The 140,522-nt window shown below is 44.8% G+C and overlaps 3 protein-coding genes across 5 annotated transcripts; 2 read left to right on the top strand and 1 right to left on the bottom strand.

Moving 5' to 3' along the window:
- Positions 1 to 28,052: 28,052 nt before the first annotated feature.
- CBY3 (chibby family member 3) lies at positions 28,053 to 41,779 on the bottom strand. The gene is made up of 4 exons (XM_043573292.1): positions 41,730 to 41,779; positions 39,662 to 40,539; positions 38,823 to 38,915; positions 28,053 to 30,322 (listed from the first exon to the last, which is right to left on the bottom strand). Exons 1-2 carry the CDS (start codon positions 41,777 to 41,779, stop codon positions 39,852 to 39,854), a joined length of 738 nt encoding a protein of 245 aa, XP_043429227.1. The 3' UTR covers positions 28,053 to 30,322; positions 38,823 to 38,915; positions 39,662 to 39,851.
- Positions 41,780 to 59,742: 17,963 nt separating this feature from the next.
- CANX (calnexin) lies at positions 59,743 to 94,386 on the top strand. 3 transcript variants are annotated; one of them, XM_043585502.1, is made up of 17 exons: positions 59,782 to 59,956; positions 65,838 to 65,970; positions 68,405 to 68,568; positions 76,499 to 76,675; positions 76,931 to 77,004; positions 77,854 to 77,912; positions 78,367 to 78,508; positions 79,301 to 79,382; positions 80,952 to 81,144; positions 82,523 to 82,712; positions 84,952 to 85,065; positions 86,050 to 86,206; positions 87,363 to 87,578; positions 88,467 to 88,586; positions 89,558 to 89,684; positions 89,853 to 89,932; positions 92,024 to 94,386. In XM_043585502.1, exons 4-17 carry the CDS (start codon positions 76,502 to 76,504, stop codon positions 92,075 to 92,077), a joined length of 1,782 nt encoding a protein of 593 aa, XP_043441437.1. In that variant the 5' UTR covers positions 59,782 to 59,956; positions 65,838 to 65,970; positions 68,405 to 68,568; positions 76,499 to 76,501; the 3' UTR covers positions 92,078 to 94,386. The 3 variants fall into 3 exon arrangements, with proteins under 3 accessions (XP_043441430.1, XP_043441431.1, XP_043441437.1); XM_043585496.1 differs by lacking the exon at positions 68,405 to 68,568 and having other exon boundaries at positions 59,774 to 59,956; XM_043585495.1 differs by lacking the exons at positions 65,838 to 65,970; positions 68,405 to 68,568 and having other exon boundaries at positions 59,743 to 59,956.
- Positions 94,387 to 96,005: 1,619 nt separating this feature from the next.
- Positions 96,006 to 139,470, top strand: MAML1 (mastermind like transcriptional coactivator 1). The gene is made up of 5 exons (XM_043585491.1): positions 96,006 to 96,642; positions 126,393 to 127,805; positions 130,701 to 130,940; positions 132,868 to 132,964; positions 135,985 to 139,470. The coding sequence occupies exons 1-5, from the start codon at positions 96,289 to 96,291 to the stop codon at positions 136,962 to 136,964; spliced, it is 3,084 nt and encodes a 1,027-aa protein (XP_043441426.1). The 5' UTR covers positions 96,006 to 96,288; the 3' UTR covers positions 136,965 to 139,470.
- The last annotated feature ends 1,052 nt before the right edge of the window (positions 139,471 to 140,522 follow it).

Below are 140,522 nucleotides of genomic sequence, written 5' to 3'. Positions count from 1 at the left end.
GGTGCGGTGGCTACGTTCCTACCCCTACTCTAGCCTATTATCCGCGCTCCGGGCTTACCTGAAGGGACAGCCGCTCCCCGCCCTGGCGCCGCCTATACCCGTTTTCTCCCTAGAACCAGCCTATGACCACCTGGGCCTCTCCTGGGGGCTGCGACACCGGAAGCATGTCCAAGGCTTATGTGCCTCCACTCCCCTTACCTGCCACCGTCGGGCCTGAGGCCCGGACCCGCGCGGGGTCTCCTGCGCGTGCCTCAGTCCCGTACCTGGCTTTTGCCCTAACGAACTCGCACCCCCGCGACCCTACCCCCCCCCCCCCCTGCGGCGCCCAGTAGGCAGGCCCTGAACTCCGCGGGGCGCTGCCACGAGAAAGGGTGGCCGGAAGCCGTGTCCCACTGCACTTCATCAGCGCCGGACTCGGCTCTCCTGAGCAGGTTCCTGCTTAATTCTATCAAGGATAAGTGGGTACTATTAAGTCCCTTTCCCCGGTGGAGACGCCGGGTCACCCCATGTGAGCATATGGCACAAGATGAGTGGTGTTCCTGGTCCCCACCAGCACTGCAGGGAACTTACCTGCCTGTCCTCTCCACCTCAGACCTACGGACACAGGCCATAAACAAGTTAGCAATAAGGTAGTGTTGGACAGTTAGTGAAGGCCTCTCTGAATGCCACCATGAAAGGATTTGGGCGAAATCCTTTGGCGAAAGTTTGTTCCTGCCCAAGTGTAATAATCTGGAAGCCTCATCCAGTTTTGACAGGTTTGAGAAAACTAGAGAAAGATTCATCAATGGAGTAAAGGGGGACAATGATCCAAGATAGGATCCCAGAGGTAGGGTGACCCTGACGGGCCATTTAGGTCTTGGCAAGGGTGTTAACTCCAAGTGCAAGGGGAAGGCTCTAGCAGATCTTCAACAGGGAGGAATACAAGCTGTTGGTAAAGGAAAATTCCATGGCTAGGAGTGAAAGGGACACAGAAAGAACAGGCAGGGTGAATAATGCTGCCTGCCCTCAAATGAAAACAGAGCTAGAGGAAATGGCATTTTGGCTGAAGTCACCAAGACGTGGGACTCCCAAATCTTCCAGACAGAAGTTCTATTTCTGGGTGGTTCACAAGTAAGGAAAACATTTTTTTTGCTTTTGAGATTTTTTTTAATGTTTTACTTATTTTTGAGATAGAGACAGAGCATGAGCAGGGGAGGGGCAGAGAGAAGGGGACACACAGAATCTGAAGCAGGCTCCAGGCTCTGAGCTGTCAGCACAGAGCCTGACGCAGGGCTCGAACTCACGGAGTGTGAGATCATGACCTGAGCTGAAGTCCGACGCTTAACCGACTGAGCCACCCAAGCGCCCCCATTTTTTTTGCTTTTGGATGCTCTCTCCAGGATATCACAAAGACACTTCCCAGAGGTTTCTTATAATTTTTTGTTTTAATTAAGGTATAATTAACATCCGGAGGTGTCGTCTTAATAGGTTACAGCGTTTGAGAGTTCAGGTCTTACTAAATGACCAAAGAACACTGGTTTATGATCAGATGAGGGAAAACCCCTGATCTCCTTGGTAGTGCATTTTAAAAAATCATGTTTCTACCTTTTAACAATATTGCCACACTTTTTTTTTTAATTTTTTTTTCCCAACGTTTATTTATTTTTGGGACAGAGAGAGACATAGCATGAACGGGGGAGGGGCAGAGAGAGAGGGAGACACAGAATCGGAAACAGGCTCCAGGCTCTGAGCCATCAGCTCAGAGCCCGACGCGGGGCTTGAACTCACGGACCGCGAGATCGTGACCTGGCTGAAGTCCGACGCTTAACCGACTGCGCCACCCAGGCGCCCCAATATGGCCACACTTCTAAGATGTTTATTTTTCCTAGTTTTTTTCCTACAGTTTCCTGTGGTCTTCTCCCATAATAAGAATGTGGGTGCCTGGATGGCTTAGTCAGTGGAGCATGCAACTTTTGATCTTGGCATTGTGGGTTTGAGCCCCACATAAGGTGTAGAGGTACTTAAAAATCCTTTAAAAAAATCAATGTAATGTATCATTATCACAGAAAGACTTGATCATTTCTGTAGGGTAAATTTCTAGAAGTAAAATTATTTAATGAAAGGATCTGAGTCTTTTGAAGGCCCCTAATAAAGGCTATAGCACTTGACACATCCTCTCTGTGGTATGTGAGGGTTTCATATCCCTTGTTTTGCTGGCACTGAAAATTTCCTTTCCACTAATCTTTGGTGATGTAACACTGAGAAAAACCATATCTCTAATTTGCACCTGTTTGATTACTAGTGAGGTAGAATAAATTTTATACATTTATAGCCAACTCCCTCTTATGTAAATTGGCAGTTTGATTGCTTTCTCCAGTGATCTTGTGGTCTTTTTAAGGCTATTAACCCTTGGTCACAGCTGCCCCAAATATCTTTCTGTTCACTTACCTTTTGCTTGTTATAGTTTTAATAAGAAATAAGGAAGTTTTGGGGCACCTGGGTGGCTCAGTCAGTTAAGCATCTGACTCTTGATTTCAGTTCAGGTCTTGATCTTATACTTCATCAGATCAGATGGAGCCCTAGGTGGGCTGTGCATTTACAGTGCAGAGACTGCTTGGGATTCTCTCAAAAATAAATAAACTTTAAAAAAAAAAGAAATTAAGGAAGTTTTTAATTTTGATGAAGTCAAAGCCATGGATACTTTCTTTTATCTTTAAGCTTAGAAAGCCCTTTCCCACACAGAGATAAAGCATGCATTTATTCATCATCTATATCTTTCATCAATTCTAAAATAATATCTTTTCACAGTTTAACCTCTCTAATATAGGGATGTGTTTTAAAAACCAGTGGCATGTTATAGTTTACTTGGCAGCATTTTTTTAGTAGTACATAGTGTGTCTTAAAATTAATGACATCATAGTTTTAATAGAAACTGGTATATTCCACTTAATTTTTGTGATGACACATTGCAGCCATTAAAATTATGTTTTTATGGATTTGTTGATATTGTGAAGAAATGTGTGTGATATAATTGTATGTGGGAAAAGAGCAGATTACAAAATTAATAAGTGGTATATGGACCATGTAAAACTATATTAACGTTACATTAAAACACTGTGGCCAAAGAAATACAAATTAAGGTAAAAAACAATGCAGCACCTTTCACCACTAATTTTCAAAGTAATGACTGTTAAAAAGAGTAATAATATGGGGCACCTGGGTGGCTCAATCAGTTAAGCATCCAACACCTGATCTCCGCTCAGGTGGTGATCTCAGAGTTTGTGAGTTCCAGCCCCTCATCCGGCTCCTCGCGGACAGTGTGGAGCCTGCTTGAGATTCCTCTCTCTCTGCCCCTCCTACATGCTCTCTCTCTCTTTTTCTAAACAAACAAACAAATACTATTTTAAAAAAGAGTAATAATAGAGCTGGAAAGGGAAAGAATGCAGGGAGACGCCATGCACGTGCATTGCACTGCTGTTGGAATGTAAATTGGTACAGTCTGCCTGAAGGACTATTGGCAATATATATTCAAAGTCTTGAAAATATATGTCCCTTAGTGTGTCTGAGTGGCTCAGTAGGTTGAGCATCCAACTCTTGGTTTCAGCTCAGGTCATGATCTCATTGTTCTGGGATCGAGCCCATATTAGGCTCTGTGCTGACAGTGTGGAGCCTGCTTGGGATTCTGTCTCCCTCTCTCTGCCCTCCCCGCCATCTCTCTCTCTCAAAATAAATAAATAAACTTAAAATATATTTTTTTTTGGCTGTCTCAGTCGGTAGAGCATGGGACTCTTGATGTTGGGGTGGTGAGTTTGAGCCCACTGTTGGGCGTAGAGCTTACTTTTATAAAAAATTATAAGAATGTTTATTGCAGCCTGAAATGGGGAAATCATAGAAAATAACTTTAAATGTCTATTGTTGTGTTGAATAAATTGTGGTATAGCTTTACCATACATTCTTACTTGGAGTGATATCACCTCCTAAGGGTGGCAAAAATTAGTTCTTGAGTGTGGGGGAAAGGCAAACAATCTTTGCTACTACCATGCTTTATGGCCACCTAAAAAGATATACCATATGTCTATGCTATTAACATTTCATGTGGGGAGGCATTAGGGGGAAAACTGTCCAAAAAGTTTCCTTTGGGTGACAATCATGAAAAAAGAAATTGAGAAAAACTGATCTCTATAATAGAATACTCCACAATGATTAAAAATGGTGATTTAGGAGTATATTTTTGAAAAGACGTTTACAATATTTGTTACGTGAAAAGCAATTCATGAAGCAATAATAGTACAGCTCAGTTTTCTGAAATATGTATAACTACACACATGTATAGAATGTGTGTGTGTATATGTATGTATATACACACATACAAGGTATAATCTAAAATGTTTATAGGGACTTTGGATGGTGCCAGCGTGGGTGAATTGTCTTGTTTTGCTTTGTTTCTCGGTATTTTTCATCGTTTTAATGCTCAACACTTAACTATTTGCAGATGCAAAACTTTACAATTCTCTTAGTGGTTAGATTGAGAACGTCAGGACACTCGTTTCTCCCCATCGTCTTGGAATCTCAGCACCAGCAGCCTCCCGAACGTGCTTGCGGGCAGGGACCACACTTTGGAGCTGGACACTCAGACAGCCACGCGGGCGCAGTGGGTAGAGCCGGGGACTAGGGTCCCAAGCGCATCCCCACCTCCACGCTGCCTGGCTTTGCCCCTCCAGCTGCGCGATCCCGATTGTATTACAGGAGATCGCCTCTCCCACACCTCGTGAAGACTCCGAAACTATTCCAACCACCGTGAATTCGTTTATTTGGAGCAGTATAAACAAAGGCGGAGGCGGAGCGTCCCAGGGGAGGAGCCTGGCTCTCCCAAAGGAGGGGGGTCCGCCGCAGAGCGAGGCTGGGAAAAGGGGATCCTAACACGCCCCCTTCGGTTGGCTCAGCGCACCTCCTTCAAGGCGAAATGCGACAACCGTTGGTTTTGAACTTTTTAGGTATTGACCCTGGTCTCCCAAGGCTTTAGCCTGGTCACTCACTGTGGTTGAATCCTGCAGCCAGGTGTTCAAAGTGTACTGATGGCTAACGTTATTCCTTATGTTTAAAATTTTTTTGTTGTGGTAAAATATACCTAACAAAAAAGTTACCCTTTTAGCCATTTTTAAGTGTACAATTGAATGGGATTAAATACATTCACAATGTTGTGCAAATATCACGACTATCTTTCTCCAGAACATTTTCATCTTCTCCAACTGAAATACTACCATTTAAGCACTGACTCCCCCAGTCCCCAGTGACCTCTAATCTGTCTCTAGAAATTTGCCTATTCTAGGTACCTGACATAAGTGGAATCGTAGAATATTTTTTGTGTATGGTTATTTAACTCAACACAATAGTTTCAAGGTCTATCCATTAGGATAGACCTTATCAGAATTTCCTTTCTTTCTAAAACAAATGTTGTTATATGTATATACTACATCTTGTTTATCTGTTAATCCATTAATGGACATTTGAGTTGGTCCCACCTTTTAACTCTTGTGAATAGTGCTGCTTTGAACGTTGGGGGTAAAAGTATCTGTTTCATACAGATCTGGGTATCTGTATATACCCAGGAGTGGAATTGCTGGATCCTGTGTCATTCTATGTTTATCTTTTTTAAGGACCACCAAACTGTTTTCCACAGAGACTGAGATATTTTACATCACCGCCGGCAATGCACAAGGCTTCCAATTTCTCCACATCTTCAGCAACACTAGTTATTTCCTAGTTGGTTTTGGTTTTAGTTTTTTTACAGTAGCTGTCAAGGAGTGTGAAGTGGTGTCTCCCCGTGGTGTTCATTTGCATTTCTCTAATGAACATCTCTGAAGATGTTGAGCATCTTTCTATATGCTTCGGGGCCATTTGTAGATCTCCTTTGGAGAAATGTGTGTTTAAGTTCCTTTTCTATTTTTCATTTGGTGGTAGTTGTTATTGTTGTTGTTTTGTCTGAGTTTTAAGGATTTTTTATACATTCTGGGTATTAATCCCTTATCGAGTATATGATTTGCAAATACTCTCTCTCATTCTGTGGGTTGTCCCTTACATTTTTGAGTCTTTGTAATGTGATTTTCCTTTCTGAAGGTTCCTTGACCTGTTGCTTACTAGCTTCTCACATATACATCCATTTCATGCATTCAATCCACCCAGACAACGCTCCAGTACATTTCATATACCGTGCTCTTGCCTGAGCACTGGAGGCATAATCACAGGAGAAAAGATCCCTGTCCTGGAAGAGCTTGCAGTTTAGTGGGGGAGGTGAACAAAAAATGAATGATTATGCAACTCAGCCAATGACTACAGATCCTGACAAGTGCTGTGCAGGACAGCAAGAGCCCCTGACATAATGTGAGGTTGGAGGAAGTTGCTGAGAAAGTGGCACTCACACTGGGATTTGACAGATGTGAGGGCCTGGTTAGGGCAGGGTGATTTGGCCAAAGCAACCCAGCTTTGAGGCTGGGGGCCTGAAGCCAGACATGGTTCTACTGGCAGTGGGAAACCACTGAAGGCTCAAGCTGCACAGTGGAATGACCCATTTTATTTTCTCAAGGATTATTCTTGCTGCTGTGTTGCCAATAGTTTGAGAAAAGAACCCTCCTTCCTCCCCGTCCCCCACCTGACATTCGCCACATCCTGCCTGGCACCCACAGGCAGGCACCACTCTGGCCCAGGCTCTGTCATCCCTCCATCATCTGATGAACACGGTTGATCTCCTGGGCTATCCTCTTGTCCTCTGCCTGGTCACCCTCAACCCCAGAGTGATTTCCTTTTGTCCTGCTAACAGCTTTACTGAGATATAATTCACATACCAGACAGGTTTTTTGTTGTTGTTGTTTTGTTTTTTATTTCAGTGTAATCACTGAGTTCTGCCACCATCACCACATTCTTTTTATTTTTTTTATTTTTTAAGTTTATTTATTTATTTTTGAGAGAGAGGAGGGCAGGGCAGGGGGAGAGAGAGAGAGAGAGAGGGAGAGAGAGAATCCCAAGCAAGCTCCACACTGTTAGTACAGAACCCAAGGTGGGGCTCAAACTCACAAAACTGTGAGATCGTGACCTGAGCCGAAACCAGGAGTCAGATGCTTAACCGACTGAGCCACCCAGGCGCCCCACTATCACCACGTTATAAGTTTAGAACATTTTCATCACCCACAAAAAGAAACCCCTTACCAATTATCAGTCTGGAGCAGTCTTTGAAAACTACAAGTGAGATCATATAACTCACCCGCTTTGAATCTTTCATGGCTCTCAACGAGGTCCTGCATGATGTGACTCCTGTGTGCCTCCCATCTTCTTCTCATGGCCTCTTCACCCCTTTCCTTATGCTCCAGCCATGCTGACCTCCTTTCTGCTCTTTTCTATCGCAGGCCTTTGCAAATGGGGATTCCTCCACCCAGAGCACTGTCCCTCAAATGCTCTCATCACCAGCTCCTTCTCTGGGTCTCTGTCCATCAAATTCCTCTATTCAAATCTTTCATACCTTTTCTACACCCTGTGATCATCTTGTTTATTTACATGATTACTGTTTCTTGGCTGTTCCCCCACACTACAATGTTGCTTATATTGCTAGCACTGGGACAGAGTGCCTGGCATGTAATAGGCATCAACAAGTAAGTGTTGGATGAGAAAAGGATTAAAGAGAAGAGGGGAAAGGACACAGGAAGGTCAGTGTCCCGGAGGGACAAAGGCACGATTCACTGAAATGGGGAGAGGGGAGAGCTGGAGGCAGGCAGAAAGGAGGGGACGTGTCAGCAGATCCATTTTGAATATATTAAATTTGAGATGCTTCCAAGATATCCAAGTGGAGGTGTCATACAAGCAGCTGGAGTCCTATGAGTCTAAAGCCAACAAGAGTAGTCTAAGCTGGATATAAAAATATGAATGTCACTGGATATGGATGATATTTAAAGCCTCAGGGATGAATAAGGGGCTTACCCTTGAGAAGAGACACTTAGGGATTCCAACATCAGGCATCACACAAATTATAGACTGGGAGGTTGTGTCAAAGAAAGAAAAAACAAGAAAGAGGGGCACCTGGGTGGCTCTATTGGTTGAGCATTGACTTTGGCTCAGGTCATGATCTCACAGTTTGTGAGTTCGAGCCCTGCATTGGGCTCTCTGCTGTCAGGGCAGAGCCAGCTTCAAATCCTCTGTCCCCCTCTCTCTCTCTCTGCACCTCCCCCACTTGTGCTCTCTCTTTCAAAATAAATATTTAATTTTTTAAGTTTCTTTTTTAATGTTTATTTATTTTTGAAAGAGAGAGACAGACAAGACAGAGAGACAGAGAGAGACACAACACAAGCAGGGGAGGGGCAGAGGGAGAGGGAGACACAGAATCCGAAGCAGAGGCTCCAGGCTCTGAGCTGTCAGCACAGAGCCCAACACGGGGCTCAAACTCATAAACCATGAGATCATGACCTGAGCTGAAGTTGGACGCTTAACCAACTGAGCCACCAAGGCGCCCCTGAAATAAACATAGAAAGAAAGAAAGAAAGAAAGAAAGAAAGAAAGAAAGAAAGAAAGAAAAGAAAGAAAAGGGGAGGGAGGAAGGAGGGACAGGGAGTACAGTCCACAGCATCAAATTCTAGTGAGAGGACTCAGAAGATAGGGGAACTGAGGCCCTGGAATTTGGCAACATGGAAGTCACTAGTGCCTTTAGCAAGAGCAGGTTAGGTCAAATTAAAGGGGTGGAAACCAGAGCAGAGTGCAGAGAAAAGTCAGGGAGGGCACATACAATACCAGCACACTCTTCCTAGAACACAATATAATGAATTTGTGTTGGTTTGAGCTACTAAGTTTGTGGTTGTTTGCTATAGCAGAAACAGGAAAGTCATTCAGGGCGTATTCTAGGAAACAAAAAGGATAATTCCTTGTCTTGTAAATCAAGGAGAAAAATCTTGTGATTATATCCATGGATACTCAGAAAGGCACTTGATGAGAAGAAAGAGAGAAAAAGAGAGAAAGGAAGAAAGAAAGAAAGACATTTGAAAGAATTCTCTATCTTTTCCTCATAAGGGCATAAATTTAAAAAGAATAGAAGAAATATACTTAAATGTAATAAAGACTATTTACCAGAACCCAAAATTGTAAAGGAAACTTAAATCAATCAATCAATCAAACTAAATGGATATATCAAAGTTGTTTCTACTAAAATCTGGATCAAGACAGGGGTTATCACTCCTCTTTAAGATTGTTTTGGAAGTTCTAGGTAGACAATGCCGTTCTAACTGGTTTAAACGATTTTATTTTTTTTTTAAGTAATCTCTGCATCCAACGTGGGGCTCAAACTCACAACCCTGAGATCAAGAGTTGCATGCTCCACCAACTGTGCCAGCCAAGTGCTCCTAGAACTGGTTTAAATTAAAGTTCAACTGGGGGGCCCTGGGTGGCTCAGTCAGTTGAATGTCTGACTCCTGATATTGGCTCAGGTCATGATCTCACAGTTCATGGGATTGAGCCCTGAGTCAGGCTCTGTGCTAACAGTGTGGAGCCTGCTTGACATTCTCTCTCTCTCTCTCTCTCTCTCTCTCTCTCTCTCTCTCTCTCTCCTCTCTCAAAAAAAGAAAAAATTCCAGGGGTGCCTGGGTGGTGCAGTTGGTTAAGCAGCTGACTTTAGCTAAGGTCATGATCTCGCAGTCCGTGAGTTCAAGCCCCACGTTGGGCTCTGTGCTGACTGCTCAGAGCCTGGATCCTGCTTCATATTCTGTGTCTCCCTCTCTCCCTCTGCTCCTCCCCTGCTTGTGTTCTATCTCTCTCTGTCTCTCAAAAATAAATAAATGTTAAAAAAATTCCATAATAAATATTTAAATATAAAACAATGTATTAGAAAACAGAATAAAAAAATTAAAAAGAGAAAACAATAACATTTACATTACTGGAGTAGAAATTGCTGAGTATTAAGCCTGGAAACTGGAAAGCCAAAAGGAAAAGATATATTTGACTGCGCACAAATTTTAAATTTTTCTAGAAAAAGATATAAGAAAATATAGAAAGCAAATGATAAGCTGAGAAAATATTTATAAAATATGTGAAAGACAAAGAGTCAAAAGCCCTAATATGCAATTGAGACTGGAAACCATAAAATTCTTAGAAGAAAACAGGCCATAATTTCTTTGACACGGGCCATAGAAATATTTTTCTGGATATGTCTCCTCAGGTAAGAGAAACAAAATCAAAATGTAACTATTGCAACTACACCAAAATAAAAAGGTTTTGCAGGGGCACCTGGCTGGGTCAGTCAGTGGATCATGCAACTCTTCATCTCACGGTTGTGAGTTTGAGCCCCATGTTGGGTGTAGAGACTTCTTAAAAAATAAAATAAAGGGGCGCTTGGGTGACTCAGTCGCTTAAGCGTCCAACTTCGGCTCAGGTCGAGATCTCACGGTTTGTGAGTATGAGCCCCACATCAGGCTCTGTGCTGACAGCTCAGAGCCTGGAGCCTGCTTCGGATTTTGTGTCTCCCTCTCTCTCTCTGCCCCTCTCCCACTCACGCTCTCTCTCTCTCCGTCTCTCAAAAATAAATAAATGTTAAAATTTTTTTAATTAAAAAATAAATAAAAATAAAATAAAATCTTAAATAAAATAAAGTAAAATTAAACAAAACAAAACTTTTGCACAGTGAGGGACACCATCAACAAAGTGACAAGGCAACCTACCAAATGGGAGAATATACTTGCAAACGATATATTCAATGAGGAGTTAACATCCAAAATTTATAAAGAACTTATAAACCCATCACCAAAATCATCATCATCATCATCATCATCCAATTAAAAAATGGCCAGAGGCCCTCAATAGACATTTTTTAAAGAAGACATACAAACAGGCAACAAACACATGCAAAGACACTCAACCATACTCATCATCAGGGAAATGCAAATTCAGAACCGCAATGAGCTATCACCTCACACCTGTCAGAATAAAAAAGACAAGAAATACGTGCTGGCAAGGATGTGGAGAAAAAGGAACCCATGCACTGTTGGTAGAAATGGATATTGGCACAGCCACCATGGAAAACAGTTTGGAGTTTCTTCGAAATTAAAAATAGAATTGCCACATGTTGCAGTAATCCCACTACTTGGTATTATCCCAAAGAAAACAAAACACTAGTTCAATATGACATATGCATCTCTATGTTTATTGTAGCTTTATTTAAAATAGCCAAGATATAAAAGCAACCCAAGTGTCCATTGATAGATAAATGGTTAAAGAAGAGTGAGATAAATACATAAATAGATAGGTAATAGAGTACTATATTACGCAGCCATACAAAATAATGAAATCTTGCCACTTGTGACAACATGGTTGGACCTGAAGGGCATAATGCTAAGTGAAATAAACCAGAGGTAGACAAATACCATATGATTTCACTCATATGTAGGATTTAAGGAATAAAGGAACAAGCAAAGGAAAAAAAAGACACAAAAAAGAAAGACTCTTAAATACAGAGAACAAAATAGTGGTTATCAGAGGGCAGAAATGTGGAGGATGGGAGAAATAGATAAAAGGGACTATACTTTTTAAAAATTTTTATTTATTTTGAGAGAGTGAGAGAGCAAGCATGTGCATGAGCAGGTGAGGGGCCGAGAGAAAGAGGGTAAGAGAGAATCCCAAGCAGGCTCCACTCTCAAAACATTGATATCATGACTTGAGCTGAAGTCAAGAGTGGGACGCTTAACTGAGTGAGCCACCCAGGCACCCCAAATTAGAATATACTTATCATTTGGCTCAGGTCATGATCCCGGGGTCATGGGATCAAGCCCCATGTCAGGCTCCACACTAAGCATGGAGCCTGCTTGGGATTCTCTTTCTCTTTCTCTCTCTCTCTTCCTCTGCCCCCTCCCCTGCTCGATTTCTTGCTCTCTAAAAATAAAAAAAAATTTTTAGAAAGAATATACTTATCACTATTAGCTCTGAGTAATGTATAAAATTGTTGAATCATAAAAAAATAAATATGAAAGGCAAAGAGTTAAAATCCTTAGTATGCAATTGTACCTACAATTTTTAACAGACCAGTAAGAAAACAAGACACATAAATGACTCAAATCTTATGAATAAGGCTCAACCTCACAAGTAGTCAGAGAAATGCAAATTAAAGCAGCAGTAAGATTGGCTACAATTAAAGAGGGGTTCATATCCAAACTCTAACACAGTCTTTTTTTTTTTTTTTTAAGTTCATCCGTTTTGAGAGATAGAGTGCATGCATGCGCAAGCAGGGGAGGGGCAGAGAGAGAGGGAGGGAAAGAGAGAATCCCAAGCAGGCTCCAGGCTGTCAGCGTGGAGCCTGACACAGGGCTGGAACCCACAAACCATGAGATCATGACCCGAGCCGAAATCAAGAGTTGGATGCTCAACCAACTGAGCCATCCAGGTGCCCCTTCAAAAAGTCTTGAAAACCAGAAAGATGTTTTCACTTTGTTAAATTTGAGGCCATTCGGCAGCAAGACTTTAACCTGATCTAATATGAGGCTATTTGCAGTCTTAAGTCACTTTGCTTGGTGAGAATATTTTTTATATTCTGCAGAACCATTAACTAATGCATTTGATTAGGAAGTGCTGCCTCAGAGCCTGCTGGGGGTGTCATATAATTTCCTAAAATCCAAAAAGTACCACATTCTGAAACACATGTAAGGAGTTTAAGTGCTCATAGCTCTATAATCTGCAGGCCTGGCAGGGAGGCTGAGTGAGAGAAGCATGCATTGACTGATTTTCAAACGTTAAAACAACCTTGCATTCCTGGAATAAATCCTACTCTGTCATGATGTGTTATCTTTTTACATTAACGTTGGGTTTGATTTGCTAATATTTGATAAGGATGTTTAAGTCTACGTTAACCTGGCCTATTGGTCTGTAACTTTCTTTTGTAATCTCTTTGCCAGCTTTCTGTCCTGGGTGGTGCTGGCCTCAGAAAAGGAACTGAGTGGCCAGTGTTCACCCCTCCTCTATTCTCTGTGTTTGTATGAGACACCATCTGGGCTTGGATCTTTCTTTTGGGGAAGATTTGGGTAACAAATTCAATTTCTTGGGGCGCCTGGGTGGCTCAGTCGGTTAAGTGTCCAACTTTGGCTCAGGTCATGATCTCAAGGCTCACGAGTTCAAGCCCCGTGTCAGGCTCTGTGCTGACAGCTCAGAGCCTGGAGCCTGCTTTGGGTTCTGTGTCTCCCTCTCTCTCTACCCCTCCCCCACTCACATTCTGTCTCTGTCTCTCAAAAATAAATAAACGTACAAAAATAAATAAAAAAAACAAGTTCCATTACTTTTCCTTTGTTTCTTTTTTACAGCAAGCCACAAGGCAAGACAGATATCTACCCCTGTGATGCAGGTCAGAACTTGTGTCAGGTGCTCAGCCCCAGACACCAAGCACAGGGTGATGGCTCTGCTGAGGTTGGCTTAGCCAGTTCAGGACTGATCCCCACACCTGGGTGAGGGGCTCCCTCTGCAAGGGTGAAACCCAAACAGTCAGTGTTCTCTGTGGCCCTGGGCTAGTATGAAAGATAAAGCGAAGCCTGTGGCCATGAAGCCGGAAACAGCGGTTACGCAGGCTTGCGCAGGGGGAAAGGAAGAAAATTTGAAAGTTGGAAGACCTGGAAGACTAAAATAAATCCGGAGAGATCATCACCATTACAGAGCAAATTTGCTGTTTCCCATTAGCAGGGATAGGGCTCAGAGCAGGGGGCGCTGGCAAGTCGAAAACAAAATTAGTTTTTTCCCATTAGAGTCCTATGAAGAAGTTTGTGCACATTACCCCACTGTGCCCGCCGTCTCCCCTTACACACGTGTTGGTACAGATGGCGATGTTGAGTGAAGCCTGCAACCACTCCTGACCAGCCATTCGTGAATATGAAACAGAAAAACAAACAAGATAGGGAGGAGGCTTGACTAACAGGGCAGGGAGAACTCCAACAGGGAGGGACAGGTTCTCACCAGAGTGGTGTGGGATGGCCGGAAGCCTCCAGAGAGTCCATTTCCAGCCTACAGCTCCAGGGCTGCAGTGCAGACGAGCACGATGAACAGGCTTCTCTACCAGAAGAGCCGTGACCTTGGCGTCCAGGTCAGAGCAGACAAGCTCACACCATGGTCAGCTCAGTGTGAATGTCCTCGACTTGAGGACACCTTGACCTGCCATTCATTGTTCAAGAATAAATCCTAGGGGCGCCTGGGTGGCTCAGTCAGTTGAGTGTCCGACTGCTCAGGTCATGATCTTGAGATTCATGAGTACAAGCCCTGCATCAGGCTCTGTGCTGACAGCTCCAAGCCTGGAGCCTGCTTTGGAATCTCCCTCCCTCTCTGCCCCTACCCTGCTCACACTTTGTCTATCTCTCAAAAGTAAAGAAACATTAAAAAAATTAAAAATAAAGAATAAATTCTAGATTCACAGGGCTTACAGTCTCAAAGGGAATAATCCACCTTCCTGCCTGTTTGCTAGGTGGCATGTACTATTTCAGAAAGGAGTTAGGATGCATTAGTCAGGATGGGCTGGGTTATGCTGCAGTAGCAACTCCAAGTCTCAGGGGCTTAATGAGACAAAGTTGGTTTCTCACTGCTCAGACGGACACGTGTATCTTAGGTCAGGGAGGCTCTACTCCACCTTGCTTCCCTCAAGGACTCAGGCTGGTGGTGTCTCTACCATCTGGAACCAACACTGTGGCACCCAGAGGCTTCCACCCAGAAGAGACACAAATAGTTCTGTCAACAGCTCCTTAACCAAATAAGTCACATGGCCAAACCGTTCTTCAAGAGGCTGGAGAAATGAAACTTTCCTATCGTCCTGGAAAAGGAACTAGAAATCTCAATGAACAAGAGGAGAGACTGCCCACTCTAGGTGGGGTGTCCCTGTTTATATACAGACATCAAAGAGGAAATGCCTCTTGCAGTAAACATGGAGCACCTGCTTGGTGGCACCGATAAGTTTCAGTTCACCTTTGAAGGATTCACCTCAGTCAGGTGACAGTCCTCAGTCAGGACTGGCCACATCCCCAGAGAGATTGGCCTCCTCCATAATGCCCACACTGCACCAAAGCCCTTCCTTCCCTTCTCACCTTCCATGTCCTTTCTCTGGGTTTTGCCCAGTCATGGCTGACTCTGTCAAGTGATAAGACCTAGTCATTGGGTCCTAGAATTTGACAAATAATTATTTTATTATTTTTTAAAGTGTATTTATCTTTTTTTTAATATTTTATTTATTTTTAAGACAGAGAGAGACAGAACATGAGTGGGCAGAGAGAGAAGGAGACACAGAATCTGAAACAGGCTCCAGGCTCCGAGCTGTCAGCACAGAGCCTGATGCGGGGCTTGAACTCACAAACTGTGAGATCATGACCTGAGCCGAAGTCGGACGCTCAACCGACTGAGCCACCCAGGCGCCCCAAAGTGTATGTATCTTGAGAGAGAGTGTGTGTGCACACAAGTGGGGGAAGGGCAGACCGAAGGGAGAGAGAGAATCCCAACCAGGCTCCCCACTGTCAGCACAGAGCCCGATATGGGGCTCCAACCCACAAACTGTGAGATTATAACCTGAGCCGAAAAATTAAGAGTCAGACGTTTAACTGAATGAGTCACCCAGGCACCCCCGACAAATAATTATTTTAGAGTTGTGTTATTAGTGAGTCAAGGGGGAGTCTGGGTAACGTTAAGACTTCTCTGTGGCCCTGGGCTAGTATGAAAGATAAAGTGAAGCCTGTGGTCAAGCCCAAGGGCTGGACAGAGTCACTCTCAGTGGGAGGGAGGGAGCTGGAGGAACTTCCCAACAGAGCAGAAAGAACCACTGTTGGGAGGGGCAGTCAGGAGCTGGGGGGCTGGGTTTGGGTAGGTGAAGAGGGAGGGAAAGCATGCAGTTTCAGGCAGCTGGGTTCAAGGACTATTTCAGAGTCAGACCCCCACCTGGTTGCTCCACCATCTCTGTTGTTGGGGCCTCTCAGCAGTCCCAATTCTCCAAGGAACAAGCTCAGAGATGTGCACAGAGACCCAGCAATTGGGCAGAGCAGAAGTGGGACTCCAGATCACGTCCAAAGCCAGTGCCCTTTCCACCACTCCAGCCTATCAGAGAGCCAAGGACACCTGGCCAAAAGGAATACTGGAGTGACAAACTCCCAGGAAGACAGTGGGACGGGTACGTCAGGGGCAGGAGGCAGTTGGGGAAGAGGATTTGAGCTCCTAGCTGGTGAGGCACCCCGGAGGGGGGGGGTCACCCAGAGTCTCAAGGCAGCGGGGGAGTGGGAACATGCAACCCAAGCCTGAGCGCCAACAGCGCCATGGAAGGTGCCGCTCTTTCAGGAGGCACCACCAGCTCCGTCTCCGCATGACCAGCAGGGGCCGCCAGATCCCCTCTCGAACGCGTGAGACCGCGGGGCGCGTGGGCTGGACCTGGGGAGGTGATTCCTCCTGAGGTCCTCTTCCTGCTTGTGCATTGAGAAACTGGGTAAAATCATCACTGGTTCCTGCAGTGGAATTGCATGGGGGAGGGGTAAGGAGTTTTGCTTTTCGTTTTAAACCCTGCTCTTTAAATACTAAACGTACTGTTTGACACACTTACAAGCTTGTATTATTCTGAGTGTATGTTCTGTATCGGATTTTGGCTTGGCTTTCCCCCAAAGCAGAGCCTGCCAGGAGTGGCTTTAGGAGGTGACAGGGGAAGGAGTGTGACCAGGAGAGGTGACAGAGCCAAGACAACTCTTGGCTACCAAGGTGGTCTCTTCTGCTCAGTCTCCCAGGACATTCTAGGCCTCTTTATGAAATTCATCTCAGAACCATCCTCCTGAGGAGGAAAGAAGGATTTATCCATTGCCTCCTGAGCCCCTCCAGAATCTCCAGAGGGAGCTTTCTGTCCAATTGCACTTGTGCAAAGCCTGCCCAGGATGCTCTCCCAGCCAGGGGTTGGATTCAAGATGAGAGGGCTCAAGAGGTGGCCATGACCTCAGAACCCCACCTGAGAATGAGACCTGGAAGAAACAAGGGGATCCTAAGGATGTTACCCACAGAAATTACCAAGCTCTTCATCTCAGGGCCATTTATATACTACGGTGTGTGTCTGACATAGATTCTGGGAAGTGGGGTTGCTAGGCTAAAGGGTAAAGGCACAGGCAATTTTGCTACGTTGTCACATCTTGATTTGAAGCAGTTGTACCATTTTGCATTTCCCCACAGCAACTGAGTGAGTGCCTGCTTCCCCACAGCCTTGCCAACAGAGTATGTTGCAAAGCTTTGGGTTTTTGGCTGACCTGACAGGTGAGAAATGACATCTTAGTGCATTTTTATTTTGTATTTCTGTTATTATAAGCAAGATTGAGCATCCCACCTTAGACACAAGATTTTTGCTTTTTTTTTTTTTTTAAGTTTATTTATTTATTTTGAGAGAGAGCACAAGCAGCTGAGGGGCAGAGAGAAGAAGAGACAGAATCCCAAGCAGGCTCCGCACCATCAGCTCAGAGCCCAACATGGGGCTCAAACTCACCAACTGTGAGATCATGATCTGAGCTGAGATCAAGAGTTGGATGCTTAACCAACTGAGCCTCCCAGGTGTCCCACAAGACTTTCCATTGCAGTACTAATTGTATTATTGGAAGACAGGAAACAGAAAACCACAATGAGATACTACCACCTCACACCCATCAGAATGGCTATTAAAAAACAACAAAGCAAAACAAACCTAGAAAATAACAAGCATTGATGAGGATGCCGAGAAATTGGGACCCTTGTGCATTGTTGGTGAGAATGTAAAATGATGCTGCCACTGTGGAAAACAGTTTGGTGATTCCTAAACTAATCTGACATGGAGGGGCACCTGGGTGGCTCAGTCAGTTAATCGTCTGACTTCGACCCAGCAATAGCACTGCTAGGAATTTACCCAAGGGATACAGGAGTACTGATGCATAGGGGCACTTGTACCCCAATGTTTATAGCAGCACTCTCAACAATAGCCAAATTATGGAAAGAGCCTAAATGTCCATCAACTGATGAATGGATAAAGAAATTGTGGTTTATATACACAATGGAGTACTACATGGCAATGAGAAAGAATGAAATATGGGCCTTTGTAGCAACGTGGATGGAACTGGAGAGTGTGATGCTAAGTGAAATAAGCCATACAGAGAAAGACAGATACCATATGTTTTCACTTTTATGTGGATCCTGAGAAACTTAACAGAAACCCATGGGGGAGGGGAAGGAAAAAAAAAAAAAGAGGTTAGAGTGGGAGAGAGCCAAAGCATAAGAGACTCTTAAAAACTGAGAACAAACTGAGGGTTGATGGGGGGTGGGAGGGAGGGGAGGGTGGGTGATGGGTATTGAGGAGGGCACCTTTTGGTATGAGCACTGGGTGTTGTATGGAAACCAATTTGACAATAAATTTCATATATTGAAAAAAAAATAATCGTTTGACTTCAGCTCAGGTAATGATCTCACTGTCTGTGAGTTTGAGCCCCGCGTTGGGCTCTATGCTGACAGCTCGGAGCTGGAGCCTGCTTTGGATTCTGTGTGTGTGTGTCTCTCTCCCCCCGCCCCAATGCTCTGTCTCTCAAAAATAAATAAACATTGGGGCGCCTGGGTGGCGCAGTCGGTTAAGCGTCCGGCTTCAGCCAGGTCACGATCTCGTGGTCCGTGAGTTCGAGCCCCGGGTCGGGCTCTGGGCTGATGGCTCAGAGCCTGGAGCCTGTTTCCGATTCTGTGTCTCCCTCTCTCTCTCTGCCCCTCCCCTGTTCATGCTCTGTCTCTCTCTGTCCCAAAAATAAATAAATGTTGAAAAAAAAATTTTTTTTTTAAATTAAATAAATAAATAAATAAACATTTAAAAAAAATTTTTTTTAATTTTTAAATAATAATCCGACATGGAATTCCTATCTGATTCGGCAATCCCATTGGGTATATATGCTAAAGAATTAGAAGCAGGCCTCAAAGAGATAATTGTACCCCCACGTTCATACCAACACTATTCACAACAGCCAAAAGGTGGAAGCAACTCACATGTCCATTGACAGTGGATAAACAAAATGTGTCTGACATTCTGACACGTGCTACAATGTGCATGAACCTTGAGGATATTATGCTAAGTGAAATCAGCCAGTCACAAAAATACAAGTGCTGTATGACTCCTTTTATATGAGGTAGCTAAAGTAGGCAAAATCATAGACAGAAAGTAGAATGGTGGTTGCCGGGAGGCTGGAGAGGGAGTGAAATGGGAAGTGGATGTTTAATGGGTACAGAATTTTAGTTCTGCGAGATGAAAAGTGTTATGGGGATGGATGGTGGTGATGGTTGCACAAGAATGTGAATGTGCTTCATGCCACTGGACTGTACACTTAAAGCTGGTTAAGATGGCAAATTTCATGTTATGTGAATTTCACAGTCTTAGAAAGAAATAACAGCAGAAGTGCCTGGGTGGCTCAGTCGGTTAAGTGTCTGATTCTGGATTTTGGCTCAGGTCCTGATCTCACAGTGTGTGAGATTGAGCCCCCGCGTCTGGCTTGTGCTATCAGTGCAGAGTCCGCTTGGGATTATCTCTGTCTCTCTGCTTTTCCCCCACTCACGAGCATGTGGGTGTGTGCTGTCTTTCTTTCTCTCTTTCTCAAAATAAATAAACATTTAAAAAAAAAGAACAAAAAACAGTTAAGAAACTTTGAATTCATAGTGGAATAGATTATGCTATGTTCACCCAGTAGAATATAATACAGCTATAAAAAAAGAATGAGTACCTTATGTCCTGCTGAAGTGTGACCTCAAGGAAATGTCACTAAGTGAAGACAGCAGGGGGTCTTACAGATTTTACAGTATGCTACAACATCCAAGAAAGGGAGGACGTACAAATATATATGCTTATATTTTCAAATGGAAGGAGAAATAAATCAATATAAACATTTACCTAGTGGGGAGGAAACATGAGGGTTGAAGGGACAGGGGTGCAGATAGACCTCTTGGTACCTATCTTGCTTCATACTTTTGTATTTAGAAATGTGTAAATGTGTACACAATTTCTAAAAAACTTAATCAGGGGGTGCCTGGGTGGTTCAGTCAGTTAAGCTTCTGAGTCAATTTCAGTTCCGATCATGATCTTGTGATTCATGGGTTCAAGCCCCAAGTCAGGCTCGGTGATGACAGTGCAGAGCCTACTTGGGATTCTCTTTCTCTTCCTCTCTGCCTCTTCCCTGCTCACACTGTCTCTCCCTCTCAAAATAAATAAATAAACTTTAAAATTTAAAAAAACGTAATCAGCATAGAGTTAGATTGATTTCTCGTCAATCTCATTATAACAGCCTGATTTTTTTAAAAGATTTTTAAGTAATCTCTACACCTGATGTGGGGGTCAAACTCACAACCCCAAGATCAATAGTCGCATGCTCTAGTGACTGAATCAGGCAGGTGCCTCATGGGGGTGGTGATTTTTGAGATCTTTCCCACTAGGATGGGTATATTAAAAAACAAACAAACAGGGGTGCCTGGGTGGCTCAGTCGGTTAAGTGTCCAACTCTTAAGCTCAGCTCGGGTCTTGATCTCAGGATCGTGAGTTCAAACCCCATGGGCCCCACGTTGGGCATGAAGCCTATTTAAAACAAACAAACAGAAAGTTACAAGTACTGGTGAGGATACAAAGGAACTGGAACCCTCACACATCACTAGTGGGAATGTAAAATGGGGTCCCTGCTTTAGAAAATAGTCTGGCTTCCTCAAAAATTGAAACAGAGTTAGCGTACCCAAGAGAAATGAAAACACATGTCCACACAAAGGCTTTTATGCAAATGTTCACAGCAGCTTTATTTACAATAGCCCCAAACTGGGAACAACCCAAATTTCCACCAACGGAGGAATGGATAAATTGTGGTATTTCCACATGAGAGACTACTACTAATAAAAAGGAATGTCGATGTGCCTAACATCATTGATGAATCTTGAAACAATTTTGTAGAGTAAAAGAAATTAGGCTTTCAAACAGTACATACAGTATTGTTCCATTTGCAGAAAATTCTGATAAATGAAAAGTAATCCATAATGATAAAAAGCAGATCAGTGGTGCCCTGGGGAAGGGGAAGGACAGAAGGATTAATGGGCATGAGGAAACTTTGAGGGTGATGAGTGTGTTCATTAACTCGATTGTGGTGATGGTTTTGTGGGTATACAGATACGTAAAAACTCATCAAAGCATATACTTTGAATATCTGCAGTCAACTGTTCACAATATAGGATGAGATAATAAACAATCCTTAAAATTTTTATTTTGTATTTATTTAAAATTTTTGGGGGGGCACCTGGGTGGCTCAGTCGGTTAAGCGTCCGACTTCAGCTCAGGTCACGATCTCGCGGTCCGCGAGTTCGAGCCCCTCGTGGGGCTCTGGGCTGATGGCTCAGAGCGTGGAGCCTGCTTCCGATTCTGTGTCTCCCTCTCTCTCTGCCCCTCCCCCATTCATGCTGTGTCTCTCTCTGTCTCAAAAATAAATAAATGTTAAAAAAAATTTTTTTTGAAAAAAAAAATAAAATTTTTTTTAATGTTTATTTTTGAGAGAGACACAGAGTGTGAGTGGAGGAGGGGCAGAGAGCGAGAAAGACACAGAATCTGAAGCAGGCTCCAGGCTCTGAGCTGTCAGCACAGAGCCCACCAATGAACTGTGAGGTCATAATCTGAGCCAAAGTCAAAGGCTGAGCCAGCTGAGCCACCCAGGCACCCCAATGTATTATTGATTTTATTTTTAACTAATCTCTGCACCCAATATAGGGCTCGAACTCACAACCCTGAGATCAAGAATCATGGTCCGTGATTTTAAAAGACGTCCGATTTTAGCTCAGGTCATGATCTCACGGTCCGTGGGTTTGAGCCCCGTGTCGGGCTCTGTTCTGACAGCTCAGAGCCTGGAGCCTGCTTCAGATCCTGTGTCTCCCTCTCTCTGCCCCTCCCCTGCTCACACTCTGTCTCTCAAGATGAATAAATGTTAAAAAAAATTTTTTTTTAAAGAGTTACATGCTCTTCTGACTGAGCCAGCCAGGTGCCCCTGCACTTATCTTTTTATTTAGGAGCGAATTTAACTGCTTCTATTTTCCTGGTGAGAATGGCCTGTGTCTCTCTTTTGCATACAGTCCTTGTCTCGCTTTGCTCTCAGTTATAATGGCCTTGAGCTGAGGGACGTTCTCTCTTTCTGTTCTCTGGAAGAGTTTGTTCTTTTATGATCGAAATGATCTGTTCCTTGACAGTTTGGTGGAGCCTATGAAGCCAGCTGGGCTTGGTATTTTCTTTGAAGGGAGATTTGTAATTACTAATGAAATCTCTTTAAAATGGTTACAGGGGGCGGGGGAATTCAGGCTTCTCTTTTTTTTCTTTTTGAAAACAATTTATTGCGGAAAATATCCACCACACAAAATTAGAAAGAATAGTATGACAAACCCTCAGGTACCCATCACCCAGCTTCTACAATCAATAGTTTATAACCAAATCTTTTCATTTGTACTCTCACCCACTTACCCAACCCACATCCTAGACTACTGGGAAATGAATTCCAGACATCTCATCATTTCATCTGTAAGTATTTCAGTAAGTCTCTCTGAAAGATAAGGATTTCAAAAACACAAAACATAACCCCTATATATCATGCCTACACAAATTTAACAATTCTGTAATATCATCAAATATGCAGCCTATTTTCATCTTTCCCCAACTGTCTTCTGTGTTAGGGTTTTAAATTTATTTATTTTGAGAGAGAGAGAACGGGAGGGGCAGAGAGAGAGAGAAAGAGAGAGAATCCCGAGCAGGCTCCGCACTGTCAGTGCAAAGCCCAACTCGGGGCTCGAACCCACAAATTGTGAGATTATGACCCGAGCCGAAATCAAGAGTCAGACGATTAACTGACTGAGCCACCTAGGCGCCCCTCTATCGGTTTTGGTGTGTGTGTGTGTGGGGGGGTGTTTTTTGTTTGTTTTAGTTTGTTTGAAAATCAGGACCCAAAAATGTCCATACATTGTGACCGGTGGATGTGTCTCTTCAGAGGCCTGCGCACGGTGTGAAGGGCCATGCTCCACAGTCCCATCGCTATTGGTTTTCAGGCCACACACAGGCCTCAGTCCATGGTCATCCACACACCAAGCCACTGACTGGTCTTGCACTTTCCCTGGAGAGTTGTAACTCTGCTGGCATAACCCCAGGACATGGGTCTCTAAGGTCTACACCCAGTCCACCCACTGGTGAGTGCACAGAGTCCCCATGACCCTCTGTCCCCTTACTTCTATTCAGCTCTGCCTGATCAGAGATAGGGCACGGACCAGTTGAAAACAAATTGAGTATATGATATTACAGTATTGCTAAAATTTTTGTAGGTGCGATATACTAGGAGGGGACAGAAAGCAGCAGACAGGCTGATGGGTGGTGGCTCCCGAGGGTACAGGGGCCAAGGCTCCTGCTCTGTGGCTCCAGGGATAGTGGTGCTGGTCACAGCCCTAGAGCCACTCCTGCTTCCCAGGGTCCCACGTGAGGCCTCCTCACTCCCTGTTGGCACTGTTCCCGGTGACCGAGCAAGTTCTTCGGGCCTCTGCTCTGTGCCCAGTCCCCTCTGGCTGCCACAGGCTTCTGTGGTATTCCTGTCCCACGTGTGTGCAGACACACATCTTGGGCACAGGCTTCTGAGTGATCTCGCTCTTATTCTGAACGCGTCCAAGATTCAACAGCAGGCAAGGCAGAGCACGGATGGCCTCCCAGACTGAACTGGAGAGGGGGTCAATCCTGGTAGGAGTGGCCCCAAGAATCTGAAAGAAGAGACACACCCGTGTCGGAACTGAGGGGTGAGGCAGGATCAAGGGTAAAGTGCTCATGGGGAAACTGTGTGGCACTGAGCCAGATGGAAACAGGAAAAGTAGAAAACTGGGGTGAGGCTGTGACCCCTTAGCTCCCAGACAGACACAGGGCAAGCAGGTGGTTTTGTGGGAAACACCCAGGCCACCTGGGTCCCCTACAGAAGGCAGGAGGCACCATCCTAGCCAATGCCAAGGCCAATGCCCTGGCCATCCTGGACACATGACTCCCCATCTATGCTCACTCAGCCCTCACATCTGTCCCTCTCCCCTTTCATCTTAAACACGTTCTCGAAAGCGCTTGGCTCTGGGAATTGCAGGTTGTTTTCTGGAAAGATGCAACTTTTCAGACACGGTTTGTTTTTTCTCTTCAAAGCTGTGCTGCTTCTTACGTTCCTCTGGCCAATGTTCTGTTCTGGACCCCATTCTCAGCACAGTCACCCCTAACCATTTTTCCCTCCTTTTTACTAAGTGACAAATACACAGGACAGAAACATTGACCATCCTAACCATTTTTTGGTGTACAGTGAAGTGGTATTAACCACATTTGCATTGTTATACAACCACCACCCCTAACCGTCCCCTTCTCTTGTTTCTTCTTGTCCAGCTGAAACCACTGACCATTCTTATTGACCGATGTTACCACCCCAGTTTCTATCCATCACCTGGGCTGGTGGGGTGGGTTCAGGTGCAGAGGGCCATGGCTACAGGTAGGGGTCCTGGGTTCAGCATTGCTCCCTGCTGAGCCTGCTTAGGATTCCAGCATTTGCATCCTGTTATGGACTGTGTGTCCCCCACTCCCAAAATGATTCATGTGGCAAAACCCCACCCCCAATGTGATGGCATCGGGAGGTGGGGCCTTAAGGAGGTGAGCAGGTTTGGTAAGATCATGACATGGAGCCCTCATGACGGAATTAGTGCCCTCATGAGAGTCACGAGAGAGCTTGCTTCCCTGCTCTGCTCTCTGCCATGTACGGATACAAGGAGAAGCTGGCCTCTGCAAGACAGCCCTCGCCTGGGCCATGCTGGCATCCTGACCTTGAACTCCAGCAAATTTCTGTTGCGGAAATTAAAGCCACCCAAAATACCGTATTTTGACAGCAGCCTGAACTAAGACACGCCCACGGGGTCTGAATTTGGTCTGTCACTGTCACATTTCTCAGCGTCTCATATTGCCTGGTTTCCTTGTTGGTATTTGTAGCCAGTCCATGTCTCACTCCACATTTCCAGCGGTGCAGGAAATGCGGTTTGTAAATGTTTTCCCATAACTTAATTTGTATGTCGAACCCGCCACTCGACAGCAGTGGTGGAAACTTAACTTCACTTTGGAGCTGTCCCATCTCCCTTTCCTTCCTCTCGGATGTGTCTACATAACGCCTGAAGACGAAGGCATTTTAAACTGCAAGACTGTCAGATCTCTGCGTGCATGTCTCTCCTTGCTCCCTCATGTTTTCTACACTGCTCACTCTCTGCCTCCTTTTTCTTTTTTAATGTTTATTTATTTATTTTGAGAGAGAGCACAAGCAGGAGAGGGGCAGAGAGGGAGGGAGAGAGAGAATCCCAAGCAGGCTCCGCACTGTCAGCACAGGGCCCAACAGGGAGCTCGAACCCAGGAACTGTGAGATCATGACCTGAGTGTCAAGAGTCTGACGCTTAACCGACTGAGCCACCCAGGCACCCCACTCTCTGCCTCCTTTGGCTGCCCATTTATTTTGCCCCCATGGACACCCATGGCATTGCCAGAGAGCTCTGAGAAGCAAGACGTCCCCTAGCGGCCACTCCAGTCTTGCTGCAAAGTGCGGTGAGAAGGCCCTTCTGTCCTCTGGCTGTTAAGTATCATATCACCATCGGAATAGCTAAATGCCACTCGAGAATCCCATCATCTCCAATGGCACTAGGAAGCCATCATCTCCAATGGCACTAGGAAGCCCCGTTCTGTGGCAGCCTCTCCTGCTGTCAATTCTGGCCCAGAGGGGACAGCCACCAACAGCTTCTAGATGACTCAATGCTGCCTTTACTGTCTCATCCCCTACTGCCTTAGTGGAGGGAGCATCCTCTGGGCAGCTGCTAAAGAACAGTCAAATGGTGGATCTTCTGGTTTTATGTAATAAAGCCATTTTAACATTCCCACTCCCCTGAGCCTTTGGTTCCCTTCTTTAAAACTCAGCCAAGGCAATGCTGGCATCTCCAACTCATCTGACTGAGGCCACCACGGTGTCCAAACTTCCGGAGTCATCCAGAAGCACCTTAGGACAAGCTCTGGGTGTTCTTGGCAGCACTTTAAGTCTTCAGTTATGGGAAATGCTCCCGTATCAACCAACTTGCTCGACAATATTCTGTATCCCACCCCCATCTCGTACCTTAAAGATCCACTCCCTGGGTGTGCTTCCCCAGTCCCTGCAGTCAGACCTGTCCTGCAAGTTTTTGGGTGACTGAGCTATTTCCTCCTAGAGTAGGGACTGTGCTTCACTGCAGAGGCCATGCTGAGACCCAATTCTAGTTGTTGGTCTGGAGGCAATGAGCGGAGGGGATCGTAAGACATTCACCTCAAGTGAGATCTTTGCATAGCCTCCAGGCAAACTAGACTGTTCTTCTATATCAAGGCAAGGAAGCAGCTACTGCTCAGGGCTCTCAGGCTCAAGATTCTTATATATATCCACCCAAACAACCCCATGCCAGGCCCAGGCCTCAGGATCCCACCTTCCTCCGCCCCCTCCTCCCCCCCCCCATTTCCCCCCCCCACCCCGTCCCCTTCAAGCCCTGACTCTAGCACAGGAAATTTGTTGAGGATCCACTGGTCTGCTCCACAGCTCTGCTGCCCTTATGGTTAAGTGTGGGCCCAGTTTTCAGCACGCTTTGCTGAAAAAGTAAGTATGTCTTAATTTTCTTTATTTATTTTTGAGAGAAAGAGAGAGAGAGAGCAAAGGCAGGGAGGGGCAGAGAGAGAGAGGGAGACAGAATCCGAAGCAGGCTCCAGAGTCCGAGCTGTCAGCACAGAGCCCGACATGGGGTTCGAACTCACGAACCACAAGATCATGACCTGAGCCGAAATCGGATGCTTAACCGACTGAGTCACACAGGCGCCCCAAGTTAGCATTTACGTTGCCTCGGGAGACTTTCTGGCTTTCATATTGTGCCCTCAGTCGAGTGGGCTAACTTGAGTCTTACATGCCTTCTGCAAAGTTTCTAAGCAGGTTTAGAAAAACTAGCCACCCCTATAATCCTTGTAATTACAGTTGCCTTCCCATCTTTCAAGGGCCAAAGCTACTTCATAAGCCAAGCTTTCCCTTCAACTTCTATCTTATTCCAATCTACCAAAGGGAAAAGTCTTATGCTTCAGATTAGGGGTTATCACCACCCCAGTGGTGGGAGGTCGCTGTTGCCTTCTGAATGGTAGATGAGCCAGTTCTAGATTCCTATCCCTATAGTCTCCCTTCCATTGCTACTTCCTACTGTTTTAGCTTGAATCCCCATGAAAGCAGAGACTGAGCCTAGAACTTGGGGGCAGTTGATATGGTAGGTGAATCCAGGAAATGAGAGGGAGGGAGGAGAATGACACAGGGTAGAAGGAAAATTCAACAAAGTGTATTTTGGCTTCTGTCCCTTATGAGTTGAAGGTTGCCTCAGAAGGCGTTAACTCACCTGCACTCCCAGGCTATGCCTATGGTTGAGAGAGGTCCTGAGGCTTAGGAGAAAGCCCTAAAGCAGAAAAGCAGAGAAACCTACAGTAGACACTTGAAACGAGGCACTGACAGTGTACATGGAGCCATCTACCATAGCTGTGGCTAAAGTCAGAGGTGGGCTGATAAGATGTAACCAAAAGTTCCAACACATCTAGCACATCTTTCCTGCCTCCTAGGGGATCAGACATCTGGGCCAATGACAAAGGCCAGACACCATCTGCTCCCTGGGATTCAGGTGCCTGGTCCTGTAGACCTTTGTTATGCCCAGAATTCGTGATCCCCAAAGATCACCAGGGAGCCGAGTCTGATGCAAAAGCAAAGAGCCTTTATTCGAGCTAGCTCGAGCTCAATCCCCTATCTGCACCGATGCAGCGGTGAGATGCCAGAGAGAGCGAGGTTCAAAAGCACAAAGGTGTTATAGGGATCTAGGGGCAGTTGGTGGGGTAATGGTTGTGGCCTTAGCCAATTGGCTGGGGAAGGGTCAGTGTCCCCTTGCGCAGGGTGCCAGGTGTGGTTTGAACGGGAAGTTTGAATGGGTGAGCGGGAAGTTACTCAAAGGGAGGAGATGTGGTCTGAGGTTTGAATGGGAATTTCTTTCTGTGGTTTTCTGGGAAAGGGGGCCATGTCAGGGACGTAGTCACTCAAGATGGAGGACACAGAACAAAATGGAGTTGGCCGGCCTAGGTCCGCTCTTTCATTCCCCCTTGTCATGTAGCTTATGGACCCAATCATGGGACCAGCTGCATTTCTATTTTGTCCTCTTCTGTTATTAGGGGCTTGCACTGAGCACGGAGGACCATTAGTTGGACGGCCCCTATGCAGTCCCTGACAAACTAGTCTGTTGATGATATAGGGTCCGAGGGTTAATAGTAGGAGCAGGATGGTGAGGGGTCCGGCAAGGGCCGAGATGAGGGTAGCTAACCAGGGAGACCAGTTGAACAAAGACTCGTACCAGGACTGAGATTGTTCTCTCTCTAAACTTTTGTTTTTGCAGCCCTTCCCTTATGAGGGCCATAGATTCTTTTACGACCCCCAAGTGACCAACATAGAAGCAACATTCTTCCCCTAGGGCTGCACATAGTCCTCCTTGCTGCATGAATAATAAGTCTAATCCCCTTCTGTTTTGGAGTACTACTTCTGATAAGGAATTAAGGGATTCCTGTAAATGAGAAATTGATTTCTCAATTCTTTCTATGTCTAAGTCAATGGCTGCCCTTAGGGTTCCGTAGTTTTTGTCCTGGATGACAAGTGAGGATATTCTGGTCCCTGCCCCCGCTAATCCCAGTTCCAAGAGCGCAGCCAGAGTTAGGGTTGTAATAGGCTCTCTCTCACTTCGGGGGTTAGTAGAGCCTAACCTGTTAAGTATTTCTTCCCCCGAATGGTACACTAGCTTGGGGATCAACTACACGAGTATGCAGAAGCCTTCTTTCGAGGAGTTAAGGACTTGGGAGTGGATGCAGGGAGTGAGGCCGCTGGAACAGGCCCACCATGCATTTTCGGGGGGAAGTAGATACACTGTCTCCCTGGGGACTGTTAGGGTTTCATTAGAGATGTGACTGCCCAGGGGGCACGTGGCTTATGCAAGTGCCCTGCCCTGTTACCGCCTGGAGGATTAGTCTTGCAGTAGCCTGCTGCCATCTGCAGGAGCTAGAGTTGGAGGCTGTTGTATAATTGCCTTTAATGGCAATACCTTCGTAATATGGGGGCCGGACATCTAGACAGAGCAAACAGGACGTGGTCAGGTCGGGTCTAGAAGCGTTTAGTACCTGGTATGCTCCGACAACTGTGCTCCACAGGGGTCTGTATCAGATAGTAAGTTGTGACCTGGGGCAGAAATGCGGCTGACGCTCCGGTAGGGACAGGGGATGTGGAGGGCTGTGTGGCCAAGGCCTAGGTGTTTCTGGGAGTGGCTGTCCAGGTGGGGGCAGGTCGGGGAACTAGTACTTGGTTGGGTCCTACCCCTGTGGGGGACTGCTGGGCAAGGGGAGTCGCTTGCATTCGGAGGGTAAATAACGTTCCCTTGTCCTTGGCTCCCAGCCTAACCCGGTCATATATCCTGAGTCCCCAGGTTTTTCCACTCTCCCATCCTGTTGTTTTTTTACCTTGGCTTGTAAAGGATATAACTATGGGATTACCGCGCCCCCAGGCATATGGCGGTCGGGGGCCACTGGGCCGCTTTACCACAATGAGATCTCCGGTGCGTGGTGGGGTCCACCAGATGTGCCCCGTCGAGACACATGACCAGGAGGCACAAAAGTAGTCAGCCGCGTCCCCACATGTGCTCGAGCGAGAGTGGCCGGGGCAGACATAGAAATAAAGGTTCTGCGCATGGAATCCGGGAGCATATGGTGACAAGGGGAGCAGAGTTTGGAGGTCTACGCAAAGTTCTGGGAACCAAGTATTCGTGGGGTGGCTCTGGGAAGTCTGATTAAGTATTGTCCCCGAGCTGGTGTCTATGATCTGCCAGGTGATGTTTTGGGGGGCGTGGGGACTCTCGGCAGCATGAGCAGTGACAAGCAGAGCTAACAGAATTACCAATATCAGGTGGGTCGAATGTGCTGTAACCTGAGCTTGAGCGGGTTGTGTTGGTCCCGATTGACAGCCCATCACGTGACGAAGTCCTTCCGGATCGTGGAGGGGTCCGCTGGCCGAACGTGGGTGTGATGGACCCAGGTCGCGATGCCGTCTACTTTGAGAGCGGTGGGGGTTGTCAGCACCACGATGTAGGGTCCCTTCCAGTGCAGCTCGAGGGTCTCTCGGTGGTGCCTCTTGACGTAGACCCAGTCTCCCGGCCTGTACTGATGAGGTGTCGGGGTCGGGCCAGCCTCGTAGATGGCACGGAGGTGCGGCCAAATGTCCTCGTGCACCCTCTGGAGCCCTCTCAAGGAAAGAAAAAGTTCTTGATCTTTAAACTCAGCAAGAAGTTCAGCTCGAAGGTTGGGAATAATAGGGGGTGGCCTGGCAAACATGATTTCATAGGGAGTAAAACCCAGGGTGTAAGGAGTGTTCCTAACCCAGTAAAGGGCATACGGTAGGAGAGTCACCCAGTCCCCGCCAGTCTCCATGGTTAATTTGGTAAGGGTCTCTTTTAGGGTTCTATTCATTCTTTCTACCTGTCCTGAGCTCTGGGGCCTATAAGCACAATGTAATTTCCAGTTTGCCCCCACAGCCTTGGCTACTGCCTGCATTACCTGCGAGATAAAAGCTGGTCCGTTGTCTGATCCTACCATGGCAGGAAAACCATACGTGGGTAAGATGTCTTCTAGTAGCTTCTTAGCTACCGTCTGAGCCATTTCATGCTTGGTTGAGTATGCCTCCACCCAGCCAGAGAAGGTGTCTATAAATAATAAGATATTTATAACCATACTTTCCTGGTTTAACTTCAGTGAAGTTGACCTCCCATTGGGCTCCTGGTCTGGTGCCTCTGAGCCTGGTTCCTTTTTTATTTGATGTGGCTCTTGCATTGGTGAGTTGGCAGGTCTTGCAAGCAGATATAACTTGCTCTATTTTGGTGTCCTATTGGTGAATCTGTGTCCGTCCCACACAAAGCTGCTGCCATCAGTGAACCAAGTAGCCTCGGCATCGGGGAGGGGCCAGTCGGTCAGATCCGTCCGGAATCCATGTACTTGCTCCAGGATCCCCACACAGTCATGTAGTGGAGCATCTAGGTCAGGGTCGGGCAGCAGGGTTGCAGGATTGAGGGCCGCACTGGGGTGGAACTGCACTCATGGAGGGTTGAGTAGGAGGCTCTAGTAATAAGTGTGTTACTCATCCATCTATCAGGAGGCTGTTTCAGGACCCCTTCAATGGCGTGTGGGGTCGTGATCCAGATCTCCTGTTCTAGGGTCAGTTTGTCTGCGTCCTTGACTAGGAGTGCTGTCGCCGCAATAATTCTTAGGCATGGCGGCCAGCCGGCAGCCACTGGGTCTAGCTTCTTGGACAGGTAAGCCACCGGGTGGTTCCAAGGGCCTAAGGCTTGAGTTAGAACCCCTTTTGCTATTCCCTTGTGTTCGTCTACAAAGAGATGGAAGGGCTTCGTAATGTCTGGCAGGCCCAGGGCTGGGGCACTTAGGAGGGCCTTTTTCAACTGATTAAAGGCAGTTTCTTCTTTTTCAGTCCATTTAAATGTTTTCCCCTCTTTGGGAGCTTCATATAGGGGCCTGGCAATCTCAGCAAAACCCAGAACCCGGAAGCAGCAGTAGCTGGCAGATCCTAGGAATTCCCTTACTTCCTTTCGGGAGTTGGGAGTAGGGATCTTTAGGACAGTTTCTTTTCTGGCATCTGATAACCACTGCTGTCTGCCCTCCAGGATGTATCCCAGGTAACTTACCCTCTCCCTGCATATCTGAGCCTTCTTCGCGGATGCGCGGTATCCTAAGGCCCCCAGGGTAGCCAGCAGTTCCTGGGTCCCTCGCTCACGGTCCTTGGCTATGTCAGCAGCAATCAGGATGTCATCTACATACTGTAGAAGGGTGAGGCCACGGTGCTCCTTTCTGTACTCACCCAGGCCCTCGTGTAGTGCCTCGTCAAAGATGGTGGGCGAATTTTTAAACCCCTGAGGCAGCCGTGTCCAGGTGAGTTGCCCACTGTAGCCCTCCTCTGGATCATGCCACTCGAAGGCGAACAAGGGTTGGCTCTGGGGTGCCAGCGGCAGACTGAAGAAGGCGTCCTTTAAATCTAGTACAGTATACAGACCCTGGAGAGTGCCAAGGAGCTCAAGAGAGTATATGGGTTGGGAACAGTTGGGTATATGTCCGTGACCCTCTTATTTACTTCCCGGAGGTCTTGTACCAGTCGATAGTCATTTGTGTGAGGCTTTTTGACCGGCAGTAGGGGGGTGTTCCAGGCAGACTGGCAAGGAACTAGTACCCCTAGGCTTCGTAGTCTCCAGATGTGTGGCTGGATCCCCTTCCGGGCCTCCTGAGTTATGGGGTATTGTTTGATTCTTACCGGACCTTCTCCTGGCTTGAGCTCTACCAGGACCGGGGTCCTGTGAGCGGCTAGTCCTATCCCCCCCGTCTCTGCCCAAACCGAGAGGAATTCTTGTAGCCATCTGTCTATATTATCCTCTCTCGAGAGTGCCTCCTTGTGGAGGTGGTATTCATCCTCTAGTTTCATGGTCAGGACCTGGATGGGGTGGCCCTTGCCATCGGTGACCTGAGGCCCCCCTTGTCTGAAAGTTATCTGAGCTCCAATCTTGGTCAGTAAGTCCCGTCCTAACAGCGGGTAGGGGCATTCCGGTATTACCATAAAGGAGTGGGATACCCATCCTGTCCCCACATCTACCGTTCTTCGGGTAGTCCATGAATACTGGCTCATACCAGTTGCCCCTTGTACCCAGGACTTCTTGCTGGCTACCTTTCCTTGTGGGGTGTGGAGGACCGAATGTTGTGCTCTAGTGTCGATAAGGAAGTCAACCAGGGTCCCCTCCACTTTAAGAGTTACCCTGGGCTCAGGGAGAGGGTCTGAACCCCGACTCCCCTAATCACTCAGTTCATCTAGCTCTAAGACTTTTACCCAATCAGTCTTGCTTCCCTTCCCGCTGGCCTTTTTCGGACAATCTCGGACCCAATGCCTTATCTCCTTGCAGTATGCGCACTGATCTTTCTGCAGCCTCTGCCTCTCCCCCTTGGTGGTTCCTTTACCTCCTCTTGAGTTGTCCGCCAGCTGCCGGAGACGGCGGTCTCGTTCCTCGGGGAAGTCAGCAGTGGTAGCTAGTAGTATTCTGGCCAGGTCTCGAGTCTGCTTACTGCTGGCAGCCACCATGGCGCGAGCCTGCTTATCCTCAGGAGGCTCCCGGTTATTATATACCTTTTTGGCTACCACCAGTAAGTTCTGCAGACTTTTTTTCTCCTAGTCTATCTGTTTTTTGTAATTTTTTCCTAATGTCTATGGCCGATTGGTTTACAAAGGCCATGATAACAGCTGCCTTGCTTTCCAGAGCCTCTGGATCCATGGGGGTATAGGTACGGAATGCCTCCATGATCCGTTCTAAAAAGGCAGCCAGAGATTCATCTTTTTCCTGTTGCACATTTCCTACCTTGGCCAAATTGGTTGGCTTCCTAGCAGCCATTTGGAGACCCCCCATTAGAGTCTGGCGGTAGACCCCGAGCCTCTCCTTACCTTCTGCCGTGTTGAAATTCCACTGGGGCCGAGTTAAGGGGAAGGAGGCATCTATCTGAGCCTGGTTGGTGGTGGGATTCCCATCTGCGCCCGGAACTAGTTTTCGGGCCTCATTGAGGATTCTTTCTCTTTCCTCAGTCATGAACAGGACCTGCAAAAGCTGCTGGCAATCGCCCCATGTGGGCTGATGGGTAAAAAGAACAGAGTCTAACAGATCAATAAGCCCTGTTGGTTTCTTGGAAAACTTAGGATTCTGAGCTTTCCAATTGTAGAGGTCACTAGTGGCGAAAGGCCAATAGTGATAGGGCTGATTCCCCTCCGCATCTGGGGGCCCGGTGGCTCGCAGGAGCAGAATAGTGGAGTCGGCGGCGGAGACGGATTGCTCCCTCTGAGCCCTTTGTCTGGTAAAGGGCGGGCTTCCCACTGGAGCGTTTCCGCCTCCTGCTCTCGGAACAGCATCTGTCTCCCCCAGAGGAGGAGGATGGTGTTCTTCCGGCATCCTAGGGGGGTTATACGGGGAAGGAAAAATTAATTCTTCTTCAGTCCCCCCTTGTAGGACAGGGTAGAGGGGTGCTGAAAACTGGGTAAGACTTTTCTTGTTCTCCTTCTTTTCTGTCCCCTGCAAAGCGAGAATGCGTTTTGGCTCCAGAGGGCGTGGGGCTAGGAAGGGCTTAAGCCAAGAGGGTGGGTCTTCTACAAGGTCCTGCCAAGTGATAGTGTAAGGGAGCTGATCAGGATGGCCCATCTTAGGCCGAGAGATGATACCCGACTTGGTGGATGGTAGGGAGCTTGAAGGTTCCCTCTGGCAGCCATCTGACATTGAAAGCTGACCACTCGCTAGAACAAAAAACCTGCCACCAACCCTTTCGGACTTCCACACTGAGGTTGTTAGCTCTTCCCCTGACATCCTTAAAGTAATCAATCATAATACTTAGAGGAGTAGTCTGAGTCTGTCCCATAACGTCCGTCCAGTAAGTCCACAGAACAAAACAGAGAAACACAGAAACAGACAAACAGAGGGCCCCTAGAAACTCTTCCAACTCCGTGGAAGCAAAACTGAAAGCTAGACGACGGCCTCACACCGACCGGCGGGAGCGACCCACCTCGTCTTAGACCTTTGAGGGGAATCCACGTCCCTCCAGAAGGGAGGATCGGAATGTCTTCCGAAACTCCTGGCCCGAGGTCCTCCAGTGCATCCACTCAGACTGCACCGGGCACTACCAGAATTTCATAAATGAGCTCACAGAGAAGAGACAGGGAACGAACACACACTAACCATGGCCAGTCAGGCTCTCTGGGTCAGGGGTCCCTCGGGGGTCTTGGGGATCCCGGACGAGCCCCCAAATGTTATGCCCAGAATTCGTGATCTCCAAAGACCACCAGGGAGCCGAGTCCGATGCAAAAGCAAAGAGCCTTTACTCGAGCTAGCTCGAGCTCAATCCCCTACCTGCACCGATGCAGCGGTGAGATGCCAGGGAGAGAGAGAGAGCGAGTTTCAAAAGCACAAAGGTTTTATAGGGATCTAGGGGCAGTTGGCGGGGTAATGGTCGTGGCCTTAGCCGATTGGCTGGGGAAGGGTCAGAGTCCTGTTGCGCAGGTTGCCAGGCGTGGTTTGAATGGGAGGTTTGAACAGGTGAGCCGGAAGTTACTCAAGGGGAAGAGGCTTGGTCTGAGGTTTGAAGGGGAATTTCTTTCTGTGGTTTTCCGGGAAAGGGGGCCATGTCAGGGACATAGTCACTCAAGATGGAGGACACAGAACAAAATGGAGTTGGCCGGCCTAGGACCGCTCTTTCATGTTCATTCTAGGAATATTTTCAGAGGTCCTAATAAGTGTCATTAAATACTTTTCTATACTGAAATACAGGAGAGAATATAACAGCTCTATGGAGCTTGTGTCCTAGTAGTGGTGGTGGGGTAAGAGGTAGGGGGGGGGGGGAGAAGGACAATAAAATATACAGCCTATCAAATGGTAACAGGTGTTAGAAAACAAAACAGGAAAGAAGGGTAAGTTGTGCTGGTCTGGTTTCAGCTGGGGAGAACACATGCTCATTTAAATAGAGACATGGTGGGGGGTGGGGAGGGGTGGTCCCTGGGTGGTTCAGTAGGTTAAGCGTCTGTCTCTTGACTTCGCTCAAGTCATGATCTGACGGTTCCTAAGATTGAGCCCCACGTTGGGCTCTACGCTGATGGTGCAGAGCCTGATTGGGATTCTCTCTCTTTCCCCCTTTCTCTGGCCCTCCCCTGGTCGCTTTCCCTCTCTCTCAAAATAAATATATAAAACTTCTTAAAAAAAACAATTAAAAAATAGAGTCATCAGGGAAAACTTCACTGAAAAGATGACATTTAAGCAGATACCTAGGGGCTGAGTGGCTCAGCTGGTTAGGCATCTGACTTCAGCTCAGGTCATGATGTCACTGTGAGTTCAAGCCCCATGTTGGGATCTATGCTGACAGCTCGGAGCCTGGAGCCTCCTTCAGATTCTGTCTCCATTTCTCTGCCCCTCCCCTGCTTGCTCTCTCTTTCAAATATAAAATAAAAACATAAAAAAAATTTTAAGCAGATACCTGAAGGAAGTGAGAGTAAAATCAGCCAGACACTGAGAAGGAGGGAACGGTGTGAGGGAAGAAGCAAATCGGGAGAGTGCAGTGCCTCCCTCCCCCATGCCAGGTGAAGACAGTGTTTCAAGGAGGAGGAGGCCTCAACTGCCTGAAATGCTGATCGGCCAAGGTGAGGATGGACAATGGGCAAAGGACAAAGTAACATAGCAGGGTGATGGCATCTTTGACAGAGAGCAGAGCAAAGAGGGAGGGGAGGAACTGAGGACAGTGAATACAGGAAACTTCTTGGAGTTTCATTATAAAGGGAAGCAGAGAAATGGGGCAGTAGCTGGAAAGTAATGTAGGGTCAAGATAAGGAATTTTTTCTTTCCAAGATGGGAGACCTACCAGCTTCTCTGCTCCCATTTCCCTTCATCTTTCCTCTTGCTGTAGACAAATCTGCGGCCTCTTTGACCTCCCTCTTCAAGCCCCAAAATATTTTTCTGCAAAGCTCTGATCCCCAGAGTTGTGAGCTGTAGGAGGTGAAAGCCACAAAGAGTCCTTTGTGCAAGCTTTCTGCTCTTGTCACATCCTTCCCTGGGGCAATACACTTGGCTGCCTCAGTCAGGGGCTGAAATTCCATAGCAGGAAGAACAAAGTCAGATATCTCAAAATATCATCCTGCTGCATTTATTTCCGGCCCTTTCTCCACTTGGATGGCCTCTCCCTAAACATGGGGCTCCCTGCCTGCCTGCTGCTCTGGTCTGTCAGCGCGACTACTTTATTGTTAAGTATTTTGATCAAAGCAATATTCCCTAAACTTTAGGCATTCCTGGATCATTGTTATGATTTTAGCTGTTTCCCTACAACTCATGTCGTTTTACTGCATGTTTCTTTTTTTTAATTTTTAAAAAATGTTTATTTTTGAAGGAGAGAGAGACAGAGTGTGAGTGGGTGAGGGGCAGAGAGAGAGAGGGAGACACAGAATCCGAAGTAGGCTCCAGGCTCCGAGCTGTCAGCACACAGCCGGACAGGGGGCTCAAACCCACAAACCGTGAGGTCATGACCTGAGCCTAAGTTGGACGCTTAATGGACTGAGCCACCCAGGCACCCCTACTTCATGTTTTTATGTAAAGCACTTTCTTAAAAAAAAATTTTTTTTTTACTGTGATAAAATTCGCGTAACACAAAATTCACTGAAGTGTACAATTCAGTGGCTTTTAGAGCATTCAGTGCTGTACAACCATTACCAAACAGTTCCAAAATATTTTTTGTCACTTTAAAAGGGATCCCTTTGCCTGCTAAGCAGTCACTGCCTCCTCCCAAATCCCCCCCCCCCCCCAGCCCTTGGTAACCACCAATCTGCTTCCTGTCTCTCTGGATTTGCCTATTATGGGTATACTATATAAAGAGAATCATATATCTAACCCTTTGAGTCTGGCATCTTTCACTTAGTATGGTTTCTCCATTAGCACCTTATTTTGGGCTTGATTTTTTTCTGGTGTTATCATTTTGACTCCCTTTCCATTTCCTTGTCTGTATATATTTTTTCTTCATTTTGTTTATTTAAGTATTTTATTTCAGTAATCTCTATACCCAACATGGGGCTCAAACTCAAAATCTCTGGATCAAGAGCACACACTCTTCCGACTAGGTCAGCCAGGTGCCCCTTTCTTAGTTATTTAAAAAAATTTTTTTAACATTTATTCATTTTTGAGAGACAGAGACAGGGCATGAGCAGGGGAGGGGCAGAGAGAGAGGGAGACACAGAATCAGAAGCAGGCTCCAGGCTCTGAGCTGTCAGCATAGAGCTTGATGCAGGGCTCAAACCCACAAACCATGAGATCCTGACCTGAGCTGAATGAAGTTGGACACCTCACTGACTGAGCAACCAGGCACCCCTTTCTTAATTATTTTAAAAGGAAAATTGATTTCATCATAACTATTTTAAATATTTTTTATTTAATTTACATTAATGTATACACAGAATTACTAAAATACAAAAAAAAGCACTGCTCAAAATGTTTTAAACTTAGTGTCTAATGACATGTTTTGTGTTGTTTTCCTGATTGAATAAATAAGTCCACATCTTTGTACAAAGTAGCTGTTAAGTCAGGCGCCTGGGTAGCTCAGTCTGGCATCTGACTTCAGCTCAGGCCATGACCTGGCAGGGTTCATGAGATAGAGCCCCGCTTCCAGCTCTGTGCTCACAGTGGGGAGCCTGCATCGAATTCTGTCTCCTTCTCTCTCTCTGCTCCTCCCCTGCTCATGCACATGTGTTCTCTCTCAAAAATAAACATTTAAAATAAACAAAACAAAAACAAACCCACAGAAAAACATCTATCAAAGTAGCTGTTTAGTAATCCCTAGTCTACTCCTGAAGGAAAGTTAGGTGGAGGCAGGACACTCACTTCTCTCACAGGTATTACCTGACCCTAGGGAAAAGGGCCCACGCTCTCGGGTTTCAGCGGTTGCTGAAATGCCCTGTCTACATTCCAGGGAAAAGGTTACAGATTGCAAGGACTGGTGTCACCACCTTTTGTTGTGCAGTTACATCAACCACAAGTACAACACACTCCCTGAAGCACCTTCTACTATACTTTGTGTGTATAGGGGTTGGGGGAAGCAGACCCCCCGTGTCCCTGATCCAAAATGGATCTAGGAGGAGAGCAAAATCAGACACCTACCAGAAGAAAGGAGTGAAACTCACCAGGAGGTAACAGCCACGATTCAGCTCAAGGCCACTGCTGTAGGACAAAATGAAGGTCCAGGATGGCCAAATCTCTTTGAGAGCACAGGAAATCTGGATTTTTAATATGAAATTTCCAAATTCTTAAATGTTGGCAACTAGGGGCACCTGGGGGGCTCAGTCAGTTAAGCGACTGACTGGCTCACGTCATGATCTCATTGGTGGGTTGGAGCCCTGCCTCGGCCTCTGTGCTGAAAGCAAGCCAGGAGCCTGCTTCGGATTCTGTGTCTCCCTCTCTCTCTGTCCCTCCCCCCTCTCAAAAATAAATAAATATTTTTAAAAAATTTAATGTTGACAACTAATGCAAAACTTTTAAACAACGCGGGTGGAGCAAATCCTATCTGTGTTACAGGCTTAGCTCTGGAGAGTGCTTGTTTGCACCCCGGGTGAGACAAACCCTTTATTCTACAGAGGAGGAAAGGAGACCTGTAACGGAGAAGCTACCCGCCAAAAGCCACACAGCAGCTGGGAGAGGCTGAGGCCCAGTTTCGAGAAAGCTTCGTAAAATACACATACTCCGGACTCAGGCTGAAACCCTCTGGCCCGCGCCGCTCCTCTAAACCAGGGGAGCCAAGAGCGAGGTCCCCGACCCTCTCCGCCTGACCGCCTCACCGCACCCTGCATCGCTGAGCTCCCAAGGTTTCACTGTCTCCCCGACTTCGTCCTCCGTTCCTTGGGCCAAGAACGCCACTGCTCACCCCTGCTTGCCATCCTCGCGCCCACTCCACTCCTCCCTCCCCTAGCACTGCCCTTTGCAAGCCTGGCTCCCACTCCGCGTTCCCAGCGGGCCGCACACACACCTTCCTCCACGGCCCTATCGCGCCCTCCCGAGACGGGCTGCCGGCTGAGTCACCCGTCCACTAACGCGCACTAAGTGACGGTCCCTACCCGCAGGTCGCGAGCCCGAGCCGACCCCACTTGGCTGCCCACGAAGGCGCCGGGCCGGCAGCGAGGAGCGAAATGCGCGTGCGCCGCACGGGCTTTATTGCGTCACCGCGACTCCAGAGCGCGCGGCTGGAGCAAGAGCACCGCGTTCGCGCCTTCGCGTTTGCGCATCTTCCTCTGCCAGGAGCGCGCCCCAGACGCCGGGCTGGCCTGGGAATCGAGCTTCTTCTCCAGCAGGTGCATGCGCGCTGTGGTCTCAGTCAGCATGTCCATGAGCAGCTCCTGCTGTAGCTTCAGGTAGTTGTTCTCCTCCAGCAACAATTGGCTGTTGACCCCCTGCACCTGCGTCTTCCAGCCCGAGTTGCTGGGTGAGGGCAGCAGCGGTCGCGACCGCCGCGGCTGCCCCTCGGTGGTCCACTGGCCGCCGCGGAACACAAAGGCCTCATCGCTCAGGCGAGTGCGCGGCGCGCCGTAGCTGAGGCCCAGCTCGGCCTGGCGCGTCCGGTGGTCTAGCAAGTAGAAGGTGGACATGGAGGAGATGCGGCGCAGCGGCGGGCGCCGCGGGGAGAAGCGCTGCGAGAAGTGGTCGGCCCAGAACTGCTGCAGCTGCTCCCAAAGGCGGCTGATGTGGCCTGAGCTAAGACACCTGAAGGCCTCCAGGGCGAGGACCGAGTGGACCTTGTGGGGCGCGTGGGTGCCCAGTGCCGAGCCTCGAGGACGTGGGCGACCAGGGCTGCGCCCTTGCCTCTGGAGGCCCTGTGTCCAGAATGATGAAGGCGAGCCAGGGGCACTGCTGGGGAGCAAGAGTCCGGGTGAGCAGCCTGCTTGGACAGGCTGTCCGGTCAAACCGCGAGGATCGGTGGGCAGGGCTTAGCTCTGAGGCTGGCACTAGGGTGCTGGTCGCTGAGGAGCCCATCCCTGCACACTGGCACTGACAGCAATCTCCTGAAACTACCTTCTCCAAAGACCACTGTGTGTCAGGCCCAGGAGACAAAATGCGGATGAAGGACCATATCCCTTGCTTTCTGAGCATAGGACAGGCTGCTGGAAGGGATTGCTGTCCCAGGAGAAGGGAACAATAGAGACAGGTACTTAAAAGTTGAGCAGGACTTTGCCATGTAGGTTGAGGGTGGACAATGGAGAACCTCTAGGCAGAGTGAAGACCAGGCACAGCTTGCATGTTCCCCATGTAAGGAAGAGTTTGGAGTAGGGTTTGTGTAGGGGACTCGGCTGGGAATAGAAGAGGACGCTAGAAAGGGGACCAGGGCATAAACTTCATTCCGTGGATAAGAGGGCACTGCTGGATGACAAAGCCAGGGCTAGGTCTGGATTCAGGAAAGTATTTGGTAGGATGTCTAAAATAAAGAAAGGCATTATTGCCACGTTCAGTTATTTTATAAACTGCTCTGGGCCAGGCTTGGTCTGGGCAGGGGTTCTTAGCCTGTGCCTGCCCTCAAGATGCTACTGGTCCAACTAGGAACCCAGATGTGTATGTAGGTGACAGTGGTGCATTATGCTCAGTGACATCTTGGGGGCCTGTGCCATGGGCTAGGACCTATGCTTAGAATTCAAAGTCATAGAGGTTATGCAGACTACACATGACTTTTCTCCCAAGTGGACTACATCCTCAAGGAAGCTAAAGTCCAGATAACAGACAAGTTTCATTCTCTGTCTCCGCCAGCGCCTGTAAGTGCTGACTCTATTAAATGGGAAGAGGGCTATGTGTTCTCTTTTAAATTCCTCTTCTCTCCAGGAGGGTGAAAAGGGATAGAACTCTATCATGCCTTCATCAATCCAACACACACTTATTCCTCTCGCACACAGCTGGGCTGAAGGGGTGGTACTAACCCCTAGATCTGACTCAGGGCATCATCTCTCTGAAAGCCCAAAGAGAGCCTGAGATGTGCAGCCAGGCCCATGTTTAAGTCTGCGTCTTCCTAGAGGGCCCTTTCCCAGTAATGCTCACTGCATGTTGTGCCTCACCTGGAGGATGTGTCGGAGGTGCCAAGCTGCTCTCCCAGGCCTGGCCCCATCCCTGAACCACTAAGCTGCTGTCCACCAGCTATGACTCACAATGCCTCCAGGTTGGGCCAGCCTGGGACAGAAGGGGTGCACATGGTCTAGCTATAAAACAGACCCTGGGCTCTTCCCATATTCAGCAGTTATTGTCTGCTGTGTTCCAGGCGTGGTTGTACAGAAGTGAAGGAGATGTTCTCTTATCAAACTATAGTGGGGGTGTGTGTGGTGGGGGTGTGTGGGGGGAGGTTTAGAAGCAGAGCCAGAGATAGGAATTTGATGTAAGGGACTGATTGAACAAGATAAGTCCCTAAAACAAACAATAAAACAAAAACAAGATAGTTTCTAGTGTCTGGGTGTCATGGGTCAGGTTCCCGGAAGCAGAGACTGAGATGAGAATTCTTGCTTAGTGATTTATTGGGGAAGTGCTTCCAGGAGAAGGGATGGGGGAAACAGGGCAGGGCGGGGCAACAAACTAAAGTAAGCAGGAGAGTGGCCTCAGTTGGAAACTAGTGTCAGCCCCATCCCATAGGTAACTGCATAAATTGCACAGTTAGGCCTCCTTACCACAAGAAAGCAAGTTTTTAACACCCTCTCCCTTCTCTCCTACCCTTCATTTCCCATGATGTATTGGCCAGGGCAGCTGTGAGTTGTCAGCCAGCACTTAACGCATGTATGAGGTGGGTGCATCACCGGTAAAAGGGATCTTTGGGGCCCCAGCAGCATAGAGGAGAGAGGAAGAGGATAAATAGTAAAAATGAAAAGAGAGGCACCTGGCTGGCTCAGCTGATAGAGCATGCAACTCTTGGTCTTGGGCTCATGAGTTTGAGCCCCATGTTGAGGGTAGAGATAACTTAAATGTTAAAAAAAATAACTAAATGAGGGGTGCCTGGGTGGCTCAATCGGTTGAGTGTCCGACTTCGGCTCAGGTCATGATCTCACTGTGAGTTCGAGCCCCGCGTTGGGCTCTGTGCTGACAGCTCAGAGCCTGGAGCCTACTTCAGATTCTGTGTCTCCCCTCTCCCTGCCCCTCCGCTACTCATGCTCTGTCTCTCTCTGTCTCAGAAATAAATGAACATTAAAAACAATTTTTTTTAAATAACTAAATGAATTTGATTGTGAGAGGCACCTGGGTAGCTCAGTCGGTTAAGTGTCTGACTTCAGCTCAGGTCATGATCTCACAGTTTGTGAGTTCGAGCCCCACTTCAGGCTTACTGCTGTCAGCCTGTCAGTGCAGAGCCCACTTCGGATCCTCTGTCCCCCTCTCTCTGCCCCTCCCCTACTTGTGCTCCCCCCAGAAGGAAGGAAAGAAAGAAAGAAAGAAAGAAAGAAAGAAAGAAAGAAAGAATTTAATTGTGGTGCATACAATGGGGGGAAAAAAGGAAAAGAAAATAGAGAAATACAGAAAATGACCTGAGGACATGGTGTTCAGTAAAGGTACTTGACATCCATGCTAAGACCTAAATGATGAGGACATCTCAGCTACATGAAGATTGGGGGCTGGAGGCAGGGATGAGCTGGGCCTGTTTGAAGGACAAGCACCATGTGTTGGGAAAATGGAAGGTATTACCTGCCAAACACGCCCAAGTTGACTGCCATCACCTAGCTTGGCGTTCCTGACCTCAAGGGCCTCTTCCACAGGCCTCCCCATTAATTCAGCCTCCTGCATGGCCCTCCAGGGAGTTGGACCCAGCTCCAGAGAAGCTCACATCCTGGAGGAGAGCAAGCAGGTAGTGTCACCTCTTGGGAAAGTTTCTTCTTGAACAGTTTTATTAAGGTATAATTGACAATAAATGACATTTATTTATTTTAATTAAAAAAAATTTTTTTTAATGTTTATTTATTCTCGAGACAAAGACAGCATGAACAGGGGAGGGGCAGAGAGAGAGGGAGACAGAATCAGAAACAGGCTCCAGGCTCTGAGCATCAGCACAGAGCCCGACACGGGGCTCGAACCCATGAACCGTGAGATCATGACCTGAGCCGAAGTTGGATGCTCAACCGACTGAGCCACCCAGGCGCCCCTTATTTTAAATTTTTTAATGTTTATTTTTGAAAGAGAGAGAGACAGAGCACAAGCAGTGGGGGAGGCACAGAGAGAGAGGGAGACAGAATCTGAAGCAGGCTCCAGGCTCTGAGCTGTCAGCACAGAACCCAACATGGGGCTTGAACTTACAAACCATGAGATCATGACCTGAGCTGAAGTCGGATGCTTAACGGACTAAGCCACCTAGGCGCCCCTCAAAGTAAAAGTTTTTAATTTTATAAAGTCCAGCTTATCAAGTTTCTTCTCTTGTTTCATTCTTTTTGTGTCCTATTTAAGAATTCTTTGCCAAAAAAAAAAGAATTCTTTGCCAAACCTAAGGTCACTACGATTTTCTCCTCTGTTTTCTTCTGGAGGTTTTGTGGTTTTGGCTTTACATTTAGGTCTGTGCTACATTTTGAGTTAATTTTTGTGTACAGTGTGAGGTGAGAATTGATTTTTTTTCCATATAGATGTCAATTTGACCTAGCACCAGTGATAGAAAGACTAGCCTTTCCTCCCTAGTTGCAGTCCCATCTCTTGGTGATCATGTGACTATGTCCAAATGTCTGTTTCTGGGCTCTCTGTTCTCTTCCATTGATCTTTATTCTTGTACCAATACCATATTTTCTTAATTATTATAGCTTAATTATTGTAAGTCTTCATATCTGGTAGTATATATCTTCCAACAATGTTCTTTAAAGATCACTTAGGTTTTCTAGGTCCTTTGGAATTCTATATAATTGAATTTCCATCCTAATTTTAGAATTAGAATGTCAGTTTCCACAAATAAACCCTCATGCTCACTGTTCAAAGCTCTCTCTTCCTATCACGAGGACACTTGAGAGCTCAAATCAGCCCTCTGAAGGTTGTCTGATGGACATGGAATCAGAGCCCAGGAATATTTTAATCAAGCCAGTGATTCATTCTCTCTGTATCTCTCTCCAAATTGTATCGATATTATTAAGGCTAATTTTCATTAACAATCTCAGCATTTCATTCAGGTCATGGGTGGCCATGGTATACAGAAACTTTCAATTTCCCTTATTTCCTTACAAAAAAGGGAAAGCTATAAAACCCAAGGAAGTCTTCTCTTTAAGTTTATTTATTTATTTTGAGAGAGAGACTGATAGAGAGCAGGGGAGAGGCAGAGAGAGAGGGAGAGAGAATCCCCAGAGAGGATCCCAAGAATCCCTATCAGACTGTTATCTCAGACCCCGACTCAGGGCTTGATCTCACAGTTCAAGAGTCTGATGCTTAACCAACTGAGTCACCCAGGGGCCCCAAATATGAACATGTTTGATGGCTGTTGATACACATTAAGATCAGGAGGTTTTTTCCCCCTGTGGCTCAATAACATATTCATTGTCTCACTTCTGAAACAAATATTACACTAAGGTAGAACTTAAAATTGAGCCCATGTTCAGAAACATGTAGATTTTTCTGAAAATTGAAAAGGTTTAAGTAATGTTTTTCCTAAAACAAATGGGCTTTAATACTTTTTTTTTTAACATTTATTCATTTTTCAGAGAGAGAGACAGAGCATGAGTAGGGGAGGAGCAGAGAGAGAGGGAGACACAGAATCTGAAGCAGGCTACAGGCTCCCAGCTGTCAGCACAGAGCCCGACGGAGGGCTCAAAACCACGGGCTGCGAGATCATGACCTGAGCCAAAGTGGGCCGCTTAACTGACTGAGTCACCCAGGCGCCCCATGATACCTTTTATTTTTATTATTGTTTTTAATGTTTATTTTGAGAGTGTGCCCACACGCGTGCACAGGGGAAGGGCAGAGAGAGGAGGGGGAGGGGTAGAGAGAGAGGGAGAGAGAATCTAGGTAGGCTCCATGCTGTCAGCGCATAGCCCAGCTCAGAGGTTCATCTCAGGAACCATGAGATCATGACCTGAGCCAAAATCAAGAGTCAGATGTTCAACCAATTGAGCCACCAAGGCACCCTAAAGCCCAAGGAAATTTTTACTTGATTATTTAAATGGGAGAAGTTTAAGTAAATGAGGAACAATTAACATGTTAACTCCTTTCACAAGCAGACCTTGATTTTGAGGAAATGTCATGAAAACTGCAGAATTTAAGGTCCACAATAAAAAAAAAACAAACAAAACATTGCTTCCTGGCTTTTTTAGGGAACTCAGTGCCCATGTCATCCCTGAAAAGACCAGACCTGGAGCCCCCAAGGAAAGGAGTGCTAGGTACCAACACGTCTGAGTTTAAGGACATAAAGTTCATTCTAAGGGCACAAAGGAATGGAGAAGAGGACCTAAAAAATGAATTTTTGTTTCCTCACACTACAGGCAAATGCCACAGTGGCTGTGAATGTCAGTGAATCCCTTCTCTTGGCAACTGAGAAGAATACTCCCAAAACCAAGGACACAAACTCTTGTTTTCAGCCCTGTGGCTATTTCACTTGGTTCCTGAGATAACTCTGTTAGTGTGACATTTGCCCTTCCCCAAAACAATGAGGCGTTCTCTGTGCCAACATACCGTACAAAAAAAGAATTCTGCATCTGTATAAAACTTGATAAAAGTCATTCAGATGGTACAGAACACAAGAACACCGTTATAAAGAATGCACAAGCTTCATTTGGCACCTCCATTTTTGTATATTTGGTTATTTGCTCCCTTTTCTGCAAGGTGCCTTTTTATGGAAGAGCAAATTAAGCAGGAAAGAATGCCCATCTGCTCTGTGACTTATCCTTCCCTTGGGCTTTTTCATCTTTTTTTTTTTAATGTTTATTTATTTTTGAGAGGGAGTGAGTGAGCAGGGGAGGGGCAGATGGAGGGGAGGACAGAGGATCCGAAACACGCTCTGTGCTGACAGCAGAGAGCCCAACGCAGGGCTCAACCCCACAAACCGTGAGATCATGACCTGAAGTTGGACGCTTAACTGACTGAGCCACCCAGGCACCCCGGGCTTTTTCTTCTTTAGTTTCTTCACTCGTCCTCTTGGGCTTGGTGGTGACAGCTGTGGGGTGGGGTGTAGCACGCAGGGCAGGCCAGGGTAGTGGTTTAAAGGTGGCTATACTCCTGCCCTCTTTCCCATGCTGCTCTGAAGCCATTGTGCCTTAAAATTAGTCTCATCCATGGTCTTTGTTTTTGTTTTCAAGATTTATTTTCGAAAGAGAGAGAGAGAGAGAGAGAGAGAGAGAGAGAGAGCGAGCGAGCGCAGGGGAGGGGCAGAGAGAGAAGGAGACACAGAATCTGAAGCAGACTCCAGGCTCTGAGCTGTCAGCACGGAGCCCCATGCGGGGCTTGAAACCACAAACTGTGAGATCAAGACCTGAGCCAAAACCAAGAGTTGGACACAACCGACTGAGCCACCCAGGCACCCCATCACACATGTTCTTTGGAATCTGCAAGTCCTCTATATGAAAAAATGTTTGAATTTTCTGTTTTAATAAAAAAAAAACTGGAAAAATGCTAATGCATGTTCTATCTGCTCTAGATAACTGCATTGTAACCAGGAAGCACCACCAAACCTGAGTCTGCATCTAGGCCTGAGTGGAGGAGGCTAAGGAGTGGGCAAGGCAAGCAGGCAGACATGGGAACGCTGAGCTCCGCTGGGGAGTGGAAGATATCAAAGTCTTTCTGAAGAGTCAAAAGTAGGCTGAGAATGTGCATCATATCATTGCACAGAACATGTGCCAGCTGAGCTTTATTTAAAACATCTGTCTTGAGGGCACTTGGGACCAGATCACAGGCCACATAGTGCTTATTTTCAGCAGGAAAAAAAAATTTTTTTGTTGTCCTATTTAAATGTTAATTTGAGGGGGCGCCTGGGTAGCTCAGTTGGTTGAGTGTCCAACTCTTGATCTCAGCTCAGGTCATGATCTCATGTTCCTAAGTTTGCGCCCTGCTTCGGGCTCTGTGCTGACAGCATGGAGCCTAGGGCTCACTTCATATTTGTCAGGAGGCCCTAAGCATTCTATTATAAGCAAGAGGTGTTCCTTCTCTTCTGTTGGTATCATGAAATAATAGAAAATGTATATACTGTCTGTACCCCACCCCCAAATTCCTGACACAGGACTTCTAAAAACCTTCTAGGGGCACTTGGGTGGCTCAGTGGGTTAAGCGTCTGACTCGACATTGACTCAGGTCATGATCTCACAGTTCATGAGTTCAAGCCCCACATCGGGCTCCTTGCTGACAGCTGCAGAGCCTATTTGGGATTCTCTCTCTCTCCTCTCTCTCTGCCCCTCCCCTACTCATGTTCTCTCTCTCTCTCTTTCTCTCTCTCTCAAATAAATAAACATTAAAAAAATAATAAAACCCTTTTAATTTCCTAAGTGATAAGAGTACCACTAAGTATGCTTTGCTCTAATATTTGGTCTTTGACCCTTATTTTTTAAATTTATTTAATTAAGAACATTTTTTTATTTGAGAGAGAGTGTGTGTGCATGCATGCATGCATGTGAGTGGGGCAGAGGGGGGCAGAGGGAGAGAGAGAGAATCTTAAGCAGTCTGCCTGCTCAGTGTGGAGCCTGACCTGGGGCTCGATCCCAGGATTATGGGATCATGACCTAAGCTGAAATCAAGAGTTGGACACTTAAACCTCTGAGCCACGAGGTACTCTGACCCTTATTCTTGATACAGAGTTTCCAAATCCCTTGAAATTTCCTGGTAATAGCAATGTCTTTTGTTCTACTGAGATGACTCTTGGTGGGCCCCTGTATGGAGGCTGGTCACCAGAAAGACCAAGCCATGATTAGAAGCTTGGAATTTTCAGCTGCATCGCCATTCTCCAGAAAGGGAAGAAGGGCTGGAAATGGAGTTAATGATGGATCATGCCTACGTGATGAAACCTCTATAAAAATCCCCAAAATGTGGGATTCAGGTTGGTGAACTCATTCGTGTACCAGAAGGATGACTCCCCCACAATGGCATAGGATGGAAATGCCTTTGCTCTGAGCCCTCCTAGACCTCAGCCAATGTATCCTTTCATCTGGTTGTTCATCTATATCCTTCATCATATCCTTTAATAAGCTGGTAAACATAAATAAGGGTTTCCCTGAGTTCTGGGAGCTGTTCTAGCAAATAACCAAATCCAAGGGGAGGGGATCATGGGAACCCCTGATTTGGAGCCAAGTTGGACAGGCATTGTGGGTAACCTGGGGACCTACTCCTTGTGATTGGCATCTGAAGTGTGGTCAGTCTCATGGACTGAGCCCTTGACTGGTGGGATCTGACAGTAGCAATCTCCAGGTAGATGATGTCAGAATTGAATTAAATTGTAGGACAGCCAGCTAATGTCGCAGAATTGTGTGGTATGGGGAAAACTCCCACACATCTAGTGTCAGAAGTATGAGCATGGTAGTGGTGTGAATAAAGAGGAAACATAGGAGAGAGTAGGGGTTGTTTTTATTTTAAAAGTTTATTTATTGGGACACCTGGGTGGCTGAGTTGGTTGAGTGTCAGGTCATGATCTCGCAGTTCATGGGTTTGAGCCCCATATCAGACTCACTGCTGTCAGCCTGTCAGTGTGGAGGAGGCTTCAGATCTTTTGTCCTCCCTCTCTGTCCCCATCCCCCGCTTGTGCTCTCCAAAAAAAAAAAGTTTATTTATTAATTTTATTATTTTATTTTAAAAAGCTTAATTTTTTTTAAGTTTAATTATTTACTCTGAGAGAAAGAGAGCATGAGCAGGGGTGGGGCAGAGAGAGGGAGAGAGGGAGAATCCCAACCAGTCTCAGCACTGCCAGCATAGAGCCTAACACAGGGCTCAAACTCACCAACCATGCAATCATGACCTGAGCCGAAATCAAGAGTCAGATGCTTAACCTACTGAGCCACCCAGGCGCATTATTTTTTAATGTTTATTTTTGAAAGAGAGACAGCACACGTGCAGGAGTGGGGGGAGGGGCAGGGAGAGAAGGAGACAGAGGATCTGAAGTGGGCTCCATGCTGACAGCAGAGAGCCTGAGGTAGGGCTCAAACTCAGGAACTTTGAGATCATGACCTGAGCCGAAGTCAAGAGCTTAATCGACTGAGCCATCCATGTGCCCCAAAGGTCTATCTATTTTTAAGTAACCTCTACACCCATGGCTTGCACTCATGACCCTGAGATCAAGAGTCACATACTCTTTCAACTGAGCCGGCTGGGCACCTCTAGGTTTTTTTCTTTATACTTTATTAATTTCTATTTTTTCTTTTTAAAACTTTGTTGATGTTTTTATTTTTCAATGGCTTATAACTATTTTGAATCTCAGATGTCTAGCCATCTGATTCTGATGTAATTTTCTGGGGCTGCAGTTGGGCACTGGGATTTGAAAAGATGCCCAAGTGATTCCAATGTGCAGACAAGGCAAATGTCCCTTGCAATGCAGAACATAGAGACCAACACAAGCAAACAGAAATAAACAAATGTCTGGAGAAGACATACAGAGGAAAAAATAATTCAACTAAAAGTCTATGAGGGTGGCATTCCGGTGAAGTGAGGAGATCAGCAAATTCTCTCCCCCACCAAACAGTGATAAAACTGGAGGGGAAAAAAAACAGAATAAGAACCCAGAAATGGACCCACAAACGTATGGCCAACTAATCTTTGACAAAGCAGGAAAGAATATTCAATGGAATAAAGACAGTCTCTTCAGCAAGTGGTGGTAAAACTGGACAGTGACAGGCAGAAGAATGAACCTGGACCACTTTCTTACACCATACACAAAAACATTCAAAATGAATGAAAGACCTAAATGTAAGACAGGAAGCTATCAAAATCCTCAAGGAGACAGCAGGCAAAAACCTCTTTGACCTAAGCCGCAGCAACAACTTACTCAACACATCTCCAGAGGCAAGGGAAACAAAAGCAAAGATGAACTATTGGGACCTCTTAAAAATAAAAGCTTCTGCACAGCGAAGGAAACAATCAGCAAAACTAAAAGGCAAGTGACGGAATGGGAGAAGAAACTTGCAAACGACATATCAGATAAAGGGTTAGTATCCAAGATCTATAAAGAACTTATCAAACTCAACACCCAAAAAACAAATAATCCAGTGAAGAAATGGGCAAAAGACATGAATAGACACTTCTCCAAAGAAGACATCCAGATGGCCAATCGACACATGAAAAAATACGCAGCATCGCTCATCATCCAGGAAATACAAATCAAAACCACAATGAGATACCACCTTACGCCTGTCAGAATGACTCACATTAACAACTCAGGCAACAATAGATGTTGGCTAGGATACGGAGAGAGAGGACCTCTTTTGTATTGCTGATGGGAATGCAAACTGGTGCAGCCACTCTGGAAAACAGTATGGAGGTTTCTCAAAAAGTTAAAAATGGAACTACCGTATAACCCAGCAATTGTACTACTAGGTATTTATCCAAGGGATACAGGTATGCTGTTTCAAAGGGGCACATGCACCCCAATGTTTATAACAGCACTGTCAACAATAGCCAAAGTATGGAAAGAGCTCAAATGTCCATTGATGGATGAATGGATAAAGAAGATGTGGTATATATATGCAATGGAGTATTACTCAGCAATCAAAAAGAATGAAATCTTGCCATTTTCAACTATGTGGAGGGTATTATGCTAAGTGAAATTAGTCAGAGAAAGACAAATATCATATGACTACACTCATATGAGGACTTTAAGGCACAGAACAGATGAACACAAGGGAAGGAAAAATAATATAAAAACAGGGAAGGGGACAAAATATAGGAGACTTATATGGAGAACAAACAGAGGGTCACTGGAGGGTTGTGGGAGGGGGGATGGGCTAAATGGGGAAGGAGCATTAAGGAATCTACTCCGGAAATCATTGTTGCACTATATGCTAACTTGGATGTAAATTTAAAAAATAAATTAAATAAAAAATTTAAATAAATTTCAAAAATAACTGGAGAAAAAAAAAGAAATCTAAAAAACCAGTTAGGGTTCTGGAAATTGACCAAAAGCAAATGAGAAATTGAAAAGAATTTATCCATGAAAAGCCACTGAACTCTGGGTGAGAACAGTAAGAGTCTGTGGCACTCTGGCCTGGGGCTGCTCACATTCCCCCACACTTGTCAGCTCGGCAGCAGCCCATGACTGGTCAGGCTATGCCATCCAACAGCTTCACTGCCAGAGGGGGCTCACTGGATTTGGAACAAACCACAGCGAGACACTACCACACACCCACGAGAACGGCTATAATAAAAAAGACAGACAATAGCACATGTTGGCAATGATGTGAAGAACTGAAGCCCTCCTACATGGGACTGTGAAAAAGAACAGCTACTTTGGAAAGCAATTTGGCAATTTCTTCAAAAGTTCAGTATACATTTACCACTTAAGCTAGCAGTTCTATGTAGTACCCAAGAGAAAAAGAAATGTGTGTATAAAAACTTATATACAAACATGGCAGCATTACTCATTATAGCTCAAACCTGGAAGAAATCTAAATGCACATGAACTGTTCGACAGAGAGACAAAAGGTGGTATATCCATGCAATGGAATATTATTCAGCAATGAAAAGGAATGAATTCCTGATACACGCTACTAGGCAAATGAACTGCAAAAACATTATGCTATGAGAAAGAAGTCAGATACAAAAAAACTACATGTTGTGTGATTCCACTTGTATGAAATATCTTGAAAAGGGAAATCAATAGAGGGAGAAACCAGTTCAGTGGCTACCTGGGGTTGGCTGGGCAAACAGGCACAAGGGCAGTTTTTGGTGGCTGAGATATCCTAAAATTGGATTATGATAATGGTTTTATAATTCTACAAATTTACTAAAAATCATTTATTTACATTGGATAATCTTTATGGTGTGTGAATTATACTTCAATCAAGTTTAAAAAATAATGTAAAGGTAGAATAAAGACATTTTTACTTTTTTCATTTATTATTTTTTATATGACTTAAAAATTTTTAACGTTTATTTATTTTTGAGAGACAGAGACAGAGCACGAGTTGGGGAGAGGCAGAGAAAGAGGGAGACACAGAATCCCAAGCAGGCTCCTGGCTCTGAGCTGTCAGGACAGAGCTTGACATGGGCCTCAAACTCATGAGCTGTGAGATCATGACCTGAGCCAAAGTCAGACACTCAACTGACTAAGCCCCCCAGGTGCCCCTATAAGACATTTTTGATGTGCAAGATTTCAACAAAACTTTACCTCACAGTCTTTCTCAGGAGGCAACAGGAAGATGAAAGTACGAATTGTGGTAGTAACCCAAGAAAAAATGAAGATGTTAGGTTAGTAAGAGAACATTAAAACATACATCTGTACAAAGAGCCCATAGCCATTTAGACACTCTAGCCCCAAATTGGAAACATCCCACGTGTCTGTTACTTGGTGAGTGGATAAATGAACTGTGGCATGCTCATACAATGGAATACTACTCAGCAATTAAAAGGAACAAAGTAGTGATAAATGTTAACTGTATACATGAAGATCTCAAGACAATCTGTTGAGTGAAAGAAGCCGGACACAAAACACTATATACCGTATGATTCTATTTATATGAAGCTCTAGAAAACACAAGTCTATAGTAACTGAAATCAAATCAGCTTTTGCCTGAAGCTGGTGTAGGGATGGACTGGGAATAGGTACGCGGGAAAGGTAGTATAGTAAAAATTAGTGCTTGTTCTGGATTCCTGGTGCAGAGCTCCTAAAACCCTTGGAGCTTCCTGAGTGATAGGAGTGTCTTTTGTTATTCGTAATAACCCCTTAATAATCCTCATAACCACACCTGAGGTTATGCTAATATGGTGATTATTGGTGGACCCCTAGACAGCTTCAGGTTAGAGGCTGGTTGCTAGAAGAACCAAACCAAGAGATTAGAGGGTAGGAATTTTCTTTTTAATTTTTTTTTAAGTTTATTTGAGTGCATGCGCATGCGAGAAAGTGCGTGCACGTGTGCATAAGTGGACGAGGGGCAGAGAGAGAGGGAGACAGATTATCCCAAGCAGGCTCTGCACCGTCAGCACAGAGCCTGATGTGGGGCTTGGTCCCATTAAACGTGAGATCATGATCTGAGCCGAAATCAAGAGTCAGACGCTTAACCAACTGAGCCACCCAGGGGCCCCAAGGGTTGGAATTTTCAACTCCACTCTGGACCTCTAGGAAGGGAAGAAGGACTGGAGATCGAGTGCAGTCACCGATGGTCAATGATTTCAATAATCATGCCTGTGTTATGGGACCTCCATAAAAAACCTTAAGTAATGGTGTTCAGAGTGCTTGTGGCTAGGTTAACACATCCAAGGGCAGGGGGTTTGGCATGCCTAGAGGGAGCTTCCCCTAGAGAGAGCATGGAAACTCCACACACACCCTATCTCCCCATACTTTGTCCCCTGTATCTCCTCCATTTGGCTGTGCCTGAGTTGAATCCTTTTTACTAAACCAGTAGTAGTACTGGGGACACCTGGCTGGCTCAGCCGGATGAACAGGTAACTCTCGATCTCAGAATCGCGAGTTTGAGCCCCTATATTGGGTGTAGAGATTCCAAAAACAAAACAAAACAACTTAAAAAAATGCTGTCCTGAGTTCTGTGAATTGTTCTAGTGAATTATTGAACCTGAGCAAGGAGTGATCATGGGAACCCCTAAATTTGTTTTTTTTTAATATATGAAATTTATTGTCAAATTGGTTTCCATACAACACCCAGTGCTCATCCCAAAAGGTGCCCTCCTCAATACCCATCACCCACCCTCCCCTCCCTCCCACCCCCCATCAACCCTCAGTTTGTTCTCAGTTTTTAACAGTCTCTTATGTTTTGGCTCTCTCCCACTCTAACCTCTTTTTTTTTTTTTTTTCCTTCCCTTCCCCCATGGGTTTCTGTTAAGTTTCTTAGGATCCACATAAGAGTGAAACCATTTGGTATCTGTCTTTCTCTGTATGGCTTATTTCACTTAGCATCACACTCTCCAGTTCCATCCACGTTGCTACAAAAGGCCATATTTCATTCTTTCTCATTGCCACGTAGTATTCCATTGTGTATATAAACCACAATTTCTTTATCCATTCATCAGTTGATGGACATTTAGGCTTTTTCCATAATTTGGCTATTGTTGAGAGTGCTGCTATAAACATTGGGGTACAAGTGCCCCTATGCATCAGTACTCCTGTATTCCTTGGATAAATTCCTAGCAGTGCTATTGCTGGGTCATAGGGTAGGTCTATTTTTAATTTTCTGAGGAACCTCCACACTGCTTTCCAGAGCGGCTGCACCAATTTGCATTCCCACCAACAGTGCAAGAGGGTTCCCATTTTTCCACATCCTCTCCAGCATCTATAGTCTCCTGATTGGTTCATTTTGGCCACTCTGACTGGCGTGAGGTGATATCTGAGTGTGGTTTTGATTTGTATTTCCCTGATGAGGAGCGACGTTGAACATCTTTTCATGTGCCTATTGGCCATCTGGATGTCTTCTTTAGAGAAGTGTCTTTTCATGTTTTCTGCCCATTTCTTCACTGGGTTATTTGTTTTTCGGGTGTGAAGTTTGGTGAGCTCTTTATAGATTTTGGATACCAGCCCTTTGTCCGATATGTCATTTGCAAATATCTTTTCCCATTCCGTTGGTTGCCTTTTAGTTTTGTTGGTTGTTTCCTTTGCTGTGCAGAAGCTTTTTATCTTCATAAGGTCCCAGTAATTCACTTTTGCTTTTAATTCCCTTGCCTTTGGGGATGTGTCGAGTAAGAGATTGCTATGGCTGAGGTCAGAGAGGTCTTTTCCTGCTTTCTCCTCTAAGGTTTTGATGGGAACCCCTAAATTTGTAGCCAACCAGGCAGACATGTGGCAGTCTTGGCACCCTATTTGCAGCTGGCATCTGAAATGGGGGCAGTCTTGTGGGACTGAACCCTTAAACCTGTGAAGTCTGACACTAACTCTGGGTAGTTGATGTCAGAATTGAATTGAATTGACTGAAGTGTTGTCAGAAAAAGACGTCACAATTAGTGTCAGAAGAGGGCACCCCACATTTGGTTTAAGGGGAAAAGAAAAAGCTTCAGAGGAACCTTTTGGGGTAATGGAAATGTTCTAGATCTCCACTATGATAGTAGTTACATGGTTCTGTACATTTCTCAAAATCACGAAACTGTACAATAAAGTTGAATTTTAATTTTTTATTTATTTTCAATTTATTTCTTTTGAGAGAGAGTGCATAAGCAGGGGAGAGGCGGCGGGGTTGGGGTGGGCAGAGACAGAATCCTAAGCAGGCTCCACACTGTCAGTGCAGAGCCTGATGCAAGGCTCGAACTCATTAAACTGTGAGATCATGACCTGAGCAGAAATTGAGAGTCAGAGGCTTAACCAACTGAGCCACTCAGGCACCCCAGTACTTTTTTTTCTTTTCATTTTTGTTTAATGTTTATTTATTTGTGAAGGAGAGAGAGGGAGACACAGAATCCGAAGCAGGCTCTAGCCTCTGAGCTGTCAGCACAGAGCCAATGTGGGGCTCGAACTCTCAAACTGCAAGATCATGACTAGAGCTGAAGTCGGACTGAGCCACCCAGACACCCCACTCTTTTTTAACGTAAACTCTACGCCCAACCTGGGACTTGAACTCATGACTGGCAGATCAAGAGTGGCATGCACTATGGGCTTAGTCAGCCAGGCACTCTATTTATGTACTTTTTTTCCCTTCTCAATTTGACACTGCTAGATTAGTGTAGGTGCACAGAAATGATCATTACTAGCCTAACCAGCAAGACAGAACAGGATGGGAATGGAGCGTGCTCCTTCTGGCTATGTGCCCCCTTTCTCTTTCCGGCAAAGGAAGGTGGGGGTAAGCAAGGGTGAAGGCGGCTTCGCAGGTAACGTGGAGAGGCAAGTTAAGTCATAAGAAGCACAGAAGGACAGAAGTTTTCAACAATTTTGTTTATGGTGCGTTTGAAACATATTTTTTATTTTTATTTTTAGCTGTTTTAAGTTTTAGAGAGAGACTGTGAGCTGGGTGGGGAGCAGAGGGAGAAGGAGAGAGAGAATCCTAAGCAGGTTCCACACTCTCAGTGCAGAGCCCCACTGGCGGCGCTCGATTTCAGGAACCATGAGATCATGACGTGAGCTGAAATAAAGAGTCGGACGCTTAACTGACTGAGCCACCCAAGCGCCTCATAAACATATATTTTATTTATTTTTATTTTTATTATTTTTAAAACTTTTTTTTTAATGCTTATTTTTGGGAGAGAGAGAGAGGACAGAGCATGCATGAGCAGGGGAGGGGCAGAGAGAGAGAGGGAAACACAGAATTCGAAGCAGGCTCTAGGCTCTGAGCTGTCAGCACAGAGCCCCACGCGGGGCTCGAACTCGCGAACTGCGAGATCATGACCTGGGCCGAAGTCTGATGCTCAACCAACTGAGTCACCCAGGCTCCCCAAACATATATTTTATTTTTAAAAATGAAACACAAAAGCAGACTTTTATGTGATTTTTTAAGAAGTTCTATACCCATTGTGGGGCTTGAACTCACAACCCCGAGATCAAGCGTCACATGCTGTACCGACTGAGCCAGCCAGGCACCCACATTTATATGATTCTTTTTTGAAAACTAATATACATATGTTATTTAAAAGCTTCCTTTTTGGGGTGCCTGGATGGCTCAGTCGGTTAAGCATCTGACTTTGGCTCAGGTCCTGATCTCGCAGTTGGTGAGTTCAAGCCCCACGAGTTCAAGCCCCACGAGTTCAAGCCCCACGTTGGGGTCTGCTGATAGCTCGGATCCTGGAGCCTGGTTCAGATTCTGTGGCTCCCTCTCTGCTCCTCCCTGGCTTGGGCTCTGTCTCTGTCTCTCTCTGTGTCAAAAATAAATTAACATTAAAACAATTAAAATAAAAATAAAAGCTTCCTTTTCACCTTTCATTTGTGGGACCATATATTGGCATATGAAGTACATGAGCCTTAAGTCAGAAAATGAATGGATCCACAAGTGTTATGGAAAGATCAACAAGGAGCAAATTACCCCGACAGATAACACTTGGATTGCTCCATCTCTTGGTAAATATGGCATCATCTGCTTGGCAGACTCTGATTCGGGTGATCTATATACTGTTGGAAAACACTTCAAAGAAGCAAACAATTCCTTGTGGCCCTTCAAATTATCTTCTTCATGAGTGGGATGAAGAGAAAGACCACCCACTTTGTAGAAGATGGAGATGTTGGCAACAGGGATGACCAGATTGGCAAACTTAGTAGAAGGATGAACTGAGGTGTCTACAGTGATGATTTGTGTAATCTGGTCAGTTAATCAATAGTGACCGCTTTCAAATTGGAAAAAAAATCTCATTCCTCAGTGTTTTGCCCTTTGCCTCGTCCTTTGAAGAACATTAGGCTTTGGCAAAAAAAAAAAAAAAAAAAAAAAAAAATCCACATCAGGACTCTTAGCAGGATCTCCTGTCCCGCTCTGTCTTGGGCCCAGACAGGATCCTCAGGCTCAGCCAAGCTTGAATTCCCTCTTCTGAGGGCCTTTACAGTTCACCTCCAGTCACCCAAGCTCAGACTTTCAGCGTTAGCTTTGATTCTTCTCTTTCCCTAGCCTCCTGAGTCCACTGGGCCATTTTTCAGCATTAACATTAAATGCTTGGGGTGCCTGGGTGGCTCAGTGGGTTAAGCGTCTGAATCTTGATTTTCAGGTCCTGATCTCACAGCTCCTGAGGTCAAGCCCTGTGTCAGTCTCCTTGATGACAGCGTGGAGCCTGCTTGGGATTCTCTCTCTCTCTCTCTCTCTCTCTCTCTCTCTCTCAAGATAAATAAATAAACATTAAAACAAACAAATATTCAATGCTCATGTTTCTACACACCCTGCCATTCCCTAATCTTGCTCTTAAATCAACTGCAAAAATTGGTTTCCCAACTGGCCTCATAGTCTTTCAGATCTCCCTGGAATCATACTAAATCTAAAATCCAGATCTAAAACCTAAACCATCTCCCTGCACACTCCTTTTTTGAAAAAAATTTTTAGTGTTTATTTATTTTTGAGAGAGAGACAGAGCACAAATTATAATTTATATTATAAAATTCTCTTACATAGATTTGGGGGGTGAAGAATTGGAGAATATTAAGTTTATGCAAACACCAAACTCTGACCCTTCTCTTCTCCTTAAAAGTGGCAAGAGGAAATAATGCTGGTTCTTGGGATAGGTGATACATCTACTGATACCAATTTTTTTCCATCCTAAGATTCAGCCTTTGGGTATCCAAACAAATGGAAGTCAGAGACCAGGACCCAAAAAGGTCTAGGAAAGCCATTGGCCATTTCCATTTCTTCAACATATTAAAGTGGGTTATAAAAATTGTGGTGTGTCTGAAATCTTTCCATTGCACTATCCTTTTCTCTCAATCCTGCCGTCAGTCTCTGTGCCTTTATGTTTAATCTTATTTAAGGAAACATCACAAACTGAAAGTGGAAATAACCTTGGATTATAGTATTCTGGACTGTGTGTTGGGTAAGGAGGCGGCCGCAGGCTGCTGCGCCCAGAGAGATGACTCTGCAGGAACGGTGGTGCCTGGTTACCCAGAGCTGTGCAGTCAACTTCAGGCCGGGCCAAAGAAGCCGGTGAGGGGTTCCATCTGATCCCCGCACATGCTGCCTCTGGGAACTGGCCCTTCCCAAAGGCTCAGCCGATCTCCCACTCCTTCTGCCGGCTGTCATTTGCCCCCTAAGCAAAGTGAATGGGATGCCCATCCTGGGTTCTAGGTCCAGGCACCGGCAGGGAAGAAGCCAAAGATACGGGAATGAAACATCGGGCAACTGGCCCACTAAGGCACCAGGACAACCGGGCGCGGGAACGCGTGCCAGACCGGCCCCGCCCCAGGGTGCGCGCGCCCGAGGTTCCCTATTCCGCTGCTGTTCCTCCCCCTTCTCTCCTACCCAACCAACAGCCACTTCCTGCCTCACTCCTAGCCAATCCCCACACTCCACGAAGAATAGCCCTAGGGGGCGTATGGGAAGGTGCCTAGAGCGATGGCCTTACCGACCAACCGAACCCTGGAGCTTGCGCGGGGGGGCGGGACTTGGTGCCGTCCGTAGCTACTCAGGAGCGAGGGGCGGACGCAGGGCCGGGCTTTGCGCGGTGGGGCTCGCTAGCGCGGCAGCAGCGGTAGCGGAGGCCTCTTGGTTCTGCGGCACGTGACGGTGGGGCCGTTTCTGCCGCTGTCTCCACTGCAGCGCGGGGCCAGGTGTGCGGGCGGGTGGAGGCGCGGGCGCCGCTGGCGGTCCCTGTAAAACTCGAGGTGAGACAGGAGGCCTGCGCGTGTCCTCCGGCCTATGAGGACCCCGGGGGGCCCGGGTGCGCGGTGCGGCGCCGAAGGGCCGGGCGTGGCCGGGGCCGAGGGGGTCGGGCTGGGTTTCTAGGGCCCAGGCCTCGGCAGACGCGCTAGTCGTGAGGGACGAGGCCCTAACCGGGGCCGCTTGGTTTGGGGAGCCAGGCTGAGGCCGCGCTGCCGGGGTCGGGAGGCGTGGCAGGTGCCCTGAAGCCTCCCTTGACCTCTGGGTAGCCAACTTCTTCCTATGGCTTTGCTTCTAGGGCTTTCTAAGGCCTTTCCTGGCTACCTGGGAAACCGCGGGGTGGGTTGGAATAGCCGGTAAAGGTCTGGGGTGGGATCAGGCCTAGTCGGTACTCCTAGCAGTGGGAAAATGTAGTACCAGAACGAGAGAGAATGTTTAGGATTAGCATTACAGGTTCAATACTGGAAAATAAAGCCGCAAAGCGAAGACTGAACCCTAGCACCCCGAAGACTATGGAGAATGTGCTAGAACACGCCGTGGTTGAAGAACTTCAGTCTTAACATACACACCTATTTGGGGGTGGGGAGTAATCCAGTCGGAAATTCACCGGACATTAAAAGCAGGAAAGCCCCTGCTTTTAATTAGGGTAGGTTGTATTATAGTGGAGGAAACTGAGACCCAGAGGTATGAAATGTCTGGCCCAAGGTCATGCCATTAATTTTATGATCACGTTTGGGATTATAGTTGAGGGCAGGGCAGTTTTGGTGTAGTGCTTAAGGTTAAGGCCCTGGTTCAAGTCTTTTATGGACCATTTGCTGCTGTGTGAACTTGGGCAATTTACTTACCCTTTGTGCCCCAGTTCTCCCCAAATAATGGGCATAATAGTACCTGATGGAGTCGTTAGAGTTAAATTGAGATGTGTGTAAAATAAGAGAAGACACATTGATAACCCTGTATTAACTGCCAGATAAGTAATGATTGCAATAAATTATTATAGTCGGAATGCTGTTGGTCCACTACACTGACATCCTGCTGTTTGAATTGGTTAAGTCCTGTTTCCCAGTACCTGAAGTTACATTTTTAGCAATGGGGTGGGGGGGGGGGGAGAACTGGATCTAGAGAGTTAACTGCATGGTATGGCACAAGTGAATGGTGGTTGAGGGAAGTTAAACTGAGGACTAAGGTGAGCCAAGGTTAAGTCTCTTTACCTCTAATTTAGGAAATGGAACATTTTAATTTTTTAACGAGTAGAGTTTTTTGGGTTTTGTTGCTGGTTGTTTTTAAGGGAAGAATTGTATTGATTTTTGAAATCATTCTGTATCTTAGCTCTTCAGCATTAAAAAAATTTTTTTTGAGGGTCTTGAATAGAATCACTGCCATGTTGTACACTTGCTGTAATTGTACTTAGAGTGGACTTGGAACAGAGGTAAAGCACTGTGTGGGAGTTCTCCTTTGCACCAGCCAGGGTACATAAGCCAACAAGCCTAGTGACTGGATCATGAGAAGCCCAGAGTGAACTGTGTGTTGGAGTGAATGTGCCCCACAACAACAGATTTTCTGACCTATCTGAAAATGGGTGTTCTCATCCGTCTCCACCTAACTTATCTTAACAGGACAGACAGTTCAACTAACAGGTTATCTTCCAAGAACCATGAGAGGTAAACGTCTGTGCAGAGGCTGTTTCTGCCGTTTTGGCAATCGTGCTGTTGCATCCTTTAATTAGAGTTACTTTGCCCTGCTAGATAGCCTAAGGGACAAAGTGACAGTTGGAAGCAGAATGCAGTCTTGAATTTGAGGCCCATCATGTTAACTAGCTTAGGTAACTAGCTTGGTTTCCACATCTTTAAAATGGAAATGGGAACTCTCCTGGATGCCACACCCCCAATTAGGGGGCTACCGGGAGGGACAAATGAGATGGGGAACCAGGAACTACTTTGAATAGTGTGCAAATTCAGCTTATAATGACTCCGAAGCAAAGTAAAAGTGCACTGAACATAGTTGTAACCTGTATAGCTTACTGTAGGACTTTGTTAGGAAAGTGCTGGTTGGATGTTTTTTTAACTGCAACAGATGTACTTTTAAATTAAGCGTAACTGTGTGCTGTGAAAACTATTTGGAGAATTTTTTTTTTAAAGAATTTAGAGAATCTTCAATGTGTTTTCAGTATTCACATGTTAAACATACTTGGTTTATAGCAAAAAGAAAGTGCTATGGAAAAATGGATTATAATGTTCCTGTCAATGAAAAACAAAATTTAAAACTGTAAACAAGGTACTCTCTCTATATTTTTAAATGAATGAGATATATATATTTTTAAAATTTTTTTAACGTTTATTTATTTTTGAGAGAGAGAGCGTGAGCGCACAAGTGGGGGAGGGGCAGAGAGAGAGGGAGACACAGAATCCCAAGCAGGCTCCAGGCTCTGAGCTGTCAGCACAGAGCCTGACGCGGGGCTTGAACTCATGAACTGTGAGATGACCTGAGCTGAAGTCGGACGCTTAACCAACTGAGCCACCTAGACACCCCTGAATGAGATATATTTTTAATTTTTTTTTTTCAACGTTTATTTATTTTGGGGACAAAGAGACAGAGCATGAACGGGGGAGGGGCAGAGAGAGAGGGAGACACAGAATCGGAAACAGGCTCCAGGCTCTGAGCCATCAGCCCAGAGCCTGACACGGGGCTCGAACTCACAGACCGCGAGATCATGACCTGGCTGAAGTCGGACGCTTAACCGACTGCGCCACCCAGGCGCCCCTTTTTTTAAAAATTTTTTTTTTTCAACGTTTATTTGTTTTGGGGACAGAGAGACAGAGCATGAACGGGGGAGGGGCAGAGAGAGAGGGACGATATATTTTTAAATAAAGACCACATTTTATGTGTTCCCCTGCCCCACCTTAGTGCTTTTGCTTTTTGACTGGATGCATGTGTAATACAATCAGAAGGTATAAAAAGTACTAGTAAAATTGTTCATCTGTGCCTGCCTGGAATCGAGTTCCTTTTAACTGGTTCCTTTCCAATCTAAGATTTAAAATTTCTCATTTGCCTTAAAACTCGGAGTTTTAGAACCATTGAAACTTAAATGATCTCACTGGGCAATACCTAGTACTAGTAGAAATCACTGCTGATGTCATGCGTACGTACTGTAAACCAGGCACTGTCATAAGCACTTTCTACGTGCCTTTTGTTCATACAATGATCCTGAGAAGTATATGGTGGTGGTGCTCTCATTTAAGAGGTGAAGAAACTGGGGCCCCGAGGTTAGTAGTTGACTTAGTGTGCCAAGTTATTGGGTAGTCGAGGAGGGATTGTGACTTCTGAGTTCCCGCTCATAAACATTACTGTATATCTAACTGTGACTTAGGACAGTTTATGTAACTTCTCTTAGCTTTATTTTTCTCACGTGTCAACTGAGGGTGATTGAACCTCCTGGGGTTCTTGTGAGGATTAAATTAGATAACCAAAGATACCTAAGACCTATAAGACTTAAATTTTGAAAAGGGTGTATTAATAGATGAGTGGATAACCTACATGAAAGAAAGACTGCCTCCTTTCTTATTATACACTGCCTTTTTAAATTAAAGAAAAATATTTTTGAGAGAGAGAGAGAGTGAGAGCACGAGCAGGGGAGGGGCAGAGAGAGAGGGAGACACAGAATTTGAAGCAGGCTCCAGGCTCTGAGCTGTCAGGACAGAGCCCAACGTGGGGCTCAGACTCCTGAACCATGAGATCACGATCTGAGCTGAAGTCAGACGTTTAACTGACTGAGCCACCCAGGCGCCCCTATATGCTGCCTTTTTAAAAATCACTTTTTTTCCCCCCCTAAACAACCAAGAATATTAGCCAGGTCATTTCTTCTGTTCATCTTTCTAATTTCTCATGGATTAAAGGAATTAGTTGAAATATCTTCTTTTAAAAGATGAGTCCACAGGGGTGCCTGGGTGGCTCAGTAGGTTAAAAGATGAGTCCCACAAAGAAAAGCCTAGGACCAAGTGGCTTTACTGGTTAGTTCTACCAAATACTTAAGGAAGAATTGACACCAGTCATCCATAAACTCTTCCAAAAATAGAAGAGCGAACACTTCCCACTCATTCTGTGAGGCCAAACTACCCTAATACCAGCACCAACTGTCAGCACCAGCCTGACGTGGGGCTCTATATCTGTAGATTTATAGACACTATAGATCTTGACCTGATCCGAAATCCAAGAGTCAGATGTGTAACCTACTGAGCCACCCAAGAGCCCCAGTAGACCTCATCTTTTGTGAAAATAGATGCAAAAATCCTCAAAATGGTAGCAGATGGAATCCAGCAACGTTAAAAGGACACTACCCAATAACCAACTGGGATTTATTCCAGGAATGCAAGGTTGGTTCAACATACAGTAATGAATGTAACACACTACATTAATGAAGGACAAAAACTGCATCTCAGTAAACACAGAAAAAGCATTAGACAAAATGCAGCTCCCTTTCATGATAAAAATACTCAACAAACTGAGAACACAAAGAACTTCCTCAACTTGAATGAAGAGACAATCCCTTCCTGGGGATTTCTTCTGTTCTTCTTTTAATTTCTCATGGATTACAGGAATTAAGGTTGACATTCCCTAACTTTTGAGAAACAGATTCCCACAAATAAAAGCCTGGAACCAAGTGTCTTCATTGGTGAATTCTGTCAGAAACTTAGGAAAGAATTAACTTCACAAACTCTTCTGGAAAATAGGAGAGAATACTTCCTAACCCATTTAGTAAGGCCAGTATTCCTTAATACTAAAACCAGACAAAAACTTCGCAAGAAAAGAAAACCATGTATGTGTGGGTATATGCATATATATATTTTGTATGTATATATATATTTTAACATAAGTTCTATGCCCAACATAGGGCTTAAATTTATGAACCTGAGGTCAAGAGTCACATGCTCTACCAACTCAGCTAGGCGCCCCAGACCAATACTCTCTTTCCTAGGAAAAAAATAGACTTAAAAAGATAAAATATAAAAATGTAAATTTAATTAACTAAAAAATAATGTAAGTCTCCATTTGTTTTAAAGATTTTTTTCTAAATAGGTCTTTATTGAGGATAAAAGTTCGTGTATTACAGGGTAGAAATTTAAAAAAAAAAATCTTTTTATGTAAGTTTGTTTTTGAGAGAGACAGAATACAAGGTGGGGAGGGACAGAGAGCGAGGGAGACACAGAATCTGAAGCAGGCTCCAGGCTCTGAGTTGGCAGCACAGAGCCCGACTTGGGGCTCAAACCCACGAACCACGAGATCATGACCTGAGCTGAAGTCAGATGCTCAACTGACTGAGCCACCCATGAGTCCCAAAATTTAATATTCCATTAGTGTTTACCCATTCCTAAAGTTGATCCAAGTGGTTGTCCAGATTTGCTAAAATTCAGTGCAGCATGTGTCTGTTTCTGTTAAATAGGATATTTTGTGCTCAATTGAAGTTTCATGTACATTGTTGTGTATAGTTTGTTTTTTTCACAATGTGTGCTGGGAACAGAATTATAATTAACCAAAAATCAATTAACTTTTAGAGAATTCATGAAGAGAAGTGATTGATGACAGGGCAGGAAAAAAAATCACAGATAAACATGGACATTTGTATATACCAATGCGAAAATTGTATAGACACCATTGCAAGGAAGAGTTAAAGAAGAAATCCTACAGTGTACTTGGTGGAAAGCAGGTTTTTCTTGCTATGCAAAATTATTCAGCTTTGCTGAAAAACATTGGAGGAGTAAGCAAACATATTGGATGAGAATTGAAGGTGTATTCACTCTGGTCGTACTGTGTATCAAAGAACAAACTATTTGCATATACCTATAAAGTATTGGATTCTGATAGACTTTGTATTATCTTTTTCTGTTTTCACAGCAAGCCTTTCAGCCAGTAGTACTATTACCCACATCTATAAAATAGGGAAAGAAGACTCCTGGAAGTTCAGTCAGCTGCAAGGCCACAGAGAGGAGCAGGAGAGTCTGGAGCCCAGGTTTCTCCGACTTGACAGGTTATACCACCACATACACTATATTGCCTTGGATGTCAGGAATTAATTTTCTGATTCGTCAGCTTAAAAATAGGGAATTTCCATCTCTAGAATTCAAGATGTGTTCACTCTTAAAAGTTAAAAAGAATGGATTGAAGTATTAAAAGTGAGTAGATTAAGTGCTTTTAAAAGACTCCTGTCCCTGAGATTTTGAGAGCCGAGCTGTCAGCCCAGAGCCCGACACGGGGCTCAAACTCACGAACAGTGAGATCATGACCTCTGAGCCAAAGTCAGACGCTTAACTGAGCCTTCCAGGCTCCCCTGGCATTGTTTTTTTTTTTTAATTTTTTTTTTTCAACATTTATTTATTTTTGGGACAGAGAGAGACAGAGCATGAACGGGGGAGGGGCAGAGAGAGAGGGAGACACAGAATCAGAAACAGGCTCCAGGCTCCGAGCCATCAGCCCAGAGCCCGACGTGGGGCTCGAACTCACGGACCGCGAGATCGTGACCTGGCTGAAGTCGGATGCTTAACCAACTGCGCCACCCAGGCGCCCCCCCTGGCATTGTTTTTTATGGAAAGAAAATACTAGCATGAGTCTTAAGCATTGCTAACAAGCTGTGTGCCTGCTTTGCAAGTTAGATAAATAAAAGTCTGTAATATTACGAGTTTATTTTGATATTGACCCCAAAACCCCCCAAAATTGATTAGTAGAACTAATACTACAGTATACTCACACACTCTGAAAACACAGGCAAGTATATATAATGACATTAAGGTCACTTTAAATCTATAAAAAATTTTTATGTTTCTGGATTAAAAAATTTTTTTTAATCTTTATTTTTGAGAGAGAGATAGAGTATGAGCAGGGGAGAGGCAGAGATAGAGAGGGAGACACAGAATCAGAAGCAGGCTCCAGGCTCCAAGCTGTCAGCACAGAGCCTGATGCAGGGCTCAAACCCACAAACCGTGAGATCATGACCCGAAGTCGGCCGCTTAACTGACTGAGCCACCCAGGCGCCCCTTTTCTGGATTTGTTTTTAATTCCCTGGCTCCTTATGTTTCCAGACTTTATGGACAACCATATTATGTAGATTGAGTTCCTGAGGGTTAGAGACTACTGACTTCTTTTCATACTTGATATATAGTTAGCACTCACAGAGTTTAATGTCAGCAATAAATATTGCTTTAGGGTCTGACACAAGCCAGGTTTTCTAATGTGTATCAGATGTATTTTTTCCTTTAACCCTTTTGTAATACAGAATTCCCAGTCTAAGCCTCTGGCTGCCAGAAAACAGCCTTTTTTTTTACGTTTATTTATTTTTGAGAGCTAGAGACAGTGTGAGTGGGGGAGAGGCAGACAGAGTTGGAGACACAGAATCCAAAGCAGACTCCTGGCCCTTAGCTGTCAGTACAGAGCCCGATGTGGGGCTTGAACTCATGACCTACAAGATCATAACCTGAGCTGAAGTCAGACGCTTAACTGACTGAGCCACCCAAGTGCCCCCAGAAAACAATCTTTGAACTTTGCCACCCAGCTTTTGTTATAAGCCCAATTGACTAATTATTTGAAGGATCTGCAGTTTGTTGATTTCTCTAGAACCTAGATGTTGTAGGTTTTACTTTTAGATCAAGCTTTGGTCTTGGTGTTGGCCCCATAGTATTGGTTTTATTGACTTGGTCTTTGCTTTCATTATCCTATGGCAGAGCCACACAAAATTCATATTTGTATGTAACCTAAAGGTATTTTTGAGACAGTTGTCCACTTCAGTAGACTCATAGATGTTAAAAGATTTTCATATTTGTGCTTTGGTTTTTTAATTGCTGGCTGTCCTGGAGGTCCATGCCTGTAGTGATTGTAGTTTGACCAAGATAGGAATTTAAGTGGACCCACTGTGAGGCTTCATGTAGCACTGAGTAACCTAGTTATGGGTTATACATTCATCCAGCATTTGCATCCTGGCTCAGAGGGGCTTTGCTATAGAGTTTAAGGTAAGGCCTTGGAATGATAAAAATTATGAGAGAGAGGGAGAGAAGATGGTCCCTGAAAGAAAACCGGAAAATGAAGTGCTCTAAGAATATAATGGCTTAAAGTATGGGTCGGGAGGAATTTGCTGTTACGGCATGTGGGAATGTGAGAAGCCTTCCCTCGAGCTAATGTATGTTAACATGAATTGTGAAGTAGAAGAGAATTTTAGGAAACATGGTCAATGTTTCTTTACTAGAGAAAAATGTTTCTCAGTTTAAAGGTAAATTCTTAATTCACTTTTACTGCTGAGCCTTCCAAATACAGGGTTCACTTGCTCTGTGACTTTGGGGAAGTTGAGGAGAGGTGTGCTGTCTATTCTCTAAAAGTGTTATTGCTTTGCTCCTGAGCTGCTTGTTAGGTATTTCATATGGATAATCTTAGAAACAGAAAAACAAAGTGATAATAGAAGTGTGCACTCTGCTTAGGATTCTGTCAGCGTAAAGACAAATGAAGACCTAAAAAGAGAGAAAACACCCCTGAAATCCTCTTCTGAAATCCTCTTGGATGTTAAACTATGTGAAAAATCACTTCATGTCTTTAAGACGAAAGCATTTGTAGAATTACCAGGAAGGGCGCACTGCACTGGGAGGTAGGAACCTTGACTTCTGATCTGATTCTGCCAATAACTGATTTGTGGCAAGTCAATGTCTGGCCCTCAGTTTCTTCTCAAAAAGGGGAGTTAGACTAGATTCCTGTAGTACATTTCAACCCTAGGAGGGAGATCAACCATTTGAGGCATAATAGTAGAACATCCTTTTATATATATGTATGTGTATATATACGTGGTTGTGTATGTGTATGTATGTGTGTATACATACGTGTTTATATATATACACGTATGTATACACATATATATACAAACTAATTTTTAGAACAACTTTAGATTTACAGAAAAATAATGAAAATAGTACAGAGAATTCCCAGATGACGCATACCCAGTTTTTTCTACTGTTAATAGAGTATATTTACTATAATTTACAATTAATAAACCGATATTAATACATAAATATTAACTAAAGTTCATCATTAATTCAGCTTTCCTTTGTTTTTACCCACTGTCCTTTTTCTGTTCCAGGATACATTACATTTACTCATGTTTCCTTAGGCTTTCCTTGGCTGTGATACTTCTTCAGACTTTCCTTATTTTTGATGACCTTGAGGTTTTTGAAGACTACCGTTAGGTTTTTTTGTAGAATGTCCTTCTATTGGGATTTTGTTGTTTGTTGTTTTCCTCATGACTAGACTGGGGGTATTTGGGAGGAAAACCATTGAGGTTAAAGTCCTTTCTTTCATCATATTGTATCCAGTGTACATGCTACCAACCTGACCTATCACTGTTGATGTTGACTTTGATCACCTGGGTGAGGCAGTGTTTGCCACGTTTCTCCAGTGGAAAGTTCCTCTCTCTTTCCCCCTTCCCATACTGTTCTCTTTAGGAGGACATCACTATGTGCAGCCCACATGTTAGGAGTGGGGAATTAGGCTCTCCTCCCCCATTTATTTATTTACCCATATATTTGTATCAGTATAGATCCATGGGCATCTATTTTATACTTTGGGGTATTATCCAGTACCACTTATTTTTTGCTCATACTGTTCCAGCTTTGGCCATTGGGCACTCTTTCCTGTGTTCTTTTGACATACCCTCCCATCATTATGGGTATTTTAGTTTTGTTTTCTTTTTTGAACATTTTTTTATCTGGCACTGCAAGATGTCCCAGGTTTATCTTGTGTACTTCCTGCCCCAATCCTAGAGTTGGCCATTTCTCCAAGGGGTCCCCCTTTTTTTGGAAGTGGTTTTAAAAATCAAGATCTTGGTTGGCCCCTGGGTGGCTCAGTTGGTTAAATGTCTGACTTCTGATCTCAGTTCAGGTCTTGAGCTCAGGGTCATGAGTTCAAGCCCTGCGTTGGGCTCCACACTGGACATGAAGCCTGCTTTAAGGGGCGCCTGGGTGGCTCAATCGGTTAAGCGTCCGACTTCAGCCTGGGTCACGATCTCGCGGTCCGTGGGTTCGATCCCTGCGCTGGGCTCTGGGCTGATGGCTCAGAGCCTGGAGCCTGCTTCCGATTCTGTGTCTCCCTCTTTCTCTGCCCTTCCCCCGTTCATGCTCTATCTCTCTCTGTCTCAAAAATAAATAAACGTTAAAAAAAAAAAAATTAAAAAAAAAAAAAACAAAAAAACAAGATCTAGGGGCGCCTGGGTGGCTCAGTCGGTTAAGCGTCCGACTTTGGCTCAGGTCATGATCTCACGGTTTGTTGAGTTTGAGCCCTGCGTCGGGCTCTGTGCTGACAGCTTGGAGCCTGGAGCCTGCTTCGGATTCTGTGTCTCCTCTCTCTGCCCCTCCCCCACTTGTGCTGTCTCTCTCTTTCAAAAATAAATAAATGTAAAAACAAACAAACAAAAAAAACCCCAAGATCTTGGTATCAGGTGTATTTATTGTACCGGGGTATATTTCTTCTAGGTCCTCGCAAGTGTCACATCAAGGAAATGTGTGCATACTAATGGGTATATATGCACATATCTATAAATACTACTATGTGTAATCTTCTGTAAATTAAGCACAACATGAGTTTGTGCTGATGTCTCCGACTCTCTTCCATTACCATATAGAGTATTCTGGCTTTTTCTTATCTGTAAATTCCCACACCCAGCAATGAAAAGTGGCTCCCACCATCCACCACCCAAATACTCACTTGTTCAGTTCCAGTGTACACATATAGCAGTGTCAGAATTGTTAGCCAGTACACGCATAGGAAATAACTCACCAGCTAGAAAAATGTTTTCGTACAGTCAAGTTTACACACCCCACTTGTTTCTGAAGTTACATAGGTCGGCATTGTCTCCCTCCACCCCTTTCGATGAGGCTGTTTAATATATGCGTAACACAGATTGTCACATCTGCATGCTATCCTTGGATCACTTGACCTCCTAAATGATTTTTTAAAAATTTTCATACTTTTGATTCACTCTGTGCTGTGAAGGTTCATGGGTTTTGACAAATGCATAGTGTTATGTATGCATAATTACAGCATCCTACAGAGTAGTCTCACTGTGTAAATTATCCCTGATGCTGACATGTTCAACCTGACTGCCTTCCCCAAACCTCTGGTAACCACTGATCTTTTTTTACCGTATCTGTAGTTTTGCTTTTTTCAGAATGTCATCTAATTGGAATTATACAGCCTGTCACCTTTTCAGACTGGCTTCTTTCACTTAGCAGTGTGCGTTTAAAATGCATCCATGTCTTTTTATGGCTTGATAACTCATTTCTTTGAATTCCTGAATAATGTTGCATTGCAGTTTGCTTATTATTCATAGAGTTATTGAAGGATATTTTAGATTCTTCAAGTTTGGGGTGGTTATGGATAAAGCTGCTAGAAATATTGGTGTGCAGGTTTTTGGGCACTTGTAAGCTTTCAGATCATTTGGGTAAGTACTTAGAAACATGATTGCCGAATATATGGTAAGACTATGTTTAGTTTTGTAAGAAATTGCCACACTGTCTTCCAGAGTGGGTATACGATTTTGCATTTTCACCAGCAATGAGTGAGAGCTCCTGTTGCTTCACATCCTTGCCATTTTTTTTTTTATCTCAGCCATTCTCATAGGTGCATGGTGGTATCTTGTTTTAATTTGCAGTTACTGGCAAATTATACTGAGCATCTTTTCGTATGTTTGTTTTCCATCTGAATATTTCACTTGGTGAAGTATCTATTCAGATTTCTTGCCCATTTTTTGACTGGCTGGTTTATTTTCTTATTGGTGAGTTTGAGTTCTTTAAGTCTCAGAGTTGAAGTTCTCAGAGAGAGCAAGAGCTTGAGTGCGAGTCGAGGAGATGCAGAGAGAGGGAGACAGAATCCCAAGCAGGCTCTGTGCTGTCAGCAAGAGCCCCATGTGAGGCTGGAACCCATGAACCATGAGATCACCACCTGAGCTGAAATCAGGAGTCAGACGCTTAACCAACTGAGCTACCCAGGTGCCCCTTGACATTTTTAATTTTAGTAAAACCCAGCTTACCAATTTGTCTTTCATGTATTTTGCTTTTGATATTGTATGTAAAACCTCATTGTCCAACCCCAGATCACCTAAATTTTCTCCTGTTTTCTTCTAGAAAGCATAGTAGTGCCAACATCCTATGTAAATACCCAGGCAGTCAGTGCTACCTTTGGATTCCATTTGATATAAAGAGTGTGGGCAGAGGGACTGAAATAAGATGGGGGAATTTTTTGTCTTGGTAATGTTGGATTTTCATTAACAAAACAGAGAATTAAGATCACCTTCATATACATTGCTGAATTGTTTGTGAGTATGGACAAGTCTCTGACAGAACTTGGAACATTTAAGGAGGCTTAATAGTGATTGTGGGAACTAGGATGGACTTATTGGCCGTAGCATTTTCTCGGGAGTACTGGCAGATTACTGGTGTTAAGGCAGTATATGTAAAGGTGGCAGTGGGTGAGGCTCATGAGGGCACATAAGAGCTGTGAGCATTGTGGTTTGGCCATACTGATCCCTCATAGGCTTCGTGACCTTCTGGATAATGTGAAAGTGACCGATGAGTTCCCGCACACTTCTCTTACCTAAAAAACCAGGTTCTGCAACTCAGAGTGTAGAGGAGATGGCAGTGGGGGAGAAGTCCATTTTCTGAAGTTTGCTAGAGATTTTCTTTGTTGTTCCTGATGGGACAGGTAGCCTTCTGCTACCTGAAAACTGTTTTCCTTTCAGTGGGACCATTCTGTCTGCGTGACGCAGATGCCTTCTCTCCCCATGCTCCTTGGTCCACATCTGGGACTAGCTGTTCTGCGGTCGCTCCTTCCTCACTAACCCTACCTGAACCCCCCTGTTCCAGATCACTCCCTACTAGCTCTTCCTGCCTTAGTCTTCCTGTCTTCTGTTCATTATACTCTGTCAGTTTCAACTGCATAGTAACACTTTGTCCAGTGTAATAGAAATACAGGATTTGAATTCTTTGAGTCTCACTTATTAGTTGTGGTAATAAGTAGGCTATTTTAATTTCATTAAGTTTTCATTCATAATGTGTGAAATAAAAGAGTAATACCTCACGGGAGGTTTTACATGAACAATATATATGAAAATGTTTTATATCCTGGAAAACAAAGCACAGATGGATTATTCATAAACCCTAAGCAGTGGTTCTCAAAGTGTGATTCCTGAACCAGCAGCCTCAGCATCGTCTGGAACTAGTTAGGTAAAATTCAGGTGTGGACTGAATCAGAAACTCGGGATGAACCCCAGCAATCTGTTTCACCCCTGGGTGATGCTGATGTCTGTTTAAGTTTGAGAAACACTGCATTACATTATACTTAAAAACCTGAGGACAGCTGTTGTAGTCTGCTTGGGCTGCCATACAGAATACTAAGGGCAGGGGTTAAACAGGAGGGAATTATTTTCTCTCTGTTCTGGAGGCTGGAAGTCTCGAGATGAAGGTGGTTGTCGGGATTGGTTTCTGGTGAGGACTTTTCTTATTGGCTTGCAGAGAGCTGCCATCACTGTGTCCTCATGTGGACTTTCCTCTGTGCATGAACGCTTCTAGTGTCTCTTCCTCTTAGGTGAATACCAATTCCACTGGACCAGAGCCCCTACCCTATGACCTCTTAAGTAACGTTAATTTTTGAAGGTCTTGTTTCTAAATACAGTCACATTGGACGTTGTTAGGGCTTCAACAGATTTGGGGCGGGGGGGGGTGGCCAGGGAACGCAGTTCAGTCCATAGCAACAATATATCAACAAATTAAAAATTATTGAGGAATAAAAATCAGTCCTACCTTTTTGCACTTGATTTTAGCCAAAAGGCCGAGAAGCGATTCAGTCCTACCTTTTTTAAAGGTGAGTAGTTAGCCTACCAGACTGTCTCCCTAATTAGCTTTTTTCCTTGGAAAAGAGTGTTCCAGCACCAGTACTTACTTAGTCCTAAGTAATCCATTGGTTTTGTACTTTTTTAAGAGAGCATGCTAGAGTGTGAGGGGAGGGGAAGGGGCAGAGAGAGAGAGGAAGAGAGAATCTCAAGCAGGCTCCGAGCTGTCAGTGTGGGGGCTTGATCTAATGAAACCGTGAGATCATGACCTGAGCCAAAATCAAGAGTTGGAAGCTTAGGCAACTGAACCACCAAGCACCCCTGTTTTGTACTTTTAATTACTACTAGTCTTAACCACATTTTGTTTACTTTTAAAAAGCTGTAGCCAGGGGCGCCTGGGTGGCTCAGTCGATTGAGCGACCGACTTTGGCTCAGGTCATGATCTCGCGGTCTGTGAGTTCGAGCCCTGCATCGGGCTCTGTGCTGACAGCTTGGAGCCTGTAGCCTGCTTCAGATTCTGTGTCTCCCTCTCTCTCTGCCCCTCCCCCACTCATGCTCTGTCTCTGTCAAAAATAAATAAACATTAAAAAATTAAAAAAAAAAGCTGTAGCCATAAAGCTGTTGCTTTAGCTGTGTTTAGGGCTAATTTGGTTTTATAGCTTTTTGCTGGGGATCTAATCCCCATTTATAGCATTGTTTGTATGAGAGAGAACTTAGGAGTTGTATAAAATTGATTTAGATAGAAGGGTTGAATCAGCCTGTTTACTTTCACAGAATCCCCTTATAGTTGTAAATCAAAGCAGTACTGCTATACCATTGTATATTGTTTTGATTGCATAAAATAGAGGTCTTTCCAGTGAATAAATGAGCGATTACTGGCATTTTTTAAGTATATAAGAGACTGTAGCAGAATGTTGATACTGAGTTTTTTCTAAAAACTAATCCAGTCCTAGGAAAGGTTATGGATGGTTTTATTAATACTTGTATTTTCTGCATTGTCTAGATGCTAAACATTTAAGAATCCAGTCTACTTTACCTTCTTTCATTTTGGGAACACAGTCCTAAGATGCGTAAATAAAAGAATACCAGGAAATGACGCATGAAAATTTAGTTCTATGTGTTGAGTTACATTAAAGAATTACAGAGTTTGTAAGGAATTGGCATTAAATTCAACATGAGAGTACATTGATTTATGTTTTTTCTAGGAACTTAACTGGTCAAAATGGCAGCCAGGGTTGTGTATTGGGGCCATTTGAAGTTTGTGAAGGAGCTCCTTCAGTTTTTTTTTTCTTCTTTCTTCTTTTCTTTTCTTTTTTTTTTTTTTTGACTTTGCCTGAGAAATAAAAGTCTTTATTGTAAACAAGAGACCAAAAATATTAAGCTCAGGTTTTTTCCTTGAGTTTTTTATTGTGGTTTAAAAACACATAAGATTTATTCTCTTTTTTAAAAAATTAATTTCTGTTGAAGATTTATAATCTTAACCATTATTAAGTGTACAGTTCTGTGGCATAAAGTATATTCATATTCTTGTGCAATTATCACCTCCTTCCATCTCTAGAACTCTTTTCATCTGGCACAATTAAAACCCTGTACTATATATTCTTAAATCATGCTGTGCATCCACGTGGCTCGGCTTTTATATCTTTAGATCTGTGGTCCTTAGAAAGAGGACCCACTACCAGCCATGACAGCCTGATATAATACATTTAAGTGTTTAAAAAATAAGAGATAAAAGTAGCTGGTCCTTGGCTTAGTATTTTTGTTGGTGAGCCTTAAAACACTAGTTAAAAGCTCTATCTAAACTTGATGATCTTGGAACAATATCTCTATTAACTTTTTAATGTGAGGCTGATTAGCTCTTCTGTTACCATGTCATTGTAAATTGTAAATTAATATGTGAAAGAGATTTTTGCCCGTTGTCAAACTCTTTATAAATGCAAAAAGCTAGTTTGAAATTGCATTTGGACACCCTAGGTCGGTGGCCAACATGATATTATATATGGGAACAATCGTTTTGAGTTTCATTTTGAAATTTTCTTGAAATTGAATCTTTTAACTGACTGATTTTTAGGAAAATCCCTTGATCTCTCTAGCTCACTTTCTTTACCTGTAAAATGAAATAGTCATGGTTAAGTTGTTCTGGCTCTGATTTGAAAGTTTTAATTAAAAAAATTTTTTTTTTTTAGTGTTTATTCATTTTTGAGAGAACAAAGCGTGAGTGGGGGAGGGGCAGAGAGAGAGGGAGACAGAATCCAGAGCAGGCTCCAGGCCTGGAGCTGTCAGCACTGAGCCCAATGTGGGCTAGAACTCAAGGTGAGATCATGACTTGAGCGGAAGTCGGAGATTCAACCGACTGAGCCACCCAGGTGCCCCTTGAATGCCTTAATTTTAAATAAGAGAGGGGTTAGTGGTCTTCACGAAATTTTTAGTTTTTTATTTTTTAATGTTTATTCATTTTTTGAGAGAGACAGAGCACGAGCACGGGAGGGGCAGAGAGGGAGGGAGACACAGAATCCGAAGCAGGCTCCAGGCTCTGAGCTGTCAGCCCAGAGCCCAATGCAGGACTCCATCCTATGAACTGCGCGAGATTGTGACCTGAGCTGAAGTTGGACACATAACAGACTGAGCCATCCAGGTGCCCCTCTTTACAAAGATTTTAAAAGGAAGTGATACATTTAACTTACTTTACTTTTTTTATATGTAGATCATGGAAGGGAAGTGGTTGCTTTGTATGTTACTGGTCCTTGGAACGACAATTGTTCATGCTCACGAAGGCCATGATGATGATATGATTGATATTGAGGACGACCTCGATGATGTTATTGAAGAGGTAGAAGACTCAAAATCAAAACCAGATACCAGTGCTCCTCCGTCTCCAAAGGTTTGAAGTGGTCTTTGAATCTATTTGTTTTACTTCTTGAGATAATCAAAGGATGAAGGTAAATTTGGACCTTTTTCCAAGGGGAAGTTGAGTTAAAAATAGTAGCCTTTTGTATATCTTGCCAATGATAAATTTTTTATACATTGAATTGAGGGCCTGCTATAAAAATTTGGGATAATTAAAAGCAAATCCTACTAAGAAGGGAATAGTGCTGCAAATTTCAATTCTTGAGTCTCATTTTTATATTAAACATAGGTCACCTACAAAGCTCCGGTTCCAACAGGGGAAGTGTATTTTGCTGATTCCTTTGACAGAGGAACTCTGTCAGGGTAAGTGTCTCTTAGGGGAAAACATCTTGGAGGCAAACCTCACATAAGTAAGATGTGATAATGGATTCCTTTTTGCATAGCATTTCATGTAGTGAAATGTCTATTTTATGTCCCCAGTGTTTGTGCTGTTTTAGGAAAATTTAGAACATGCCCAGTTAGAAAATTTTTTTAGAGCATGTGGGTCTAATTTCCATTTCTCTTTTTCCCTCGACCCTATGTATTGTTCTTTGAATTGAAAAATTTTTTTCTCTTAAGTCTCAAAAAAAGTGGAATTGTTTCCTGGGTTTGGTAGTTTTTTTTTTTTTTTTTTTTTTTTTTTTTTTACAGGTTTGTGAGTTGAATTCAATGTATTACTATTTGTGTGGCAGATTTAAAAGTTGAAGAGGGGCACCTGGGTGGCTCAGTCAGTTAAGTGTCTGACTCTTGATTTTGGCTTAGGCCATGATTTCATGGTTCTTAAGATTGAGCCCCAAGTTGAGCAGCTCAGAGCCTGCTTGGGATTCTTTTTTTTTTTTTTTTTTTTAATTTATTTATTTGTAAGTAAGTAATCTCTATACCCAACGTGGGGCTCAGACAGTTGCATGCTTTCTCCAACTGAGCCAGCTAGGATTCCCCCCTGCTTGGGATTCTGTCTCCCTCTCTCTCTGTCCTTCTAAGTTTGCACATGGAGCATGTGTTCTCTCTCTCTCTAAACAAATAAATAAAAAATAAAAGTCAAAGAAAGTAGAGTGGTTAAATAGGCTACGAAGACCTGGGTAGATCTTGCTTTTGTTAGTATTTCCATTGATTCTTTTCACAGGCCAGCTGTCCTTTAAATCTTAATTTGGGGGTTTGTCTTCTTAATTATAGGTGGATTTTATCCAAAGCCAAGAAAGAGGACACTGATGATGAAATTGCCAAATATGATGGTGAGTTCCATTTGATGTAGATGTAAGAGCAAATTGAGGCTTCACATGTTGTTTCCATAGTATCTCTTAAGGCTAGTTTGAAAGGAATATGTGTACATTTTAAGATTTTTTCCTTGGGAGTTTTGCTGTCTGTGTGTTCATAGGATTAGACCTGTTGACTGTTTCATACCATAAAATGGAGAGGTAGTTTATCACCTGTGGTACTGTCAGTTGGAAGTGGAAGGTCTTTCTAGGCGTTGATGAAGTGAATATGCTACAGGTTTTTAAAAACCATATCCTAATACCTGTTAAATGTGTGTATGTTTAATAGACCAGCTCTCATAGGTAAATGGAATATGGTAAAAATTTGCCAGCATGATAGACTTAAACAACTTGGAGTTTTGTCTGTTACCATTTAAGAGATCTTCAAAGGTATAATTAAGGAATACCTGGAGTTTTTTCTGATGTCTTGCAGGAAAGTGGGAGGTAGATGAAATGAAGGAAACAAAGCTTCCAGGTGATAAAGGACTTGTATTGATGTCTCGGGCCAAGCATCATGCCATCTCCGCAAAACTGAACAAGCCCTTCCTGTTTGATACCAAGCCTCTCATTGTTCAGTGAGTGAAACATTTGCTTGATAGAAACTTCCTAGATGTCAGAACATTATTACTGTATTTTAAAGAATTATGAGAATAATTGTATGTTCTAGTAGCTGGTTTGGGGTGTATTAAACATCCTATAAAGGGCGCCTGGGTGGCGCAGTCGGTTAAGCATCCGACTTCAGCCAGGTCACGATCTCGCGGTCCGTGAGTTCGAGCCCCGCGTCAGGCTCTGGGCTGATGGCTCAGAGCCTGGAGCCTGTTTCCGATTCTGTGTCTCCCTCTCTCTCTGCCCCTCCCCCGTTCATGCTCTGTCTCTCTCTGTCCCAAAAATAAATTAAAAAAAAAAATTTAAAAAAAAAAATAAATAAATAAACATCCTATAATCCAGTATATTTTTCCTGCTGAATAAATTCTTTGAAACAGATTATTTTTCCCCTAATATCAAATGAACTTCTGGGTTTTGTAAAAGTGTTCAGTGGGAATCTGCATTAAGGTTTTGTTTTATTTTACTTATTTTTGGTGGGGGGTATTGAGTAGTCATTCAAAAACAAAAGAAGATGAGGCGCTCAGTTGGTAGAGGGTGTGACTCTTAATCTCGGGGTGGTGAGTTCAAGCCCCATGCTGGGCATAGAGCTTACTTAAAAAAAAAAAAATCTTCAAAAGCAATAGAAGATGGAATTTTTCTTAAGGATAAACGTATGACCTGTGATAAAATATGTGACCAAGATTGGGGGAAAGGGGAAGTAAATTAAGAAATTTGATCTTTCAAAATGGCTTATGGTTTTCTGCTTTTCTCTTTGAAATTAGGTATGAGGTTAATTTCCAAAATGGAATAGAATGTGGTGGTGCCTATGTGAAACTGCTTTCCAAAACCCCAGAACTCAACCTGGTAGGTACTTCCTGTTTCCTTATGGGACCACACACCGTTATCTTTTTTTTTTTTTTTTAATGTTTATCTTTGAGGGAGAGACAAAGCATGAGTGGGGAAAGGGCAGAGAGAGAGGGAGACACAGACTCTGAAGCAGGCTTCAGGCTCTGAGCTGTCAACACAGAGCCTGACATGGGGCTCGAACTCACAAACTGGTAGATCATGACCTGAGCTGAAGTCGGACACTCAACCAACTGAGCCACCCAGACGCCCACACAGTTATCTTTTAAGGATCTTAGAGAAAAGGAAAGTTTTGTTTACACTTGTGTAAATAAAGACCTCTCCTGCTTTTGAAATATTTAGAGGATTGGGAATAATGACTTTGAGACTTCTTTGCTTTTTATTTGAAATGTGAATTTCAAAGCCATTCTATCTTGTCCTGATTTCTGTTCTAGGTAATTTTTAGTTTTGGCAAACTTATTTCTTTGTTTTATGAAAGAAGCAGTAACTAGCTATAGGTATATGCATTACTTTTTAAAAATAATTTATTTATTTTTTAAATTTACATCCAAGTTAGTTAGCATATAGTGCAACAGTGATTTCAGGAGTAGATTCCTTAATGCCCTTTACCCATTTAGCCCCCCCACCCCAAACCCTCCAGCAACCCTCTGTTTGTTCTCTATATTCAAGAGTCTCTTACGTTTTGTCACCCTGCCTGTTTTTATATTATTTTTGTTTCCCTTCCCTTATGTTCATCTGTTTTGTCTCTTAAAGTCCTCATATGAGTGAAGTCATATGATTTTTGTCTTCCTCTGACTAATTTCACTTAGCATAATACTGTCCAGTTCCATCCATGTAGTTGCAAATGGCAAGATTTCATTCTTTTTGATTGCCGAGTAATACTCCATTGTATATATATACCACATCTTCTTTATCCATTCATCCGTCAGTGGACATTTGGGCTCTTTCCAAACTTTAGCTGTTGTCGATAGTACTGCTATAAACATTGGGGTGCATGTGCCCCTTCAAAACAGCACACCTATATCTTTTGGATAAATACCTAGTTGTGCAATTGCTGGGTCGTAGAGTAGTTGTATTTTTAATTTTTTGTGGAACCTCCATACTGTTTTCCAGAGTGACTGCACCAGTTTGACTTTTTTTTAACTTTTTAAAAAATGCTTATTTTTAAGATAGAGACACACAGAGTGCAAGCAGGGGAAGGGCAGAGAGAGAGAGGGAGACACAGAATCTGAAGCGCAGGCTCCAGGCTCCAAGCGGTCAGCACAGAGCCTGATGTGGGGCTCGAACTCACGAACTGTGAGATAATGACCTGAGCCAAAGTTGGATGCTTAACCAACTGAGCCACCCAGGTGCCCCTACTGTTTTGTTTTGTTTTTTAAAGCAGTTTCATATATTCTCATGTAAAGTTTCTTTTTCTTTGGTAGGTATATAAGCCTCATAAATGAATGTTTTTTCTTTAAGGTGCCAAAAACTTACTGGGATTTTATTAGAGGAAATACCACACTTTGAAAGTTTGCTTTTGAACACTTTGACTGAGTCACTTAAAATAATTCATTTTTGTTTCTGAAGGATCAGTTCCACGACAAGACCCCTTATACGATTATGTTTGGTCCAGATAAATGTGGAGAAGACTATAAATTGCACTTCATCTTCCGCCACAAAAACCCCAAAACGGGTGTATATGAAGAAAAGCACGCTAAGAGGCCAGATGCAGATCTAAAGACCTATTTTACTGATAAGAAAACACATCTTTATACATTAAGTAAGAATATGCATTAATTTGGGGGTGTGATAGCATTTATCATCTTTTTAATTTAAAGGTTGTACACCTGGAGGAGACCCAAGCCTGCAAGTAAGAGTTTCTGTTGACTTAATATCGTAGTGGTGTAAAGAACTTAATCTCTCATCACTAAAAAAAAGGTTTCTCCTCCCGTAGGTTGAATTGAGAAGTGGGGTTTGAGACATTTTCAGAGTGATCTTTCGTGTTCCATAAAGAGCTTTGCTGATTCCCCTCGTTTTCTTGTCATTATTTTCTTGTTGATAACATGTTAAATGATAGGACACAGTAGAAATATATGTACTTTTTTTTTCAAATTATCTGTCAGTTGAACTTTGGATGCTCCAACACCTAGACAGTTGAATTTAATCGTTTGGACTGCATCTTTTGTTTTAATGAAGTTTTTCCTGATGGTTTGAGCGTATATAGACATGCCTCTTTTCTTAAAGAATATAGTAACTTTTTTTATTTGTAACAAAAGTAATACATACTCAGTGTGGAATTCAAAAGCTGGAAATAAGCAAAACAAAAGATGTTTAAAATTATTTGAAATATCAACATTGTAACATATGTTTGGCTGTATGTGTATAAACACGTGTCATTTTTTTATTAAAAATTGAAGGTGCTATATTTCACTTGCTCTCTTAACTTCAGAAAAGCAGCAGCAGCTCTCCGTGAGTACATACTACTGCTGACATTGCTGGTCTTGGTCATTACTGAGGACAGCGGAGTGGTTGCTGCTTGATTTCCATAGTATTCTGGATATGCTGCCTGGGAGAGATTTAGGTGTAGGATCTGGGCTTTAGAGGAAGTCTCATTTGAGATACCTTTATGGATTTAAAATTCTACTGGGCTCCAAAAGTACAACCATAGGACATGTGGTTCAATGCATAAAATAAAAAACTTGTGTACTTTGAAATTTTAGTAACATAGATGGCGGTAGTACCAATTCAAAAATGAGGAAGAGGGCTTTTTCCACTTGGGGGGATGGTTATAATAAATAAACTTATTTGCCTGTTGACTGGTGTGTAACCATTTGTATCGGATCATCATTGCATCAGTTTATATACCTTTGGTGTTTTGCTGTTTTTAACGTCCATAATTGAAGTCTTTTGGTGTTTTAAATTTTATGTATCATTATGTTTTAATTTTAAAATCCTGAGGAACTAGTGTTTATGAATTACAGTTAAGGAAGAGTGGGTTAATTTGCTTAAAGTTTCAAGACCATGTTCTGACTCTAATGCCCTGAGGTCATTACTCTGTGCTTCTGTTTTCTGTTAGAAATATGATCTTCTGTTGTGTAAAGAGAGCTTGGGGAATGAGTGGTTAATTAACTTTTTAAAATTGCATTTAATTTTTTCAGTCCTGAATCCAGATAATAGTTTTGAAATACTAGTGGACCAATCTGTTGTGAATAGTGGAAATTTGCTAAACGACATGACTCCTTCTGTAAATCCTTCACGTGAAATTGAGGACCCAGATGATCAGAAGCCTGAGGACTGGGATGAAAGACCAAAAATACCAGATCCTGATGCTGTCAAACCGGATGACTGGTGAGTCTTGGAGTGCAGCATTTCATACATTCCATGTGGCCTAAACAACCGAATGTTGGCTAAGATCTCATAATTTCAATAATCTGTGATCCTGTCTAAATGGTAGGAGAAACGTAGACCACTGTAGCTGCAATGGGGCCATAGTGATCGTCTGGATTGCCTGACACCATTTCATAAGCCACAAAATGCTGAAATTGATGAAAGAGTTTGTCTGTGGTAACATGGTTTATAGCAGAACCTCTTCTGGCCTGGCCTTTCCAGCACTTCTATTAATTCACATCTAAAAGTCTTGAAATGTTAAATTTTAACTTGAAAAATAACCTTTTCCCATTTAAATCTCACTCAAGACATGTCTGCTCTGCTTTGGACAGTGGAACAAAACTGTGGGGATACCAGCTGCCCACAAAGCTCCAGTTTCAGCCATGAGACAGGCAGGTGAAGTCGGCATGCAGGTGGCAAGTGATCTAGCAGTAGGTGTCAGCAGGTGACCAGAGCACCGGGTCTACCTGATCCAGGGGTGGCTTCTTGAAGCAGGGCAGGTCAAACTGAGACTTGAAAGTGGGTTAGGAGTCAACCCAGTGGTGATGATCAGAAATGATATTCCCAGTTGAGGAAGAACAGCGTGTGTAGTAGTGGGGAAGCAGGAGTGAGCTTGACACGTGTGAGCAAACTGGAGTATATAGTGTGGAGCTTTTCATGCAGTGTAAAACGGGAGAGTAATGGAGAGTGAAAACAGGCAGGGTTAGACTCTTGTGTGTGGCCATGTTTGAACTCGGATACAGTGACTTTCAGAAACGTCAGGAAGTGAACAAAGAGGAGTTAAATTCTAGCTCATGTTTTTCCTCCCTTAAAGTACGTGTACCTAAACTTTTATGCTGTGCTAGTGTAAATGCTAAGTTTGTATATTCGTGAACATTAGGTCTGGACTCCGCCTACCTAGCTGTTTTATTTTAGGGGTGGGAGTGTGAATGTTTGGCTTAATTAAAAGGGCCAGCTGAATATTATACAAGTTCTCATGCCATTAATTTAAAGTAAGCATTATTCAAAAAAGAAGCCGTAATTGTGACCAAGGATAGAAGATGTCTTTGTTTTATCAGCTGAAGTGGCACTATTATACAGTAACCGCATAAAACTTTGAAATTAGGTTCTTCTTGATGAACTTTTATTTTCAGAGTAATTGAATTATATTTCACATACTAAAATCCATCCTCTTAATTTGTACAATTCAGCAATTTAGTATATTCACAGTATTGTGCAACCACTGCCACCATGGTCTAATTACAGAACATTTGTATCATCCAAAAAGAAACCCATACCCATTAAGCAGTTACTTCCTGTTTCTTCCTTCCACCAGCCCCTTGGCAATAACTAATCTACTTTCTGTCTCTGGATTAACCTATTCTGGACATAGCATACTATATACAATATGCGACCCTTTGTGTCTGGCTCTTTTCATAATGTTTTCATCATAATGTTTTCAAGGTTCATCCATGTTGAAGCACGTGTCAGTACTTTGTTCCTTGTTCTGTCTGATGAATACTCCATTGTGTGGATAACGACATACTTTATTCATTCGTTCTTTAGTTGACTGATGTTTAGCTTATTTCCGTTTTTTGGAAATGGTTATGAATAATGTTGCTATGAACAGTCATATACAGGTTTTTGGGTGGTTCCACGTTTTCATTTCTCTTGGAGTGGAATCGCTGGGTCATATGATGACTATGCGTTTAACTTTTTGAGAAACGGCCGAACTTTTCCAAAGTGGGTGTACCAATTTACTTTCCTACCAGTGACGTATGGGAGTTCTGGTGTCTCCACATCCTTGCCAACACTTGTTTTTATCCATCATTTTTCTCACAGCCAACCTAGTGGATGTGAAGTGATATTTTATTATGGTTTTGATTTGAATTTCTCTGATGGCTAACGATGTTAAATTATCTTTTCATGTGCTTATTGGCCAATTGTGTATCTTTGAAGAAATGTCTATTTACATCCTTTGCCGTTGTTTAAATTGGGTTGTCTTTTTATTACTGAGTTGTAAGAGCTCTCTCTGTATTTTGAATACTAGACCATTATCAGATGAATGAGTTACAGATATTGTCTAGAAGGAATTATTTAAAATTTTGAGGTTAAGCAAGACTTCAGTATTTTAGATTGCCCTGTTTCAGATTCACAAGTGGGATCAATTATGATTCCCTGGTCAGTGCTGTCATAACTAGCCTTTTCCTTTGTGCTTAAGGGATGAAGATGCCCCTGCTAAGATTGCAGATGAAGAAGCTACAAAACCTGAAGGCTGGTTAGATGATGAGCCCGAATATGTACCTGATCCAGATGCAGAGAAGCCGGAGGATTGGTAAGAGCTTCAGTTAATTTTTTTAATTACTTGCTTTTTTACTGAAGTAAAAGTTAATAATTAAATATAGCCAAGTGTCTAACTTAAGTGTACAGCTCAACAAATTTAATTTCGTGTTTGTCTTTTTTTTTGTTTGTTTGTTTTTGAGAGAGAGAGAGAGAGAGAGAGACAGTGTGAGTAGGGGAGGGACAGAGAGAGGGAGACACAGAACCTGAAGCAAGCTCCAGTCTGAGCTGTTAGCACAGAACCCGACACAGGGCTCAAACTCATGAACTGAGAGATCATGACCTGAGCCAAAGTTGGACACTTAACTGACTGAGCCACCCAGGCATCCTCATATTTGTCTTTTTTTTTTTTTTTAATGTTTATTTATTTATTTATTTATTTATTTATTTTAAATTTTTTTTTCAACGTTTATTTATTTTTGGGACAGAGAGAGACAGAGCATGAACGGGGGAGGGGCAGAGAGAGAGGGAGACACAGAATCGGAAACAGGCTCCAGGCCCTGAGCCATCAGCCCAGAGCCTGACGCGGGGCTCGAACTCACGGACCGCGAGATCGTGACCTGGCTGAAGTCGGACGCTTAACCGACTGCGCCACCCAGGCGCCCCAATGTTTATTTATTTTTGAGACAATGCGACAGAGTGCAAGCAGTGGAGGGGCAGACAAGGGAGACACAGAATCTGAAGCAGGCTCCAGGCTCTGAGCTGTCAGCCCAGAGCCTGATGCGGGACTCGAACTCACGAACTGTGAGATCATGACCTGAGCCAAAGTCGGACGCTTAACCGACTGAGCCACTCAGGCACCCCCATGTTTGTCTTTTTTAACGTGACTGTCATGTTACTGGAAATGCAGAAACAAGATGGTACTCCAGTGTCATCATAGTATGACACCGTGAAAGAATTTCTGCAGGATTTCAGGGGAACCCTGGCATGGCCATCAGTCCTGCGTCACAGGATCCATTTGTAATTTGTCTCTCCACAGGGATGAAGATATGGATGGAGAATGGGAGGCTCCTCAGATTGCCAACCCTAAGTGTGAGTCGGCCCCTGGGTGTGGTCTCTGGCAGCGACCTATGATTGACAACCCTAATTATAAAGGCAAATGGAAGCCTCCCATGATTGACAATCCTAACTACCAGGTTTGTGCCTCTTGATGGTTGAGTTGCCTCACTGATCTGTTTGGATAGAAGTTTTGTTTGTAGTGAGGCCTTAAGGTGGATCACTGTATTCAGACTATTGAATTAAGAACAAACTGCCGAATTGAGAGAGAGTTTATATGTTAAGTGTTGAAAAAATAAACCTAGAAACTGGAAGGAAGAGCTTTCCTAATTGCTTTGTAACTTGTGTTTAAAAAAGGAAAAGAAAGATGGAAAACTTGTGATTTGGGCACCCTTATGTTGTGTGGTGGGGGTGTTGCAGCCACTGGATCCAAACCAGCAATCCATGGAATGGGGTGGATAGAGCCCTGACGTGGGAAGGGGCTCCCTGACCCTGAGTCTGGTCATTGCTTCACCTAGTATTTCAGCTGTGAAAAGACTGTGAGATGCAAATGTAAAATGCTCAGAATAGAGCTAGTGATGTTATAAAGCTGCAACTTCACTACAAACATGTAACCACTTAGACCCTGGTCTGTCTTGCTGTTTCTGTCCTAGTCAGATGATTTGTCATTGTTAATTTCCACTTGGTTCCCTTTAAAATGTAAGGCATAGGTCTCTGTCTTTGTGCATACACTATGTGTGTACTTTTCCGTTTGTAAGTGTATTTTTAATTGTGCAGTCAAGCAATAAGATAAATTAAAATTGCCCTTTAATTAAAAGTGCCTTTAGCTGTTCTGTGGATGGCCATTTAGGTGGATTGCCATTTTTGCTTTCGGCGTCCTTTCTGCAGTAATCATCCTTGAACATGTCTGGTGTATGTGATAACCATTTCTCTAGCTAGTTATCAAGAAGCAAAATTGCTGGTTGAAGGTCATGTACATTTTAAATCACTACTGGACAAGTCTGTACTTGTTCAAGGCTGTTTATTGATAAGAGTCTGTTGGAATGTGCCAGGCAGAGCGAGGTGTTGGTTTGGATCAAGGTCATGGATGATGTTAGAAATTGAAAGTAGTTGGAATCCAGACATCTTAGAGGCGTCAGTAGCATTTATTGTTTTCTTCCTGTTGCTCAGTTGAGTTTTACAAAGTCAGCACTTGGCCTTCATTGATCATGCAGAATTCATCTTAATTCTTATTTAGGTTCACCATAAGTTTGTGTTGTTCATTATCTGAAGTGATTTTTTAAAATTTTTCTCTAGGGAATCTGGAAGCCCCGGAAAATACCAAATCCAGACTTCTTTGAAGATCTGGAACCTTTCAAAATGACTCCTTTTAGCGCTATTGGTTTGGAGCTGTGGTCCATGACCTCAGACATTTTTTTTGACAACTTTATTATTTGCGGTGATCGAAGAGTAGTTGATGATTGGGCCAATGATGGATGGGGCCTGAAGAAAGCTGCCGATGGAGCTGCTGAGGTTTGTGCTTGTTTCTTACGCATTTATGTCTGTTATTGCAAGTAACAAATTGTTTCTTTTGTGACAGGCTATCTTCTAGGATTTGTCTTTTACCTTATTTGGGAATAGTGGCATAAAATGTGTGACTGTATGCCTGCTAAAAACAAAATACCAGGTGTTTGGACATGATTTCACCAGTCTGACATGATGGCTTCAGATTCCCTATTTGTGTTATGTGTAGGGTAGTTTTTTTTTTACTTTGTTAAAGCATATTTAACAAAATTTGCCATTTAGGGTATGTGTGTATTTAATTAAAAAATTTTTTCTTTAATGTTTAAGAGAGAGAAAGAGCATGTGACCACATGTTGGGAGGGGTGGAGAGAGAGAGTCCCAAGCAGGCTCTGCTGTCCACGCAGAGCCTGACGCGGGGCTCGATCCCATGAACTGTGAGATCACGACCTCAGCCGAAATCAAGAGTCAGACAATTAACCCACTTGAGCCACCCAGGTGCCCCCTAGGATATATTTTAATGCACTCTTAAATGTTGAATCATGGTTTACCAATATATGGAATTTTCACACAAGCGGCCATATGGCCAAGCTGTGAGTGCGAGAGCCAGAGATAATTGAGATCAAGAAATCATTCATTCACTGGCGGTGAGGTTAAGGGAGCCTCTGGCAGGTGATTAAGAAACCTGCTTTCACACCTGTGCAAGGGAAACCACCTTGATGGTAAAAGCGGGGAAAATGGAGACTTTCTCTTATTTCCTTTTTATGTTGTATGACTGTCTTGGCTCAAACCCTTTGACAAGGGAGTAGTGCCATACAGACGTTAAACAGCGAAACGGTGCCACCTATGTATTTGGTGTCAAAAACAAGGACCTGAGCTCCATCTCATCCTGTTTCTCAGCCAGGTGTGGTGGGGCAGATGATTGAGGCGGCCGAGGAGCGCCCGTGGCTCTGGGTGGTCTACATCCTGACAGTAGCTCTGCCTGTGTTTCTTGTTATCCTCTTCTGCTGCTCTGGAAAGGTATGAGTTTTTCTTTTTTTAGTCACTTTTAGAAAGAACTCATATTAAATATAACTAAGATCTGTTGCCTGAGATCAGTAATGAGTGGGCCACACCTGGAACCTTACTCACTACTCTCAGTGGCCATTTATTGTGCCCAGATGGGAGGAGGATTTATAGCCCTTCAGTTTCTAGTAAGTACTTAAGCCTGCAATATTGCCCTTCCATAATATTTGGCAGCAGCTTTCTGGAAAACAAAAACAGAAAACACAACAACTTAGGTATAGAACCAGCCATCTGGGCCCAAACCAGCTTTTCTTCCTAGGATAGCTGTTTTCATATACTTTACAATTCAGTCTTTTATTTTTTTCATTATGCATTCTTCCTTCAGCATCCCTACCTCCCCCCCCAAAATACATTTGGGAGTAATCCAGCCTTATTTTTAGTTTTTCTTGTTTAGTCTTTGTTGTGTGCACTCCAGAAAAAAAAAAGGGGGCAAGAAAATTCTGTTTAAGTGCTCTACTTCTATTAAATGAGGATTATGTTTCACCTTGCACTGGGTGTGTTTCGTTCTTTGTTCTCACCCTTTGTTCTTACTGTTTCTTCTGCCCTTGACCTGCACACATGCTCACTGAAGAGAAAACTCTCAGGGCAGGAATTACATCTTACCTCATTTTTAAACCTTTTTTTTTTTTTTTTTTTTTTAAGTGTATATACTTAGTTTGGAGGACGGGGGCAGAGAGAGGAGAAAGAGAATCCCAAGCAGGCTCTGCCCTGTCAGCACACTGCCCAATGCAGGGCTCAGTCTCACGAACTGGGAGATCATGACCTGAGCCGAAGTCAGGAGTTGGATGCTTAACTGACTGAGCCACCCAGGCACCCCTATATATCTTAACTCATTTTACCAGTATATAGCCTCATATAGAACTTAGTTTGTAGATGTTAACATAAAAGCGTAAGCAAAATTGTTGCATTTTGGGGGAATATTTCAGAAACAGTCAAGTCCTGTGGAATATAAGAAAACTGATGCCCCTCAACCAGATGTGAAGGAGGAAGAAGAAGAGAAGGAAGAGGAAAAGGACAAGGGAGATGAGGAGGAGGAAGGTGAAGAAAAACTTGGTAAGAAGTAGGCCCCAGAATATCTGCTTTAAGCTAAGACCCTAAGGTGTTTTCAAACAATAAAGATTGCTTTTGAATGTTGAAGCATGTTCTAATGCTAATGGTCTAATTACCAAAAACAAATATAAGGTTTCGCTCAGTTTGTTGTACTTTTGATTTCTGTCTTAGAAGAGAAGCAGAAAAGTGATGCTGAAGAAGATGGTGGCACTGTCAGTCAAGAGGAGGAGGATAGAAAACCTAAAGCAGAGGTAATACGAAGGAAAAGTACACTTTATATCTCAAGCAACTCAAGTGAAAGTACATTTCCCTAGAGGGGGCATTTTTAAAAAGGTTTTTTAAATGTTCATTTTTTGAGAGAGAAAGAGACAGAGTGTGAGGTGGTGGGCAGAGAGAGGGAGACACAGAATCTGAAGCAGGCTCCAGGCTGAGCTGTCAGCACAGAGCCCGACGTGGGGCTCGAACTCCCGGACCGTGAGATCATGACCTGAGCCGAAGTTGGATGCTCAACTGACTGAGCCCCAGGTGCCCCTAGAGAGGGGGTACTTTCATAGGGTAATTTTCATTTGCTGTGGCAATTAAAAAAATGTGTTAGAATTAGTTTTATAAAAGTGGAATTCTTAGGACAGGTACACATTTTATTGGTTAATTTTAAACTATATCTGAATCTCGGAAGTATTTTTCTGTGCTACAAATGGTTTTCTGGAATAAGCAGAAGGTTTTAGGGGAAAACCAATACAGTGTTTTTAAGATGGTAACTTCAGGTTATTAATGTAACACATCTGTCTCCTCTCTCCTTGCTGTGCCCTTAAAAAGTATTTCCTTCACTAGGGGTCTAGTGGTTAGGAGGGAATAAAAAGTATTTTTTGAGCAAATAATTGTATTCTAAAATTTTTATCCCTGTTACTCATGGATTCATCCATTCAACAAACATTTCTGGAGTGCCCATCATGTGCTGCACATTGCCAACGAACAAGACAGAAACAAAAATACCCTGCCTTTGGGGAGCATAAATTCCAGTAGGAAGAAATAGCCAGTAAGCAAGAGGCATTATAAGGAAATGAATGAATAGTATGTTAGGAAACTATAGGGCCTGAAAAATAAAAGTAGGAAAGGAAGGGGTATTAGAAGTACTGGAGGTGAGATGGGTTGCAATGTTAGGGATGGTAGGCCTCATGGAAGAGTGACACTGGAGCAGACTTAAAAGAGATACAGGACTTTGCCGTGGAGATGTCCTTAGGAAGAGCATTCCTGGCAGAGAGAACAGCCAGTACAGTGGCCTGAAGTAGTAGTCTAGAGGACCAGTGCGGCCATTGGGGGGGTTGGGGTGGGGAAGGCTCTAGATTAAGTGGGACCTCCCAAGCCATAATGTGAGCTTGGCTTTTCCTTCTTGTGAAATGGGCAGCCATTGCAGGCTTTAGGGCACAGGAGTGACAGGATCTGAATACTCTGGCTGCTGTGTTTTCTACAGACGGGAGAATCAGTGAGAACAGTTAGGAGGCTGCTGTGATAATGCAGGCAAGATATGGTGGCTCTAGCCAGGTGATAGGAGAGGAAGGTCTGAGAACTCACTGGGTTTCCGGGTCCAGATTTTGGGTGAATTGGTAAGAGGTACGAGGGAAAGAGAATTGTCTACACCTTTCTTAGGGCCCTTTTCCAAGCATATCTCTGTTTCAGTTTGCTCTTTGCTGGAAAAGCTTACCCAGTTTCCATTCTAGCTTCTGCACCTCTGCCCCTCCATCGATAAAGGTCAATGCTGTTTATATTTTCTATGGCTGTAGCCTGTCTCAAGTAGAATGCAGAGTTTCAACTAAATGCTCTTCTTTCAGGTAGGGACGAGTCTCACATACGTATTTTATATCCACCAGTCTTCCTCACAATATAAGAAGTCGCTCCATAGAGTAGAATGAGGCCCTGGGCTTGTCATCTAGAGTGTCGTGTGGGACTGCTGGGATAGTCTTCCATCCTCTTATATCCCGTCTTTCTCAGAGAAGCCTCAAAGTGGGGCTAATGTGCCCACAGGCCAGTAGATTATTCAGGATCGAACAGGATAATGTGGGGAAAGCATGGCATCTGGTCCTTTTTAAAGAAAACGTTTAGGAGTTAGATTGAGGAAAGTGCCTGTCTGTAGAAAACAGTACAGATTAAATTAGAACGCACATAACCCCACCACCTCTGAGACACTTGTTCTTGGTGCACTTTCTTCTAAAGATTTTTATTCTCTTCTTTCCTCAGATGGGTTACCCTCACTCAGCCTGACAAATCTTGAAAACTTGGTGAAGTTTTACTTGTTTATAAAGTATGCTACTTACAGTGAATTTGTTATTTTTTCATCCCAACAGGAGGATGAAATTTTGAACAGATCACCAAGAAACAGAAAGCCGCGAAGAGAGTGAAACAATCTTAAAGAACTTGATCTGTGATTTCCTCTCCCTCCCCTTCCCCTGCAAGTGTGGTCCTAGGAGAGGACCCTGGCACACCTTAGGTTGAAACTCAGAAAACCTCCAGATGTCACCATCAACAGGTTCTAGTCGAACACTAGCCCGTGTAATTTTAAACATCTAAGCAGTAAATAATTGCAGTTGTGACCTAAAGGACCCTGTTTCTGTAGAAAGAAAGCATTTAACATTAATGGTTGTGAAACGTAACATGAAGCAACTAACTTGTATTTTGTTTTGTTTTGTTTTGAAACATCTTTGTTTTTTAAAATAGAGTGGTAGAACTTTGCCAGTCTTTAAAAATCTTGGCTTAATTTAATATATTAATCTGTCCATGCAGAAGTAACACCAACTTTTAGAAGTGCTAGGGGGATGAATTGCAGTTTTTATCACCAAATTTGTTTTCTAAGTTTGGTATTAAGAAACCTTCAAGTGTGTCTGTCCCTTAAAATTGATAATCATGTTTAAAGTGCAGTAGTTTGTGGTTATAATCTTGTTTTGCTTGCTTCCATCACTCAATTCCTCCTAAGGAAATTGAGGAGATGGATTGGATGGCAGCCCAAATTCATAGAAGGGTTCTGTTTCAGTTGTATTAAAAATAGACATACAGAAAGAAGAAACTTTTCCTCTTGTTGGTTTAGACCATAAAGTGTGTGTGTTCTGTTGCCCTTGGAACAGCCCAGTTCCCAGACAGCTTTGCAGTCGGTGGAGGAGGTGGCATAGTGTGGCACTTGGGCGGTCATGCTTCCCAAACGGGGAGAGTCTGGGCTCCAGCCTTCTGGAGCAGGTGGCTTTTTAAGGAATGCTCCCAGGGTATGGGAGCTCCCAAGTAGATGCAGATGTTTCGTCACTTCTTCCACTGTGTTGACACTGTTTCCTTCCCTGTTTTCCCCAGTTCCCAGCTTTCTCCTCTGCTATGCATTTTCTTCACAGCGCAGCTTGCAGTCCGTTGCTGAAAATGATTATAAAGCTCCGCATAGTGTTAAGCTTTATGTGATTAAGTGTATGTTTCTTCTTCCTTTTCTAAGCAGACCCGCACCTTTCCAGGGTCAAAGTACAGAATAGAATACTGTCTTTCATTTTTATCCATTTCTTTTACTCTGTGTAAAGGCTTGAGAAGTCTAAGCCAGAGGCGAGCCAATTCAGAATTGACTGTAATTGAACACAGGCTAAAAGTATTTATGGGAGGAGTGACATATAGCATGATTTACCTGATTTTTTGTAGCTGCTAACCTTTTTAAGTCTTCATTTGCAGTTCATGTAACATTTGTGTCTTAAATTACATGATAAAGCAGTCCTGTTTAAGCAATTTTTTTTTTTAATGTCGCTTGTAGAATTTTTAAAAAAGTGATCTTAGATTTGTTTTTTTCATGTGGAATGCAGATGGGTGCTATCGGAGCCTCTCCCCCATCACTATAGTGTGATATCATTATTACACCACACTGAAATGTATTCAGAATTGTTTTAGCTTTATTCTTTCTTCAGAGGTGTTTCAAATGTACCGATGATACTGTTTCTTGCACTGAATATATATAAACACTCCAAAGTGTTTATATTGGGGAGATTCGGGGAGGAAGTATATTCGTAAGAGATGAAGGCTGTATCTGTTTATTTTGTTTATCTTAAATTTTTTACTGGTTCACTGAAATTCTTAGGAGGGTGGGATGAATTTTTCTTGCTGTTCAGTGCTTTATCCTTTTCATCTATTGTTCTGTGGTCACAGTGACCGTAGCTATGTAGCAGACTTTCCCAAATGTATTGAGTGCAAATAAACAGTTACTTAGCAAGACCTGAAAATATGTCTGTAGGTTTCTCCTTGAAGCAAATGTGTGGGATCATTGCATTTCCAGAAATCTGCCTTCCTCACTTTCTGACGCTCCGTCTCGTGTCTCACTTAACAGTTTCTTCCAGCTAATGGCAAGTATAAATTAGTGTTCATTTGCCTTTCCAGGATTATTTAGCAAAGTTTGTCCAAAAAGAAAGAAAGAAAAGAAAAAAGCCTTTTCTTTGTTCTCTTTTTCACTCTTTGTTGAAGGTGCAGCCTTCTAATTAAATGTCTGACACATTAATGAACGACCAGCAGTGTTTAGCTCTTCAAAAGCACTTACATTATAATTTAACAAGCTGGCTATTTGTCAAATTGTTGTAAAATACCCACTCCGTCAGATGTATTCCTCAATTTCTCTTACCCACAAAATATTCTCTGCATTTTCCTCAAATTGTCACGTCACTAAGTGGTGTTACATTAAAGGCCTGTGTTAAGTGTCTGCTTTTGACTGAACTTCTTCATGGTAACTGTCAATTCAAGTGTTTTACTGCAGAAAATATGGACAATTGAGTATTTCATCTCACCAGTGTAGACTTTGCCTTCTTTTTCTGCTGGATTGGGGGTCAGTAGTTTCTGTTGTATATGTAACAGGGATAGCAGGAAAGGGGGGGCAGTAATTTGTAGATAATATTCTTTAAGATTTATTGGACTCATTGAACTTTTTAGAGAATTTGTTCAGAATCAGATTCTTTTACATATTCTTACGTATTTGAAGGATGTTTCTGAAAGTTGGGCCAAAACTGCTTTAAAATGTGCCTTTAGGCTTTTGGGTTACTTAACTGGAAGAGAAGTACACAGAATGTAGTACTCTTAGTTACTATTATCTCTCCTATTAGAAAATGTATGTTTGAAGACTGGTTAAAAAAAAAAAAGGCAGGGCCATGATATGGCTTTCATGAGCTCTAGACGCTTTTGTCTTGGGCCACTTTGTATTTTTTTTTAACTGCATTTGTATAAAATACTACTTGAATAAGAATTTTTTTCTCCTGATTTTAAAATAAAACATTTTTGTGGGCCCTAGTAAAACGTTACTGTAACAAATGTTTGACCAGTTGGTGGTGCCTCTCCACTAACAGCCTCCTGGCGCCTCCTGTTTAACTTTTTAGCAGTTAGGGTGCCCTTAATAACTTCTTAGTATCTCTTGAGCCAACGCAGGCTTAGTAGCTAGTTTTCCGGTTTTGTTTTTGTTTTTTTTTTAAGGTTTATTTTTGAGTAATCTCACACCCAACGTGGGGCTGGAACTCACAGCCCCAGGATCAGGAGTCGCTGGCCCCACTGAGTTAGTTGGGTGCCCCTTAATACCTAGTTTTAGTACTGAGTCACTGCTCCTGTTTTTACCCCCAGTCTCTCACCCTGTATGCCTACTAGTTATAATACTAGAACGTAATTGTCCCTGGTTGGATTATTTGAGTGACTCAATTTTACCTAAGCCATAATCCTTTAACTGTCAGTCTAGGCTCCCTGGGTTTTTTTTGTTTTTAAGTAGGACTTTTGAAACTTGTTCAAACTTTTGTATTAAGTGGAAATTGACAGTCCCCGTGATTCGTAATGGTGCTAGAAGAAAGCTCTTCCAGCACAGCACACTCGTGGACAATTCTGACCAATTATGAGGCCGGATGTAAGCAATGCGTCGAGAAACAGCTGACGTTGAAAAAGCGTGGCTACTTTAGAGTTCATCAAAACAATTCAACAAGGCTGTAGGAGGAGAAAATGGTGAAGCGCTGCAGTGCCAGGCAGGCGTCTGGGTCAGGCAGTTAACGCCTCGCGGACTGCCCCTTTTCTCCGCGGGCCCGGAAGGGCCTGAGGGCTAGGGGTGGTGTTTAGGACCGGCTCCTGTCGGTCATACTTGGCTCGGTGCCCAGCACTGAGGCCCGCCCAGGGGCTTCCCACCGCCCCTCACTTGAGAGTTCCTTTTAAACTCGTTCGGGAGGCCCAGCGCGCCTCTTGCGTGCTAGCCCCCGCCCCTCGGGCGGCCCGCTCTTCCTGCTCTGATTGGCCGCAGTGCCTGTTCATCAGCCGTGACGCCGGGGTCGCCTGCGGGGCCCCGCCCTCTTCCGAGGGCCCTGAAAACAATTTTAAGATGGCGGCGGCGGCGGCGCGGAAAACAATGGGGCCGGGGCGGCGGGGACAGGCCGAAGCCTGAGGTGGGCAGCGAGCGCCGGCCCGGGTCGGGCCGAGCGGGGCCGGAGAAAGACCCGCCGCCGCGCGCGAGCCCGCTCCGCAGCCCGTGGGGCCATGGCGCGGCCGTAAGGCGGCCGGGCCGCCGGCGGGGAACGAAGCCCGCAGTGCCAGCCGGCTCCGAGAGGCCCGCCCCGGGCCCGGCCCGTGCAGCCCGCGGCCCATGGTGCTGCCCACCTGCCCCATGGCGGAGTTCGCGCTGCCGCGGCACAGCGCGGTCATGGAGCGCCTCCGCCGGCGCATCGAGCTGTGCCGGCGCCACCACAGCACCTGCGAGGCCCGCTACGAGGCCGTGTCGCCCGAGCGCCTGGAGCTCGAGCGCCAGCACACCTTCGCCCTGCACCAGCGCTGCATCCAGGCCAAAGCCAAGCGCGCCGGCAAGCACCGGCAGCCGCCCGCCCCGGCCCCGGCCGCCGCCCCCGTCCCGGCGTCCGCCGCCGCCCCGGTGCCCGCCGCGCCGGCCTCGGCCCCGCGCCTCGACGCCACCGACGGGCCCGAGCACGGCCGCCCTGTCGCGGTGAGTAGGGCGTGGGGAGCAGCCACTGACTGCCCCTGACGCCGCCCGGCCGCCTTGAGACTTCCCCAGTGCCCACAAATCCTCGGGTCTGGCTCAGGGGAGGCTGACATGGCAGGGACTGAGAAGTTGTCATCTGCGGGAAATGGCACTGTGGCATTACTTTGGGAAAACATGACCGTAAGGACCTTACTCACATTAAGGCCCCGGCTGGGAAGGCTGGTGAACGGTAGCTGAAAGGTGGTTCTTCCAAACTCGATTCTGAGATTTTGATAACTTTTGGGGGGAACAGACTGGCAAAGTGTTGCCTCTGATAGTGACCTCATTTATTCTGCGAATGTTTATAGGGTCCTTGCTCTTTGAAGAGTCAGGGCTTACATATGGAAATAAGTCGGCCTTCAGTTGTCTAAATCAAAGTGTTCTGAACGGAAAAAATCCAAAAATCTTGGGAAATCGAAATAAAAGGCATCATACTGCTCTTGAGTTGCAAGACAATATTGCGTATTTAGGCAATCCAGAAATTTGTGAACTTGTGATTCCAGCAATATTGTTCACAATTCCCGTTTTATTTTATAAGCCTATTTAAAATCTTTGATAATATTAAGGAATTTGTTGGTTAGAGGTTTACCTCCCTGAAACTGATTTATGAAAGGAAGACAATTAAGAGGTGATTTTTGTTGTTGTTTTCTTGGTAACTTAAAGTTTAAAACAAGTGTTTAAAATCGAGTTTGTTCTGTGTGTTTTTAAAAGTTGTGCCTTTGTTACCTCTCAGCTAGGCTATTGCTGTACTCTTCTCTAACTAGTCTTTAGGTCATTAGTCTTTCTTCCTCTCTAAATGCTGTGGCTCCTATGCTCCGGTTGAATTCTTTTCCTTATTCTCTCCTACACTGGGCTGCTGGACATTTCATTGCTTATTGTATCAAGATTAGTCCAGTCTTCTGACCTCCCCTTTCCTGTCTGTAAATTGTGGATGTGTTTAGTTTCTTAACCTCCAGGATTCTTATAAGACTCAAGTGAGTGCAGATGTGAAAATATTTCTTAAACAGAAAAGCTGCTGCCTACAGGACCCTTCTCCCCTCTAAGAATCCTCCCATTCTTCAGCTCATCTTCCTCTTTAGAGCTAGTTTCAGACCATCCTAACTTACGATCAGATTCTTCTTTGTCCAAACATTTACAAAAGGTATCTCCGCTATTTATTTTTAGCACATAGTGGTGCTACTTTAGGTCATGTCTTGCTAACTAGACTGTAAGCCCTGGGAGGCAGGCAGGGAGGGGTTTGGCTCAGAGTCCTGTACATGTCTTAGGCCCTCAGCCTGTGTTTGTTGAGTGACTGATACTAAATTTCATAGTACTTTACTCAGCAATCTATGGTCTTATGCACTAACCTCAAAAAGCAAAATGGCTTAATTTCATGAGCCACCTTTACTAACGACTCTTGTTTTAAGGAAAAGCCTTTAAGAGTAGTGGGTAGTCATTCCAATTTAAGTAAACAATGAAAGCTCATAAAAATCCTAGTTTTATACTCAAAATAGTTGCCTCAAACACCCTGTAGAAAGTACATTAGTAGTGAGAGAAAGAGCTTGGATCCTGTATGTTATTTTTAGTCCTGATTTACTGAAAAGAAATGAGGCCTGCTGTTTGAAGAGAAATAATTCTGAGTGTGTTAGAACTTGAATCTGGCTTGTCAGTCATTCCTTTGGGATCAGATGTGCCATGTTATGTTGATGTCTTATCACATTAAACCTTGACCCCTGGATTTCATGAGTTTAAACTTCAGAGTGGAAGTGCTCTTCCACCTCCCTACTAGGAAGGGGGGACCCTTTTCACTTTAGTCCACAACTGATTCTAGCTGAGCTCTTCAGCCTTGATGGGGTCCTAGTAATGGAAGATCAGTATCACTAAGGAAAAAAAAACAGTGTTTTCCCTTCTAATGGCTCCTTCGGTTCAGAGAGGAGAGTGCCTTGCTTGGATAGGACTTTGGTTTGGAGAGAGAGCACAGCTTTTCACAGAGAGATGGAGAGGAGAAGGTGCCTCTTGGTCATTGTTATCTTTGACAGTTCTATTATGTGTATTTGATCTAATTAATGTCCCTTACATTGGGAATATGATCAGTTCTTTTTTTCCAGATATACTGTAGTATTGTTAGGCAGCTGTTTCACAGCCAGAGTTACCATCATCAGCAAACCCTTTGTAAAACAGAAAAGGGATCAGATAGATTTTGCCTTCAGGTTTTTTCCCTTTCTTAGGAAGTCCTGCAACAGCAGGCTTAACCACTATCTGCTTATTCTGTTAAGGATGGTTCAGAAACAGTGCTTTAGACTTTTTTCTATTCTACTTGTCAAGGAACAGCTATTATGTTTTCTTTATACTGTCTGTGTATTAAAAACCAGATTGTTTTCTAATGACAGGATTGACTTCTTTTTATTGGGTATGCTAGATTATAGGGAATTACCCAACCACTTGATACAAGCATTCATTCTGTGATGAGAATAGTCTTATACATTAGCTTGAACATTTTCTTTTAGTAAAAGGCTGTAAAAGTTTCTGCCTCATCCCTTTATCCATCATTGTTACACTTTTGCTGCTTATTCCTTCAGTAGTTGTGAAAGTCTGTAGAGAAGTTTGACAGTTGCATGCCAGCCATTTGGGGCAGTTGCCTTCCCTGCTTAGTTTAGGTGTGAAAACTTTCCCTCTTTTTAACTTTTTATTTGTACATAATTTGAATACTTTTTTGACGTTTACTATTAATTTATTTTGAGAGAGAGAGAGAGCGCGCGCTCAAGTGAGCACAAACGGGGGAGGGGCAGAGAGGGAGAGAGAATCCCAAGCCGGCTCCACACGGTTGGCACAGAGCCCTGTGCAGGGCTCGATCTCATGAACCGTGAGACTGTGATCTGATCCGAAATCAAGAGTTGACGCTTAACCAACTGAGCCACGACACAAATGGTGCAAAAAACCTCTCTACACCCTTTACTTATGTTCTGCCCATTATCACTGTTGTGCTCCATTTGCTTTATCATTTCCACACACACTCTTTCTCTCCTGTTTCCACCCATCCATCCATCCATCTCTGTCTTTCTGTCTCTCTTAAAACCTTTGTTCTCTGAACTGGATGAGAGCACTATGTGCATACCATATGGCTCTCTACTTGCAGACACCCCAGTGTGTACCTTCTAAGAGTTAAGAAAGACTTACAGAATTTTAATAATGATTTGGTAGAGCAAACTAATGCTAGAATTATGCAGATAACAAATTACTTACAGGGAGTAGATATTTCTGAACGTAAAACATTGTGCTGTAATCATGTGGGATAGTTTTAGAGAAAAGGTGACTAATGTGGCTTTAGGATCCTATTTCTTCCTATAACATCCAGGACCTTGTCCTGGCACTCTTTCCTTTTTTATCTTCAGTATCCCCTTTCCCACCCTGTCCTTCCCTTCAGCGTGAAAACATGGGCAGTTATTCTCCTTGCTTTTGTCTTTTCTCACCCTCAAAATAGTATTCCATCTTTTTCCTTCCCTTTGCCCTTTGCCCTTGAACTTCCCATTTACTCATGAGCCCATTGTAATCTGCCTTTTACCTCTTCTACTTTTCCGAAGTTACCCCCCTTAAATGGCACCAAAGATGGAATTGCCAAATTCAGTGGCTTCTTAGTCATCATTCTTTTTGACTTCCTCCTTCCCAAGACTCTTCTCTTAGCTTCTACTTTCTTCTGGTTCTCTTTCCAGCTTTCTGGTTTTTTTCTGAGTCTCCTGCTTTCCTTATTAATTCATGCAACAAGTACTTGAGTGCCTACTGTGGGCCAGAGGAATATAGCAGTGAACAGGCAAGTTAAAACTCCTGCCTTCATGGAGAAAGAGATTGATAATTTAAAATTTTAATTTTTGTAGTGTTAGTTATGCTAACAAAAAATTAAGAGTAATGTGATACTGGTGACTTACCTAGGAGCAACTTTAGATAAGATGCTTCATCTTTATTTGGACCTGATTGACAGGAGGTCATCAGTCAGCTGAAAGTCTCAGAAAAGAACATTCCAGTTAGAGAAAACCACCAGCACAGTCTCTGAGACAGCAACCTTCTGAGCTTGCCTGAAGAACAGAAAGGAGATCAGTGTGGCTGGAGCCACATGGCACTAGGCAGCTAGTATGAGAGGTAGGTGAGGACGACTAGATCAAGTGCAGTGGGGAGCAGTTAGGATTTTAAGAAGTGTGACTTGTTTTTTATTATGTTTATTTTTGACAGAGAGGATGAGCAGGGGAGGGGCACAGGGAGAGGGGGACAGAGGATCAGAAGAGGACCCCACGTTGACAGCAGAGAGCCCAACGCAGGACTTGAACTCATGAACTGTGAGATCATGACTGGAGCTGAAGTCAGATTCTTAACCGACTGAGCCACCTACTGAGTCACCCCAGCGTGATTTATTTTTTAAGGGCCTTTCTGGTGCTATGTGGAGAATGCTTGGTGTGGCGTGCACAAGAGTGGATGCAGTTAAGGCTTTCGCAGGGGTCTAGACTAGGGTTGGTGGTAGTAGTGGAGACAGAGAGAAGGAGATGGGTTTGGTACAGCTCCCAGAGGGAGAGGTGACAGGGCTCAGTGATGGGCCAGATGGATTGGAGGCGGGGGGGGGGGTGCAGGAGAGTGGGGGAATCAAGGGGAATCCTAGTGTTTTGGCTTGAGAAGCTTTCTTTGCACACTTTTTAGATAATGGGTGTTCCTCAGGTTACTCCATTCTCTACTCTTTCTTCTCAGTCATGTTTTCCTGGGTCATGTCATTGTTTATTTCATGGCTTCATCTACCACCTATAAAATAAGATTCTCTAAATCTCCAGGTCTCTCTTCCAAGATTCAGATCCATATTTCCACCTGCCTACTGGACGTTTCCACTTTTATATCCCACACGTCCAAAATGGACTCTCACTTGTTTCTGCCAATCTTCTATTCCTTGTGAATATTTCCTGTAGCCCAGTCATCTGAAGTAGAAATCTGTCCATTGTCCACTCCTTTCCTGCACTTCCAGCTTTCCTTTGGTTGTTGGTTCAACCACTTTGAGCTCCTGCTGGGAGCCAGGAACCATCATGGTACTGGACCTTTGTCATGCAGCCTAATGGGGAGTAGGTGGAAAACTAGTAATTGCACAGCCATGTTGAGGGCTGCAAAACCTGTGGGAATACTGGAGAAAGGATGCCTCTCAGGTGAAGTTTGGAAGGCTTTAAAGATTTGACTTTTTTTTAATCGGGTTTTATTTACTTACTTTGTTAAAGTTTATTTTGAGAGAGAGGGGAGTGGGGAAGGGCAGAAGGGAGAGGGAGAATCCCAAGCAGACTCCATGCCCAGTGCAGAGCTCGACATGGGTCTTGATCCCACAACCTAGATCCATGACCTGAGCCAAAATCAAGAGTCAAGACTGACCGAGCCACCCAGGTACCCCAAGATTTGACTTTTGAACTAGATCTTAAGATTTTTCTGGGCACTTTGCTGGAAAGGTGTTCGATGGAACATTAATTTCACAGACTACTAACAGTTCTAGATTTGGAGAAACAAATTTAAACAAGTTACTTTTTTTTTAATTAAAAATTTTTTTTTAAGTTTATTTATTTTTAAGAGAGAAGGGGAGAATGAGAGAGAGAGTGGGGGAGGGGCAGAGGGAGAGAGAATCCCAAGCAGGCTCTGCACTGTCAGCACAGAGCCCATTGCAGGGCTCCATCTCACGAACTGTGAGATCATGACCTGAGCTGAAATCAGGAGTCAGGCATTTAACCAACTGAGCCATCCAGGAGCCCCATAAACAGTTTCCTTTATTTAGGGCTTTTCCAAACCTTTCATACACTAATATGCATAGGGACTTGACTTCATATCACAGGGCATCTAATAGGAGTGTGATCCCTTTAGAAAACTAAGCAGAAGCACGAAATTATGACAGTGAGTAGTTCTTTGGATTTGGGGCTTTAAGTGCCAGAAGCTAGAAGGTGAAGCTGAAATGTTAGGAGTCATATGGTGAAAAGCCATATATTTGATACTGGGCATTTGGACTAAATAAATTTGCAACACTGTGAACCCCCTCAACACATTTTATGTTGACATCTAAAACTTTTCATCCCAAGTTTTTAAGCTTATCAAAAATCATAATGCATTCATTGTGTTGATTAACTGTATACTAAATTACTATAACTCGATTTATTAAGTGAAATATATGAAATAAGAAATGTACACTATGCTGACCAACTTGGATGTAAATTAAAAAAAAACAAAAAGAAAAATAAAATAAATTTTAAAAATTAAAAAAAAAAAGAAATGTATTTAGCACAGAGCCTTCTAAGTGCTACATATGTTCAATATGAGTCAACTATTTTAAAAAGAAAAGACAGAAAATGCTATTTATAGTTTCAGGGATGTAACTTCCAGAGAATTATAAATATTAACATTTAAAAATAAAATGGTTACATCACTTTTTAAAATGTAGCCTGTGGAATCTAAATACCTTAGCAATATGCTTTCATCAGCCATTTAAAGAATGCTTTTGGGGCACCTGGGTGGCTCAGTCAGTTGAGCGTCTGACTTTGGCTCAGGTCATGATCTCACAGTTCGTGGGTTCGAGCCCCGCATCATGCTCTGTGCTGACAGCTCAGAGCCTGGAGCCTGTTTCGGATTCTGTGTCTCCCTTTCTCTCTGCCCCTCCCCCACTCGTGCTCTGTCTCCCTCTGTGTCAAAAATAAATAAACATTTAAAAAAATTACATTTTAAAGAATGCTTTTGTTGAAGTTTTATTTTTTTTAAAGTTTATTTATTTTGAGAGAGAGAGCACGTGCACTCGGGGAGGGGCAAAGAGAGAGGAGAGAGAGAATCTCAAGTGGGCTCCTTGCTGTCACCACCGAGGTTGATGTGGGGCTTGAACTCAGGAACCATGAGATCATGACCTGAGCCAAAACCAGGAGTCACATGCTTAACCAGCTGAGCCACCCAGATGCCCATTTCATAGAAATTGTAAATCCTTCCTTTTCCTCCAACTTGGATTTCTTTTACACTTGCCTCACATTGTTTTATTCTAACTTAATGTATGCTTTTTTAAAAAGTCTTTTTATTTTATCACACTGGCAAATTTCTTGGTAACAAAAAAAAAGGTATAAAAATAGAAATTTAAGACTTTTCAATTTACTTTGACCATAAAGCTCTAGGGATATTTTTGCTCTTTTTAAGAAAGGTTAATTTATACAAAAGAAGAATATATGTAGCATTTATAAGATTGTGGGTGTTACATATTTCATATTTCACTAAGTTTTGTTTTTTTAATGTTTGTTTATTTTTGAGAGAGAGCTTGAGCGGGGGAGGGGCAAAGAGAGGGGGAGGGAGACACAGAATTCCAAGCAGGATCCAGGCTCTGAGCTGTCAGCACAGAGCCCAACGTGGGGCTTGAACCCACAGAACACGAGATCATGACCTGAGCTGAAGTTGAACACTTAACCGACTGAACCACCCAGGTGCTCCTTTCAGTAAGTTTTAGGTTATAGTAATTTAGTACACAACAAACAACAAATGCATTATACATTTTTATAAATAATTAAGCAAAAAGAGTACAAGTTTATTAGAAATGTTTATCTTGGTGAGATGAATGAGTCTCCCCTGCCTCGATTTGTTCATGTAACCACAGGTGAATATTGTTGACAAAAATGAGAGTCCTCAATTCTGTTCCTATTTTCTGTTTTTATAAATTTAAGCCCCAGAAATCCTTACATAAATGCAAAAGAAAGGAGGAAATTATACTCTTGGATCTAATTATACTTTTGGATCTAATGCTAAGTGAAATAAGTCAGTCAGAGAAAGATAAATACCATGCGATTTCACTCATGTGGAATTTAAGAAAGAAAACAAGCAAAGGGGAAAAAGAAGGACAAACCCGGAAACAGACTCTTAACTATAGGGAACAAACTGATGGTTACCAGAGGGGCTGAGGCAGATGGAGGCAATAGGTGATGAGGATTAAGGAGTGCACTTGTGATGAGCACTGGGTGATGTATGGAATTGTTGAATCACTATATTGTACACCTGCAACTAATATTACACTGTATGTTAACTAGAGTTTAAATGAAAACTTTTTAAAAAAGGAATTAGAAACATTTTGGCTTATGAAAGGTTTAATCTCATTATCAAGTCTGATCAATTGATTATTGAGTAGACCTGTTTTTTGGTTTTTTTTTTTTTTTTAGAGGTATCTTGTTTAACCTAATATTCTCAAAATTGGTTGGGTGAATCAAAATACTGTTCATTTTGTACACCTTTGTCAGTACAGTATTTTTGATAAAATACTTCTGCTTTAAATATATTTTCATCAAAACCTTCAAACTGTATCTTGTTTAATATATGAAAAGTGTGGAAAGTGTCTATCGTGTAACATAACTGGCAAAACCAATATTTACTGTCAAATTAATCAGCCAAATCAGACTCTGTGTTCTATCAGAAAAACTTAGACTGTATTTTTCCAAATACACACATAATAACGTACATCCCCATGACTACCATCTCACTTCTGAATTCTAAGGAGGAAAGTTAAAGAGCATGGGGTGTTGTCATGAGTTTTGTCACCTGCATCAAATAACATGTATTATCTTCAAATTTCTTACCTATGTTCTTTCTGCTTTCTCAGGAAGGATTCCTTCAAAGAGCTGTATGTATTTTGATTACTTGTGGTTGGAAGAATGATGTCTTTATTTTATTTTATTTTATTTATTTATTTTACATTTTTTTTTAATGTTTATTTGTTACTGAGAGAGACAGAGAGACAGAGGGAGACACAGAATCCGAAGCAGGCCCCAGGCTCTGAGCTGTTAACACAGAGCCCAGCGTGGGACTCAGGCTCACGAACTGTGAGATCATGACCTGAGCCAAAGTCAGACGCTCAACAGACTAAGCCACGCAGGTGCCCCAAGAGTGATGTCTTTAAATGGAAAATACCACAATTCCTGCTCCCCACTCTATGGTATGTCTGAATTTAAAGCACCCAGTGAGGTGCCTGGGTGGCTTAGTTGGTTGGGCATCCGACTGCGGCTCAGGTCATGATCTCACAGTTTGTGAGTTCGAACCTGCATCAGGCTCTGGGCTGATAGCTCGGAGCCTAGAACCTGCTTTAGATTCTGGGTCTTCCTCTCTCCCTCTGAGCCTCCCCCACTAGCACTCTGTCTCTCTGTCTGTCTCCCTCTCTCTTAAAAAGAAATAAAAATCAAAAAAATTTCTTTTTTTTTTTTTAAATAAAGCACCCTAGGGGCGCCTGGGTGGCTCGGTCGGTTAAGCGTCTGACTTCGGCTCAGGTCATGATCTCACGGTCCATGAGTTCGAGCCCCACATCGGGCTCTGTGCTGGCCTCTCAGAGCCTGGAGCCTGTTTCAGATTCTGTGTCTCCCTCTCTCTCTCTCTGCCCCTCTGCTGTTCATGCTCTGTCTCTCTCTGTCTCAAAAAAAAAATAAACGTTAAAAAAAAAAAAATTAAAAATAAATAAATAAATAAAGCACCCTAGCTCACAGGCCAGACATTGGCCATATGAGTGCTCAAGGCCCTAAGGTCAGTGGAGAACTATTGTATGTGGCTGAGCAGAGCAGCAGGAGAGAATGGTGAACATTGGGAGCAGCATCAGTGGAACATGTCATTGATGTGACATCTGGTACCATAGGAATGAAGCCCATGTGCCACAGTCTCAAGATCCCCCCAAATACTTTAAATACAGTTCTTTTTTTCTTTTTTTTTTTTTAATGTTTGTTTATTTATTTTGAGACTGAGAGGGAGAGTGTGTGTGCGCGAGCACAGAAAGGGCAGAGAGGGCGAGGGAGAGAGAAAATCCCAAGCAGGCTCCATACTGCCAGCGCAGAGCCCGATGTGGGGCTCGAACTCACAAACTGTGAGATCATGACCTGAGCTGAAATCAGGAGTCAGATGCTTAACCAACTGAGCCACCCAGATGCCTCTGAACGCAGTTCTTTGAAAATGGTCTAAATTCTGTTGGTGTCGTTGCAAGTATCTTTCCCCAGTCTTGTAATGTCTGACAGCTCCTCATCGTTCAGAATTCTGCCAATGTGTCATCTTTTCCAGGACTCCTTAGAAGTCCCTTCTCAAGCTGAGCTGGGCGCTCAACCACTGTCACCATCACACATTGAACTTCAATTAGTGTGTTTGCTGCTCTCCATTAGACTATGAGCAAACTGAGAGCCACACCAAGAGTCTAGCACCTGCCCCATATTTGATAGTCAGCAGGCGTTTATTCAATGAATGTTAATGATACCGTGGATGGAGCTCTGAACTGAGAATCATAAGCTGTATGTTTTTAGGCTGGGATCATTTCAGAAGTGGAGTTGGTAGAGGTTAAGACTGTAGGCCCTGATTTGCACTCCCATGTTCATTGCAACATTGTTCACAGTAACCAAGAGGTAGAAGGAACCTAAGTATCCATCAGCAGAGGAATGGATGAAGAAAATGTGTATATGTGCAATGAAACAGTATTCAGCCTTAAAAAGGAAGGAAATCCTGTCATCTGCTAGAACAGGAATGAACCTTGAGAGCATTATGCTAAGTGAAATATGCCAGTTGCAAAAAAGGCAAATGCTGCATGATTCCACTTGTATGAGATATTTTAAATAGTCAAACTCTTAAAAATAGAAAATAGAATGGTAGTTGCCAGGGGCTGAAGGGAAGAGAATGGGGGAGCTGTGTTGGATACAGAATTGGATACAGAGTTTCAGTTTTGCAAGATGAAAAAGTTGTAGAGATCAATTGCACAACGTGTACTGTACACTTAAAAAAGGTTAGGATTTCATAGCATATTTTCTGATATGGGTTTTCACCACAGTTTTTTAAAAATTAGCTACAAGATTAAAGCTATGGTTTTACAAACCATATGCCCTGAAAATTTCTAGCAATTTAAGGGATTCCTTTTTTTTTTTTTTAATGTTTATTTATTTTAAGAGAGCAAGCACAAGCAGGGGAGGGGATGAGAGAGAATCCCAAGCAGGCTGTGAGCTGTCAGCACAGAATTCAACACAAGGCTCAGTCCCACAAACTGTGAGATCATGAACTGAGCCTAAATCAAGAGTCGGATGCTTAACTGACTGAGCCACCCAGGTACCCTGCAATTTAAGGATTCTTATTTAAGGGCATATAAGCAAAATGAGAGCAGAGTCATTTAAAAACCAATCAAGGTAAGATGTGAGATTCTGTGATCCTCTGCTTAAATCTAAAACAAGGAAAAACTTCATATGTGTGTCTCTTTATTGCTATAGTGCATCTTTATTACTGTATAGTTAATGAGTAAAAATTTGTAATCTGAACAAAACTAAAACAAGTATGTCTTCCCTGTGTCTCAGGGAAAGAAGGTAGTTCGAGATTTGCATACAAAATGGATGAAGCTAGTTATGGGCCTGGAATCAAAAAACCTGAATGCAGTGACTGTTTTGGCCTAAAGTAATTGTATAACTTAAGGCATGGCACTTACTCTGTCTTGCTCCAACTTCCTCATCTTTATAAGATGTTAAGGAAAAAAAAATTCTAGGAGACCAGAGATTGTAAACTAAGTGGCAAAGTGTACCTCCAAGCAGAAAATCCATACTAGCACAGTCTAGGCTCTGAGGGATGTGGTTCAGGGGAAGAAAACTAGGGTGGTTTTTTTAAAGCCACAAGACCACAAACCATCTCTTCCCTGACTGGAAAGCAAAGACTTTGTGTTGCTGATTGGCTAATGATAATCAGGACCTTTCCATTAAGGAAGCCCTGGACTGGCTGGAGGTGGTCTACTATGTAAAGGGGCAGCCACGTTGGGATTCCACCTTGAGCCACCTCTGGTACTTCTGTGTGATGTGCCTAGCATGGGGTCATGGCATCCAGTTGGATCTGCTTTGGTACAAGTGGTCAAGCTTGTCATGTCAAAAGAAAAGTTTAAAAGGACTGGACTCTTTAAATATATTGTCATTTAGTCTCCACAACAATCTCACAGGGTAGGTATTATGCATCCACTTTCACTTGTAAGGAAAGGGAGACTCCTAGGTTAACATGCCAAGGTTGCCAGCTCAGTGGTAGGACAAGAATTCAAACCAAAATCCAGTACCAAAGCTGTTTATCTTTCCATTTAGGTTGTGCAGATAAGATCATACATGGGAAAGAAGTTTACAAAAATTAGGTTTTTTTGGGAAACAAATTGCCGGTTAATACATTATCTAGTATAGTAAAGACACACTCTGTCGGGCAGAGGGGCATATATATCAGAATTACTTGGGGGCACTCTTTCATTTTTAAGTTCATTTATTTTGAGAGCCAGCGTGAGCAGGGGAGGGGCAGAGAGAGAGAAACCCACGCAGGCTCTGCTCTGTCATTGCAGAGCCTGATGCAGGGCTTGATCTCACAGACCACAAGATCATGACCTAAGCTGAAATCGAGAGCCGGATACTCAACCAACTGAATCACCCAGGAGCCCCTGCAGCACTTTTTAAATATACAGCTACTTGCTTATTGATGCCCTCCCTCCTCCACCTGTCCCCTGACTTTTATCCTTTATCACTGCTAAAACAAGTTGCTGTTACCTTTGGGAGTATGTCATAGCCCTTAGTGGTAGGGGGGTCAGTTAAGTGTTTGGTCTCAGTTCTTCACTCTGTAGATCATATTATAAACCCACACCCTTGGCATAGCTTCATAGCAGACAGAGTATACCTATCCATCCCTTGATTTGGGGCTTGGACATGGGACTTATTTTGGCCAATGAAATATCATTGAGAGAGATTAAGAGGATGTATTACATTTATGGAACAAGAATTTTGGAAGATTCAGAAAGCAATTTGACAGAAAGCGATTTTCCCAAAAAGTAAAGTAAAAAAGACAAAACAGAAAATAGAAAAGAAAACAAAAGGACAGTGTAGGAAGTCCAACAACTGAATAATAGAAATTATAGAAAGAGGGGCACTGGGTGGCTCTGTCAGTTAAGTGTCTGACTCTTGGTCTCGGCTCAGGTCACGATCTCAGGGTTTGTGAGTTTCGAGCCCTGCGTTTGGTCCTATGCTGATGGCACAGAGCCTGCTTCGGATTCTGTCTCTCCTTCTCTCTGCCCCTCCCCTGCTTCTGCGTGCGCGTTTTCTCTCTCTCTCTCTCTCTCTCTCCCAAAATAAACTTTAAAAAGAAATTACAGGAAAAGAGAAAACAAGGTAAGAAATGATTAATAAAGTAATTTGAGATCTGAAGGACATGAGTTGCTAAATTCAAAGGACACACTGTGTGCTCAGCAGTGGGGAAGAAAATAGACTCATACCAGTCATAAAATTTCTGAACGCTGAGTTTAAAGAAAAGATTAAGTTTCTAGGGTAGAGAATGTACTTGGTCACATATCAGGTATCAGAATCCCTTTGGACTTCATGACAGCAACGTATGAAGCAAAAAGACAGTGCTTTCCAAATTCTGAAGGCAAATGATTACCAACCTAGAATTCTAGACCTAGCCAAAGTATACAAGAATGAGTATAGAATGGTCATTTTCAGAGATAAAGATTTTTAAAAATTTAACTGCTACACATCCTTTCTCAAGAAGCTACTGCAAGATGTACTCCACCAAATTGAAAGGATAAGTCAAAAAAGAGTAAGACATGAGGTACAGAAAAGAGGAGATCCAACATAGAAAAAAATGAAGAGGGAATCCCTTGGAGGATGGTAAAAAGTGATCCCGGGACAGCAGTTCTGCACCAGATGTGGAGGGTAGCTGAGCAGTCTTGCCTCCGTGTGACGCAAGAGACAGGCGGTCATCGCTAAGACACAGGCCCCCCACACATTTCCACTGGACCATCCTCTTAATCCAAAGACAGAACACCTAGGAGAGCTTGGCCCACATTCTCATCCATGTGCTGCTGAGGGTCTCTCTCCTCGTGCTCTGCTGAGGACACACGTATCACTCCTGGAAGTTCTCAGCTTTTCCCTGAGAGCCAGAGGGCCATGGCGGGCTTGAAAGTGGAAAGTACAGGGCAGGCCATTCCCTCTGACCATACTTCTGTCTGGTGCCTGGTGCACACCTCAGCCTTGCCTGGTGCCTGGCTGTGGAGAGCCCTGTGTTTCCCCAGACTCCCTTGTGACCTTACTTGCCACTTCCCCAGAAGGGGCCTTGTCAGCTTCCAGCGAAGGGGAAGTCAGCCCACGACCCAGAGAGTGCTCTCCTCACCCTCTCCTGGAGCCTCTGTCCAGCAGGGGCAGTGCTGCCCTCTCCTTGCACAGCTCGTGTGTGCTTGCCTTCTGTTTTTGAGACTAAGGTGGTATATTGTTTGGGGAGAGATTATGTGAAGGTGGTAGAACTATAAATAAAATCCAGTAACACAGAACCAGGGTATTATCTCTTGTGGGATGAAGAGGGAGGGTACAGAAATTTATAAGGAGAGCTTCTCAGGCTTAATGTGCATATGAATCACTTGGAGATCCTTTTAAAATGCAAATTTCTGGGGCCACCTGGGTGGCTCAGTTGGTTAACTTCCTACTCTTGAACTCAAGGTTTGTGAGTTGGAGTCCTGCATCTGCCTCTGCGCTGGCTGTGCAGAGCCTACTTGGGATTTGTATTCTCTCTCTGTCTCTCTGCCTCCCCCTCCCCCTCCCCCTCCCTCTCTCTGTCTCTCTCTGTCCCCCCTTCCTCCTTCTCCTCTCTCTCTCTGCCCTTCCCCCACTCTTGTGCGCGCTCTCTCTCTCTCTCTCTCTCTCTCACAAAAATAAATAAATAAAAACAAAATGCAGATTTCTAAGGCAGAGGTGGCAGAGACTGAGATTTGGGTTTTTAACCTTTCAGGTGATGCCAGTTCTGTTGGTCCTGGGACCACACTTTGAGTGCCATGGTTCTAAAGTGTTTCTTGACCAGTTGGAAAATGGTGTTGGTTTTGTCATTATTCTTTGCACTGTTACGTATGCATATATGTATAATACCTGTCACAACAACCACAAATGTTAATTGCAAAATAAAAATATGAGAAGAATATGTTGAGCAATAAACCTGCAGACATAAACATGTCAACTCTTAAAAGCCTTACAAACTGTATTCGGGTTTTCCGGAGAAACAGAACCCTCATATATATATGGGGGAGGAGGATATTGATTGATTGGTTGGTTGATTATAATAAATTGGCTCATGCATTTATGGAAACTAACAAGTCCCAAGATCTGCAGTTGGCAAGCTGGAGACCCAGGAGAACCAGTGGTGTGGTTCCAGTCCAAATGTTGGCAGGCCTGAGACCCCACAAAGAGACAGCGTTTCCCTTTTAGTCCAGAGGCAGGAAAATCTTTGTCTTAGCTCAGGCAAGCAGGCAGGAAGAGTTCCCTCTTAACTCCATCTTTTTGTTCTAATAGGCCTCAACTGACTGAGGGCAATCTGCTTTACTCAGGCTGCTGATTCAAATGTTATTTTCATCCAGAAGCACCCTCACAGACACACCCAGAATAATGTTTGGCCAAATAAACATTTGGGCACTCTATGGTTCAGTCAAGTTGATGCAAAAAATCAACCATTGCACATATCATGGCAAGGAGCTTACACTTGATTGTATGTACTGTGGAGAGTATATGATATATGTACTGTGCACTTGATTGTATGTACTGTGAAGAGCCAGTTAAAGGATTTAAATAACTGTGAATGATTGAGTAAATTTGTGCCTTAGATAATGTTTGCAGGGGCACCTGGGTGGCTCAGTTGGGCATGTGCATCTTGATTTTGGCTCAGGTCAGGATCTCACAGTTCATGGTTACGAGCCCAGTCCCTTGCCACCTTCTGCGCTGACAGCCCCAAGCCTACCTGGGATTCTCTCCCCTTCTCTCTCCGCCCCTCCCCCACAGGTTCTTTCTCTGTCTCTCAAAATAAAAACAAACATTAAAAAAAAACAAAAATGGGGCGCCTGGGTGGCGCAGTCGGTTGAGCGTCCGACTTCAGCCAGGTCACGATCTCACGGTCCGTGAGTTCGAGCCCCGCGTCGGGCTCTGGGCTGATGGCTCAGAGCCTGGAGCCTGTTTCCGATTCTGTGTCTCCCTCTCTCTCTGCCCCTCCCCCGTTCATGCTCTGTCTCTCTCTGTCCCAAAAATAAATTAAAAAAAAAAAAAAAGGAAAAAACAAACAAACAAACCAAAACTTTGCAGTGGGTGAGTAAGGATTGGGGGTGAACATAAGTAGTAGAGAAGGGCTATTTTATTGGTCTAGGCAAGACATGACTAGGAGGAACTAGAAAGTGGTGGTGTGGAAATAGGAGAAGGCCGGAGTCCAGAGATATTGAGATGGTAAAATGAACAGGCTATGGTGATTGGTTGATTGAAGATTTAGGGATGAATTCTGATTCGTCAAGAGTTTCTGATTTTTGAGATTCTGTTTCCTGATCCCAGATCAGGAGAGTCCCTGCTGGGCTAGGAGTAGCTGAGAAATTGCATTTAGCCACGTGGGCCTCATTGGTGACCTTGCCAGAGCAGTTGTAGAGGAGTGGCAGGGGACATCAGACGTGGAGCTAACCCACAGCTCCAAATATGCCGAGGTCTTGAGCTGCAGCCCCTTTGGAGCCTTGCCTAATAGGTGTACTGTTAATGTTGCATTGATTCCATTTATGGTTTCTGCCTCAAGTTGCCTCAGGTTGTCTATTTCACCTCAGTGAAATGGTTTTCTTCTAAACCAAGAAAGTTGAGAATCTGTGTGATAAGTTGGGTGTGCTACAACTTGATCACATGCATGTGCTACACTTGATCATATGATGAAGTCTGTATAAGTCGTTATGTGGACAGTTCAGAATTTATGTGAGTTCTGGGTACTATGCCAGTCTTCAGTATGGCAGGCAGCCAGCCTCCCCGGGAGCTGTGACACTGCAGGTGGATGTGTGTAGCTCACACCCCACACTGCTCTCTACTATGTCTTCAGAAGTTGTCACACACACACACACACACACACACACACACACACACACACACACACTGGCACTGCTTCTGAGCTATAGTTACCTCTGATCCTCTTCCTCTTTGCTCTGCTTACCCTCTCCAAGCCTTAGTTCCCTTCCCTGTGAAATGGTGAAAACAACACCTGCTTTGCAGAGTTGGTAGGCCTTGCACAGAATAGGTGCTTAATAAATGGTTGCTCTTGTTGGTTTAGGAGCTATTATGTACGTATGTATTTTAAAGTAACGCACCCAACTCAAACTCATGACCCTGAGATCAAGAATCTCTTATGACTGAGCCAGCCAGGGCCACCCCTAGGAGATTTCTTCATAAACGTTTGTTTATGTGTTGTTGTTAATCAGGTGTGAACTTTTGCCAGAAGATCTTGCCAACCATGGGATGTTGTTTTGGTTTGGCAAACTAGCCAGTCCCAACCAACAGGCAGAATTTAGGAGAGCTGTTTACTGAACACTAGTGATAAGTCAGGTCTCATTCTGGTGCTGGAAAGACTGGTGCTGGAAAGACAGGTGAATGAGGGAGTGACCCTACCCTAGGAGCTGACAGAGACAGATGCAGAGACAGCCATCACTGTGCTGTCATATGTACCACACCAGAGGACTGTACAAAAAGCTAGTGGCAAACTCTCCAGTCACCTTTGGGAGTTGGGGAGGACAGTAGGGTGTAGGTACTACGTGCTCTCTGCTGTTAAGTGCAGGGGGATGCCCACAGCTCCCTGTACTCGTGGCAAAACCGACTCTCCACCAGCCTCCATCCTTAACCGCACAGACCCATGGCTTCTCCCCATCACTGGCCTGAGAGTTCATCAGGACCTCTCTGCTGCCACCTGCCATCACTCACTGCACTCTAGCCACACATGGGCCTGCCAGGGACACTGTTCTCCCGGAGACCCTTGGGCCAAGTGTTGTCAGCAAACCTCAGCAGCTCCACTTTCAGCATACATCCAGAATTGGCCCCTTCACTACCACCCTAGTCTAAGCAATCTTTTTTTTTTTTTTTTAACCTAGAATATTGCCTCCTACTCAGTCTCCCTGTTTGCCCTAGCCCTCCTACAGTCTGCTCTCTGTGCAGCAGTCAGAATGATCTTGTTCTCCTGCTCAGTTTTCCATCTCACCCAAGGGAAAAGCCAACCCTTAGGCAGGGTCCACCTGGCTAGACTGCCCTGTGCAGTCTGGCACCCCTGTCCCTCCTGCCCTCTCTCTCGCTTTCACTCTCTTCCCTCTTCCAGGTCCCCTCTCCCACACCACCACGAGACACACTCCCCCTCAGCCTCTGTGCCACTCTTCCCCCAGCCTGGACCCTCTTCCAGAGGTGTAGCCATGGCACACTCTCTCATCTCCTGCTGACTTTGGCTCAAACTGCTCATGCTCTGTGAAGCCTTTCTTGAGTACCTTCTTTAAAATTGTAAGCCCTGCAAATGCCCTTTCTGTGCTTTATTTACTTGGGAGCACAAGCCAACTAGAATGTAGGTTCCAGGAGAGCAAGGGCTTTGTCTGTTTTGTTCTCTGCTGTATCCCTGGGGCCCAGATGGTGGCTGACTCAGTGAGCTCTCAGTAGCTTTTTGCAGAATACATTGAATAAGATCATGAGAAGGAGTTTGGGAGAAACAGAAAGGAGGGGCAAGGTTGAGTACTTCAGCGAAGAAGCCGCCTGTGCAGAAGCACAAGGGGGCTTGGTGTGTTGAAGTTCAGCTTTCTGATGCAGGAGGGCAGGCTTTGAGGAGAGCCTTGTGTGTGGTGAGGAGCCTGCTGCCGGAAGCAGGCAGCCAGGTCAGGGGTGCTTCCTTTGGTCTCAGGACTGTAAAGACTTACATTCAAGGTCAGTTCCTAGAGCAGTGTTGTCCAGTACAGTAGCCACCGGCCACAGAGGGCTGTTACGTGCTTGAAGTGTGCCTAGTCCAAATTGTATTGTGCCAAACATAAAAAACACTGAGTTTTGAAAACTTCTAATCAAAAAGGAATGCAAAATCTCTCCTTCTAAAATATTAATTACGTTTGAAATGGTAATATATTGGGTTTAAACATGTTATTAAAATTAGCTTCACCTGTTTATTTTTAATATGGTTACACCTGGAAGACTTGTTTAAAACTGTTTCCTGAGCCCGACCCTGAGTTTCTGACTCAGGGCATCTGGAGTAGGCCTGAGAATTGCATTCCTAGTAGGTGGTTCCCAGGTGATGCTCATGCTACTGGTCTGGGGCCACACTTTGAGAACCAGTGCTCTGAACAAAATATTGAAGTTATTTTTGAGGTGAGGAGGGGAATACTTTTTTAAAAAATGTTTATTTTTTGAGTGAGAGAGAGTGAAAGAGCGAGTGAGCAGGGGAGGGGCAGGGAGAGAGGGAAACAGAGGATCCAAAGCGGCCTCTGCACTGACACCAGAGAGCTCGATGCAGAGCTTGAACTCATTAACCATGAGATCATGACCTGAGCCAAAGTTGGGTGCTTAACTGACTGAGCCACCCAGGCACCCCGGGGAGTTGTTTTGTTTTTTGTTTTTTGTTTTTTTGAAGTAAGCTCTACACCCAACGTGGGGCTCAAACTCCTGACCTCAAGATCAAGAGTCACATGTTCCACCAACTGAGCCAGCCAGGCACCCCTGGAGGGGAATAACTTGAAGGGAGAAAGTCTCAGATGAAGCAGATCCAAAAGAAGTAGGAAGGTGCAGGTGAGAGCAGTTAACATTTGCAAGGAGAGATGTTTTCCTCTCAGAGAAGAGGGAGAGAAGTAAAAACTCTAGGAAGTTTTGAGATGAAAAAGAGGCACATTTGACTGAGTCGCCTAAGTTGGACTTTGGGAAATGACTTTGAATCAACTAAATCTGTGTTCAAATCCTGGTTTAGTGCTCACTTTCCAAGGCGTTTAACTTCTTTAAGCCTCAGTGCTTTGATCTTGAAATTGGGGTAACAGCACCGACCCGGTAGGTTGTCATGAAGATTAAGTGAACTAATACTGCCTCCGTTATTGGGCACAGAGAGCCCGTGAAACTGAAAGACAGATGTACTCGAGGCTAAAGAACAGTTGAGTGACTGTGAAGGGAAGTCATGGGGAAGGAGGAGGGAGGGTTAATCTGGAAACAGTCATTGGGTACCTGTAACTCGCTGGCCCTGGGCAGGAAAAGGGCAAGGTTCTTGTCCTCCACAGACTGGGGGGGAGGGGGGCACGGGGAGATTAAAAGAAACAGATGAGTGCATATTTACAGTATGACTCCAGTGCTTCACTGTGAGTATGGAATGTAAGTAGTGCATACAACGCTTTGTTAGAGTGCTGGGGATGGAATAAGGAACTTGACCAGGTGTGGGGCAGGTGGTCAGGGAAAAAATACTACAGAGGAGTTGATGTTTGAACTCAATCTTAAAGGATTCGTAGGTGATCACCAGGCTAGGTATATTTTCAGTCCTGAAAGAAATTCACTTGAAGTTGGGTCCCCAACGAAATGGCAGAGGACTAAATGGAAAGGCTCATCGGGGTCAGATCAAACATGCCCTTAGTGCCAGAGTAAGGAATTTGAAATTCATCTGTAAGTGAATAAGGGGGGGAATAAGGGATTTAAAAATGGTTCAGATGTGTGTTTTTATAGTGATGATCACTTTGATAACAATATAAAGGATGGATTAGAACAGAGAGAATAGAAATAGATCAGCATGAAGTTATTTCAGTAATCTAGGTAAAAAAAATGAGCGGTTGAACTAAAAGGGAGGTGTGGTGGTGTGGAGGGATTGGACACTGGAGATCAATTTAGGAGGTAGAATTAGCAGAGGACAAGGATTGAGCCATGTACCTAGTGGGTGAGCATGAGAGGAGGAGCCAAGTTTGGAGGACATCCTGCCCAGTATCCATGTGGCAATGTGAAGTTTCCCAGTTTACAGTCTAATATGTGAATCTAGAGCACAGGACGGAGGACTGGGCACAAAGATGAAGATCCGGGAAATGTTCATTCAGTAAATATTTGAGTGCCCGCTCTGTGCCAAGTTACCAGGCTGTGGCCGAGGCCCCAAGTGTGGATGGGATACCTAGGGAGAGGACAGCAGTGAAAAGGGACCAAGGCCTTGTGGGTGACAGACATCACAGGAGCAGGAGCAGGAGAAGCAGCAGCTTGCAGAGGGAAGCCATGGAGAGCTGTCCAGAGAGCCATCTCATGGGCCTTAAGGGAGAAGATGTTTAGAGAAGGGAGGAGTGGTCATCGTAGTTCAGTGCCTCAGAGAGGTTAAGTCAATACAGTTTTAAAGTGTCTCTTGGATTTAAGATCCAGGAGGTCACCTTGGTTCATACGGCAAAGTAGAGATCCATCTTTGAAGAAGCTCCGAAGTGAAGGGAGGGGATGGGCTGACCCGTGAGAACGTTGTCAGCTGCTCGGTAAGCAGTAGTGATGTGCCTCACAGCCCCCCAGGAAGTGGTGCCCACGCCCCACCAGCAGCAGCCCTTCTTCCTATGAGGAAACAGGGCTTCTTGAGATGCTTAGTAATTTGCCTGTGAGCACGCAGCAATTAAGCAACTAAACCAGGGTTTGAACCCAGCCTAGCTATACCCTTAACACTGAGCCAGATGGTACGTAGAGTAGGATGGGGGCCAAAAGATGGGAGGCACGGAGTGTTGCCAGTGCTTAGGGGAGGAAAGAATTGGTAAACAGGGAGATGGATGGAAAACAGAGGAAAAGGTGGTGATGGAATGAGCAAGACCCTTAAAGAGGCCACATAGGAATGGGATAGAGGACCCGGTGAGGGCGTGGCTTTGGAAGGGAAGGGTATCACTCTTACACACGCGGTCCCTCCATTAAGTCAAGATTTCCTCATACATGACAACGTCGTGGTGTTTATGCTTTCAGTAGTTCACAGTGCATTTTTGTCATATTTATCTACAAATGCCTGATTGCACAGAATCATAGAGTTCCAGAGCATTTTAGAGAGATCTGGTCTAATCAATAATTAATTATCTGCTGTTTTTTAAGTGAGCTCAAGTATTATTCCAAAATAACCCTCCCTGGGGTGCCTGGGTGGCTCAGTCAGTTAAGTGGCTGACTTCGGCTCAGGTCATGATCTCATGGTTTGTGAGTTTGAGCTCCGCATCAGGTTCTCTGCTGTCAACATGGAGCTGAATAATATTCCATTGTGTGGATGGCCCACATTTTGTTTCATTCATCCACTGATGGACTCAGGTTGCTTTGACCTTTTGGCTACAGTGAATATGCGGCTATGAACATGGTCTACAAATACCTGGTCAAGTTCTTGCTTTCAGTGCTTTTGGAAATGAATTCTTTTAGAAACAATATTGCTGAATTAAATGGAAATCTGTGTTTTTATTTTTTGAGGAACCACCATATTGTTTTCCACAGCAGATGCACCATTTCATGCCCGCCAACAGTGCATAAGGGTTCCAGTTTCTCCACAGCCCCCTCCAACATTTGGTGGGCTTTTTTGTTTTTTGTTTTGTTTTGTTTTGTTTTGTTTTGTTTGTTTTGTTTTGCATAGTAGCCATCCTAATGTCTTTGAGGTGGTGATAATAATTATTAATGTTTTAGGTGTGGTAACAGTATTGTGATGTTATACACACATGTATATTTTTAAGAGATTTTACCTTTTAAAGATGCCTACTGAAGTATTTGTGGATTGAATGATACTGTGCCCAAGATTTGTTTCTTAAATAACCCAGTTTCAGGGATGGGGAGGGGGGGAATAGGGAGGTAGAAATGCAACAAAATGGCCAAATACTAATAGTTGTTTAAGTTGGGTGAGGAGCATAATGAGGGTTCAGTATACTGTTCTCTCTAGTTTTGTGTCTTTTTTTGAAATTTCACATTAGTAAATAACATTTTGGGGCCATCACAGTCCATTCACAGCCTCTCTCTTTCAGCACTTCCTGTTGTGCCATTTACACTTAAGCAACATTAAACTACTACTCATTTTTTTTGCTTGCCTCCTTCTGTCCACTCCTACTCAGTGCTCATTTGTGTATCCTTGCCTTTGCCTCTCAGCCTGGTATGCCTTCCTCCTATTTCTTTGTTCTTTCAGTACCTAACTCAAGTGCCCTTCTCCTTCCTCCCATAATAGTTCATCCTGCTGCCTCCATAGCTTCATCATCACATCCCAGCTGGTAGGAGTGGGAAGTATTTTTTTTTTTTTTTATCCCCAGTGCCTAATGCCTTGTCAGAGTGTAGTGTAGTAAAAACCTTGTGCATATCTGAATTGGCCATTATTTTATGCTCAACTTGTATAGGGCAGCGTCTGGCACATAGTAGGATCTTGGTGAGTACTGTGTAGGGGAACCATTGGGGGAAACTGGGTGAAGGATACACAGGACCTCTCTGTACTCTCTTTCCAATTTCTTGTGAACTCTAATTCTTTTTTTTTCTTTTTTTTTTTTTTTAGTAGATACATGAACCTGTAATTTGTTAAAGATAAAAAATTTTAAAAATGATGGTAAAAATGTCTGGATCCCAAAGTATAAAGTTTTCTGGAAAATGCATTTCTTAGAACTTGCTATTTTCAGTATGTCCTTGTAGGTGGATTCAGTGGCAAGGAGGAGTGCTTACAGATCTCTTTAGTACTCACCATACTTCTGAATTACTGACAATTCAGGGTTGCCTGGGTGGCTCAGTCGGCTAAGTGTCTGACTTCAGCTCAGGTCATGATCTCATGGTTTGTGAGTTTGAGCCCCATGTCGGGCTCTGTGCTGACAGCTCAGAGCCTGGAGCCTGCAGCCTGCTTTGGATTCTGTGTGTCTCCCTCTTTCTCTGACTCTCTCCCTCTCTTTCTCTCTCTCTCTCTCTCTCTCTGAAAATAAAAATAAACATTAAAAAAATAAAAAAATAAATTACAATTCTGACCTATTAAGACCAATAGTATCTTAAAAGTGGAATCTTTAGTAGCAGATTCTGTGGTTCTGTGATATTTTTCTTTTTTTAATATTTTATGAAGCAGTGGGGCACCTGTGTGGCTCAGTTGGTTGAGCGTCTGACTTTGGCTCGGGTCATGATTTCGAGGTTTGTGGGTTTGAGCCCCACATCACGCTCTCCGATGTTGGCAAGCCCACTTTGGATCCTCTGTCTCCCTCTCTCTCTGCCCCTTCCCCACCTGTGCAGTCTCACCCTGTCTCTCTCAAACATAAACATTTAAAATAAATAAAGTATTTTACAAAGAATCATTTATGCCCGTGTGTGTGTGTGTGCATGCATGCACACGCACGTGAGAGGCAGAGAGAGGGAGAGAGAGAGAAAGAGGAAGGGAGGGAGAGACCATCATGGCACAGCCCGTTTTTCTGGTAACAGCAGCTTGATGGGATTCTTTGTGCTTGGCATAGGGGTGGTGTTCTTACAGTTTGAAGCTCTGACTCACTCCCTGCTGCTTGTGTTTCACACCAGACTCCTCACTCAGCTTCATAGGTGGAAGCAGAGTTACTTTGGGCCTGCCCCAGTCTGATCAGGAGGGAGGCAGGGCCAGGAGGATTGAGGATGGCAGCAGATCCTCCCCATGATCTACGAATGCTCATGTCGTGGGAAGCCTTGTGTAACCTGACTTCCATCTGCTGTATAGCAGGAACAGTGATTCTCCTCCTCAGGGTGCATTTGCAGGTTGAGTGAGATTCTGACACCATGAGGAGTTAAGCACAGGTGCTGAGTGGTCAGCAAGGCCACCACGGAGGTAATGACTTGTCCCTCTGGCACTTGGCTCAGATTAGTGCATTACCAAAGTTGCTACCTGACATGGATTGAGGTGTTCCAGCAAGGTGCACCACTGGCTGGCATACAGCATGGGTGTGGTTAGGAAGTTGATGGGGAGTGACACTAGTGCCAGAGCCGGAAGGTCAGTGGAGCCACGCTCTGGGTTACAAAGACCTGAGGGCCAGTGAACCCTCAACAGGGTGCCATTGAAGAACTTGCAGGAGGATGGTGATGGGGTCAGATTTGCCCTTCGGTGCACTCCCTCTAACCATAGGGCGCAACATGGATGAGGGTGGAGATTGCAACAGGACTAGCTTTAGACGTGATTAAAATGATTCAAGCATCAGAAGTTGGTTTTAGTGAATGGAGAGAAGTGTGTAGATCCAAAGAACCAAAACTAAGGTGGTGGGCTCAGTAGGACGCAGGGACCGACTGGATGCGAGGAGTAAAGAAGGAAGGGCTAGACCAGCTCTCTGGCTCTGGTTTATGTGACTAGGTGGATGGTAGTGACATTATCAGACAGGAGCAGAGAAAGGAAAACAGGACTGAGGAGAAGCTGCTTCAGGTTTGGACAGATTAAGTCTGAGTTAGCTGTGGTACACCCTACATACCAAGTAGGTGATTGGACAAACAGGAGTGTGGAGCTCTGTAGACATGGGGGATGAGAGAGCACATTCATTCACAAATATTTATTGAGTGCCAGGCACTGTTCTAGGTACTGGGTCTCTGCTTTTCATTCTATTAGGGGAAGCTAGGTGCATTCATGTGAGTGCCTCCAGTGGGGGAATTAACAAGGAGTTAGGATGGAGAATGATTGGGAGAATGACTTTGAGGAGATAAGGGACCCAAATTATGAGCTAAGCCACCCCTAGGGAGATCAGGGAGAAGAAGTGTTTTAGGAAGAGAGAAGAACAAGTGCAAAGGCCCTGAGGCAGGAAGGAGGGGGCACCTTTGAGGAACTAGAAGAAGGCTGGTGTGACTCAGGCGTGCTGTACAATGGGGATAAGGGTGGAACACGTGAAAGGAGGTTGGATGGGGGCAAACGCTGATAGATCAGCACTTGATCCCTGGCAGTTGGGTTTATTCTGAGTGTGATGTTCAGCCATAGGGATTTGAAGATATGGGGGTGAATAAGATCACTCAGTGTGTGCAGAGTGAAAAGAAGAGAGAGAACCCATACTCGTTTAAAGGGGAGACCTACCTCAAAAAAGACTAGAAGAAACAACCAGAAAAGTAGAAGAGAAAGCAAGATAATGTGGTAAAGAACTACAAGGAAAGAGAACTTTTTTTTTTAATGTTTATTTATTTTGAGAGAGAGAGAGAGTGTGTGAGCAGGGGAGGGGCAGAGAGAGGGGGAGAGAGAGAATCCCAAGCGGGCTTTGTGCTGTCAGCATAGAGCCCGACGATGGGGTCGAGCCCATAAACCATGAGATCATAACTGAGCCGAAATGGAGTCACACGCTTAACCAACTGAGCCACCCAGGCGGACCAAGAAAGGAGAACTTTAAAGATGCAGGGAATTATTAACAGGCAGATGATGGAGGAAAACACTGAAAATGTAGACTGTGTTTGACAGCATCAACATGATTGCTCGCCTCCGGGAAAGCAGCCCTAAATTCTCCCTTCTAACCCACACCCCCCATTCAATATCCAGTCAGCTCCCCAGATGGTGGAAGCCATGTTGCAGCGGGTCAGGGTCCTGACTCTCTGGTGGGGGTGGGTGGTGGTTGGCTGATAGAAGGATGACCCAGGAGAGAGGTGGAGGAAGAGCAAATGCCCAGTGAGAAGGGTCAGAAAGCACTGGTGGCTGCCTGTGTATAAGGAATGTGGATGAAAGAGCCACCCCACATCTGTTTGTTAGCTCCATGGAAGATTATAGGTGTTTGGTTAGTTTGACCAAAAAGGGCATCCGGAATTTCAGTGGCAGATGGTGGAAGTCTCTTGAGACCAGGTGAGGGACTGTGCTGTAAGTCTGGCGCCTCCAGATAGGGTGAACGGAGATGATAGGATACTGATTTGGTGTCCACAGGGTACGGGTACTCCAGCTTGACTCAGAGCAGCGTTGCTATCCGGGGCCACTCTCCTGGAGCAGAAGATGGTGGGTGGTAGAGGCTGAGGTGGGAGCCAGGCCTGCAAGGCGCTTTGTGGGAGAAGGACTGGGTGAGCATGCACAGCCTCCAGCTTACCATCAGGTGTGTGGTGTCCTTTAACAAAACCCCCTTGCAGAAGAAAGAACACCAGATGGAGTTATCCCAGGACTAGATCCTCCTGGAACCCTGTGTACCTAAGACCATTTGGTAGTTATGACAGGTACCTCTGAGCTTAGCACTCAGAAGTACCAGACATGCTGAGAGCAAGCATGTGTGTTCATACATGGCAGCCGGTTGTGTGCTTTATAGCTTTGTGTTTGTTCTTATGTAATTTATAATCTGTTCAGGCTGTTTTCCCATCTTTGTTGTAAATTCCTGGAGATTAGTCTCCATGTTTTTTTCATCTTCATCTTCCTCTACAGTGTCCTGCACATATCAGGCACTCCTGCAAACGTTCAAGGCTTAAAAATCTGCCAGGGCCACCACATTCCACACTCTCCACCCCGCCTACATCATTCCAGTTACATTTTGTGAGCAATTGAGAAAATGGCCCGGTGTTTCCTTTGGCTAAAAGTAATGGCATTGCAAAATTGAGTTGTTACTTTGGAACTTGACTGCAGCTGTTTGCATGTGGATATTGAAAGAGGGAGTGGTAGTTTTTATAATTGTTAGGGCAAAGAAGGATTCTGTTTCTAATCTGGGACAACCAGCTGACTCATCAAGTGCCCTGACCTCTTAGGTTTCCATCTTCCCCCTTTGGAAAATGGAAAACTGAGCTCCCAGGTTTACAGACAGCACAAAGCTGATGCTGAGGAACAAATGATTTTCCAAAAAGAAAATAATAGAATAAAAATGCAAAAAAAGCCAACAACTCATTTTGATTTCCTTGTGACCGATTAAATGGTTATGAATTTACCTTCCCCAAAGGAAACTTTTCAGATCTTATAAACTTTTCAGATCTTATAGAGAGAGAAAGGGTCCATTGTAAGAGCCTGGTCCCCTTCCCCCCTTCCACCCCTAGGTGGCAGTAGGAAGCAGAAGAACTGGCATGAAAGTAAAGCAGACGTCCTGTTGTCAGGTCCTAAGATCACGTTTTACTTACACCTCTGCCCTACAGTTCCTTTTATTTATTATTTCTTAGTTTTTCTGAGCTAACTTGTGTACCCAGATATGGATTTATTAATCTTTTTTTAAATTTATTTACTTTTGAGAGAGAGAGAAAGTGCAAGCAGGGGAGGAACAGAGAGAGGGAGACACAGAATCTGAAGCAGGCTCCAGATTCTGAGCTGTCAGCACAGAGCCCGATGTGGAGCTCGAACCCAAAGAACCATGAGATCATGACCTGAGCCAGAGTTGGATGCTTAACTGACTGAACCACCCGGGCGCCCCCAGATACGGATTTAGAGAAATATGGACTCAGCCAGGATATATAGAGCACTGTGCAGTCAGCTTTAACAGTAAAGAAACAGGAAAGTCTTGGAAGTGGGGATTCAAAAGGAATGGGAGCATTGGAATTGGGGCTCTGGATTGAGAAAGTAACTCTCCCTGTTTTCTTGCTCACTGTGCATTTGTATCTAGGATGTAGTTTGCTGCTGTGAGCTGGTGGTGCCCAGGGAGTTGCCTTGGGCAGGACCCTCTGGTCAGAGCGCTCACGCACTCAGGCTCCAAGGGCTGCTGTGGTGGGTCAGTGCAGCCCTTCTCTGTAGCCAGAGGACAACAGCACAGAGCGCTGCATGCCATGGATCCTCTGAAACCTATTTAAAGATAATAGCGAAAGCTATTATTTGGAACTTTGCAAATAGCACAGTGTAGGTGCTTAGGGTCAGTGGGAGGGAAGGAGGGATGGAATAGGGGCTGGCAGATAGTGAAGGACAAAAACATAACAGAAGTAAACATAGGAAAGGAGCAGCACTGTGTTTAGAGGCTTGGTGTAGTAGGCACCTCTGGTAACAGAAGAGTCAGAGTCATGTCCTAACAGTTGAAAACAAGGCTGGGGAAATAGCAGAAAGATACCATGTTCTTTCTCCCCACTCACATTATTATGTTCTCTTCATGAAACTCCTGCTCCTGAACTTTCATCTCAGGGTGCTTTTTGCCCTGTTGCTTGTATGGGACATTTGTCTTATTCCGTAGCCATGTCTTTATACATATGTCCCATGTTCTAGAAGACTGGAAGCCCACGAAGACCATGGTAACCACCTCGTTTGTCTTGATATCCACACATTTGTCCCTGGCACAAGGTAGACCATTAATAGGATTTACTGAACAAATTTAGTTGAGGGGAATGGTATCAGGGGTGGGGGAGGCAAGAATAACAGTGCAAGACAGACTGGCTGTGTTCAAAGGAATAGTCTTGGTAAGAAGTGGTGGGCTTTGTGGGAGCTGGTGACAGGGCATGGGGGATTGGAAGATGCTTAGGGTTGGCAGGGAGGTGAGTGGGGATGTAAGGGAGCAGCCCTGCATGGGGAGAAGGGGTAGAGGCAGGCAATGGCTCCTTGAAAGGCAGGGTGGGGCGTGAAAAGTGGCCCGTGCAACACCCCCACCAAGGCCTGAGAAAGAGCCTGTAAAGCAGCCATGGCTCCTTCAGCTTAAAGCAATAGGAGTTTTATTGGTTCCTCTAAGTGAAAAGTCCATGGGCATGGGTGGTCTCACATGCAACTAGATCTAGAACTTAGGTGTGATGCCCTCAAGCACATACAGGTATCTTCTGTTCTTTCTCATTGACTCCAGTCTTGGGTACACCCTCAGACTAGGTGGCTGTGGGCAGTATCAGGCTTGTATCCTTCAAAAAGAGAGGGCTGCAGAAGTCCAGGGACTGATGTACTGACTGAAGCTAGGCTGTTTTCCTGGAGCTGAGCCAGTCCTCCTGACTCAGGCAAAGCCATGAGACCTAGGAGGAGGAGAGGCAGACCCAGAGGGGAAGCGGGGCTGTGTTCCCAGGAGTGGGGGGTGTAAATTGGATGAGAGAATCAACAGGAGCACACTACAGGGACTTGGGCCCCAGATTTAAGTCACCATTCAAAGTGGCGGCAGAGGTGGGGGGGGGGGGGGCCTCACCCATGGCATTGTGTATTGAGTCACTCTTGTCCATGTTTTGCAGCATCTTCATGACACAGTGAAGAGAAATCTTGATAGCACCACCCCCCCTCAGAATGGCGAGCAACAGAATGGCTACGGAGACCTCTTTCCTGGACACAAGAAGACCCGCCGAGAGGCCCCTCTGGGAGTAGCTGTCGCTTCCAATGGCTTGCCTCCAGCCTCTCCCCTGGGGCAGCCTGACAAGCCTGGCGCAGAGGCCCTGCAGGCCAGTGGGAAGCACTCACTGGGGCTTGACTCCATCAGTAAGAAGTGTCTGGCAGACTCCAGCCTCCACTTGAATGGAGGCAGCAACCCTGGTGAGCCATTTCCTCTGAGCCTGAATAAAGAACTGAAGCAGGAGCCCGTCGATGACCTGCCTTGCATGATCGCGGGGGCTGGAGGCTCCATATCTCAAAGCAACCTCATGCCTGACCTCAACCTTAACGAGCAAGAGTGGAAGGAGCTCATCGAGGAGCTGAACAGGTCAGTGCCCGATGAAGACATGAAGGATCTGTTTAATGAGGACTTTGAAGAAAAGAAGGACCCAGAGTGTTCTGGTTCCGCCACGCAGACCCCCTTGGCACAGGACATTAATATTAAGACAGAATTCTCCCCAGCAGCCTTTGAACAAGAACAGTTAGGCTCTCCACAAGTGAGGGCAGGGTCTGCAGGACAGACCTTTATGGGGCCTTCAGCCGGCCCTGTGAGCACAGATTCACCCAGCCTCGGGGGCGCTCAGCCTCTATTCCACACCTCTGGTCAGCCCGGGGCAGACAATCCCAGTCCCAACCTGATGCCGGCATCAGCCCAGGCCCAGAATGCACAAAGAGCCCTCTCCAGTGTGGTGTTGCCCAGCCAGGGCCCAGGAGGGGCCTCAGAGCTATCCTCTGCTCACCAGCTCCAGCAGATCGCTGCGAAGCAGAAGCGGGAGCAGATGCTCCAGAACCCGCAGCAGGCCACCCCTGCACCGGCCCCAGGGCAGATGTCCACGTGGCAGCAGACAGGTCCCTCCCACAGCCCCTTAAACGTCCCTTATCCCATGGAGAAGCCCGCCAGCCCTCCTGGCTACAAGCAAGACTTCACCAACTCCAAACTGCTCATGATGCCCAGTGTGAACAAGAGCTCCCCTCGGCCCGGAGGCCCCTACCTCCAGCCCAGCCATGTGAACCTGCTGAGTCACCAGCCGCCAAGTAACTTGAATCAGAATGCCGTGACTAACCAAGGGTCGGTGCTGGACTATGGCAACACCAAACCCCTTTCTCATTACAAAGCAGACTGTGGGCAAGGTGGCCCTGCGTCCAGCCAGAGCAAGACAGCCCTCATGGCTTATCTTCCCCAGCAGCTGCCTCATCTGAGCAACGAGCAGAATTCCTTGTTTCTGATGAAACCAAAGCCAGGAAATATGCCCTTCCGATCACTGGTTCCCCCTAGCCAGGTGAGCACGTGGCTTCCCTCGCTGTCACTCTGCATCCCTATGGTCACTAGGTCTCCGGTGGTTGGGACAAAGAGGGTGGGAGGGAGCAGCCACGGTCATCCTTCGGGTCTCTGGAGAGTGGAAGTCAGGCAAACCAGGGTTGATTCTGAATAAATGAAAATCGGGTAAAATTCCCTAGTATAACTTGGTTTCAAATTTCCATACATTTGACACTGTACTTTGTCTAGTGTCTCTTGCATGCCACACAACTTAAAGTAAGTCATTTATGGCTGTATTTTGCAGATAAAGATCACGATCACATTTAATGTGCTCCTTAGAGGCTTTGCCTTTTTTTTTTTTTTTTTTTTTAGTTTGTTTATTTGAGAGAGAGTGAGCAGGGGAGGGGCAGAGAGAGAGACAGGGAGAGAGAGAATCCCATGCAGGCTCTGTGCCATCAGCACAGAGCCCGATGTGGGGCTCAATCCCACAACTGTGAGTCATGACCTGAACCAATCTCAAGAGTCTGACACTCAGCTGACTGAGCCACCCAGGCTCCCCTGTTGTTTTTTTTTAAACCACTTTTCAGATTTCTGTGTTCAAAGTACCTTAAGATTTAGTAAGGTGAGAGAGAGCTGTTCCCCAGCACATCTAAACTGCATCTATTTAGTGGTGACACTCAAGCCTAGCAGAGTCACATAGCTCTGTAGGGTGGAGAATGATCAAGTACCAGTTTTATCATGGTCGTCATTTGCATTTCTACTCCTGTTCAAGTATGTTCTAAAATGTCTCTTCCCTGGCAACTTTCCCCTGGCTATGGGTCATTCCTTGACTTCCTCCAAGATAGAGTAGAGCACAGTTGCTTTCCTCACTCCACAGTATGTCCCAGACTGTCTTCCTCGTCTACATGTGTAGATTCCTTGATACTTGTTAACACTTGTGTGACAACAGTTGTGGCCCATGGCACGTGCCCTTTGTTTTGGTGTACTTCATCGTCTCCTGGTTATAGGCAAGGCTGCAGTGAATACCCTTGTGGGTACCTTTGTGTATTTGTAAAATTTTAAAAATTAAAAAATCCAGTGCTGGTAATAATAATGAGGAAATTGATGCTCCTGTACTGGTGAGGGTGTGTAAATGGGCACAATGCTTGTGGGAAGTAATTTGGTGTCATATTCATATATATATATATATATATATATATATATATATATATGAATTCATTATATATATATAATTTTTTTTTCCCCTTATAAGTAGGCTTCATGCCCAGCATTGCGCTCAACGCAGGGCTTGAGCTCTTGACCCTGAGATCACAACCTGAGCTGAGATCAAGAGTCAGATGCATCGGGTACCTGGGTGGCTCAGTTGGTTGAGCGTCCCGACTTTGGCTCAGGTCATGATCTCACGGTTCAGGAGTTCAAGCCCCACATCGGACTCTGTGCTGACAGCATAGAGCCTGCTTCAGATCCTCTGTTCCCCCTCTCTTCTCTCTGTGCCTTCCCCGCTTGCTCTTGCTGTCTCTCTCTCAAAAACAAACAAAAAAAATGTTGGATGCTTAACTGAGACACCCACATGCCCCAGTATTTTTCATTAGCCATAAAAGTATTAATAAGCATTAACACATGATACCTCTGCAAGAAATCATCCCTTAAAAAAAAATAGGAACGTTATATAGAAGATACTCATTGCATCATTATTTCTTATAGCCAAAAACTGGGAAGCTGTTTAAGCATTTCTCAACAGTCAGCAGGAGAGTACATGTGTAAATGTTGATACTTACACTTATTTCAGCCAGTAAACTGCTACATAGCCACTAAAAGCATCCTTAAAAAAAATCAGGGGCGCCTGTGTGACTCAGTCGGTTTAAGTGTCCAACTCTTGATCTCGGCTCAGGTCATGGTCTCACGGTTTGTGACATTGAGTCCCACATTGGGCTCCAGGCAGACAATGTAGAGGCTGCTTGGGATTCTTTCTTTCTGTCTCTGCCTCTCTCTCTCTTTCTCTCTCAAAATAAATAAACTAAAAAAAAAAAAAAAAAAAAATGGTGGTAACTGCCACTTCAGTAGCACCTAGGGCCTCACAAACCTTCTGGCCCATAACCTTCTGGTGCGTGGGGTGAGGATATTACCTCAGGAGCTGTCTGCTCTAAGGTTAGATTCTTGTAAAGATTAAATGTATAGACATACAAGGACTAGAAAGGAGCTCAAAAAGTTGAACTTGCTTAAATGATCTTTGCCTTTTACCTTTTTCCCATTTTTAGTTAAATTTTCCCCTTTTAAATTAAAAGTGATGACAGGATAATATTGTATATATAGCCTTTGACATGACTCTCACTTTTGGTCCATATAATTGAGAATATTTATTAAAGTTTTCATTGACACTTAGTATTTTTTGAGTGGGAACATCTGACAAAAGCCAAGCAGTCTCTTCTCAGGAAAATGCCATACACAAATGGACACATGATACAATTTCAGGCAGTTCAGGGACCATCCCACCACTGGGGACCCAAGGTTTGTACACTTGGAACATGGCATCTCCATCAATCATAGTCCCTCAGGGCATTCCTCCAGCAACCCATCTGTACTCACACTTTCCAGAAAGTGAGCATTTAGAGGCTCCATTTGCCTTCTGGAACTAAAGCATGCAAATATGAGCTTAAATGTAAAATCACACCTTTGCCGCTGGTGAACCGTAGGAGCCGCAGAGCTGACAGGCAGCTAGTGGCTGACTGTTCACCGCTGTGGCTGGATGCCCAGGTGTTAGCTCTTTTGGTCTCTGGCCTGGCCTGGAATGAAGCAGAGGCTTCAAGAGAGAACCTGGAGCCAGGCCCTCACCAGGCACAGCTCGTCTGCCCTGATTGGGGGCTCACAGACTTCACCATGTCTCCCTGACTTGAGGCCCTCTTACCTGTGTTGACAGGAGCAGAACCCGCCCGGCGTCCCTGTGCCAGCCCAGGCTGCCAGCGTGGGGAGCCAGCCACCAGCTGCGTCCGGGGCCAGCACTCACAGCAGCACCCCCTATCTCAGTAGCCAGCAGCAGGCAGCAGTAATGAAGCAACACCAGTTGCTCTTGGACCAACAGAAACAGAGGGAGCAGCAACAGAAGCACCTGCAGCAACAGCAGTTCTTACAAAGGCAGCAGCAACTTCTGGCGGAACAGGTAAAGTGGGAGGTGGAAGGTGACCCCCCAGCACCCCCACTCTCCCCTGCCTCCCCAGTCACTGCCGCGGCTGCTAGCTCCATCGTGTGTGTGTGTGTGTGTGTGTGTGTGTGTGTGTGTGTGTGTGTGTGCGCGCGCGCGCGCGCGCGCGCTCAGCTTCAGCATGTTTCTGTGTGCACACAGGCGTGCTCCGCTCCGATGTGTGCATGCGCGCTCATTTGCATGTCATTTGCCATCTTAAAGCCCTTTCCAGGAGTGTGGCATTTCTCAGACAATGGTGGCCTGTTTCAGAAGTAGCTTTAATGTCACTTGGTGATCAGTGAAGGCAAATCTCTAGCTAAAACTTCGTTAGGGACATTTTTCCACGTCCCTTGTCTACAACTGCCACAGCACCGAGCTCACTGGTCTGCCAGTTCACTGTGGGTCCCAGCTTTGTTGTAAATACAGAGTTTGTCAGAAGCCAGAATACAACAGAGGGAAATGAAAATGTCCCTGAGGTCCTAGAGTTCTAGAATCAGGCCCAACAATCTCTTTCCAAGTCCTACAGTTCACCCGCTTGGTCACCAAGGTTACAAGAGTTCTCAGGATTTTAAATTACATCTTCAAAGTCCTAACAGAAAAACCATCTACCCAGAAGATGAAGGTGATTGAGGATGACTTTGAAGCCCACATCACTGCCTCAGTTCTGCCACATGTATATAATATTTGTATTTATTACATACATTTATTTATTTTTAAAGTTTATTTATTTTTGAGCAAGCAGAGGGGTAGCAGAGAGAGAATCCCAAGCTGACTCTGTACTGTCAGTGCAGAGCCCAATGCGAAGATCATGACCTGAGCCAAAGTCTGACGCTCAACCGACTGAGCCACCTAGGTGTTCCATTCTGCCATTTTTTTTTTTTTAACGTTTATTTATTTTTGGGACAGAGAGAGACAGTATGAACGGGGGAGGGGCAGAGAGAGAGGGAGACACAGAATCGGAAACAGGCTCCAGGCTCTGAGCCATCAGCCCAGAGCCTGATGCGGGGCTCGAACTCATGGACCGCGAGATCGTGACCTGGCTGAAGTCGGACGCTTAACCAACTGTGCCACCCAGGCGCCCCCCATTCTGCCGTTTTTTAAGATAACAGCTTTATTGGGATATGGTTCGCGTGACATATAATCCACCCACTTAAAGTGTACAGTTCAGTGGTTTTTAGTATATCCACACAGGTATGCAACCATCACCACAGTCGACTTCGTCAGTTTTCACCCCCTAAAAAGAAACTGCCTGCCCAATAAAAGTCATCACCCATGTTGTGGCCTGTGGCAGCGTTCGCCTCTGCTTTATGGCTGGATCATATTCTGTCGTTTGGAAAAGCTCCATTTGATTTATCCATTCATCGGTTGATAGACATTTGGTTTGTTTTCCGTGTTTATGGGCATAAGTTTTCAGTTCTCTTTAGTGTGTACGTACGGGTGGAATTGCCAGGGCATATGGTGGCTGTTATGTGTAACCTTGTGAGGACTTGCCAGACGGTTCTCCAGAGCAGCCATACCATTTCACGTTCCCACAGTGGCGTGTGAGGGTGCCAGTTTCTCTGCATCTTTGCCGTACTTGTCTTTTTGATCCTGGCCATCCTTGTGGGTGTGAAGAGGTAGATCATCGTGGCTTTGATTTGCATTTCCCCGATCTGCCCTCCCCACATTTTTTTAAACTGATACGCCACTTTTTTTTTTTTTTTAAATCATTGCTCCTTAGATCTGCCCCGTCCTTCTGTTTCCTACAATTTATTAAAAATCCCCCAAATGAAACCATGAGCGTTACCTTCACAGGAACCCATCTGTGAGAAACAAACCATAGCAGTTTACTTTTCTCTGATGTAACTGTTGTTTCTGTTCCATGTGGGTCTTATTGTACTGTTCTGTTGTTCTTGGCATTTTCTAGGAGAAACAGCAGTTTCAGCGCCACCTCACGCGCCCACCTCCCCAGTACCAAGACCCAACCCAGAGCACCTTCCCACAGCAGGTTGGACAGTTCACAGGTGAGGGGATGTCTGAAGCGGCAGAGTCAGGCAGGGGAGGCAGGCACAGGACAGAGCAGGTGGTCCGTTCCACTCATGCTGGCTTCTTGCTGTCTGCCATGCTATATGGTGGGGGCTAAATAGACTTGCTTATGTAAACCTTGGTCTGCCTATGGAGCCTGGCTTTCTAGTTCCCTTGCAGGCTAGGAGGAGAGGGTCACAGAGGCAGACCACCTTGGTCAGTACTCTGGCTGCACGGTCTTTTGAAGCATAATCATTTCTAGCTGGAGGCTAGCTTATCAACAGGAAATGGGTTCTGTAATTCTTAAGAAGGTTCTTTGCTCCTGCCGTTATGTGCCTTCAAAAAAATGATGCTCTTATTTTCCAGATAAGGAGAGACTAAGTGTAGTTTGTGTGGCCTTTTGCTTCTGCTCTCTCTTCCTGTCCACTCACTTCGGTGTCCCAGACGGCAGCATCAGCTGCCGACAGTTGACCACAGAGGGGCAGGAAACACTCTGAGGTCTTGGCTGATGCAGCTCAGATGTGCAAGGGAACCTGACTGCCCTTGTTCAGGCCTCACTGCAGAAACTCATAGATACGCCAGTTGACAGAAGCAGTAAAACCTGGTTGCACCTGCTTTTCTAGCTCTTCTTGGCCTATCTTTAAAACCTGTCCCTTTTTTGGTCAACGACTCTCACTCTAAAGTGTCCCAGGGAAAGCTGAGCACAGCTGTGCGCTCCTTAATTTTTTTTTTTAATGTTTGTTTACTTTTGAGTGAGAAAGAGAAATAGAGCATGAGTGGGGGAGGGGCAGAGAGAGAGAGAAACACAGAATCAAGCAGGCTCCCGGCTCTGAACTGTCAGCACAGAGCCTGACGCGGGGTTCAACCTCATGAACTGCGAGATCATGACCTGAGCCAAAGTCAGTCGGTTAACCGACTGAGCCACCTAGGCGCCCCATGGCTGTGTCCTGACTAGGAGCCTAGGTGGAGTTTTATGTGTGTGCTGACCAGACCGTGGAGCTGAAGTCTGCGGGCTTCTCAGGAGCCTGGGCCTCAGCCAGCCTTCCTGCCTTCATCGCATCTCACATGGTTCTGGGCTGTCAGCGGGAGCAAAGCAGACTGTTTCCACCCTCCTCTGTCCCTCAGCCTAGTTCTTAAGTGCTGGTGGAGAGAGGGAGAGGAGGAACAAAGAGCTCAGTCATGGCCAGCCCCTGAATAGTACACCCCCGACCCACAGAAACCCATTTGGTGAGTGTTGTCACTGTGCATCCGTTGCTTAAGACAGAGCCCCAGGGGCGCCTGGGTGGCGCAGTCGGTTAAGCGTCCGACTTCGGCCAGGTCACGATCTCGCGGTCCGTGAGTTCGAGCCCCGCGTCGGGCTCTGGGCTGATGGCTCAGAGCCTGGAGCCTGTTTCCAATTCTGTGTCTCCCTCTCTCTCTGCCCCTCCCCCGTTCATACTCTGTCTCTCTCTGTCTCAAAAATAAATAAATGTTAAAAAAAAAAAAAAAAAAAAGACAGAGCCCCAAACAGCAGGTTCCCTGAGGACAGGACCTCTCTGTCCTGTTCCCGGCCGTCTCCCCCATGCAGTGCCCGCCACTGATCAGTCAGCATCTGCTGCTTTCAGTCCCTCCCTCAGCCCCCTTGTTGTTCAGTGGTGTCAAGAACAGGATCTCACACTCTCCCTCTTTCACTCCCATGGTGCCATAGCTGGTACACCCCTCCCCTGATTGATTTGAGCAGCCCCCACCCAGCCCCCAAACCACTGTTGCGGTCCACTTACCCTGGGACTTTGCAACTGTGTCCTCCACATGGCAGCCACAGCTCTTCTGAGTCTGGCCACGGCTATCTCTCCAGCCTTATCTCTAGCCAGTGGGATACCCTCCCTGCACTCTGGCCATGGAGCTCCCCACACAGACCGCCTCTCGTAAATTTATGCCATTGCACACACTCTCTTCTCTGTCTAGGATACTCTTTCTCCAAACGGTGAAATTGCTAAACTTCAACCCTTTTATTTATTTATTTATTTTTAATTTTTTTTAATGTTTCTTTATTTCTGAGAGAGAGAGAGCATGCACGAGCGGAGGAGAAAGAGAGAGAGAGAGACAGACAGAATCTGAAGCAGGTTCCAGGCTCTGAGCTGTCAGCACAGAGCCCAACACGGGGCACAGACTCACGAAACATGAGATCATGACCTGAGCCAGAGTCGGACCCTTAACCGACTGAGCGCCCCAGGTGCCCCAAGAGGAAGTTTCTTCAGCCCTTTTTAAAAAGCCAGTGTGGGGGCGCCTGGGTGGCGCAGTCGGTTAAGCGTCCGACTTCAGCCAGGTCACGATCTCGCGGTCCGTGAGTTCGAGCCCCGCGTCGGGCTCTGGGCTGATGGCTCAGAGCCTGGAGCCTGTTTCCGATTCTGTGTCTCCCTCTCTCTCTGCCCCTCCCCTGTTCATGCTCTGTCTCTCTCTGTCCCAAAAATAAATAAACGTTGAAAAAAAAAATTAAAAAAAAAAAAATAAAAAAGCCAGTGTGTTTGTCACCATCTCTCTGAAGCCCTCCCCAAATCTTCCCAGGCATTGACCCTTCAGACCCCTGCACTCACATGGCCTGTTGCCCAGCTGTTGTTGTAACCCTGTTACACCACATGGAGCCTTTGCCTCCTGAAGGCAGACCCTGGGCTGGATCTGTCTGGGAGTCCCCAGGGCCGGCATGGACCTCCCACAGAGCAGAAATAGGGTGGGCTTTTGAAGGTTAAATCATCGAGTCTCCTGGCTTCTGCCGCCCTGGGGTGTTTGCCCCTTCCTCTGAGCCTGTCTTGAATTCCTCATTGCTCCAGACTGGCCTCCATTCCATCCTGTGGGAAACCTGCTTCCCTTTTGACTCCCAGGCTGTCGTCTTTGAGATTCCATGGACGATAAGATGTCCAGTGTTCTGAATTTTGCCTTTCATGCCAGAGAATAACAGCTGCATCTTGGGTCCTAAAGATGTCTCCGCAGCGGCAGTCCAGGAAATGCCAGCTTGATTGACTGACTTTTTCCTGTCTTCCAGGGTCCTCTGCTGCTGTGCCTGGCATGAACAACTTGGGTGCATCAAACCCCGGCTGTTCTCGAGCGTTTCCTCAGGCCGGGAATTTGATGTCAATGGGTCCTGGACACACTTCGGTTTCCTCTCTCCCCTCAAACTCAGGCCAGCAGGACCGGGGTGTGGCTCAGTTCACTGGCTCCCAGAGCCTGCCACAGAGCAGTCTCTATGGCCTGGCCTCCGGCATAACCCAGATAGTTGGCCAGCCCCCACCACAGGCCACCAACGGACATGCCCACATTCCACGGCAGACTGGCGTGGGCCAGAGCACCTCGGTCTCCGCTGCCTATGGGCAGAACTCTCTGGGAAGCTCCGGCCTCCCCCAGCAGCACAATAAGGGTACCCTGAACTCTGGTTTAACAAAGCCACAGGTCCCAAGGGTGTCCGCTGCCATGGGAAGCCAGAACCCCTCGTGGCAGCATCAGGGAATGCCGAACTTGAGTGGCCAGACCCCAGGGAACAACACCGTGAGCCCTTTCACGGCAGCCTCCAGCTTCCACATGCAGCAGGCCCACCTGAAGATGTCCAGCCCGCAGTTCTCCCAGGCGATGCCCAGCAGGCCCATGGCCCCCATGAGCTCGGCAGCCGCGGCAGGGTCCATGCTGCCCCCTGTGAGTGCGCAGCAGAGGACCGGAGCCCCTGCCCCAGCACCTCCCCAGGGAGCCCCGCAGCAGGGCTTGCCGGGCCTGAGCCCGGCCGCACCCGAGCTGGGGGCCTTCAGCCAGAGCCCTGCGCCATCGATGAGCAGCCGGGCGGGACTACACTGCACTCAGGCCTATCCCGTGCGGACCGCGGGCCAGGAGCTGCCCTTCGCCTACAGCGGGCAGCCGGGTGGCAGTGGGCTGGCCAGCATGGCCGGAGATGCTGACCTGATCGATTCCCTGCTGAAGAACAGGACTTCGGAAGAGTGGATGAACGATCTGGATGACCTGTTAGGGCCTCAGTAACTGGAGGATTTGTGGTGGTCTCAAATGTTCACACAGCCTGTATTTTTATTCTCAGATTCAAGAAAGAGCAACTACATTGGACCAAAAGCCCGAGGCCTGGGGAGCTGGGTGGGTGGAGCCAGAGCCCCAGGGTGGAGGCCTGGCCTGGCCAGGCCAGGGTCTGCCGGGTGCACAGCTCCTAGCCAGCAGTTGTGGCCCGTCGGGCTGGCCCCAGCCCATCTGCTGGCTTTGTTGCCTGGTGTTGGGACAGCAGGATAGGGTTCTATGAGTGGTTTTCTATCCAAATGACCAAAAAACCAACAGTAAGAATGGTGAAACCCCACGATGGCAGGCTCATAAAAATCTCTGCCATTGTGTTGACTTAATCCAAGATTTCTCCTCTTTCCCCAGTGTTGGGGACAGGTTTTGTTGCAACTTTATATAGCAGAACTATTTGCAATTTGTAGCATAGAAAAGATTAATTTTTTTTTTTTAAGATTTTAAGACAGATTAGGATAGGTGGTGGTTTAAATTGATTTTAAGTGGCATTGGAAACCTAGGGTTTCCTTTGGTTAAGAGCCCTTTTTATTCCTGCTCTTTGTCCGCTTTCAGGGGAAAGGGAGGGTCCCCGGGCAATCATTTCCGTCAGTACAGGCTGTGACTGCATGTGCCAAAAAGGAACAGGATGCCGCGAGATAGCAGAACTAGTGACACAGATGTGGTCACTCCAGCTGCGCTCCTCCTCCTCCCCCCAGAATGCTGTGCTTCCAGGACCCCAGGCCACCCCCAGGCTAAATGCCGAGATGGATTATTTGGGATTCCTGTGTCCCCTTTTGTTGTAAACCCTCCCCCTGTTCTTCAGTTTCTCTCAAAACTTGTATTTAATGCGTCAGGAAGGTGATCATTGCTGTGCACAGACGTCTTTCCTTCACCCCATCTGCAGTTCCCATGACCTCTCTGCCTCCCCTTCTCTCTCCAGCACAAATGGAAAACCTCTTTAAGGCCACAGGTTACTAGACTGGAGGGGAAAGTCATTACAATTCCTTAGGGAGCCCTAGCATTGTAGTAGTGGGGCTGGTGTCCCCTCCCCAGAAAGCAAAGGTTTGGGGGAAGAAGGGAAAGAGGTGTGCACTGTTGGGCAGGGAGGCTACAGGCCGAGCCGCAGGTGAGAACTCCACTCTGTTTCACCACTTCTGCCTCTCTCCCTCGTCAGATGACGTGCACTTTTTGAAGAGAATGACTTTATAACACTAATACATCCTTTCTAAAGACTGGAGTGGATTTCTCTTTGAAGGTCTGTGAATTAATGGACTTTGGCTAAGCTAAGAGTCAGCAGAACAGAGTATTCCCCGTGGGCTGTTTCTGGAAACAAAGATGGAGAGAGCACTTCGGTTAGAACGAAAGCAAAATGGTAAGTGCAGGGCGAAACCCTTCTAAACAGAGTGTTGGAGAGAAAATAGGACACTGAAGAGAGTGGCTTCCATGTAGAGTGGTCCCTGGAGAAACCGCAACCCCATTTTTATTTCCCTGGAGTCTCAAAGTGGGTGATTCAAGGAGTGTCATATGTAAAGAGTTAAGCCAAGGAAGAGATCCACGTGGGCAGCCCGAGTGGCTTTGAGGGGATGAATGGTTGCACACACATGGGTAATTATTTTGCACCAGCAGTGCCTTTCATGGGGGTAGTTGGACCCTCAGATCCTCTTCTCTAATAGCCATTTGCCACCTTGGGTGGTGTCTGGGCCATTTCCCGTTTAAACGCCCTCCCTGCCTTCCTCGTACTGAATCTAGCTCTCAAAGAAGGGAACGAATCCTAAAGCCAGTGAAGACTCCACCCTCTGAGTGAGTTCCCCAATCTAAAGGGGAAGAGGGGGACTTCAGTGGGTTTTCAACCAAAAAATAGCGGGCTGCAGGCTGGTGATGAGTCCTTGTTCCTCTCCTGCTCTTCCCCTGGCCGCTCACCTCTGTCCCCTCCCGGGGAGGGCTGCCCCTGCCTTAGCCCTCGGGCCGCCGGACAGACAGCAGGCTTCTCGCTGCAGTGTCGGAGCAATAAAATGTGATGCTTGGGGTTCCCCCCCCCCCAGGGAGCTGCCCATGGCTTTATTTATGAATCTGGTTTTTGGGTAGTCAAGGGGGGAGACTCCGCTTCAGTGCAAATCCCCTCTTCCAGGAGCCATGACTCACAAGAAAAGGGTGCTCGGACTTTGTTATACACATTTGCTTTGTGTAAATAAATGTTTACAATTTTATATTAAAGAGGAAATAAGCGTTAGAGTTTCTGACTGTATATTTTTTACTTTTATAGATTTTAAAACTATGATCCTTTATATATGTGTTTTGGGGGAGCTATGATAAGTTTTATGGCAAACATTCGATATTGTTAACTTTCTATTGTCATCAAAGTACATAAAAATCCTGTTAATCCCCCTATCCTCCTACTGCCCTTAACTCTGGTATACACCAAAAAGAAATCTTTACTCTCCTTCTTTTATCATTATAAAGTAATAAAAGTATTTTGCTAGTATGGAAACCGCCTGTGCATTTGGCTTCACGTGGCTGCACCCACAGTGTGGGAGGTAGGAAGTGGACCCGGACATGACTTCTTTGGTGGCTGATTTCCTTTGGCAATTTTCCCCTTTCCTTCGGTGGAGGGAGAAGGGACGTCTGTTTTGGTTTACCTCAGTGATGATGGGTAGGAGGGTAGGACTCGGGACCACCAGCCTCTCCCCTCTCTGGGACCCAGCCCTGCCCTTGTGTCTAATGGAGGGAGGTGGACCAGATAACTCAGGGATACTCTAGGTCCTTAGCAGTTTAAAGGTTTCACTCGAAACCCTTAGACTCACCCTCAGAGCAATTCTCCAGGTCCTGTTTAGTTGCCTTTTTTTTTTTTAATACTCATTTTTGAGAGTGTGACTGAGGGAGGGGCAGAGAGAACGGGGACAGAGGATCCGAAGCAGGCTTGGCACTGACAGCAGCGAGCCCAATGTGGGGCTCAAACTCAAACTCACCAACCATGAGATCATGACCTGAGCTGAAGTCGGATGCTCAACCGACTGAGCCAGCCAGTTACCCCTGGTTCCATACTCAGTTTCTCTATAATGGGGGGCAGAGCCCAACCACTGCTGTCATCTTTGAGGTCAAGAGCTGCAGATATTCCCATCGCTGTGTCATGTTACTCTCAGAGCTGGAGGATCAAGGGGGTCCTTGATTCTTAGTAAAAAAAAAAAAAAAAAAAATCAAAATCTCTGTTAGTTCTATCTCCCCCCAAACCCAATGCCATTTCTTCTTTTTGATACTTGGCTGTGCAGTAAGACACTTTTCTTAAGTTCTGTGTGTTAGAGTGGATGTAATTCTATATTTGTGACAGCCAAATATGCCCACCAGCCAAGTATGTTCCACAAAGGGACCCAGAGGACCTCCATCTACCAAAAAGAAAGAGGCACCACATTGTTGAGAAGCTGGGTGGCCATTCCTCTGGGGCCCAAACTGACAGAAGAAGATGTTGTAACAGAACCGGGCTCCCTGATAGCAATGGGATATAGAGGATCCCACAGCAATAGGACCAGGTGGTAGCTCGGGCCT

The sequence above is a fragment of the Prionailurus bengalensis genome, chromosome A1, assembly GCF_016509475.1.
Source record: "Prionailurus bengalensis isolate Pbe53 chromosome A1, Fcat_Pben_1.1_paternal_pri, whole genome shotgun sequence".
NCBI lineage: Eukaryota > Metazoa > Chordata > Mammalia > Carnivora > Felidae > Prionailurus > Prionailurus bengalensis.
The sequence above is the reverse complement of the archived record's forward strand: the minus strand, read 5'-3'. Positions and strand labels throughout refer to the sequence as shown.

Coding starts and splice junctions, on each gene's coding strand:
- CBY3 (XM_043573292.1), bottom strand. CDS start 41,779: ATGGGGCCAGGCCTGGGAGAGCAGCTTGGCACCTCCGACACATCCTCC. Junction 40,540..41,729: donor ACCTCCGACACATCCTCCAG/GTGAGGCACAAC, acceptor CTTGCTCCCCAG/CAGTGCCCCTGGCTCGCCTT.
- CANX (XM_043585495.1), top strand. CDS start 76,502: ATGGAAGGGAAGTGGTTGCTTTGTATGTTACTGGTCCTTGGAACGACA. Junction 85,066..86,049: donor GCAGAGAAGCCGGAGGATTG/GTAAGAGCTTCA, acceptor GTCTCTCCACAG/GGATGAAGATATGGATGGAG. Junction 89,933..92,023: donor ATAGAAAACCTAAAGCAGAG/GTAATACGAAGG, acceptor TCATCCCAACAG/GAGGATGAAATTTTGAACAG.
- MAML1 (XM_043585491.1), top strand. CDS start 96,289: ATGGTGCTGCCCACCTGCCCCATGGCGGAGTTCGCGCTGCCGCGGCAC. Junction 96,643..126,392: donor AGCACGGCCGCCCTGTCGCG/GTGAGTAGGGCG, acceptor CATGTTTTGCAG/CATCTTCATGACACAGTGAA. Junction 127,806..130,700: donor CACTGGTTCCCCCTAGCCAG/GTGAGCACGTGG, acceptor CTGTGTTGACAG/GAGCAGAACCCGCCCGGCGT.